Source organism: Oncorhynchus nerka, linkage group LG16, assembly GCF_034236695.1.
Source record: "Oncorhynchus nerka isolate Pitt River linkage group LG16, Oner_Uvic_2.0, whole genome shotgun sequence".
Taxonomy (NCBI): Eukaryota; Metazoa; Chordata; class Actinopteri; order Salmoniformes; family Salmonidae; genus Oncorhynchus; species Oncorhynchus nerka.
In genome coordinates, this window is record NC_088411.1 from 46,083,168 (window position 1) to 46,227,346 (window position 144,179).

Consider the following 144,179-nt stretch of genomic DNA (forward strand, 5'->3'; position numbering starts at 1 on the left):
ATCCTGTTGGTGAATTTATTAACATCATCCTGTTGGTGAATTTATTAACATCATCCTGTTGGTGAATTTATTAACATCATCCTGTTGGTGAATTTATTAACATCATCCTGAATTTATTAACATCATCCTGTTGGTGAATTTATTAACATCATCCTGTTGGTGAATTTATTAACATCATCCTGTTGTGAATTTATTAACATCATCCTGTTGGTGAATTTATTAACATCATCCTGTTGGTGAATTTATTAACATCATCCTGTTGGTGAATTTATTAACATCATCCTGTTGGTGAATTTATTAACATCATCCTGTTGGTGAATGAATTTATTAACATCATCCTGTTGGTGAATTTATTAACATCATCCTGTTGGTGAATTTATTAACATCATCCTGTTGGTGAATTTATTAACATCATCCTGTTGGTGAATTTATTAACATCATCCTGTTGGTGAATTTATTAACATCATCCTGTTGGTGAATTTATTAACATCATCCTGTTGGTGAATTTATTAACATCATCCTGTTGGTGAATTTATTAACATCATCCTGTTGGTGAAGTTTTTATTAACATCATCCTGTTGGTGAATTTATTAACATCATCCTGTTGGTGAATTTATTAAACATCATCCTGTTGGTGAATTTATTAACATCATCCTGTTGGTGAATTTATTAACATCATCCTGTTGGTGAATTTATTAACATCATCCTGTTGGTGAATTTATTAACATCATCCTGTTGGTGAATTTATTAACATCATCCTGTTGGTGAATTTATTAACATCATCCTGTAGGTGAATTTATTAACATCATCCTGTTGGTGAATTTATTAACATCATCCTGTTGGTGAATTTATTAACATCATCCTGTTGGTGAAGTCATGAATTTATTAACATCATCCTGTTGGTGAATTTATTAACATCATCCTGTTGGTGAATTTATTAACATCATCCTGTTGGTGAATTTATTAACATCATCCTGTTGGTGAATTTATTAACATCATCCTGTTGGTGAATTTATTAACATCATCCTGTTGGTGAATTTATTAACATCATCCTGTTGGTGAAGTCATGAATTTATTAACATCATCCTGTTGGTGAATTTATTAACATCATCCTGTTGGTGAATTTATTAACATCATCCTGTAGGTGAATTTATTAACATCATCCTGTTGGTGAATTTATTAACATCATCCTGTTGGTGAATTTATTAACATCATCCTGTTGGTGAATTTATTAACATCATCCTGTTGGTGAATTTATTAACATCATCCTGTTGGTGAATTTATTAACATCATCCTGTTGGTGAATTTATTAACATCATCCTGTTGGTGAATTTATTAACATCATCCTGTTGGTGAATTTATTAACATCATCCTGTTGGTGAAGTCATGAATTTATTAACATCATCCTGTTGGTGAATTTATTAACATCATCCTGTTGGTGAATTTATTAACATCATCCTGTTGGTGAATTTATTAACATCATCCTGTTGGTGAATTTATTAACATCATCCTGTTGGTGAATTTATTAACATCATCCTGTAGGTGAATTTATTAACATCATCCTGTTGGTGAATTTATTAACATCATCCTGTTGGTGAATTTATTAACATCATCCTGTTGGTGAATTTATTAACATCATCCTGTTGGTGAATTTATTAACATCATCCTGTTGGTGAATTTATTAACATCATCCTGTTGGTGAATTTATTAACATCATCCTGTTGGTGAATTTATTAACATCATCCTGTTGGTGAATTTATTAACATCATCCTGTTGGTGAATTTATTAACATCATCCTGTTGGTGAATTTATTAACATCATCCTGTTGGTGAATTTATTAACATCATCCTGTTGGTGAAGTTTTTATTAACATCATCCTGTTGGTGAATTTATTAACATCATCCTGTTGGTGAATTTATTAACATCATCCTGTTGGTGAATTTATTAACATCATCCTGTTGGTGAATTTATTAACATCATCCTGTTGGTGAATTTATTAACATCATCCTGTTGGTGAATTTATTAACATCATCCTGTTGGTGAATTTATTAACATCATCCTGTTGGTGAATTTATTAACATCATCCTGTTGGTGAATTTATTAACATCATCCTGTTGGTGAATTTATTAACATCATCCTGTTGGTGAATTTATTAACATCATCCTGTTGAAGTCATGAATTTATTAACATCATCCTGTTGGTGAATTTATTAACATCATCCTGTTGGTGAATTTATTAACATCATCCTGTTGGTGAATTTATTAACATCATCCTGTTGGTGAATTTATTAACATCATCCTGTTGGTGAATTTATTAACATCATCCTGTTGGTGAATTTATTAACATCATCCTGTTGGTGAATTTATTAACATCATCCTGTTGGTGAATTTATTAACATCATCCTGTTGGTGAATTTATTAACATCATCCTGTTGGTGAATTTATTAACATCATCCTGTTGGTGAATTTATTAACATCATCCTGTTGGTGAATTTATTAACATCATCCTGTTGGTGAATTTATTAACATCATCCTGTTGGTGAATTTATTAACATCATCCTGTTGGTGAATTTATTAACATCATCCTGTTGGTGAATTTATTAACATCATCCTGTTGGTGAATTTATTAACATCATCCTGTTGGTGAATTTATTAACATCATCCTGTTGGTGAAGTCATGAATTTATTAACATCATCCTGTTGGTGAATTTATTAACATCATCCTGTTGGTGAATTTATTAACATCATCCTGTTGGTGAATTTTTATTAACATCATCCTGTTGGTGAATTTATTAACATCATCCTGTTGGTGAATTCATGAATTTATTAACATCAGCCTGTTGGTGAATTTATTAACATCATCCTGTTGGTGAATTTATTAACATCATCCTGTTGGTGAATTTATTAACATCATCCTGTTGGTGAATTTATTAACATCATCCTGTTGGTGAAGTCATTTATTAACATCATCCTGTTGGTGAATTTATTTATTAACATCATCCTGTTGGTGAATTTATTAACATCATCCTGTTGGTGAATTTATTAACATCATCCTGTTGGTGAATTTATTAACATCATCCTGTTGGTGAATTTATTAACATCATCCTGTTGGTGAATTTATTAACATCATCCTGTTGGTGAATTTATTAACATCATCCTGTTGGTGAATTTATTAACATCATCCTGTTGGTGAAGTCATTTTATTAACATCATCCTGTTGGTGAATTTATTAACATCATCCTGTTGGTGAATTTATTAACATCATCCTGTTGGTGAATTTATTAACATCATCCTGTTGGTGAATTTATTAACATCATCCTGTTGGTGAATTCATGAATTTATTAACATCATCCTGTTGGTGAATTTATTAACATCATCCTGTTGGTGAATTTATTAACATCATCCTGTTGGTGAATTTATTAACATCATCCTGTTGGTGAATTTATTAACATCATCCTGTTGGTGAAGTCATGAATTTATTAACATCATCCTGTTGGTGAATTCATGAATTTATTAGCATCATCCTGTTGGTGAAGTCATGAATTTATTAACATCATCCTGTTGGTGAATTTATTAACATCATCCTGTTGGTGAATTTATTAACATCATCCTGTTGGTGAATTTATTAACATCATCCTGTTGGTGAATTTATTAACATCATCCTGTTGGTGAAATCATGAATTTATTAACATCATCCTGTTGGTGAATTTATTAACATCATCCTGTCCTGTTGGTGAATTTATTAACATCATCCTGTTGGTGAATTTATTAACATCATCCTGTTGGTGAATTTATTAACATCATCCTGTAGGTGAATTTATTAACATCATCCTGTTGGTGAATTTATTAACATCATCCTGTTGGTGAATTTATTAACATCATCCTGTTGGTGAATTTATTAACATCATCCTGTTGGTGAATTTATTAACATCATCCTGTTGGTGAATTTTTATTAACATCATCCTGTTGGTGAATTTATTAACATCATCCTGTTGGTGAATTTATTAACATCATCCTGTTGGTGAATTTATTAACATCATCCTGTTGGTGAATTTATTAACATCATCCTGTTGGTGAATCATGAATTTATTAACATCATCCTGTTGGTGAATTTATTAACATCATCCTGTTGGTGGTGAATTTATTAACATCATCCTGTTGGTGAATTTATTAACATCATCCTGTTGGTGAATTTATTAACATCATCCTGTTGGTGAATTTATTAACATCATCCTGTTGGTGAATTTATTAACATCATCCTGTTGGTGAATTTATTAACATCATCCTGTTGGTGAATTTATTAACATCATCCTGTTGGTGAATTTATTAACATCATCCTGTTGGTGAATTTATTAACATCATCCTGTTGGTGAATTTATTAACATCATCCTGTTGGTGAATTTATTAACATCATCCTGTTGGTGAATTTATTAACATCATCCTGTTGGTGAATTTATTAAACATCATCCTGTTGGTGAATTTATTAACATCATCCTGTTGGTGAATTTATTAACATCATCCTGTTGGTGAATTTATTAACATCATCCTGTTGGTGAATTTATTAACATCATCCTGTTGGTGAATTTATTAACATCATCCTGTCCTGTTGGTGAATTTATTAACATCATCCTGTTGGTGAATTTATTAACATCATCCTGTTGGTGAATTTATTAACATCATCCTGTTGGTGAATTTATTAACATCATCCTGTTGGTGAATTTATTAACATCATCCTGTTGGTGAATTTATTAACATCATCCTGTTGGTGAATTTATTAACATCATCCTGTTGGTGAATTTATTAACATCATCCTGTTGGTGAATTTATTAACATCATCCTGTTGGTGAATTTATTAACATCATCCTGTTGGTGAATTTATTAACATCATCCTGTTGGTGAATTTATTAACATCATCCTGTTGGTGAATTTATTAACATCATCCTGTTGGTGAATTTTATTAACATCATCCTGTTGGTGAATTTATTAACATCATCCTGTTGGTGAATTTATTAACATCATCCTGTTGGTGAATTTATTAACATCATCCTGTTGGTGAATTTATTAACATCATCCTGTTGGTGAATTTATTAACATCATCCTGTTGGTGAATTTATTAACATCATCCTGTTGGTGAATTTATTAACATCATCCTGTTGGTGAATTTATTAACATCATCCTGTTGGTGAAGTCATGAATTTATTAACATCATCCTGTTGGTGAATTTATTAACATCATCCTGTTGGTGAATTTATTAACATCATCCTGTTGGTGAATTTATTAACATCATCCTGTTGGTGAATTTATTAACATCATCCTGTTGGTGAATTTATTAACATCATCCTGTTGGTGAATTTATTAACATCATCCTGTTGGTGAATTTATTAACATCATCCTGTAGGTGAATTTATTAACATCATCCTGTTGGTGAATTTATTAACATCATCCTGTTGGTGAATTTATTAACATCATCCTGTTGGTGAATTTATTAACATCATCCTGTAGGTGAAGTCATGAATTTATTAACATCATCCTGTAGGTGAATTTATTAACATCATCCTGTTGGTGAATTTATTAACATCATCCTGTAGGTGAATTTATTAACATCATCCTGTTGGTGAATTTATTAACATCATCCTGTTGGTGAATTTATTAACATCATCCTGTTGGTGAATTTATTAACATCATCCTGTTGGTGAATTTATTAACATCATCCTGTTGGTGAATTTATTAACATCATCCTGTTGGTGAATTTATTAACATCATCCTGTTGGTGAATTTATTAACATCATCCTGTTGGTGAATTTATTAACATCATCCTGTTGGTGAATTTATTAACATCATCCTGTTGGTGAATTTATTAACATCATCCTGTTGGTGAATTTATTAACATCATCCTGTTGGTGAATTTATTAACATCATCCTGTTGGTGAATTTATTAACATCATCCTGTTGGTGAATTTATTAACATCATCCTGTTGGTGAATTTATTAACATCATCCTGTTGGTGAAGTCATGAATTTATTAACATCATCCTGTTGGTGAATTTATTAACATCATCCTGTTGGTGAATTTATTAACATCATCCTGTTGGTGACGTCATTAATTTATTAACATCATCCTGTTGGTGAATTTATTAACATCATCCTGTTGGTGAATTTAATTAAACATCATCCTGTTGGTGAATTTATTAACATCATCCTGTTGGTGAATTTATTAACATCATCCTGTTGGTGAATTTATTAACATCATCCTGTTGGTGAATTTATTAACATCATCCTGTTGGTGAATTTAATTATTAACATCATCCTGTTGGTGAATTTATTAACATCATCCTGTTGGTGAATTTATTAACATCATCCTGTTGGTGAATTTATTAACATCATCCTGTTGGTGAATTTATTAACATCATCCTGTTGGTGAATTTATTAACATCATCCTGTTGGTGAATTTATTAACATCATCCTGTTGGTGAATTTATTAACATCATCCTGTTGGTGAATTTATTAACATCATCCTGTTGGTGAAGTGAATTTATTAACATCATCCTGTTGGTGAATTTATTAACATCATCCTGTTGGTGAATTTATTAACATCATCCTGTTGGTGAATTTTTATTAACATCATCCTGTTGGTGAATTTATTAACATCATCCTGTTGGTGAATTTATTAACATTAACATCATCCTGTTGGTGAATTTATTAACATCATCCTGTTGGTGAATTTATTAACATCATCCTGTTGGTGAATTTATTAACATCATCCTGTAGGTGAATTTATTAACATCATCCTGTTGGTGAATTCATGAATTTATTAACATCATCCTGTTGGTGAATTTATTAAATTTATTAACATCATCCTGTTGGTGAAGTCATGAATTTATTAACATCATCCTGTTGGTGAATTTATTAACATCATCCTGTTGGTGAATTTATTAACATCATCCTGTTGGTGAATTTATTAACATCATCCTGTTGGTGAATTTATTAACATCATCCTGTTGGTGAAATCATGAATTTATTAACATCATCCTGTTGGTGAATTTATTAACATCATCCTGTCCTGTTGGTGAATTTATTAACATCATCCTGTTGGTGAATTTATTAACATCATCCTGTTGGTGAATTTATTAACATCATCCTGTTGGTGAATTTATTAACATCATCCTGTTGGTGAATTTATTAACATCATCCTGTTGGTGAATTTATTAACATCATCCTGTTGGTGAAGTCATGAATTTATTAACATCATCCTGTTGGTGAATTTATTAACATCATCCTGTTGAAGTGAATTTATTAACATCATCCTGTTGGTGAATTTATTAACATCATCCTGTTGGTGAATTTATTAACATCATCCTGTTGGTGAATTTATTAACATCATCCTGTTGGTGAATTTGAATTTATTAACATCATCCTGTTGGTGAATTTATTAACATCATCCTGTTGTTGGTGAATTTATTAACATCATCCTGTTGGTGAATTTATTAACATCATCCTGTTGGTGAATTTATTAACATCATCCTGTTGGTGAATTTATTAACATCATCCTGTTGGTGAATTTATTAACATCATCCTGTTGGTGAATTTATTAACATCATCCTGTTGGTGAAGTCATGAATTTATTAACATCATCCTGTTGGTGAATTTATTAACATCATCCTGTTGGTGAAGTCATCATCATCCTGTTGGTGAATTTATTAACATCATCCTGTTGGTGAATTTATTAACATCATCCTGTTGGTGACGTGAATTTATTAACATCATCCTGTTGGTGAATTTATTAACATCATCCTGTTGGTGAATTTATTAACATCATCCTGTTGGTGAATTTATTAACATCATCCTGTTGGTGAATTTATTAACATCATCCTGTTGGTGAAGTTGATTAAACATCATCCTGTTGGTGAATTTATTAACATCATCCTGTTGGTGAATTTATTAACATCATCCTGTTGGTCATGAATTTATTAACATCATCCTGTTGGTGAATTTATTAACATCATCCTGTTGGTGAATTTATTAACATCATCCTGTTGGTGAATTTATTAACATCATCCTGTTGGTGAATTTATTAACATCATCCTGTTGGTGAATTTATTAACATCATCCTGTAGGTGAATTTATTAACCTCATCCTGTTGGTGAATTTATTAACATCATCCTGTTGGTGAATTTATTAACATCATCCTGTTGGTGAATTTATTAACATCATCCTGTTGGTGAATTTATTAACATCATCCTGTTGGTGAATTTATTAACATCATCCTGTTGGTGAATTTATTAACATCATCCTGTTGGTGAATTTATTAACATCATCCTGTTGGTGAAGTCATTTTATTAACATCATCCTGTTGGTGAATTTATTAACATCATCCTGTTGGTGAATTTATTAACATCATCCTGTAGGTGAATTTATTAACATCATCCTGTTGGTGAATTTATTAACATCATCCTGTTGGTGAATTTATTAACATCATCCTGTTGGTGAATTTGTTAACATCATCCTGTTGGTGACGTCATGAATTTATTAACATCATCCTGTTGGTGAATTTGTTAACATCATCCTGTTGGTGACGTCATGAATTTATTAACATCATCCTGTTGGTGAATTTATTAACATCATCCTGTTGGTGAATTTATTAACATCATCCTGTTGGTGAATTTATTAACATCATCCTGTTGGTGAATTTATTAACATCATCCTGTTGGTGAATTTATTAACATCATCCTGTTGGTGAATTTATTAACATCATCCTGTTGGTGAATTTATTAACATCATCCTGTTGGTGAATTCATGAATTTATTAACATCATCCTGTTGGTGAATTTATTAACATCATCCTGTTGGTGAATTTATTAACATCATCCTGTTGGTGAATTTATTAACATCATCCTGTTGGTGAATTTATTAACATCATCCTGTTGGTGAATTTATTAACATCATCCTGTTGGTGAATTTATTAACATCATCCTGTTGGTGAATTTATTAACATCATCCTGTTGGTGAATTTATTAACATCATCCTGTTGGTGAATTTATTAACATCATCCTGTTGGTGAAGTCATTTTATTAACATCATCCTGTTGGTGAATTTATTAACATCATCCTGTTGGTGAATTTATTAACATCATCCTGTTGGTGAATTTATTAACATCATCCTGTTGGTGAATTTATTAACATCATCCTGTTGGTGAAGTCATGAATTTATTAACATCATCCTGTTGGTGAATTTATTAACATCATCCTGTTGGTGAATTTATTAACATCATCCTGTTGGTGAATTTATTAACATCATCCTGTTGGTGAATTTATTAACATCATCCTGTTGGTGAATTTATTAACATCATCCTGTTGGTGAATTTATTAACATCATCCTGTTGGTGAATTTATTAACATCATCCTGTTGGTGAATTTATTAACATCATCCTGTTGGTGAATTTATTAACATCATCCTGTTGGTGAATTTATTAACATCATCCTGTTGGTGAATTTATTAACATCATCCTGTTGGTGAATTTATTAACATCATCCTGTTGGTGAATTTATTAACATCATCCTGTTGGTGAATTTATTAACATCATCCTGTTGGTGAATTTATTAACATCATCCTGTTGGTGAATTTATTAACATCATCCTGTTGGTGAATTTATTAACATCATCCTGTTGGTGAATTTATTAACATCATCCTGTTGGTGAATTTATTAACATCATCCTGTTGGTGAATTTATTAACATCATCCTGTTGGTGAATTTATTAACATCATCCTGTTGGTGAATTTATTAACATCATCCTGTTGGTGAATTTATTAACATCATCCTGTTGGTGAATGAATTTATTAACATCATCCTGTTGGTGAATTTATTAACATCATCCTGTTGGTGAATTTATTAACATCATCCTGTTGGTGAATTTATTAACATCATCCTGTTGGTGAATTTATTAACATCATCCTGTTGGTGAAGTCATGAATTTATTAACATCATCCTGTTGGTGAATTTATTAACATCATCCTGTTGGTGAATTTATTAACATCATCCTGTTGGTGAATTTATTAACATCATCCTGTTGGTGAAGTCAATTTATTAACATCATCCTGTTGGTGAATTTATTAACATCATCCTGTTGGTGAATTTATTAACATCATCCTGTTGGTGAATTTATTAACATCATCCTGTTGGTGAATTTATTAACATCATCCTGTTGGTGAATTTATTAACATCATCCTGTTGGTGAATTTATTAACATCATCCTGTTGGTGAATTTATTAACATCATCCTGTTGGTGAATTTATTAACATCATCCTGTTGGTGAATTTATTAACATCATCCTGTTGGTGGTGAATTTATTAACATCATCCTGTTGGTGAATTTATTAACATCATCCTGTTGGTGAATTTATTAACATCATCCTGTTGGTGAATTTATTAACATCATCCTGTTGGTGAATTTATTAACATCATCCTGTTGGTGAATTTATTAACATCATCCTGTTGGTGAATTTATTAACATCATCCTGTTGGTGAATTTATTAACATCATCCTGTTGGTGAATTTATTAACATCATCCTGTTGGTGAATTTATTAACATCATCCTGTTGGTGAATTTATTAACATCATCCTGTTGGTGAATCCTGTTGGTGAATTTATTAACATCATCCTGTTGGTGAATTTATTAACATCATCCTGTTGGTGAATTTATTAACATCATCCTGTTGGTGAATTTATTAACATCATCCTGTTGGTGAATTTATTAACATCATCCTGTTGGTGAATTTGAATTTATTAACATCATCCTGTTGGTGAATTTATTAACATCATCCTGTTGGTGAATTTATTAACATCATCCTGTTGGTGAATTTATTAACATCATCCTGTTGGTGAATTTATTAACATCATCCTGTTGGTGAATTTATTAACATCATCCTGTTGGTGAATTTATTAACATCATCCTGTTGGTGAATTTATTAACATCATCCTGTTGGTGAATTTATTAACATCATCCTGTTGGTGAATTTATTAACATCATCCTGTTGGTGAATTCATGAATTTATTAACATCATCCTGTTGGTGAATTCATGAATTTATTAACATCATCCTGTTGGTGAAGTCATGAATTTATTAACATCATCCTGTTGGTGAATTTATTAACATCATCCTGTTGGTGAATTTATTAACATCATCCTGTTGGTGAATTTATTAACATCATCCTGTTGGTGAATTTATTAACATCATCCTGTTGGTGAAATCATGAATTTATTAACATCATCCTGTTGGTGAATTTATTAACATCATCCTGTTGGTGAATTTATTAACATCATCCTGTTGGTGAATTTATTAACATCATCCTGTTGGTGAATTTATTAACATCATCCTGTTGCTGAATTTATTAACATCATCCTGTAGGTGAATTTATTAACATCATCCTGTAGGTGAATTTATTAACATCATCCTGTTGGTGAATTTATTAACATCATCCTGTTGGTGAAGTCATGAATTTATTAACATCATCCTGTTGGTGAATTTATTAACATCATCCTGTTGGTGAATTTATTAACATCATCCTGTTGGTGAATTTATTAACATCATCCTGTTGGTGAATTTATTAACATCATCCTGTTGGTGAAGTCATGAATTTATTAACATCATCCTGTTGGTGAATTTATTAACATCATCCTGTTGGTGAATTTATTAACATCATCCTGTTGGTGAATTTATTAACATCATCCTGTTGGTGAATTTATTAACATCATCCTGTTGGTGAATTTATTAACATCATCCTGTTGGTGAATTTATTAACATCATCCTGTTGGTGAATTTATTAACATCATCCTGTTGGTGAATTTATTAACATCATCCTGTTGGTGAATTTATTAACATCATCCTGTTGGTGAATTTATTAACATCATCCTGTTGGTGAATGAATTTATTAACATCATCCTGTTGGTGAATTTATTAACATCATCCTGTTGGTGAATTTATTAACATCATCCTGTTGGTGAATTTATTAACATCATCCTGTTGGTGAATTTATTAACATCATCCTGTTGGTGAAGTTGAATTTATTAACATCATCCTGTTGGTGAATTTATTAACATCATCCTGTTGGTGAATTTATTAACATCATCCTGTTGGTGAATTTATTAACATCATCCTGTTGGTGAATTTATTAACATCATCCTGTTGGTGAATTTATTAACATCATCCTGTTGGTGAATTTATTAACATCATCCTGTTGGTGAATTTATTAACATCATCCTGTTGGTGAATTTATTAACATCATCCTGTTGGTGAATTTATTAACATCATCCTGTTGGTGAATTTATTAACATCATCCTGTTGGTGAATTTATTAACATCATCCTGTTGGTGAATTTATTAACATCATCCTGTTGGTGAATTTATTAACATCATCCTGTTGGTGAATTTATTAACATCATCCTGTTGGTGAATTTATTAACATCATCCTGTTGGTGAATTTATTAACATCATCCTGTTGGTGAATTTATTAACATCATCCTGTTGGTGAATTTATTAACATCATCCTGTTGGTGAATTTATTAACATCATCCTGTTGGTGAATTTATTAACATCATCCTGTTGGTGAATTTATTAACATCATCCTGTTGGTGAATTTATTAACATCATCCTGTTGGTGAATTTATTAACATCATCCTGTTGGTGAATTTATTAACATCATCCTGTTGGTGAATTTATTAAACATCATCCTGTTGGTGAATTTATTAACATCATCCTGTTGGTGAATTTATTAACATCATCCTGTTGGTGAATTTATTAACATCATCCTGTTGGTGAATTTATTAACATCATCCTGTTGGTGAATTTATTAACATCATCCTGTTGGTGAATTTATTAACATCATCATGTTGGTGTTGGTGAATTTATTAACATCATCCTGTTGGTGAATTTATTAACATCATCCTGTTGGTGAATTTATTAACATCATCCTGTTGGTGAATTTATTAACATCATCCTGTTGGTGAAGTCATGAATTTATTAACATCATCCTGTTGGTGAATTTATTAACATCATCCTGTTGGTGAATTTATTAACATCATCCTGTTGGTGAATTTATTAACATCATCCTGTTGGTGAATTTATTAACATCATCCTGTTGGTGAATTTAATTTATTAACATCATCCTGTTGGTGAATTTATTAACATCATCCTGTTGGTGAATTTATTAACATCATCCTGTTGGTGAATTTATTAACATCATCCTGTTGGTGAATTTATTAACATCATCCTGTTGGTGAATTTATTAACATCATCCTGTTGGTGAATTTATTAACATCATCCTGTTGGTGAAATCATGAATTTATTAACATCATCCTGTTGGTGAATTTATTAACATCATCCTGTTCTGTTGGTGAATTTATTAACATCATCCTGTTGGTGAATTTATTAACATCATCCTGTTGGTGAATTTATTAACATCATCCTGTAGGTGAATTTATTAACATCATCCTGTAGGTGAATTTATTAACATCATCCTGTTGGTGAATTTATTAACATCATCCTGTTGGTGAAGTCATGAATTTATTAACATCATCCTGTTGGTGAATTTATTAACATCATCCTGTTGGTGAATTTTATTAACATCATCCTGTTGGTGAATTTATTAACATCATCCTGTTGGTGAATTTATTAACATCATCCTGTTGGTGAATTTATTAACATCATCCTGTTGGTGAATTTATTAACATCATCCTGTTGGTGAATTTATTAACATCATCCTGTTGGTGAATTTATTAACATCATCCTGTTGGTGAATTTATTAACATCATCCTGTTGGTGAATTTATTAACATCATCCTGTTGGTGAATTTATTAACATCATCCTGTTGGTGAATTTATTAACATCATCCTGTTGGTGAATTTATTAACATCATCCTGTTGGTGAATTTATTAACATCATCCTGTTGGTGAATTTATTAACATCATCCTGTGGGTGAATTTATTAACATCATCCTGTTGGTGAATTTATTAACATCATCCTGTTGGTGAAGAAATTTATTAACATCATCCTGTTGGTGAATTTATTAACATCATCCTGTTGGTGAATTTATTAACATCATCCTGTTGGTGAATGAATTTATTAACATCATCCTGTTGGTGAATTTATTAACATCATCCTGTTGGTGAATTTATTAACATCATCCTGTTGGTGAATTTATTAACATCATCCTGTTGGTGAATTCATGAATTTATTAACATCATCCTGTTGGTGAATTTATTAACATCATCCTGTTGGTGAATTTATTAACATCATCCTGTTGGTGAATTTATTAACATCATCCTGTTGGTGAAATCATGAATTTATTAACATCATCCTGTTGGTGAATTTATTAACATCATCCTGTTGGTGAATTTATTAACATCATCCTGTTGGTGAATTTATTAACATCATCCTGTTGGTGAATTTATTAACATCATCCTGTTGGTGAATTTATTAACATCATCCTGTTGGTGAATTTATTAACATCATCCTGTTGGTGAATTTATTAACATCATCCTGTTGGTGAATTTATTAACATCATCCTGTTGGTGAATTTATTAACATCATCCTGTTGGTGAATTTATTAACATCATCCTGTTGGTGAATTTATTAACATCATCCTGTTGGTGAATTTATTAACATCATCCTGTTGGTGAATTTTTATTAACATCATCCTGTTGGTGAATTTATTAACATCATCCTGTTGGTGAATTTTTATTAACATCATCCTGTTGGTGAATTTATTAACATCATCCTGTTGGTGAATTTATTAACATCATCCTGTTGGTGAAGTCATGAATTTATTAACATCATCCTGTTGGTGAATTTATTAACATCATCCTGTTGGTGAATTTATTAACATCATCCTGTTGGTGAATTTATTAACATCATCCTGTTGGTGAATTTATTAACATCATCCTGTTGGTGAATTTATTAACATCATCCTGTTGGTGAATTTATTAACATCATCCTGTTGGTGAATTTATTAACATCATCCTGTTGGTGAATTTATTAACATCATCCTGTTGGTGAATTTATTAACATCATCCTGTTGGTGAATTTATTAACATCATCCTGTTGGTGAATTTATTAACATCATCCTGTTGGTGAAGTCATGAATTTATTAACATCATCCTGTTGGTGAATTTATTAACATCATCCTGTTGGTGACGTCATGAATTTATTAACATCATCCTGTTGGTGAATTTATTAACATCATCCTGTTGGTGAAGTCATGAATTTATTAACATCATCCTGTTGGTGAATTTATTAACATCATCCTGTTGGTGAATTTATTAACATCATCCTGTTGGTGAATTTATTAACATCATCCTGTTGGTGAATTTATTAACATCATCCTGTTGGTGAATTTATTAACATCATCCTGTTGGTGAATTTATTAACATCATCCTGTTGGTGAATTTATTAACATCATCCTGTTGGTGAATTTATTAACATCATCCTGTTGGTGAATTTATTAACATCATCCTGTTGGTGAATTTATTAACATCATCCTGTTGGTGAATTTATTAACATCATCCTGTTGGTGAATTTATTAACATCATCCTGTTGGTGAATTTATTAACATCATCCTGTTGGTGAATTTATTAACATCATCCTGTTGGTGAAGTCATGAATTTATTAACATCATCCTGTTGGTGAATTTATTAACATCATCCTGTTGGTGAATTTATTAACATCATCCTGTTGGTGAATTTTATTAACATCATCCTGTTGGTGAATTTATTAACATCATCCTGTTGGTGAATTTATTAACATCATCCTGTTGGTGAATTTATTAACATCATCCTGTAACATTAACATCATCCTGTTGGTGAATTTATTAACATCATCCTGTTGGTGAATTTATTAACATCATCCTGTTGGTGAATTTATTAACATCATCCTGTTGGTGAATTTATTAACATCATCCTGTTGGTGAATTTATTAACATCATCCTGTTGGTGAATTTATTAACATCATCCTGTTGGTGAATTTATTAACATCATCCTGTTGGTGAATTTATTAACATCATCCTGTTGGTGAATTTGAATTTATTAACATCATCCTGTTGGTGAATTTATTAACATCATCCTGTTGGTGAATTTATTAACATCATCCTGTTGGTGAATTTATTAACATCATCCTGTTGGTGAATTCATGAATTTATTAACATCATCCTGTTGGTGAATTTATTAACATCATCCTGTTGGTGAATTTTATTAACATCATCCTGTTGGTGAATTTATTAACATCATCCTGTTGGTGAATGAATTTATTAACATCATCCTGTTGGTGAATTTATTAACATCATCCTGTTGGTGAATTTATTAACATCATCCTGTTGGTGAATTTATTAACATCATCCTGTTGGTGAACATCATCCTGTTGGTGAATTTATTAACATCATCCTGTTGGTGAATTTATTAACATCATCCTGTTGGTGAATTTATTAACATCATCCTGTTGGTGAATTTATTAACATCATCCTGTTGGTGAATCATGAATTTATTAACATCATCCTGTTGGTGAATTTATTAACATCATCCTGTTGGTGAATTTATTAACATCATCCTGTTGGTGAATTTATTAACATCATCCTGTTGGTGAATCATTAATTTATTAACATCATCCTGTTGGTGAATTTATTAACATCATCCTGTTGGTGAATTTATTAACATCATCCTGTTGGTGAATTTATTAACATCATCCTGTTGGTGAATTTATTAACATCATCCTGTTGGTGAATTTATTAACATCATCCTGTTGGTGAATTTATTAACATCATCCTGTTGGTGAATTTATTAACATCATCCTGTTGGTGAATCATGAATTTATTAACATCATCCTGTTGGTGAATTTATTAACATCATCCTGTTGGTGAATTTATTAACATCATCCTGTTGGTGAATTTATTAACATCATCCTGTTGGTGAATTTATTAACATCATCCTGTTGGTGAATTTATTAACATCATCCTGTTGGTGAATTTATTAACATCATCCTGTTGGTGAATTTATTAACATCATCCTGTTGGTGAATTTATTAACATCATCCTGTTGGTGAATTTATTAACATCATCCTGTTGGTGAATTTATTAACATCATCCTGTTGGTGAATTTATTAACATCATCCTGTAGGTGAATTTATTAACATCATCCTGTTGGTGAATTTATTAACATCATCCTGTTGGTGAATTTATTAACATCATCCTGTTGGTGAATTTATTAACATCATCCTGTTGGTGAATTTATTAACATCATCCTGTTGGTGAATTCATGAATTTATTAACATCAGCCTGTTGGTGAATTTATTAACATCATCCTGTTGGTGAATTTATTAACATCATCCTGTTGGTGAATTTATTAACATCATCCTGTTGGTGAATTTATTAACATCATCCTGTTGGTGAATTTGTTAACATCATCCTGTTGGTGACGTCATGAATTTATTAACATCATCCTGTTGGTGAATTTGTTAACATCATCCTGTTGGTGACGTCATGAATTTATTAACATCATCCTGTTGGTGAATTTATTAACATCATCCTGTTGGTGAATTTATTAACATCATCCTGTTGGTGAATTTATTAACATCATCCTGTTGGTGAATTTATTAACATCATCCTGTTGGTGAATTTATTAACATCATCCTGTTGGTGAATTTATTAACATCATCCTGTTGGTGAATTTATTAACATCATCCTGTTGGTGAATTTATTAACATCATCCTGTTGGTGAATTTATTAACATCATCCTGTTGGTGAATTTATTAACATCATCCTGTTGGTGAATTTATTAACATCATCCTGTTGGTGAATTTATTAACATCATCCTGTTGGTGAATTTATTAACATCATCCTGTTGGTGAATTTATTAACATCATCCTGTTGGTGAATTTATTAACATCATCCTGTTGGTGAATTTATTAACATCATCCTGTTGGTGAATTTATTAACATCATCCTGTTGGTGAATTTATTAACATCATCCTGTTGGTGAATTTATTAACATCATCCTGTTGGTGAATTTATTAACATCATCCTGTTGGTGAATTTATTAACATCATCCTGTTGGTGAATTTATTAACATCATCCTGTTGGTGAATTTATTAACATCATCCTGTTGGTGAATTTATTAACATCATCCTGTTGGTGAATTTATTAACATCATCCTGTTGGTGAATTTATTAACATCATCCTGTTGGTGAATTTATTAACATCATCCTGTTGGTGAATTTATTAACATCATCCTGTTGGTGAATTTATTAACATCATCCTGTTGGTGAATTTATTAACATCATCCTGTTGGTGAATTTATTAACATCATCCTGTTGGTGAATTTATTAACATCATCCTGTTGGTGAATTTATTAACATCATCCTGTTGGTGAATTTATTAACATCATCCTGTTGGTGAATTTATTAACATCATCCTGTTGGTGAATTTATTAACATCATCCTGTTGGTGAATTTATTAACATCATCCTGTTGGTGAAATTTATTAACATCATCCTGTTAATTTATTAACATCATCCTGTTGGTGAATCATCCTGTTGGTGAATTTATTAACATCATCCTGTTGGTGAATTTATTAACATCATCCTGTTGGTGAATTTATTAACATCATCCTGTTGGTGAATTTATTAACATCATCCTGTTGGTGAATTTATTAACATCATCCTGTTGGTGAATTTATTAACATCATCCTGTTGGTGAATTTATTAACATCATCCTGTTGGTGAATTTATTAACATCATCCTGTTGGTGAATTTATTAACATCATCCTGTTGGTGAATTTATTAACATCATCCTGTTGGTGAATTTATTAACATCATCCTGTTGGTGAATTTATTAACATCATCCTGTTGGTGAATTTATTAACATCATCCTGTTGGTGAATTTATTAACATCATCCTGTTGGTGAATTTATTAACATCATCCTGTTGGTGAATTTATTAACATCATCCTGTTGGTGAATTTATTAACATCATCCTGTTGGTGACGTCATGAATTTATTAACATCATCCTGTTGGTGAATTTATTAACATCATCCTGTTGGTGAATTTATTAACATCATCCTGTTGGTGAATTTATTAACATCATCCTGTAGGTGAATTTATTAACATCATCCTGTTGCTGAATTTATTAACATCATCCTGTTGGTGAGTTGATTAACATCATCCTGTAGGTGAATTTATTAACATCATCCTGTTGGTGAATTTATTAACATCATCCTGTTGGTGAATTTATTAACATCATCCTGTTGGTGAATTTATTAACATCATCCTGTTGGTGAATTTATTAACATCATCCTGTTGGTGAATTTATTAACATCATCCTGTTGGTGAATTTATTAACATCATCCTGTTGGTGAATTTATTAACATCATCCTGTTGGTGAATTTATTAACATCATCCTGTTGGTGAATTTATTAACATCATCCTGTTGGTGAATTCATGAATTTATTAACATCATCCTGTTGGTGAATTTATTAACATCATCCTGTTGGTGAATTTATTAACATCATCCTGTTGGTGAATTTATTAACATCATCCTGTTGGTGAATTTGAATTTATTAACATCATCCTGTTGGTGAATTTATTAACATCATCCTGTTGGTGAAATTTATTAACATCATCCTGTTGGTGAATTTATTAACATCATCCTGTTGACGTCATGAATTTATTAACATCATCCTGTTGGTGAATTTATTAACATCATCCTGTTGGTGAATTTATTAACATCATCCTGTTGGTGAATTTATTAACATCATCCTGTTGGTGAATTTATTAACATCATCCTGTTGGTGAATTTATTAACATCATCCTGTTGGTGAATTTATTAACATCATCCTGTTGGTGAATTTATTAACATCATCCTGTTGGTGAATTTATTAACATCATCCTGTTGGTGAATTTATTAACATCATCCTGTTGGTGAATTTATTAACATCATCCTGTTGGTGAATTTATTAACATCATCCTGTTGGTGAATTTATTAACATCATCCTGTTGGTGAATTTATTAACATCATCCTGTTGGTGAATTTATTAACATCATCCTGTTGGTGAATTTATTAACATCATCCTGTTGGTGAATTTATTAACATCATCCTGTTGGTGAATTTATTAACATCATCCTGTTGGTGAATTTATTAACATCATCCTGTTGGTGAATTTATTAACATCATCCTGTTGGTGAATTTATTAACATCATCCTGTTGGTGAATTTATTAACATCATCCTGTTGGTGAAGATGAATTTATTAACATCATCCTGTTGGTGAATTTATTAACATCATCCTGTTCCTGTTGTGAATTTTATTAACATCATCCTGTTGGTGAATTTATTAACATCATCCTGTTGGTGAATTTTTATTAACATCATCCTGTTGGTGAATTTATTAACATCATCCTGTTGGTGAATTTATTAACATCATCCTGTTGGTGAATTTATTAACATCATCCTGTTGGTGAATTTATTAACATCATCCTGTTGGTGAATTTATTAACATCATCCTGTTGGTGAATTTATTAACATCATCCTGTTGGTGAATTTATTAACATCATCCTGTTGGTGAATTTATTAACATCATCCTGTTGGTGAAGTCATGACATGAATTTATTAACATCATCCTGTTGGTGAATTTATTAACATCATCCTGTTGGTGAATTTATTAACATCATCCTGTTGGTGAATTTATTAACATCATCCTGTTGGTGAATTTATTAACATCATCCTGTTGGTGAATTTATTAACATCATCCTGTTGGTGAATCATTTTATTAACATCATCCTGTTGGTGAATTTATTAACATCATCCTGTTGGTGAATTTATTAACATCATCCTGTTGGTGACGTCATGAATTTATTAACATCATCCTGTTGGTGAATTTATTAACATCATCCTGTTGGTGAATTTATTAACATCATCCTGTTGGTGAATTTATTAACATCATCCTGTTGGTGAATTTATTAACATCATCCTGTTGGTGAATTTATTAACATCATCCTGTTGGTGAATTTATTAACATCATCCTGTTGGTGAATTTATTAACATCATCCTGTTGGTGAATTTATTAACATCATCCTGTTGGTGAATTTATTAACATCATCCTGTTGGTGAATTTATTAACATCATCCTGTTGGTGAATTTATTAACATCATCCTGTTGGTGAATTTATTAACATCATCCTGTTGGTGAATTTAATTTATTAACATCATCCTGTTGGTGAATTTATTAACATCATCCTGTTGGTGAATTTATTAACATCATCCTGTTGGTGAATTTATTAACATCATCCTGTTGGTGAATTCATTTTATTAACATCATCCTGTTGGTGAATTTATTAACATCATCCTGTTGGTGAATTTATTAACATCATCCTGTTGGTGAATTTATTAACATCATCCTGTTGGTGAATTTTATTAACATCATCCTGTTGGTGAATTTATTAACATCATCCTGTTGGTGAATTTATTAACATCATCCTGTTGGTGAATTTATTAACATCATCCTGTTGGTGAATTTATTAACATCATCCTGTTGGTGAATTTATTAACATCATCCTGTTGAATTTATTAACATCATCCTGTTGGTGAATTTATTAACATCATCCTGTTGGTGAATTTATTAACATCATCCTGTTGGTGAAGTCATTTATTAACATCATCCTGTTGGTGAATTTATTAACATCATCCTGTTGGTGAATTTATTAACATCATCCTGTTGGTGAATTTATTAACATCATCCTGTTGGTGAATTTTTATTAACATCATCCTGTTGGTGAATTTATTAACATCATCCTGTTGGTGAATTTATTAACATCATCCTGGTGAATTTATTAACATCATCCTGTTGGTGAATTTATTAACATCATCCTGTTGGTGAATTTATTAACATCATCCTGTTGGTGAATTTATTAACATCATCCTGTTGGTGAATTTATTAACATCATCCTGTTGGTGAATTTATTAACATCATCCTGTTGGTGAATTTATTAACATCATCCTGTTGGTGAATTTATTAACATCATCCTGTTGGTGAATTTATTAACATCATCCTGTTGGTGAATTTATTAACATCATCCTGTAGGTGAATTTATTAACATCATCCTGTTGGTGAATTTATTAACATCATCCTGTTGGTGAATTTATTAACATCATCCTGTTGGTGAATTTATTAACATCATCCTGTTGGTGAATTTATTAACATCATCCTGTTGGTGAATTTATTAACATCATCCTGTTGGTGAATTTATTAACATCATCCTGTTGGTGAATTTATTAACATCATCCTGTTGGTGAATTTATTAACATCATCCTGTTGGTGAATTTATTAACATCATCCTGTTGGTGAATTCATGAATTTATTAACATCAGCCTGTTGGTGAATTTATTAACATCATCCTGTTGGTGAATTTATTAACATCATCCTGTTGGTGAATTTATTAACATCATCCTGAATTTATTAACATCATCCTGTTGGTGAATTTATTAACATCATCCTGTTGGTGAATTTATTAACATCATCCTGTTGGTGAATTTATTAACATCATCCTGTTGGTGACGTCATGAATTTATTAACATCATCCTGTTGGTGAATTTATTAACATCATCCTGTTGGTGAATGAATTTATTAACATCATCCTGTTGGTGAATTTATTAACATCATCCTGTTGGTGAATTTTATTAACATCATCCTGTTGGTGAATTTATTAACATCATCCTGTTGGTGAATTTATTAACATCATCCTGTTGGTGAATTTATTAACATCATCCTGTTGGTGAATTTATTAACATCATCCTGTTGGTGAATTTATTAACATCATCCTGTTGGTGAATTTATTAACATCATCCTGTTGGTGAATTTATTAACATCATCCTGTTGGTGAATTTATTAACATCATCCTGTTGGTGAAGTCATGAATTTATTAACATCATCCTGTTGGTGAATTTATTAACATCATCCTGTTGGTGAATTTATTAACATCATCCTGTTGGTGAATTTATTAACATCATCCTGTTGGTGAATTTATTAACATCATCCTGTTGGTGAATTTATTAACATCATCCTGTGAATTTATTAACATCATCCTGTTGGTGAATTTATTAACATCATCCTGTTGGTGAATTTATTAACATCATCCTGTTGGTGAATTTATTAACATCATCCTGTTGGTGAATTTATTAACATCATCCTGTTGGTGAATTTATTAACATCATCCTGTTGGTGAAGTTTATTAACATCATCCTGTTGGTGAATTTATTAACATCATCCTGTTGGTGAATTTATTAACATCATCCTGTTGGTGAATTTATTAACATCATCCTGTTGGTGAATTTATTAACATCATCCTGTTGGTGAATTTATTAAACATCATCCTGTTGGTGAATTTATTAACATCATCCTGTTGGTGAATTCATGAATTTATTAACATCATCCTGTTGGTGAATTTATTAACATCATCCTGTTGGTGAATTTATTAACATCATCCTGTTGGTGAATTTATTAACATCATCCTGTTGGTGAATTTATTAACATCATCCTGTTGGTGAATTTATTAACATCATCCTGTTGGTGAATTTATTAACATCATCCTGTTGAAGTCATGAATTTATTAACATCATCCTGTTGGTGAATTTATTAACATCATCCTGTTGGTGAATTTATTAACATCATCCTGTTGGTGAATTGAATTTATTAACATCATCCTGTTGGTGAATTTATTAACATCATCCTGTTGGTGAATTTATTAACATCATCCTGTTGGTGAATTTATTAACATCATCCTGTTGGTGAATTTATTAACATCATCCTGTTGGTGAATTTATTAACATCATCCTGTTGGTGAATTTATTAACATCATCCTGTTGGTGAATTTATTAACATCATCCTGTTGGTGAATTTATTAACATCATCCTGTTGGTGAATTTATTAACATCATCCTGTTGGTGAATTTATTAACATCATCCTGTTGGTGAAGTCATGAATTTATTAACATCATCCTGTTGGTGAATTTATTAACATCATCCTGTTGGTGATTTATTAACATCATCCTGTTGGTGAATTTATTAACATCATCCTGTTGGTGAAGTCATGAATTTATTAACATCATCCTGTTGGTGAATTTATTAACATCATCCTGTTGGTGAAATTTATTAACATCATCCTGTTGGTGAATTTATTAACATCATCCTGTTGGTGAATTTATTAACATCATCCTGTTGGTGAATTTTATTAACATCATCCTGTTGGTGAATTTATTAACATCATCCTGTTGGTGAATTTATTAACATCATCCTGTTGGTGAATTTATTAACATCATCCTGTTGGTGAATTTATTAACATCATCCTGTTGGTGAATTTATTAACATCATCCTGTTGGTGAACATCATCCTGTTGGTGAATTTATTAACATCATCCTGTTGGTGAATTTATTAACATCATCCTGTTGGTGAATTTATTAACATCATCCTGTTGGTGAATTTATTAACATCATCCTGTTGGTGAATTTATTAACATCATCCTGTTGGTGAATTTATTAACATCATCCTGTTGGTGAATTTATTAACATCATCCTGTTGGTGAATTTATTAACATCATCCTGTTGGTGAAGTCATGAATTTATTAACATCATCCTGTTGGTGAATTTATTAACATCATCCTGTTGGTGAATTTATTAACATCATCCTGTTGGTGAATGAATTTATTAACATCATCCTGTTGGTGAATTTATTAACATCATCCTGTTGGTGAATTTATTAACATCATCCTGTTGGTGAATTTATTAACATCATCCTGTTGGTGAACATCATGAATTTATTAACATCATCCTGTTGGTGAATTTATTAACATCATCCTGTTGGTGAACTTCATGAATTTATTAACATCATCCTGTTGGTGAATTTGTTAACATCATCCTGTTGGTGAATTTATTAACATCATCCTGTTGGTGAATTTATTAACATCATCCTGTTGGTGAATTTATTAACATCATCCTGTAGGTGAATTTATTAACATCATCCTGTTGGTGAATTTATTAACATCATCCTGTTGGTGAATTTATTAACATCATCCTGTTGGTGAATTTATTAACATCATCCTGTTGGTGAATTTATTAACATCATCCTGTTGGTGAATTTATTAACATCATCCTGTTGGTGAAGTCATGAATTTATTAACATCATCCTGTTGGTGAATTTATTAACATCATCCTGTTGGTGAATTTATTAACATCATCCTGTTGGTGAATTTATTAACATCATCCTGTTGGTGAATTTATTAACATCATCCTGTTGGTGAATTTATTAACATCATCCTGTTGGTGAATTTATTAACATCATCCTGTTGGTGAATTTATTAACATCATCCTGTTGGTGAATTTATTAACATCATCCTGTTGGTGAATTTATTAACATCATCCTGTTGGTGAATTTATTAACATCATCCTGTTGGTGAATTTATTAACATCATCCTGTTGGTGAATTTATTAACATCATCCTGTTGGTGAAGTCATGAATTTATTAACATCATCCTGTTGGTGAATTTATTAACATCATCCTGTTGGTGAATTTATTAACATCATCCTGTTGGTGAATTTGATTAACATCATCCTGTTGGTGAATTTATTAACATCATCCTGTTGGTGACGTCATGAATTTATTAACATCATCCTGTTGGTGAATTTATTAACATCATCCTGTTGGTGAATTTATTAACATCATCCTGTTGGTGAATTTATTAACATCATCCTGTTGGTGAATTTATTAACATCATCCTGTTGGTGAATTTATTAACATCATCCTGTTGGTGAATTTATTAACATCATCCTGTTGGTGAATTTATTAACATCATCCTGTTGGTGAATTTATTAACATCATCCTGTTGGTGAAGTCATTTTATTAACATCATCCTGTTGGTGAATTTATTAACATCATCCTGTTGGTGAATTTATTAACATCATCCTGTTGGTGAATTTATTAACATCATCCTGTTGGTGAAGTCAAATTTATTAACATCATCCTGTTGGTGAATTTATTAACATCATCCTGTTGGTGAATTTATTAACATCATCCTGTTGGTGAATTTATTAACATCATCCTGTTGGTGAATTTATTAACATCATCCTGTTGGTGAATTGAATTTATTAACATCATCCTGTTGGTGAATTTATTAACATCATCCTGTTGGTGAATTTATTAACATCATCCTGTTGGTGAATTTATTAACATCATCCTGTTGGTGAATTTATTAACATCATCCTGTTGGTGAATTTATTAACATCATCCTGTTGGTGAATTTATTAACATCATCCTGTTGGTGAATTTATTAACATCATCCTGTTGGTGAATTTATTAACATCATCCTGTTGGTGAATTTATTAACATCATCCTGTTGGTGAATTTATTAACATCATCCTGTTGGTGAATTTATTAACATCATCCTGTTGGTGAATTTATTAACATCATCCTGTTGGTGAATTTATTAACATCATCCTGTTGGTGAAGTCATGAATTTATTAACATCATCCTGTTGGTGAATTTATTAACATCATCCTGTTGGTGAATTTATTAACATCATCCTGTTGGTGAATTTATTAACATCATCCTGTTGGTGAATTTATTAACATCATCCTGTTGGTGAATTTATTAACATCATCCTGTTGGTGAATTTATTAACATCATCCTGTTGGTGAATTTATTAACATCATCCTGTTGGTGAATTTATTAACATCATCCTGTTGGTGACGTCATGAATTTATTAACATCATCCTGTTGGTGAATTTATTAACATCATCCTGTTGGTGAAGTCATGAATTTATTAACATCATCCTGTTGGTGAATTTATTAACATCATCCTGTTGGTGAATTTATTAACATCATCCTGTTGGTGAATTTATTAACATCATCCTGTTGGTGAATTTATTAACATCATCCTGTTGGTGAATTCATGAATTTATTAACATCATCCTGTTGGTGAATTCATGAATTTATTAGCATCATCCTGTTGGTGAAGTCATGAATTTATTAACATCATCCTGTTGGTGAATTTATTAACATCATCCTGTTGGTGAATTTATTAACATCATCCTGTTGGTGAATTTATTAACATCATCCTGTTGGTGAATTTATTAACATCATCCTGTTGGTGAATTTATTAACATCATCCTGTTGGTGAATTTATTAACATCATCCTGTTGGTGAATTTATTAACATCATCCTGTTGGTGAATTTATTAACATCATCCTGTTGGTGAATTTATTAACATCATCCTGTTGGTGAATTTATTAACATCATCCTGTTGGTGAATTTATTAACATCATCCTGTTGGTGAATTTATTAACATCATCCTGTTGGTGAATTTATTAACATCATCCTGTTGGTGAAGTGAATTTATTAACATCATCCTGTTGGTGAATTTATTAACATCATCCTGTTGGTGAATTTATTAACATCATCCTGTTGGTGAATTTATTAACATCATCCTGTTGGTGAATTTATTAACATCATCCTGTTGGTGAATTTATTAACATCATCCTGTTGGTGAATTTATTAACATCATCCTGTTGGTGAATTTTATTAACATCATCCTGTTGGTGAATTTATTAACATCATCCTGTTGGTGAATTTATTAACATCATCCTGTTGGTGAATTTATTAACATCATCCTGTTGGTGAATTTATTAACATCATCCTGTTGGTGAATTTATTAACATCATCCTGTTGGTGAATTTATTAACATCATCCTGTTGGTGAATCATTATTTATTAACATCATCCTGTTGGTGAATTTATTAACATCATCCTGTTGGTGAATTTATTAACATCATCCTGTTGGTGAATTTATTAACATCATCCTGTTGGTGAATTTATTAACATCATCCTGTTGGTGAATTTATTAACATCATCCTGTTGGTGAATTTATTAACATCATCCTGTTGGTGAATTTATTAACATCATCCTGTTGGTGAATTTATTAACATCATCCTGTTGGTGAATTTATTAACATCATCCTGTTGGTGAAGTCATGAATTTATTAACATCATCCTGTTGGTGAATTTATTAACATCATCCTGTTGGTGAATTTATTAACATCATCCTGTTGGTGAATTTATTAACATCATCCTGTTGGTGAATTTATTAACATCATCCTGTTGGTGAATTTATTAACATCATCCTGTTGGTGAATTTATTAACATCATCCTGTTGGTGAATTTATTAACATCATCCTGTTGGTGAATTTATTAACATCATCCTGTTGGTGAATTTATTAACATCATCCTGTTGGTGAATTTATTAACATCATCCTGTTGGTGAAGTCATGAATTTATTAACATCATCCTGTTGGTGAATTTATTAACATCATCCTGTTGGTGAATTCATAATTTATTAACATCATCCTGTTGGTGAATTTATTAACATCATCCTGTTGGTGAATTTATTAACATCATCCTGTTGGTGAATTCATGAATTTATTAACATCATCCTGTTGGTGAATTTTTATTAACATCATCCTGTTGGTGAATTTTTATTAACATCATCCTGTTGGTGAATTTATTAACATCATCCTGTTGGTGAATTTATTAACATCATCCTGTTGGTGAATTTATTAACATCATCCTGTTGGTGAATCATTTTATTAACATCATCCTGTTGGTGAATTTATTAACATCATCCTGTTGTGAATTTATTAACATCATCCTGTTGGTGAATTTATTAACATCATCCTGTTGGTGAATTTATTAACATCATCCTGTTGGTGAATTTATTAACATCATCCTGTTGGTGAATTTATTAACATCATCCTGTTGGTGAATTTATTAACATCATCCTGTTGGTGAATTTATTAACATCATCCTGTTGGTGAATTTATTAACATCATCCTGTTGGTGAATTTATTAACATCATCCTGTTATTAACATCATCCTGTTGGTGAATTTATTAACATCATCCTGTTGGTGAATTTATTAACATCATCCTGTTGGTGAATTTTATTAACATCATCCTGTTGGTGAATTTATTAACATCATCCTGTTGGTGAATTTATTAACATCATCCTGTTGGTGAATTTATTAACATCATCCTGTTGGTGAATTTATTAACATCATCCTGTTGGTGAATTTATTAACATCATCCTGTTGGTGAATTTATTAACATCATCCTGTTGGTGAATTTATTAACATCATCCTGTTGGTGAATTTATTAACATCATCCTGTTGGTGAATTTATTAACATCATCCTGTTGGTGAATTTATTAACATCATCCTGTTGGTGAATTTATTAACATCATCCTGTTGGTGAATTTATTAACATCATCCTGTTGGTGAATCATTTTATTAACATCATCCTGTTGGTGAATTTATTAACATCATCCTGTTGGTGAATTTATTAACATCATCCTGTTGGTGAATTTATTAACATCATCCTTGGTGAATTTATTAACATCATCCTGTTGGTGAATTTATTAACATCATCCTGTTGGTGAATTCATGATTTAAACATCATCCTGTTGGTGAATTTATTAACATCATCCTGTTGGTGAAGTCATGAATTTATTAACATCATCCTGTTGGTGAATTTATTAACATCATCCTGTTGGTGAATTTATTAACATCATCCTGTTGGTGAATTTTATTAACATCATCCTGTTGGTGAATTCATGAATTTATTAACATCATCCTGTTGGTGAATTCATGAATTTATTAACATCATCCTGTTGGTGAATTTATTAACATCATCCTGTTGGTGAATTTATTAACATCATCCTGTTGGTGAATTTATTAACATCATCCTGTTGGTGAATTTATTAACATCATCCTGTTGGTGAAGTCATGAATTTATTAACATCATCCTGTTGGTGAATTTATTAACATCATCCTGTTGGTGAATTTATTAACATCATCCTGTTGGTGAAGTCATGAATTTATTAACATCATCCTGTTGGTGAATTTATTAACATCATCCTGTTGGTGAATTTATTAACATCATCCTGTTGGTGAATTTATTAACATCATCCTGTTGGTGAAGTCATGAATTTATTAACATCATCCTGTTGGTGAATTTATTAACATCATCCTGTTGGTGAAGTCATGAATTTATTAACATCATCCTGTTGGTGAATTTATTAACATCATCCTGTTGGTGAATTTATTAACATCATCCTGTTGGTGAATGAATTTATTAACATCATCCTGTTGGTGAATTTATTAACATCATCCTGTAGGTGAATTTATTAACATCATCCTGTTGGTGAATTTATTAACATCATCCTGTTGGTGAATTTATTAACATCATCCTGTTGGTGAATTTATTAACATCATCCTGTTGGTGAATTTATTAACATCATCCTGTTGGTGAATTTATTAACATCATCCTGTTGGTGAATTTATTAACATCATCCTGTTGGTGAATTTATTAACATCATCCTGTTGGTGAATTTATTAACATCATCCTGTTGGTGAATTTATTAACATCATCCTGTTGGTGAATTTATTAACATCATCCTGTTGGTGAATTTATTAACATCATCCTGTTGGTGAATTTATTAACATCATCCTGTTGGTGAATTTATTAACATCATCCTGTTGGTGAATTTATTAACATCATCCTGTTGGTGAAGTCATGAATTTATTAACATCATCCTGTTGGTGAATTTATTAACATCATCCTGTTGGTGAATTTATTAACATCATCCTGTTGGTGAATTTATTAACATCATCCTGTTGGTGAATTTATTAACATCATCCTGTTGGTGAATTTATTAACATCATCCTGTTGGTGAAGTCATGAATTTATTAACATCATCCTGTTGGTGAATTTATTAACATCATCCTGTTGGTGAAGTCATGAATTTATTAACATCATCCTGTTGGTGAATTTATTAACATCATCCTGTTGGTGAATTTATTAACATCATCCTGTTGGTGAATTCATGAATTTATTAACATCATCCTGTTGGTGAATTCATGAATTTATTAACATCATCCTGTTGGTGAAGTCATGAATTTATTAACATCATCCTGTTGGTGAATTTATTAACATCATCCTGTTGGTGAATTTATTAACATCATCCTGTTGGTGAATTTATTAACATCATCCTGTTGGTGAATTTATTAACATCATCCTGTTGGTGAAGTCATGAATTTATTAACATCATCCTGTTGGTGAATTTATTAACATCATCCTGTTGGTGAATTTATTAACATCATCCTGTTGGTGAATTTATTAACATCATCCTGTTGGTGAATTTATTAACATCATCCTGTTGGTGAATTTATTAACATCATCCTGTTGGTGAATTTATTAACATCATCCTGTTGGTGAAGTCATGAATTTATTAACATCATCCTGTTGGTGAATTTATTAACATCATCCTGTTGGTGAAGTCATGAATTTATTAACATCATCCTGTTGGTGAATTTATTAACATCATCCTGTTGGTGAATTTATTAACATCATCCTGTTGGTGAATTTATTAACATCATCCTGTTGGTGAATTTATTAACATCATCCTGTTGGTGAATTTATTAACATCATCCTGTTGGTGAATTTATTAACATCATCCTGTTGGTGAATTTATTAACATCATCCTGTTGGTGAATTTATTAACATCATCCTGTTGGTGAGTTATTAACATCATCCTGTTGGTGAATTTATTAACATCATCCTGTTGGTGAATTTATTAACATCATCCTGTTGGTGAATTTATTAACATCATCCTGTTGGTGAATTTATTAACATCATCCTGTTGGTGAATTTATTAACATCATCCTGTTGGTGAATTTATTAACATCATCCTGTTGGTGAATCATTTTATTAACATCATCCTGTTGGTGAATTTATTAACATCATCCTGTTGGTGAATTTATTAACATCATCCTGTTGGTGAATTCATGAATTTATTAACATCAGCCTGTTGGTGAATTTATTAACATCATCCTGTTGGTGAATTTATTAACATCATCCTGTTGGTGAATTTATTAACATCATCCTGTTGGTGAATTTTATTAACATCATCCTGTTGGTGAATTTATTAACATCATCCTGTTGGTGAATTTTATTAACATCATCCTGTTGGTGAATTTATTAACATCATCCTGTTGGTGAATTTATTAACATCATCCTGTTGGTGAATTTATTAACATCATCCTGTTGGTGAATTTATTAACATCATCCTGTTGGTGAATTTATTAACATCATCCTGTTGGTGAATTTAATTTATTAACATCATCCTGTTGGTGAATTTATTAACATCATCCTGTTGAATTTATTAACATCATCCTGTTGGTGAATTTATTAACATCATCCTGTTGGTGAATTTATTAACATCATCCTGTTGGTGAAGTCATGAATTTATTAACATCATCCTGTTGGTGAATTTATTAACATCATCCTGTTGGTGAATTTATTAACATCATCCTGTTGGTGAATTTATTAACATCATCCTGTTGGTGAATTTTATTAACATCATCCTGTTGGTGAATTTATTAACATCATCCTGTTGGTGAAGTCATGAATTTATTAACATCATCCTGTTGGTGAATTTATTAACATCATCCTGTTGGTGAATTTTATTAACATCATCCTGTTGGTGAATTTATTAACATCATCCTGTTGGTGAATTTATTAACATCATCCTGTTGGTGAATTTATTAACATCATCCTGTTGGTGAATTTATTAACATCATCCTGTTGGTGAATTTATTAACATCATCCTGTTGGTGAATTTATTAACATCATCCTGTTGGTGAATTTATTAACATCATCCTGTTGGTGAATTTATTAACATCATCCTGTATGAATTTATTAACATCATCCTGTTGGTGAATTTATTAACATCATCCTGTTGGTGAATTTATTAACATCATCCTGTTGGTGAATTTATTAACATCATCCTGTTGGTGAATTTATTAACATCATCCTGTTGGTGAAGTCATGAATTTATTAACATCATCCTGTTGGTGAATTTATTAACATCATCCTGTTGGTGAATTTATTAACATCATCCTGTTGGTGAATTTATTAACATCATCCTGTTGGTGAATTTATTAACATCATCCTGTTGGTGAATTTATTAACATCATCCTGTTGGTGAATTTATTAACATCATCCTGTTGGTGACGTCATGAATTTATTAACATCATCCTGTTGGTGAATTTGTTAACATCATCCTGTTGGTGACGTCATGAATTTATTAACATCATCCTGTTGGTGAATTTATTAACATCATCCTGTTGGTGACGTCATGAATTTATTAACATCATCCTGTTGGTGAATTTATTAACATCATCCTGTTGGTGAATTTATTAACATCATCCTGTTGGTGAATTTATTAACATCATCCTGTTGGTGAATTTATTAACATCATCCTGTTGGTGAATTTATTAACATCATCCTGTTGGTGAATTTATTAACATCATCCTGTTGGTGAATTTATTAACATCATCCTGTTGGTGAATTTATTAACATCATCCTGTTGGTGAATTTATTAACATCATCCTGTTGGTGAATTTATTAACATCATCCTGTTGGTGAATTTATTAACATCATCCTGTTGGTGAATTTATTAACATCATCCTGTTGGTGAAGTCATGAATTTATTAACATCATCCTGTTGGTGAATTTATTAACATCATCCTGTTGGTGAATTTATTAACATCATCCTGTTGGTGAATTTATTAACATCATCCTGTTGGTGAATTTATTAACATCATCCTGTTGGTGAATTTATTAACATCATCCTGTTGGTGAATTTATTAACATCATCCTGTTGGTGAATTTATTAACATCATCCTGTTGGTGAATTTATTAACATCATCCTGTTGGTGAATTCATGAATTTATTAACATCAGCCTGTTGGTGAATTTATTAACATCATCCTGTTGGTAATTAACATCATCCTGTTGGTGAATTTATTAACATCATCCTGTTGGTGAATTTATTAACATCATCCTGTTGGTGAATCATGAATTTATTAACATCATCCTGTTGGTGAATTTATTAACATCATCCTGTTGGTGAATTTATTAACATCATCCTGTTGGTGAATTTATTAACATCATCCTGTTGGTGAATTTATTAACATCATCCTGTTGGTGAATTCATGAATTTATTAACATCATCCTGTTGGTGAATTCATGAATTTATTAACATCATCCTGTTGGTGAAGTCATGAATTTATTAACATCATCCTGTTGGTGAATTTATTAACATCATCCTGTTGGTGAATTTATTAACATCATCCTGTTGGTGAATTTATTAACATCATCCTGTTGGTGAATTTATTAACATCATCCTGTTGGTGAAGTCATGAATTTATTAACATCATCCTGTTGGTGAATTTATTAACATCATCCTGTTGGTGAATTTATTAACATCATCCTGTTGGTGAATTTATTAACATCATCCTGTTGGTGAATTTATTAACATCATCCTGTTGGTGAATTTATTAACATCATCCTGTTGGTGAATTTATTAACATCATCCTGTTGGTGAATTTATTAACATCATCCTGTTGGTGATTTTATTAACATCATCCTGTTGGTGAATTTATTAACATCATCCTGTTGGTGAATTTATTAACATCATCCTGTTGGTGAATTTATTAACATCATCCTGTTGGTGAATTTATTAACATCATCCTGTTGGTGAAGTCATGAATTTATTAACATCATCCTGTTGGTGAATTTATTAACATCATCCTGTTGGTGAATTTATTAACATCATCCTGTTGGTGAATTTATTAACATCATCCTGTTGGTGAATTTATTAACATCATCCTGTTGGTGAATTTATTAACATCATCCTGTTGGTGAATTTATTAACATCATCCTGTTGGTGAATTTATTAACATCATCCTGTTGGTGAATTTATTAACATCATCCTGTTGGTGAATTTATTAACATCATCCTGTTGGTGAATTTATTAACATCATCCTGTTGGTGAATTTATTAACATCATCCTGTTGGTGAATTTATTAACATCATCCTGTTGGTGAATTTTATTAACATCATCCTGTTGGTGAATTTATTAACATCATCCTGTTGGTGAATTTATTAACATCATCCTGTTGGTGAATTTATTAACATCATCCTGTTGGTGACGTCATTAATTTATTAACATCATCCTGTTGGTGAATTTATTAACATCATCCTGTTGGTGAATTTATTAACATCATCCTGTTGGTGAATTTATTTAAACATCATCCTGTTGGTGAATTTATTAACATCATCCTGTTGGTGAATTTATTAACATCATCCTGTTGGTGAATTTATTAACATCATCCTGTTGGTGAATTTATTAACATCATCCTGTTGGTGAATTTATTAACATCATCCTGTTGGTGAATTTTTATTAACATCATCCTGTTGGTGAATTTATTAACATCATCCTGTTGGTGAATTTATTAACATCATCCTGTTGGTGAATTTTATTAACATCATCCTGTTGGTGAATTTATTAACATCATCCTGTTGGTGAATTTATTAACATCATCCTGTTGGTGAATTTATTAACATCATCCTGTTGGTGAAGGTGAATTTATTAACATCATCCTGTTGGTGAATTTATTAACATCATCCTGTTGGTGAATTTATTAACATCATCCTGTTGGTGAATTTATTAACATCATCCTGTTGGTGAATTTATTAACATCATCCTGTTGGTGAATTTATTAACATCATCCTGTTGGTGAATTTATTAACATCATCCTGTTGGTGAATTTATTAACATCATCCTGTTGGTGAATTTATTAACATCATCCTGTTGGTGAATTTATTAACATCATCCTGTTGGTGAAGTCATGAATTTATTAACATCATCCTGTTGGTGAATTTATTAACATCATCCTGTTGGTGAATTTATTAACATCATCCTGTTGGTGAATTTATTAACATCATCCTGTTGGTGAATTTATTAACATCATCCTGTTGGTGAATTTATTAACATCATCCTGTTGGTGAATTTATTAACATCATCCTGTTGGTGAATTTATTAACATCATCCTGTTGGTGAATTTATTAACATCATCCTGTTGGTGAATTTATTAACATCATCCTGTTGGTGAATTCATGAATTTATTAACATCATCCTGTTGGTGAATTCATGAATTTATTAACATCATCCTGTTGGTGAATTCATGAATTTATTAGCATCATCCTGTTGGTGAAGTCATGAATTTATTAACATCATCCTGTTGGTGAATTTATTAACATCATCCTGTTGGTGAATTTATTAACATCATCCTGTTGGTGAATTTATTAACATCATCCTGTTGGTGAACATCATCCTGTTGGTGAATTTATTAACATCATCCTGTTGGTGAATTTATTAACATCATCCTGTTGGTGAATTCATGAATTTATTAACATCATCCTGTTGGTGAATTCATGAATTTATTAACATCATCCTGTTGGTGAAGTGAATTTATTAACATCATCCTGTTGGTGAATTTATTAACATCATCCTGTTGGTGAATTTATTAACATCATCCTGTTGGTGAATTTATTAACATCATCCTGTTGGAAGTGAATTTATTAACATCATCCTGTTGGTGAATTTATTAACATCATCCTGTTGGTGAATTTATTAACATCATCCTGTTGGTGAATTTATTAACATCATCCTGTTGGTGAATTTATTAACATCATCCTGTTGGTGAATTTATTAACATCATCCTGTTGGTGAATTTATTAACATCATCCTGTTGGTGAATTTATTAACATCATCCTGTTGGTGAATTTATTAACATCATCCTGTTGGTGAATTTATTAACATCATCCTGTTGGTGAATTTATTAACATCATCCTGTTGGTGAATTTATTAACATCATCCTGTTGGTGAATTTATTAACATCATCCTGTTGGTGAATTTATTAACATCATCCTGTTGGTGAATTTATTAACATCATCCTGTTGGTGAATTTATTAACATCATCCTGTTGGTGAATTTATTAACATCATCCTGTTGGTGAATTTATTAACATCATCCTGTTGGTGAAGTCATTTATTAACATCATCCTGTTGGTGAATTTATTAACATCATCCTGTTGGTGAATTTATTAACATCATCCTGTTGGTGAATTTATTAACATCATCCTGTTGGTGAATTTATTAACATCATCCTGTTGGTGAATTTATTAACATCATCCTGTTGGTGAATTTATTAACATCATCCTGTTGGTGAATTTATTAACATCATCCTGTTGGTGAATTTATTAACATCATCCTGTTGGTGAATTTATTAACATCATCCTGTTGGTGAATTTATTAACATCATCCTGTTGGTGAATTTATTAACATCATCCTGTTGGTGAATTTATTAACATCATCCTGTTGGTGAATCATTTTATTAACATCATCCTGTTGGTGAATTTATTAACATCATCCTGTTGGTGAATTTATTAACATCATCCTGTTGGTGAATTTATTAACATCATCCTGTTGGTGAAGTCATGAATTTATTAACATCATCCTGTTGGTGAATTTATTAACATCATCCTGTTGGTGAATTTATTAACATCATCCTGTTGGTGAATTTATTAACATCATCCTGTTGGTGAATTTATTAACATCATCCTGTTGGTGAATTTATTAACATCATCCTGTTGGTGAATTTATTAACATCATCCTGTTGGTGAATTTATTAACATCATCCTGTTGGTGAATTTATTAACATCATCCTGTTGGTGAAGTCATGAATTTATTAACATCATCCTGTTGGTGAATTTATTAACATCATCCTGTTGGTGAATTTATTAACATCATCCTGTTGGTGAATTTATTAACATCATCCTGTTGGTGAATTTATTAACATCATCCTGTTGGTGAATTTATTAACATCATCCTGTTGGTGAAGTCATGAATTTATTAACATCATCCTGTTGGTGAATTTATTAACATCATCCTGTTGGTGAATTTATTAACATCATCCTGTTGGTGAATTTATTAACATCATCCTGTTGGTGAATTTATTAACATCATCCTGTTGGTGAATTTATTAACATCATCCTGTTGGTGAATTTATTAACATCATCCTGTTGGTGAATTTATTAACATCATCCTGTTGGTGAATTTATTAACATCATCCTGTTGGTGAATTTATTAACATCATCCTGTTGGTTTTATTAACATCATCCTGTTGGTGAATTTATTAAATTTATTAACATCATCCTGTTGGTGAATTCATGAATTTATTAACATCATCCTGTTGGTGAAGTCATGAATTTATTAACATCATCCTGTTGGTGAATTTATTAACATCATCCTGTTGGTGAATTTATTAACATCATCCTGTTGGTGAATTCATGAATTTATTAACATCATCCTGTTGGTGAATTCATGAATTTATTAACATCATCCTGTTGGTGAATTCATGAATTTATTAACATCATCCTGTTGGTGAAGTCATGAATTTATTAACATCATCCTGTTGGTGAATTTATTAACATCATCCTGTTGGTGAATTTATTAACATCATCCTGTAGGTGAAGTTATTAACATCATCCTGTTGGTGAATTTATTAACATCATCCTGTTGGTGAATTTATTAACATCATCCTGTCCTGTTGGTGAATTTATTAACATCATCCTGTAGGTGAAGTTATTAACATCATCCTGTTGGTGAATTTATTAACATCATCCTGTTGGTGAATTTATTAACATCATCCTGTTGGTGAATTTATTAACATCATCCTGTTGGAAAATTTATTAACATCATCCTGTTGCTGAATTTATTAACATCATCCTGTTGGTGAAGTCATGAATTTATTAACATCATCCTGTTGGTGAAGTCATGAATTTATTAACATCATCCTGTTGGTGAAGTTATTAACATCATCCTGTTGGTGAATTTATTAACATCATCCTGTTGGTGAATTTATTAACATCATCCTGTTGGTGAATTTATTAACATCATCCTGTTGGTGAATTTATTAACATCATCCTGTTGGTGAATTTATTAACATCATCCTGTTGGTGAATTTATTAACATCATCCTGTTGGTGAATTTATTAACATCATCCTGTTGGTGAATTTATTAACATCATCCTGTTGGTGAAGTCATGAATTTATTAACATCATCCTGTTGGTGATCCTGTTGGTGAAGTCATGAATTTATTAACATCATCCTGTTGGTGAATTTATTAACATCATCCTGTTGGTGAATTTATTAACATCATCCTGTTGGTGAAGTCATGAATTTATTAACATCATCCTGTTGGTGAAGTCATGAATTTATTAACATCATCCTGTTGGTGAAGTCATGAATTTATTAACATCATCCTGTTGCTGAATTTATTAACATCATCCTGTTGGTGAATTTATTAACATCATCCTGTAGGTGAATTTATTAACATCATCCTGTTGGTGAAGTCATGAATTTATTAACATCATCCTGTTGGTGAAGTCATGAATTTATTAACATCATCCTGTTGGTGAAGTCATGAATTTATTAACATCATCCTGTTGGTGAAGTCATGAATTTATTAACATCATCCTGTTGCTGAATTTATTAACATCATCCTGTTGGTGATGTCATTAATTTATTAACATCATCCTGTTGGTGAATTTATTAACATCATCCTGTTGGTGACGTTGGATCAGCGGTGGATAAAAACCTTTTCTCTCTCCGTGTCTCCGTCTCTTTTCCTCTGAATGTTATAAATGGTGATGAGGAATCTATTGACAGCAGCAGAGAGGTGGCACTAAGTGCTGTTCTGTCTCAGTGGGACTTTATGAAAAGGTCAGAATCTGACCGTAGAACAGTCATTAACGTTTGTTTCTTTCTGCACGAATGAGACGAGAAGCAGCTTGCCCTTCTGTTATCATCAAACACACACACCCCATACACACCACACACACACTCGACACACCACGCACACTCGACACACGAACACACACCACACACATGAACACACACACACACACTCCATACACACCACACACACACGAACACACCAGCACACCAGACACACAACACACCAGACACACACCAACACACACACGTAATGTGTCCTTGCAGGAAGCTCATTTTGACATGGCGAGTGGGGGGGTGGTAGTTAGTTAGTTATTATAGCTGTCAAATGTAACCCATATTCACCTGACACAGCTATCCCCGCTGTAGCCTGTGTGGTACTGAAATACAATGCCAAACCTGCACACACAGAATGACTGTCACACCAGCTACAGTCCTGATTCAACTGGATGGTTGGAAGAGGAAGAGCAGCTGTAGTTCCGGTAGCTCACAGTTTATTTGGACAAATCAGAATTGGCTAGTTAGTGTTAGTTAGTGCTAGTTAGTGTTAGTTAGTGCTAGTTAGTGCTAGTTTGTTAGTGTTTGTTAGTGCTAGTTAGTGTTTGTTAGTGCTAGTTAGTGTTAGTGTTAGTTTGTGCTGGTTCGTGTTAGTTAGCATTTTGAAGGGGACATTGAAACCGGTAATGTGCAAAGAGAGAGGGTGGAGCTCCTCGTTTCCGGTTCCACTGCTCGTTCTAGTGTTTCCCAGTTCCACTGCTCGTTCTAGGGTTTCCCGGTTCCACTGCTCGTTCTAGGGTTTCCGGTTCCACTGCTCGTTCTAGTGTTTCCCAGTTCCACTGCTCGTTCTAGGGTTTCCGGTTCCACTGCTCGTTCTAGTGTTTCCCGGTTCCACTGCTCGTTCTAGCGTTTCCGGTTCTCTTCTCTTAACATATATGGACCCAGAACATAATAAACCAAGACCAATTAACCAAAACTTTAGTATAAATATATATAAATATAAATCTATGAATATAAATACTATAAACACAAAACTATAAACGCAACATACAGCAATTTCAAAAAATGTTACATTTCATATGAGGAAATCAGTCAATTTAAATAAATAAATGAGGCCCTATAAATTCATTAGGTTCTAATCTATGGATTTCACATGACTGAGAATACAGATATACATCTGTTGGTCACAGATACCTTTAATAAAAAGGGTAGGGCTGTGGATCAGAAAACCAGTCAGTATCTGCTGTGGATCAGAAAACCAGTCAGTATCTGGTGTGGATCAGAAACCAGTCAGTATCTGGTGTGGATCAGAAAACCAGTCAGTATCTGCTGTGGATCAGAAAACCAGTCAGTATCTGGTGTGGATCAGAAAACCAGTCAGTATCTGGTGTGGATCAGAAAACCAGTCAGTATCTGCTGTGGATCAGAAAACCAGTCAGTATCTGGTGTGGATCAGAAAACCAGTCAGTATCTGCTGTGGATCAGAAAACCAGTCAGTATCTGGTTCCACAATTTGCCTCATGCAGTGCAACACATCTCCTTCACATAGAGTTGATCAGGCTGTTGATTGTGACCTGTGGAATGTTGTCCCACTCCTCTTCAATGGCTGTGAGAAGTTGCTGGATATTGGAACTAGAACACGCTGTTGTACATGTCGATCCAGAGCATCCCAAACATGCTCAATGGGGTGACATGTCTGGTGAGTATGCAGACCATGGAAGAACTGGGACATTGTCAGCTTCCAGGAATTGTGTACAGATCCTTGCGACATGGGGCCGTGCATTATCATGCTGAAACATGAGGTGATGGTGGATGAATGGAACAACAATGGGCCTCAGGATCTCATCACGGCATCTCTGTGCATTCAAATTGCCACTGATAAAATCCAATTGTGTTCGTTGTCCGTAGCTTATGCCTGCCCACACCATAACTCCACCACCGGTCGCCCACACAACTCCATACACACGGTCTGGAGGTCCTGGGTTGGCGTGGTTACACGTGGTCTGTGGATGTGAAGCTGAATGTGGAGGTCCTGGGTTGGCGTGGTTACACGTGGTCTGTGGATGTGAAGCTGAATGTGGAGGTCCTGGGTTGGCGTGGTTACACGTGGTCTGTGGATGTGAAGCTGAATGTGGAGGTCCTGGGTTGGCGTGGTTACACGTGGTCTGTGGATGTGAAGCTGAATGTGGAGGTCCTGGGTCGGCATGGTTACACGTGGTCTGTGGATGTGAAGCTGAATGTGGAGGTCCTGGGTCGGCATGGTTACACGTGGTCTGTGGATGTGAAGCTGAATGTGGAGGTCCTGGGTTGGCGTGGTTACACTGGTACGCCGAGGGCTGCGGTTGTGACAAATTCTCAAAAAACATTGGAGGCAGCTGCACTCAACTTGAAACATCGGTGATAGTGTCATTTGACAAAACATTTTTAGAGTGGACTTGTCCCCAGCACAAGGTGCACCTGCGTAATGATCATGCTGTTTAATCAGCTTCTTGACATGTTTTTTTTTGCACGCTCCCTCAACTTGAGATAGTGTCGTTTGACAAAACTGCCCATTTTAGAGTGGACTTTTGTCCCCAAGTTATGGTCCTGGGTGGATTCACTGCCGCTACCTCGCTCTCCAACCAAGGTGCAGAGAACAGAGGAAGAGAACTGAGGCAGAGACAGGGAACAAAAAGCAGAGAATAGAGAACAGAGGCAGAGAACAGACAATAGAGAACAGACAATAGAGAACAGAGACAGAATAGAGAACAGAAGCAGGGAACAGAGAACAGACAGTAGAGAACAGAGACAGAATAGAGAACAGAGGCAGGGAACAGAGAACAGACAGTAGAGAACAGAGACAGAATAGAGAACAGAGGCAGGGAACAGACAGTAGAGAAAAGAGACAGAATAGAGAACAGACAATAGAAAACAGAGACAATAGAGAACAGAGGCAGGGAACAGACAGTAGAGAACAGAGACAGAATAGAGAACAGAGGCAGGGAACAGAGAAGAGACAATAGAGAACAGAGACAGAACAGAGGCAGAGAACAGAGAAGAGACAATAGAGAACAGAGACAGAACAGAGGCAGAGAACAGAGAAGAGACAGTAGAGAACAGAGACAGAATAGAGAACAGAGGCAGGGAACAGACAGTAGAGAACAGAGACAGAATAGAGAACAGAGGCAGGGAACAGAGAACAGACAATAGAGAACAGAGACAGGGAACAGAGGCAGAGAACAGAGAAGAGACAATAGAGAACAGAGACAGAACAGAGGCAGAGAACAGAGAAGAGACAATAGAGAACAGAGGCAGGGAACAGAGGCAGGGAACAGAGAACAGACAATAGAGAACAGAGACAGAACAGAGGCAGAGAACAGAGAAGAGACAATAGAGAACAGAGACAGAACAGATGCAGAGAACAGAGAAGAGACACAGAAGAGGCAACTCTCAGGGTTATTTACATGTTGGTTGTATTTTTAAACAAGCTTCTTTTATTTCATTTCATTGAGCTCCAAAGAGATGCTCGATCTCATCGACTTCACAAGTCAAAAGGAAATGACCGCTATACTGCTTTTAAATGTGCAGGGAGGAAGGAAATTGGGACACAAACGTATTTTATTCCAATAATAAACAAGACTCAATAAGAAAGGGGTTACATTTGAGTAGAAACAGGAAATTTAAATTCACAAAATCATAACCTCGAGGTTAGCTGTTCCGGCTGTCAGTCAAAGCTGCTGGGCCAAGAGAAGTACCTCAGCAGCCAATGATGAACCACCTACCAGACCGACAGGTGGCAGTCTCACATCAGCAGGAATTAACCCCATGCTGACATCTGAAATGGCACCCTATTCCCTATATAGTGCACTACTTTAGACCAGAGCCCTATGGAGCCCTATTCCCTATATAGTGCACTACTTTAGACCAGAGCCCTATGGAGCCCTATTCCCTATATAGTGCACTACTTTAGGGTGCCATTTCAGATACACCCAGATCCTGTGTTTTCCTGTTTCCAAACGTTTTGTATACCGAACATGACCCAGGGAGTTACTTCAAACACTATAGAGCTCGTAAACAACAGTTGGATGATCCTCGGCTTACAACGAGTTAAATATGTACATAAAACTTTGATATCTAAACCGCGATGGGTCTCCGTGAGACTGCAGGGGATGTTAAAGGACGTTCCAGACCGTTGGTTGAATACTTATCCAGGTGTTGTGAGATCTGGTAGGGGACGGCAACATTCAAAAGGCCTGGTCTGCATTAAAAATCAAGTAACCCTCCTCCAAACCGCGATAAAACAACAAGGAACAGAGCATTTCAAAATGTTGATACTGAGGAGACACTGGACAGAAGGGGGATGATACCGCGCTGACAATACTACAACAAGCAACAGAGCATTTCAAAATGTTGATACTGAGGAGACACTGGACAGAAGGGGGATGATACCGCGCTGACAATACTACAACAAGGAACAGATTAATGGCTGAGAGAAAAAGCAACAAAAAAAATTGAGAACAGTTTACACTTTTAAATGGATATTTAACAGAATTGGTGGCTCACTACCGCCACCCGGTGGCTATATCTTGTAAATGCAGCCTAAGGACATTAACCCTTTAGTAATAACTGTACCACATTTAAAGCAGAGACAGACCACTCCCCCTGCAGCCTTGACCCATGAGACAGCATCCTAAATAGCACACTACTACCTACTATGTAGTGCACTGCTCTAGATCAGATCAACAGCACTACAAAGCAAATAGGGTGCCATTTCAGGACCACTTGTGTCGTCTTCTACCCCATAAAAAAAGCCTTTTAGAAAAGGTTTAACACAAGACTTATGAACTAAAATCACTAGGGAAGCCAGCTGTCAATGTGACCGTCTTGTCAACACAGCTGTAGGTAGTTCAGTTAATGTTTCGGCTCAATCAGGTTGGAGGGAGGAGGGTCAAGCGACAGGATGAAGAGGGGTGATGATGACGATGACTAGGTTCTCAGTCGCTGTCGAACCTAATGGAGTTGACGGATTGGGAGATGGCTCCTCCGCGGTAGCTTCCCCTCTTCTTCTTGGTCTTCTCGTGACGGAAGGACTTCCCCTTGGTGAAGCGGAGCACGTCATTGGCCCTCTGGCCCCAGTCTCCATCCGACCCGCGCTGAGGTGAACAGAGAGAGACAAGAGTCAAAACACGTCCAGCACCATGATCACATCCCTGGATCAACACAAAACCGACAATTTATATTGGAGCTCTTTTACTAAGGTTGACATCGCAGTACCTCTAAATATCCTATGGAAAATTATATCATATAAGATGCTGATTCTCTAACTATCAGTAAGGCTGAGCGGGCGGGGAAAATGCTAATTCTCTATCAGTAAGGCTGAGTGGGCGGGGAAAATGCTAATTCTCTATCAGTAAGGCTGAGTGGGCGGGGAAAATGCTAATTCTCTATCAGTAAGGCTGAGTGGGCGGGGAAAATGCTAATTCTCTATCAGTAAGGCTGAGTGGGCGGGGAAAATGCTAATTCTCTATCAGTAAGGCTGAGTGGGAGGGGAAAATGCTAATTCTCTATCAGTAAGGCTGAGTGGGCGGGGAAAATGCTAATTCTCTATCAGTAAGGCTGAGTGGGCGGGGAAAATGCTAATTCTCTATCAGTAAGGCTGAGTGGGCGGGGAAAATGCTAATTCTCTATCAGTAAGGCTGAGTGGGCAGGGAGACAAATATTCATAAGTGTGCCCTTGACTGTCAAGTTTTCTGACCGACTCGCGTAAAGATCAAGCAACACAAATATACTTTCTAGCCCTGAAACGACAGAGATGTTTCAGCCATTCAGTGATCCTCTGCATTAATATCCAACTTTAGAGCAGCTCCATCGTTCCAACAGCCAAGATGGCGAGAGTTAAATAAAACTAACCCACTAGGTATCCCGACTGGAGCAGTGGTCTAAGACACTGCATCACAGTGTTAGCCGATTCTGGGTTCTAGTCCAGGCTCAGTCTCAGCCGGCCGCGACCGGGAGACCCATGGGACGGCGCACTGGCGGCTGTTGGCGGGCCGGGCACATGTTCACCAGGTGTACGGTGCGTTTCCTCCGACACATTGGTGCGGCTGGCTTCAGGGTTAAGCGGGCATTGTGTCAAGAAGCAGTGCGGCTGGGTCGTGTTTCGGGAGGACGCGCGGCTCTCGACCTTCGCCTCTCCCGAGTCCATACGGGAGTTGCAGCGATGGGACAAGACTAACTACCATTTGGATATCCAATTTTTTAATTTTATTTTTTAAACTAACCGCTTTTCATCTTGTATTATATTGAGATTCCTCCAGTACAGGTTCTGATCCACTGACCGTACAGAACGTAAACAGAAACAGATGGTTAACTTTCTAGGTTTCACCGCTTGGCAGAGCTGTAATGGGCGTTCGGATGAGGGGCTTAGCACGCAGAGCTGTAATGGGCGTTCGGATGAGGGGCTTAGCACGCAGAGCTGTAATGGGCGTTCGGATGAGGGGCTTAGCACGCAGAGCTGTAATGCGCGTTCGGATGAGGGGCTTAGCACGCAGAGCTGTAATGGGCGTTCGGATGAGGGGCTTAGCACCCAGAGCTGTAATGGGCGTTCGGATGAGGGGCTTAGCACACAGAGCTGTAATGGGCGTTCGGATGAGGGGCTTAGCACACAGAGCTGTAATGGGCGTTCGGATGAGGGGCTTAGCACCCAGAGCTGTAATGGGCGTTCGGATGAGGGGCTTAGCACCCAGAGCTGTAATGGGCGTTCGGATGAGGGGCTTAGCACGCAGAGCAGCAACGTGTTACAACATCCTGTACAAGAAAATAGCCTTACAAATTACAACTGAATCAAGTGAGTGCTGGATTCATGTCGACACGCCAGAGGGGCTTCGGCACGCCAGAGGGGAGTAGACACGCCAGAGGGGGGTAGACACGCCAGAGGGGCAGAGGGGAGTAGACACGCCAGAGGGGCAGAGGGGAGTAGACACGCCAGAGGGGCTTCGGCACGCCAGAGGGGCGTAGACACGCCAGAGGGGCGTAGACACGCCAGAGGGGCAGAGGGGAGTAGACATGCCAGAGGGGCAGAGGGGAGTAGACACGCCAGAGGGGCATAGACACGCCAGAGGGGCAGAGGGGCATAGACACGCCAGAGGGGCGTAGACACACCAGAGGGGCGTAGACACGCCAGAGGGGCATAGACACGCCAGAGGGGCAGAGGGGCATAGACACGCCAGAGGGGCAGAGGGGAGTAGACACGCCAGAGGGGCATAGACACGCCAGAGGGGCAGAGGGGCGTAGACACGCCAGAGGGGCAGAGGGGCATAGACACGCCAGAGGGGCGTAGACACACCAGAGGGGCGTAGACACGCCAGAGGGGCATAGACACGCCAGAGGGGCAGAGGGGCGTAGACACACCAGAGGGGGGTAGACACGCCAGAGGGACGTAGACACGCCAGAGGGGCTTCGGCACGGCAGAGGGGCGTAGACACGCCAGAGGGGCAGAAGAGTGTAGATAAACTCACCTTGGCATCGAAGGAGTTGTCTGCCAGACGGTTGTCCACTTCAATTTCCTCCTCTACTATTCTACGGAAAGGTACATTGATCTTTAGAGGAGGGACACACAGACGGTGAGACACAGACGGTCACAGAGAGAATGAGGGGTTTAGTTCAGTCCGCATCTGACAACGCTCCACACCGGTTAGTACCACAATGCACCTCTGTTCTACAGCCCAAAGCATTTATTGACAAACACACGTGTGAGTGTGAATATATATTCATTCAGAAATGGGCCCAAACATTGATTCTGCTGGCATGGTAGTTCTGGCATGAATAGATGTTGGCTATATATATATATATCCATCTCCAACATGTAGCGCTACAGATCCATCATCAAGGTCAGGGCCCATTTCTGAATACTGAGACTACGCCATCATAACAAATACATTGACCCAAAACCAGTCAGTCAAGTCAGCCAGTCAGTCAAGTCAGCCAGTCAGTCCAGCAGCCAGTCAGTCAGTCCAGCAGCCAGTCAGTCAGTCCAGCAGCCAGTCAGTCAGTCCAGCAGCCAGTCAGTCAGTCCAGCAGCCAGTCAGTCAGTCCAGCAGCCAGTCAGTCAGTCCAGCAGCCAGTCAGTCAGTCCAGCAGCCAGTCAGTCCAGCAGCCAGTCAGTCAAGCAGCCAGTCAGTCAAGCAGCCAGTCAGTCCAGCAGCCAGTCAGTCCAGCAGCCAGTCAGTCCAGCAGCCAGTCCAGTAGTCAGTCCAGCAGCCGGTCCAGCAGCCAGTCAAGCAGCCAGCCAAGCAGCCAGTCAAGTCAGCAGCAGCCGGTCAAGTCAGCCAGTCAAGTCAGCAGCAGCCAGTCAGTCAAGCAGCCAGTCCAGTAGTCAGTCCAGCAGCCGGTCCAGCAGCCAGTCAAGCAGCCAGCCAAGCAGCCAGCCAAGCAGCCGGTCAAGTCAGCCAAGCAGCCGGTCAAGTCAGCCAAGCAGCCGGTCAAGTCAGCCAAGCAGCCGGTCAAGTCAGCCAAGCAGCCAGTCAAGTCAGCCAAGCAGCCAGTCAAATCAGCCAAGCAGCCAGTCAAGTAGCCAGTCAAGCAGCCAGTCAAGTCAGCAGTTAGCCAGCCAGTCAGCCAGCCAGTCAAGTCAGCCAGCCAGCCAGTCAAGTCAGCAGTCAGCCAGCCAGCCAAACTATCCAAGCTCTGAACCCAGTCAGTGTGACGGGGTCTCACCTTCTTGGAGACTTTGGGGTAAGTCTGTGGTGCTGGTAATACTTTCTGGTTTTTAGGCGTCATTACTTCCTCCTCCTCCTCGCTCTCAGAAGACGAGTCTTCTCCATCCCTCTTTCTCTTGCCTGGGGAGGGAGAGAAGACGGGGGGGCAGGGGACATTGAGAAAACTGTCCTTGTAAATAATCGACCTTGGTTTCTAAAATAATTCAAACCTTAGTAAAGATGACATGAGAAGGAATTCTGAAATGTTTACTGATTTCCCCCATTTGAAAAGGAGAACTAAGAAGCCCAGCAGGATTCAACAGCCCAGACACTGGTGAGCTGCTGCGACACACAAACAAAAATCGGTCAATTTTACCCCTCTTGGTAAATGACTAAAATATATTTCCCTTGACCTTGTAAACTGACACTCTAACACATTAGACAACTATACTAAAAACTCACAAGACATTGATAGTAGGGCTGGGACTTCACAATACGACATCACCACCGTACTTAGGTGCCGATACGTTATGTATTGGGATTCTCACAATTCAACAGTTGAAGTCGGAAGTTTACATTCACCTTAGCCAAATACATTTAAACTCAGTTTCACAATTCCTGACATTTAATCCTCGTATTCCCTGTTTAAAGTCAGTTAGGACCATTTTATTTTAAGAATGTGAATTGTCAGAATAATAGTAGAGAGAATGATTTATTTCAGCTTTTATTTCTTTCATCACATTTCCAGTCGGTCAGAAGTTTACATACACTCAATTAGTATTTGGTAGCATTGCCTTTAACTTTTTATGGCTGCAGGGGCTTGGATGAAAAGGTGCCCGTTGTAAACAGCCAGCTTCCTCAGTCTCAGTTGCTAATATATATTAGTATTGGATAGAAAACACTAAAGTTTCCAAAACTGTCAAAATATTGTCTGTGTCTGAGTATAACAGAACTGATATTGCAGGCGAAACCCTGAGGAGAATCAAAGCAGGAAGTGGCTTCTCTTTTGAAAACTCCATGTTCCATCTCTTTGCTCCATTTAAAGGGATATGAACCAGATTCCTTTTCCTATCGCTTCTTCAAGGTGTCAGTCTTCAGACAGTTTCAGGCTTTTTTTTTTTTGAAAAATGAGCCAGAACGATAACATAACAAGTGGTCACATGAGTTTTGCTCACGCAACAGAGTTTGGATAGGTATTGCTTTTCCCTCTCCTACTCTGAAAGACATTTGCGTTTGATATATTATCGATTATATATTTTTAAAAAACAACCTGAGGATTGATTATAAAAAACGTTTGACATGTTTTTGTGGACATTATGGAAACTATTTGGAATTTGTCTGCGTTGTCGTGACCGCTCTTTCCTGTGGATTTCTGAACATAACGCGACAAACAAACTGAGGTATTTTGAAAAGATATAAAAATAATTTTTATGCAACAAAAGTTTGTTGTTGTGTAACTCGTGAGTGAAAACATCCGAAGACCATCAAAGGTAAACTATTATTTTGATTGCTTTTCTGATTTTTGTGACCGAGCTACCTGATGCTAAGTGTACTTAATGTTTTATCGTGCGATCGATAAACTTAAACGTTTGGATCGTTTTCGCCGTGGATTAACAAAATGCTTGATCTAGTTGGAAGACCCATTTGCGACCAAGCTTTAACTTCCTGACTGATGTCTTGAGATGTTGCTTCAATATATCCACATCATTTTCCTACCTCATGATGCCATCTATTTTGTGAAGTGCACCAGTCCCTCCTGCAGCAAAGCACCCCCACAACATGATGCGGCCACCCCCGTGCTTCACGGTTGGGATGGTGTTCTTCGGCTTGCAAGCCTCACCCTTTTTCCTCCAAACATAACAATGGTCATTATGGCCAAACAGTTATATTTCTGTTTCATCAGACAAGAGGACATTTCTCCAAAAAGTACGATCTTTGTCCCCATGTGCAGTTGCAAACCGAGGTCTGGCTTTTTTATGAGGGTTTTGGAGCAGTGGCTTCTTCCTTGCTGAGCGGCCTTTCAGGTCATGTCGATATAGGACTCGTTTTACTGTGGATGTAGATACTTTTGTACCCGTTTCCTCCAGCATCTTCACAAGGTCCTGTGCTGTTGTTCTGGGATTGATTTGCACATTTCGCACCAAAGTACGTTCATCTCTAGGAGACCGAACGCGTCTCCTTCCTGAGCGGTATGACGGCTGCGTGGTCCCATGGTGTTTATACTTGCATACTATTGTTTGTACAGATGAACATGGTGCCTTCAGGCATTTTGAAAGTGCTCTCAAGGATGAACCAGACTTGTGGAGGTCTAAAGTTTTCCAAGTCAACGTAGTGTATGTAAACTTCTGACCCACTGGAATTGTGATACAGTAAAATAATCTGTCTGTAAATAATTGTTGGGAAAATTACTTGTGTCATGCACAAAGTAGATGTCCTAACTGACTTGCCAAAACTATAGTTTGTTAACAAGAAATTTGTGGAGTGGTTGAAAAACGGGTTTTAATGACTCCAACCTAAGTGAATGTAAACTTCCGACTTCAACTGTGATTTTATTGTGTTTCGATGTTCCAAACATATTGCTCACAATACATCTTCTGCAGACAAGAGACAAAACAAAGTTTAGTCATGGAAATAAGTGTTGAAACAAATTGGCTCCCCATTCTTTTTTTTTTAAATGAACGAAGGAAGGAGAAATAAACACGAGATTTGCTGCAGGTACGGCTAACTAGGGCAAAAACAATATTGCAATGTCAAAACGATACATTATCGACCCCCCCCCATCACTAATTGAAATTACCAGGTTCCCAGGTTCCAGACCGAACCTTCTAGAGTTCAAAGCTCACCGTTAGTGATGGGAGTGGTGACTGCTGCCGGTGCCTTCACCTCCTCTTCCTCAGAGCTACTGTCCTGGGACGACGACGGCTCGGCAGCCTTAGCCGGTGTTGTTGCCTTGGCAGCAGGGGTAGAGGAGGCTTTAGGTGTAGCTGCCTTCTTAGTCGAGGCTGGGGTAGCTGCCTTCTTAGTCGAGGCTGGGGTAGCTGCCTTCTTAGTCGAGGCTGTTGCAGCTGCAAGGTTCAAGGTTCAATTGACGATGCATATACAAATGCAATGAAATGCTTACTAACAAATCAACCTCAAAATATAAAATAGCTATGACACGCAATAATTAGGCCTACACAGTACATATGTCAAATACATGTAGGACTGGGTCACAGTGAAGAGGCACCATGAGAAAGAGTCTGCCTTCTGAAAGCATCAGCTTCGGTTCAGCCAGCGTCTAGCGGGCATACTCGCTTAACCTCTTGCTTCTACTCGGGACGCTTGCGTCCCAACTAGAGCTCTGGAAATGCAAATGCGCTACGCTAAATGCTAATAGTATTAGTTAAAACTCAAACGTTCATTAAAATACACATGCAGGGTATCGAATTAAAGCTACACTCGTTGTGAATCCAGGCAACAAGTCAGATTTTTAAAATGCTTTTCGGCGAAAGCATGAGAAGCTATTATCTGATAGCATGTAACACCCCAAAAGACCCGCAGGGGACGTAAACAAAATAATTAGCATTTCGGCGTTACACAAACCGCACAATAAAATAGAAAACAGTCATTACCTTTCACCATCTTCTTTGTTGGCACTCCTAGATGTCCCATAAACACTATTGGGTCTTTATTTCGATTAAATCGGCCCATATAAAGCCAAGATATCGTTATATGTAGACTGTGTGATAAACGAAAAAAACATTGTTTCAAAACGTAACGTCATTTTTTTTAATTCAAAAAGTCGACGATAAACTTTCATAAAACACTTCGAAATACGTTTGTAATGCAACTTTAGGTATTAGTAAACGTTAATAAGCGATAAAATTCATCAGGAGGCGATGTAAAGATCATTAGCTGTCCGTCTGGAAAAATGTCCGGCTAGAAACTCAACGAAAATATCCGGTCCTAGACCTAAGGAAATACGGTGCCCTGCATGTGTTTGACCAAGAAAAAACTCTAAGGGAAATGACAAGACTCTAGACACCGTGTGGAAGCTGTAGGTACTGCAACCTCAGTCAATTAATTGTGGTTCACCTTTATCAATGGGTTCAAGTAGCGCATGGATATATTTTCCCATTTTCAGTGATCAGTTTTTCCTGTGCTTTTCGATGTAAATGCCGTTCTGGTAAAGCCACAGCAGTGATTTAACCAGTTATAAACGTCTGAGTGTTTTCTAACACAGACTAGGGGCATGAGTAGCAGGGCGCTGAAATGTTGCGCGATTTTTAACAGAATGTTCAAAAAAGTAGAGGGTCGACTTAAGAGGTTAAAAGACCTTCGCCTGTCCATATTGATACGCCATAGCCAGTTTTCACTTCCTCAAAGTAGTCAGAATTAATAAGAACTCAAAGAAATCTATCATTAAGTTTGACGTTTTTGAGAAAGGAGTAGTCTCTCGATGAATGACAAACAGTTAAATGAAGAATTCCCTACAGTTGACTAATCAACGACGAAGGGGCGTAGACTAGAGATCTTCACGGAGCCACCTGTCCCCAAAACCCAATCTGGGACCCGAGCAGATCCGGATCCAGAAATCAAAATCCTATCACAAGTCTAAGTCAGATCTGATATGATTATCACGGGTGATGTCAATATGTAATTTCAACTGACTTGAGTAGCACGTGTTGCTTGTTGTAGTTGGCCAATCATATGGTCATCAAATCAGCGATAGGCTAGTCGTAGAGGCTCAAAAGCCTCTGTGTGGCAAAAGTTAGGCTACACAGTACGACCCTTGCTAGAGCGTCACCTCTCTACCTCCTCTCCCTCACAGTTTCTCAGCTCCGGCCTCTTGAAACTAGGGGGCACTATTTTCATTTTTGGAAAAATAACGTTCTCAAAGTAAACAGGCTATTTTGTCAGGACCAGATAATAGAATATGCATATAATTGACAGCTAGGATAGAAAACACTCTAAAGTTTCCAAAACTGTAAAACTATTGTCTGTGAGTATAACAGAACTGATATTGCAGGTGAAAGCCTGAGAACAATCCAATCAGGAAGGGACTCTTATTTAGAGACCCCTGCGTTCCTATGCGTCCCTATTGAGCAGTGAATGAGATATCAACCAGATTCCGTTTTTCTATGGCTTATACATGGTTTCAGGCTTTTATTTTGAATGACAACATTGCGTCAGTGGTCAGCTAGAGGCTCCCTCACGGTTTCTCATCTCCGGGTTAATAAAGTAGCTTCGACTTTTCTGCGTCCCTCTCTCGGATCGGACTGGTCCGACCAGGTCTATACGGAACGGATCTGGCTGTCCTCGGATCGGACTGGTCCGACCAGGTCTATACGGAACGGATCTAGCTGTCCTCGGGTCTGTTCGGAACAGGTCTGTATATATCTTTTTTCATTTTATGTATTCTTGCATATCAGGTACGGGTGGGGAAAGCCCCAGGTCCACGTTGGAACAACTTTTTGGACCCGTGAATGACTAGCGTTTTTGGCTACCTTGGTTACCTACTTCAGCTTGCCTAGATGTCGAGAAAAGGAAAAAAACACTTGCCGAAGACCAAAACGTCACAAAATATCATAATATACGAACAAACTGTTTCGAATGGGAAGTATGTTAACTCCTTTACCCTCTTCCTCATCACTAGAGCTGTCGTCACTGCTGCTGGACTCTGCAGCTTTGGCTGAAGCAGGAGTCTTGGCTGAAGCAGGAGTCTTGGCTGAAGCAGGAGTCTTGGCTGCGGCTGTAGGTTTGGTGGTCTTTTTGGCTGCAGCGACCTCGTCCTCCGAGTCCGAGCTGTCAGAATCGGAGCTGCTCTCGGCTACGGCCTTGGTTGGGGCTAGTTTGTTCACCACGGGGGTGGCTGGTTTGGAGGCTGGTTTGGAGGCTGGTTTAGTAACAGGGGCCGGGGTAGCCTTCTTCGCTGGAGCCTCCTCTTCAGAAGAGTCGGAGTCCGAGCTGCTTTCTGCAGCAGCTGGTTTAACAACTGGGGAGACTGGTTTGGAGGCTGGTTTAGTAACAGGGGCCGGGGTAGCCTTCTTCGCTGGAGCCTCATCTTCAGAAGAGTCGGAGTCCGAGCTGCTTTCTGCAGCAGCTGGTTTAACAACTGGGGAGACTGGTTTGGAGGCTGGTTTGGAGGCTGGTTTAGTAACAGGGGCCGGGGTAGCCTTCTTAGCTGGAGCCTCATCTTCAGATGAAGAGTCGGAGTCCGAGCTGCTCTCTGCAGCAGCCTTGGCTGGGACCTTGGGGGCCGCTGCAGGTTTCTTGGTAGCTGCTGCAGGTTTCTTGGTAGCTGCTGCAGGTTTCTTGGTAGCTGCTGCAGGTTTCTTGGTAGCTGCTGCAGGTTTCTTGGTAGCTGCTGCAGGTTTGGCTGGGGCCTCGTCCTCAGAGCTGCTGTCAGAGTCTACAGGACCGAGGGGAACATGTCAGATTCAGTCCAGGTCTGATATTATTATTCCCAGACACTTTAATAATAGAAAAGAGTCACTAATATAGATGACAAACGAACGAAGAACAGCCAACAAAACCGTGGTTAAAGCACTCAATATTTTACATACAAGGTAAGTGAACTTCCAAGCTTAGTTTACCATCTTAAAACAACAGGGTGAGAATAGAAGCAACATGTCAGATCTGATAGTTCTCGTGTTAGTGACGTCTATCTAGCCAACTACTAGCCCTGCGCAAGAGCGCAGAGAAGCCCTGCGCAAGAGCGCAGAGAAGCCCTGCGCAAGAGCGCAGAAAAGCCCTGCGCAAGAGCGCAGAAAAGCCCTGCGCAAGAGCGCAGAAAAGCCCTGCGCTCTTAGAAAAGCCCTGCGCAAGAGCGCAGAAAAGCACTGCACAAGAGCGCAGAAAAGCACTGCACAAGGCCGTAGAGGTGCAAAAGGTGAGTATGATTAGCAACATACTGTTTACCGTTTTTTGTAACATAAATCCTGTTGATATTGAAACAAGCCAAGCATGTTCTTCCCCAGCTTGAGTTCCAGATCTTTCTGTGTTATCTTACCACAACTCATTGGCGTGACAATGACACAGGAGTTAGAGTCTGGAACTCAGTCTCCTCTAGTTGTCAGTTCCAAAAAAGGACTCAGTCCTATTTAGTCTATTTTACCTGAGCTTGACGAGTCAGCTTTCTTAGCAGGAGTGGCCTTGGCAGGAGTGGCCTTGGCAGGAGGGGCCTTGGCAGGAGGGCCTTGGCAGGAGGGGCCTTGGCAGGAGGGGCCTTGGCAACAGGCTTCTTAGCTTCTTTCTCATCTTCTGAGCTTGAGTCAGAGGAGGATTCTGCAGCCTTGCCTGGGGTCCCCGTAGGAGTCGCCTTAGCTGGTGCCACTTTCACTGTCACCTCTTCTTCATCCTCTGAGCTCGAGTCCGAGGAAGAATCTTCTGACGGGGCAGCCTTAGCCGGGGCAGCCTTAGCCGGGGCAGCCTTAGCCGGGGCAGCCTTAGCCGGGGCAGCCTTAGCCGGGGCAGCCTTAGCCGGGGCCTTTTTTGCTTCTTCATCTTCAGAGCTAGAGTCTTAAGAGAGGAACAAGAGAAGAAATGAGACTGATGTTCACTTCAACTTTAAAATAAAACCCCAATGTTATGCAAACTCAGGGATGTTCAAACAGAACGTTTTGCAACTAGAACGAAAATGTATATTGGACAAATTCAACTTCCTGCTGTTTCATTCCTTTTGCAAAACTTTTCTTAAATGGAAGCAAAACAAAAGTGTAATGAATACGCCCCAGGTATAACGAACTGGTTTTTCAGTAGGACCGATTGGAATAATGGCTACCTCTGTATTTTACGTGAGAATCACTCTGAGAGCCATCAGGTGACCACTTGCGCAATGTAGCCGCTTACGGGTATTCTTCAACATAAATGCGTAAAACTACGTCACAATGCTGTAGACACCTTGGGGAATACGGAGACAAAGTAATCTGGTTGATAGCCCATGCACTGCTCAATAGGGACGCATTGGAACGCAGAGCTTTCAAAAGATGAGTCACTTCCGGATTGGATTTTTTAGGCTTTCGCCCTTCAATATCAGTTCTGTTATACTCACTTATTTTCCACCATAATTTGCAAAAAAATTAATTAAAAATCCTACAATGTGATTTTCTGGATTTTTTTTCTCTCATTTTGTCTGACATAGTTGAAGTGTACCTATGATGAAAATTACAGGCCTCTCTCGTCTTTTTAAGTGGGAGAACTTGCAGAATTGGTGGCTGACTAAATACTTTTTTGCCCCCCTTTAGGCCTTAGACTCTGAAGAAATAGACTTCAATTAAGCCCTTGTTTGTTTGTAAAGTCAAATTAATATGAAGACCATTGTTTAAATCAATTACTCGGATTAGTATAGGTGTCTCCGTCTGTTGCTGTGCCAGACATAAGGGAGGTATATTTAACTCCAGGTGTCTCCGTCTGTTGCTGTGCCAGACATAAGGGAGGTATATTTAACCCCAGGTGTCTCCGTCTGTTGCTGTGCCAGACATAAGGGAGGTATATTTAACTCCAGGTGTCTCCGTCTGTTGCTGTGCCAGACATAAGGGAGGTATATTTAACTCCAGGTGTCTCCGTCTGTTGCTGTGCCAGACATAAGGTGTCTCCGGTATATTTTAACCCCAGGTGTCTCCGTCTGTTGCTGTGCCAGACATAAGGGAGGTATATTTAACTCCAGGTGTCTCCGTCTGTTGCTGTGCCAGACAGAAGGGAGGTATATTTAACTCCAGGTGTCTCCGTCTGTTGCTGTGCCAGACATAAGGGAGGTATATTTAACTCCAGGTGTCTCCGTCTGTTGCTGTGCCAGACATAAGGGAGGTATATTTAACTCCAGGTGTCTCCGTCTGTTGCTGTGCCAGACATAAGGGAGGTATATTTAACTCCAGGTTTCTCCGTCTGTTGCTGTGCCAGACATAAGGGAGGTATATTTAACTCTCCAGGTGTCTCCGTCTGTTGCTGTGCCAGACATAAGGGAGGTATATTTAACCCCAGGTTTCTCTGTCTGTTGCTGTGCCAGACATAAGGGAGGTATATTTAACCCCAGGTTTCTCTGTCTGTTGCTGTGCCAGACAGAAGGGAGGTATATTTAACTCCAGGTGTCTCCGTCTGTTGCTGTGCCAGACAGAAGGGAGGTATATTTAACTCCAGGTGTCTCCGTCTGTTGCTGTGCCAGACATAAGGGAGAGGTATATTTAACTCCAGGTTTCTCTGTCTGTTGCTGTGCCAGACATAAGGGAGTTTCTCTGTATATTTAACTCCAGGTTTCTCCGTCTGTTGCTGTGCCAGACATAAGGGAGGTATATTTAACTCCAGGTTTCTCTGTCTGTTGCTGTGCCAGACATAAGGGAGGTATATTTAACCCCAGGTTTCTCTGTCTGTTGCTGTGCCAGACATAAGGGAGGTATATTTAACTCCAGGTTTCTCTGTCTGTTGCTGTGCCAGACATAAGGGAGGTATATTTAACCCCAGGTTTCTCTGTCTGTTGCTGTGCCAGACAGAAGGGAGGTATATTTAACTCCAGGTGTCTCCGTCTGTTGAATGAAATAAAAATTTAACCCCAGGTTTCTCTGTCTGTTGCTGTGCCAGAAAAGGTAGGTAATTTAACTTATTTTTTCTGTTGCTGTAGACAGAAGGGAGCTAAAGGTTTAAAAGGTGCTGTTCCCTTCCTATTGCACTGCGGTTGCAAGGTGTCTCTCAGGAATGAAATAAAAATGTAACTTGACTTATTTTTAAAAAGGTAGGGTAACTTTCTTATTTTTTTTAAAAGGGTAACTAAAGCTAAAGGTTTAGAAAATGATCAGTTAACTTCCTCATTCAGTCTTAAAACGCATCCCACGCGCAGTTGTGCTGTTGAGCTCCCATCTGAAGGCTGGAGGGCATTTAGGATGTACTGTTGAGCTCCCATCGGATGGCATTTAGGATGTACTTTTGAGCTCCCATCTGATGGCATTTAGGATGTACTGTTGAGCTCCCATCTGATGGCATTTAGGATGTACTGTTGAGCTCCCATCGGAGGGCATTTAGGATGTACTGTTGAGCTCCCATCGGAGGGCATTTAGGATGTACTGTTGAGCTCCCATCGGATGGCATTTAGGATGTACTGTTGAGCTCCCATCTGATGGCATTTAGGATGTACTGTTGAGCTCCCATCGGAGGGCATTTAGGATGTACTGTTGAGCTCCCATCGGATGGCATTTAGGATCTACTGTTGAGCTCCCATCGGAGGGCATTTAGGATCTACTGTTGAGCTCCCATCTGAAGGCATTTAGGATGTACTGCGGATCGCTAAAATATCCTAATGATTATGATCACACTTCATCAATTCATATATTATGGAGACACTGAAGGAATTAAGGTTTAGTATGGTTCAGAAACTTGAGAACCAAGCTGGAGTTATCAGTGTAGCCCCATCACCTGGACATGTGGAAGTCCTGCATCTTCACACCAAGAGTAAAAACCTCCAGGCTTCCTTTAAAACTGTCTATTTACTGGAGGGGGGGGGGGGGGGTTATTAACTACAGGGGGCAGTTAGGGGAAAAAGTAATCCCGCCGGAATCGTCCTTCGGAATAACGGACATTCTGGAGTAAATTTACATAACCAACGTTCTCTAGCAATACCGGTCCCGTGTGAGTAGGTCTTTGGTCAAAGCGACGAACAAGTGTCACGTGAAGAGAGCTGGAGAGAATGTTTCTCCTAAACAAAATGGCGGATTTTGGTAAACAGACGTTTTCAGTATAGAAATGTCTGTGATGACGTTGCAGAGTCAGCAACACGGAGGCTGTGCGATAAACACGTTGATGTTCTGTGGTGGTCGCTGCAGCAGTGAGGATAGACAACGGGCACGTGTCATGGTCAGCCGCTCTCCGGGAAACTTATTTTTGTACGGTCCAGGAAGTCTGAGTCCGGCCCGGCACAAATCAATTGCTGCTCGGACTCCCTCTAGACATTTGTGTGTCTTAACTTCTTCGATATAGGGGGCGCTCTTTTAATTTTTGGCTAAAAAAACGTTCCCGTTTTAAACAAGATATTTTGTCACGAAAAGATGCTCGACTATGCATGTAATTGACAGCCTTGGAAAGAAAAAACTCTGACGTTTCCAAAACTGCAAAGATATTATCTGTGAGTGCCCCAGAACTAATGCTACAGGTGAAACCAAGATGAAATTTCATACAGGAAATGCCCCAGATTTTGAAGGCGCTGTGTTCCAATGTCTCCTTATATGGCTGTGAATGCGCCAGGAATGAGCCTACACTTTCGGTCGTTTCCCCAAGGTGTCTGCAGCATTGTGACGTATTTGTAGGCATATCATTGGAAGATTGACCATAAGAGACTACATTTACCAGGTGTCCGCTCGGTGTCCTCCATCGAAACTATTGCGTAATCTCCAGGTGCGTGCATTTTTCCATTTTGTTCAGAGGAGAAACCAAACTGCCACGAGTGATTATCATCGAATAGATATGTGAAAAACACCTTGAGGATTGATTCTAAACAACGTTTGCCATGTTTCTGTCGATATTATGGAGTTAATTTGGAAAAAAGTTTGCCGTTGTAATGACTGAATTTTCTGTTTTTTTTCTTATCCAAACGTGATGAACATAACGGAGCGATTTCTCCTACACAAGTAATCTTTTTGGAAAAACGGAACATTTGCTATCTAACTGAGAGTCTCCTCATTGAAAACATCCGAAGTTCTTCAAAGGTAAATGATTTTATTTGAATTCTTTCCTTGTTTTTGTGAAAATGTTGCCTGCTGAATGCTAGGCTTAATGCTATGCTAGCTATCAATACTCTTACACAAATGCTGGTGTAGCTATGGTTGAAAAGCATATTTTGAAAATCTGAGATGACAGTGTTGTTAACAAAAGGCTAAGCTTGTGAGTGAATATATTTCTTTCATTTCATTTGCGATTTTCATGAATAGTTAACGTTGCGTTATGGTAATGAACTTGAGGCTATGATTACGCTCCCAGATTCGGGATTGCTCGACGCAAGAAGTTAAGTAACCAAACAGTGTGCTTAAAGCATCAGACAAGCTCAGTGAATATAGTTGATTTGATTATATGGAAAAATTTTCATTTACATTTTTTTTTTTTTATTATTTTTTTTTTATATATATTATTTTTTATCGGCGTGGTAACAACAGACTTTCTGCCGTACATTCCTTCAAACTACAATAAAACCCTTAAATGATCCTAAAGACATTTCTGATCAGCTCTATGCAACATCCTTAAACAATTTCCTGAGGTAAAGGGAAATTATTCCTTAAGGTAAACCCTTAACAAAAGGCTAAGCTGTGTTCCACTATATTTCACTTGTGATTTCATGAATATGAATATTTTCTAGTAATATTTTTTGTCCGTTGCGTTATGCTAATTAGTGTCAGTTGATGACAATTCTCCCAGATCCGGGAGGGGTAGTTCTAAGTTAAGGAATACACAAGGTGTTTTACGCAACCAGGCCCTGGAGGACTGAAGGTGGGAAACCCTGCTCTAGAACCTTTAGAACCTAGGCCTAGACCAATTACAATCTACAGCCTTTAGAACCTAGGCCTAGACCAATTACAATCTACAGCCTTTAGAAGCTAGGCCTAGACCAATTACAATCTACAGTCTTTAGAAGCTAGGCCTAGACCAATTACAATCTACAGCCTTTAGAAGCTAGGCCTAGACCAATTACAATCTACAGCCTTTAGAAGCTAGGCCTAGACCAATACAATCTACAGCCTTTAGAATCTACAGCTAGGCCTAGACCAATTACAATCTACAGCCTTTAGAAGCTAGGCCTAGACCAATTACAATCTACAGCCTTTAGAAGCTAGGCCTAGACCAATTACAATCTACAGCCTTTAGAAGCTAGGCCTAGACCAATTACAATCTACAGCCTTTAGAAGCTAGGCCTAGACCAATTACAATCTACAGCCTTTAGAAGCTAGGCCTAGACCAATTACAATCTACAGCCTTTAGAAGCTAGGCCTAGACCAATTACAATCTACAGCCTTTAGAAGCTAGGCCTAGACCAATTACAATCTACAGCCTTTAGAAGCTAGGCCTAGACCAATTACAATCTACAGCCTTTAGAACCTAGGCCTAGACCAATTACAATCTACAGCCTTTAGAACCTAGGCCAATTACAATCTACAGCCTTTAGAACCTAGCTCTAGAACAATTACGATCTACAGCCTTTAGAAGCTAGGCCTAGACCAATTACAATCTACAGCCTTTAGAACCTAGGCCTAGACCAATTACAATCTACAGCCTTTAGAACCTAGGCCTAGACCAATTACAATCTACAGCCTTTAGAACCTAGCTCTAGAACAATTACGATCTACAGCCTTTAAAAACAAGGTCTAGAACCTTTAGAATCTACGTCCAGAACTTACCTGAGCTCTCAGAGCTGGACTCGGCCTTCTTAGCAGCAGCAGGTTTAGGGGTCACAGTCTTTGCTGGGGTAGACTTCACAGGGACTGCTTTAACGGAGGAGAATAATGTGTCAGAGATCCCTCATTGTAAACACGGGATGCTTTAGCTATTGATGATAAAAAGCAGACACTAGTCATTTAGAAGACACTAATCCAGAGAGACTAGCATTCGGTGCATTCAACTAAAGGAAAGTAGGTAGAGAGTCATGTATCACATGTACAACCGTCTATTGTTACGTTTTGCTTTGCATTAGTAAAGACACAGAGCAGAGCACTCAATGTTCAGACAGGATCACCACTTAGAAAAGGGGACGAGGGAACTGTCCAAAAATCTGTCTTGACTCCTGCTACTAAAACAGCCGCAACTCACTACAACCGCCGCCACCACTTACTAAACCTACTACTAACAGTACTACATAGAACGCACTGTTTACTAAAAACATAAGTAGTAAGCAACAAATATCAGCATACTACCCATCTGTAGATGACCCCTTCTCAGTATAGAAGTATAGCTTCCCTTATTCTGATTATCAGCTATTGTCATAAGGGAGAAAAGACTATTCTCTTCCTCAAACAGTACGCCAGGAACTCTACTCGATGAAAAGTCAAAAATCATTTTCAAAACTATAAAAACTATTTTCGTATATATATATACCCAAAAAGCAAGTATGGGTATTCTGACACGTCCAAGGGGGTTCAGTAGTTGTTACCTGACACTTCCTCCTCCCTGCTGGCTGAGGAGCGGTCCTTTTTGGCCTTGCTGGCCACTGTAGGAGCCAAGGTCTTCTTTACGGCAGCTCCAGGGGGTGGAACTGCACTGTATTCACCTACACACACACACACACACACACACACACACACACGAGGCATCAGCATGAACAGAGTGCTAAAAACAAATAGTGTGTGTGTGCTGTTGGTAAATCATGTGGTTCAACTCTAATGCAGGAAATACTTGGGTGTTATATAGATACAGTACCTTAAGTATGCAGACCACATGACTTAATCCACCTTGTTACATTACAGCCTTATTCTTAAATGAATTAAATCGTCTCCCCCCCCCCTCATCAATCTACACACAATACCCCATAATGACATCACAATACCCCATAATGACATCACAATACCCCATAATGACAAAAGCAAAAACAGGTTTAGAAATTTTAGGAAATGTCAACAAAACAAAATGAAATAGTAATTACAGCCTGGAGTCTTCTTGGGTATGACGCTACAAGCTTGGCACACCTGTATTTGGGGAGTTTCTCCCATTCTTCTCTGCAGATCCTCTCAAGCTCCGTCAGGTTGGATGGGGAGCGTTGCTGCACAGCTATTTTCAGGTCTCTTCAGAGATGTTTGATCGGGTTCTAGTCCGGGCTCTGGCTGGGCCACTCAAACACTTGTCCAAACGCTATTGCTGCATTGTCATGGCGGTGTGCTTAGGGTCGTTGTCCTGTTGGAAGGTGAACCTTCACCACAGTCTGAGGTCCTGAGCGCTCTGGAGCAGGTTTTTATCAAGCTTCTTTGATCCATTCATCTTTCCCCTTGATCCTGACTACTCTCCCAGTCCCTGCCTCTGAAAAACATCCCCACAGCATGATACTGCCACCACCACGCCTCCCCGTACGGATGGTGCCAGGTTTCCTCCAGATGTGACGCATGTCAACCTTGGTATCATCAGACCAGAGAATCATGTTTATGGTCTTTCGGTGCCTTTTGGCAAACTCCAAGCGGGCTATCATGTGCATTTTACTGAGGAGTGGCTTCCGTCTGGCCACTACCATAAAGGCCTGATTGGTGGAGAGCTGCAGAGATGGTTGTCCTTCTGGAAGTTTCTCCCATCTCCACAAAGGAACTCTGTCAGAGTGACCATCAGGTTCTTGGTCACCTCCCTGACCAAGGCCCTTCTCCCCCGATTGCTTCGTTTGGCCGGGCGGCCAGCTCTAGGAAGAGTCTTTGTGATTCTAAACTTCTTACATTTCAGAATGATGGAGGCCACTGTGTTCTTGAGGAACTTCAATGCTTCAGAAATGTGTTGATACCCTTCCCCAGATCGGTGCCTCGGCTCAATCCTGTCTCTGAGCTCTATGGACAATTCCTTCGATCTCATGGCTTGATTTTTGCTCTGACCTGCACTGTCAACTGTCGGACCTTATATAGACAGGTGTGTGTCTTTCCAAATCATGTCCAATCAATTTAATATACCACAGATGAACTCCAATCAAGTTGTAGAAACATCTCAATGATGATCAATGGAAACCGGATGGACCTGAGCTCAATTTCGAGTCTCGTAGCAAAGTGTCTGAATACTTATGTAAATAAGGTATTTCTATTTATTAATAAATACATTTGCAAAAATTTCTAAAAAGCTGTTTTTGCTTTGCATTATGGGGTAGTGTGTGTAGATTAAATAAATAATTCTCAATCCATTTTAGAATAAGGCTGTAACGTAAAAATGTGGGAAAAGCCGATGGGTCTGAATACTTGGGTTCAACTGTAAAAAACACTGTTATAGGGGGGTTCACAGCAGAACCAGGCGGGTACACGGCTACACAGCAGAACCAGGCGGGTACATGGCTTCACAGCAGAACCAGGCGGGTACACGGCTTCACAGCAGAACCAGGCGGGTACACGGCTTCACAGCAGAACCAGGCGGGTTCACGGCTACACAGCAGAACCAGGCGGGTACACGGCTACACAGCAGAACCAGGCGGGTACACGGCTACACAGCAGAACCAGGCGGGTACACGGCTACACAGCAGAACAAGGCGGGCACACGGCTTCACAGCAGAACCAGGCGGGTAAAGTGAGTTGGAATTGACCTTCCACCACATGACTGGTCATTAAGGGCGTTCTACAGATCTCCATACCCTGAGTATATGGTACCACCGGAATTGCACACAAGGGGGCACACAAACTATGCTAACAAACGCTAAAAAAAAGTACAAGTAAAGGTCCATAGCGGACCCTAGCTAAATGCTAACAGGTGCAAGTAGGCAAACTAAATGCAAGGAAAGACAATAATTACATATAGGGCCCTAAAAAACCTACGATGAAGATAACTCAGAAGGAATCACAGAATACAGACATTAAGAAAGTAATGTAACTTTGTAGAAAATCGACTAAATGTACTAAACTTATTAGGGAAAAAAAAGAAATTGCACCAAGTTAAATCAATCATAAAGACATGAACAAAACGCATCAGTGATTTGATTCGTCTGCGTTGGGCGCGTACCTTAATCTTCCCTTTGTGTAGCCGTAAGCTATGTCCTCTGGCAGAGAGAGAAAAGGCTCCCCCAAAAGACTACTCAACTAAAATGTTAACTACAAAGTAGCATATGCCGATCTGGCAGAATTATATTGTAGTTTGCATTTGTTCCCGCAAACTCTGCAAATCACATGAGTGCTATCGAATCGTAGCTAACCAGTCTCTCTTGCATTAAGATATTTAGCTGGCTAACATTATAGCGAATTTAAAGTTTAACTGTGGACGTCAGTTCTGTTTGCGCCTAAACAAACATGTGAACGTCTCAATTACATTTTTGTGGCGGAAAAAACGCAAAATCATACTGTCGTTATGTCACAATACCCCGGTATGCCGCCCAAGCCTACTCATTGGTCATAAGCCTCAGTATAATCACTCTCCTAATAAATAACCAGTGATCAGGCATATAGAGATACAGATAGATAATAATAATAACACAGTTTGATACTACTAGACATGAACACACACCTGGTTTGGCCTTCTTGCTGGGAGGAGTCTCCTCTTCATCTGAAGAAGAGTCATCGCTGCTAGACTCGGCTGCCTTAGCAGGAGTCTTAGCCGGAGGGGTCTTGACAGGACCAGGGGTCTTAGCTGGAGGGGTCTTGACAGGACCAGGGGTCTTAGCTGGAGGGGTCTTGACAGGACCAGGGGTCTTAACCGGAGGGGTCTGTTAGGAGAGACTGGGTCAGTAGTGGAAGCAAAGCTTTCCCTTATCTGGCTACTTTGTAGACACTGAAGAAAGAATAGCAGCCGAAAGGCGTAAATGTTTTAATTGCCGTTGTGGACATGCCAAAATAATAAAGGAATTTTATCTCAAACCAAATATGAAGAGTGCAGTGGCAGGTTTTTTTTGTAATTACACATCTTCATAAACAAATCTACAATATACATATTTTATGAATGAGTTTCACCGTTAAAGTCGGTTCTAGTTTTTTTTTTTCTTCTTCCATTTCCCCCCAAAAATATTCAACATTCACTCCACAATATATATAGTCCCTTTCTGCATCGTATGGCCGTGGCACACAAGGCTGGTTTGACCGATCAAGGAGATACTGAGCAGTAAGTAGGGATGGAAACTGGCAACACAGCTCCCATGGTACCTTGAACACCTGTGCTGGGGTGTATCCACTAGGATGCATACGTAACCAATCAGAAAGCTGTCCTGGGGTGTATCCACTAGGATGCATACGTAACCAATCAGAAAGCTGTCCTGGGGTGTATCCACTAGGATGCATACGTAACCAATCAGAAAGCTGTCCTGGGGTGTATCCACTAGGATGCATACGTAACCAAACAGAAAGCTGTCCTGGGGTGTATCCACTAGGATGCATACGTAACCAATCAGAAAGCTGTCCTGGGGTGTATCCACTAGGATGCATACGTAACCAAACAGAAAGGTGTCCTGGGGTGTATCCACTAGGATGCATACGTAACCAAACAGAAAGCTGTCCTGGGGTGTATCCACTAGGATGCATACGTAACCAAACAGAAAGCTGTCCTGGGGTGTATCCACTAGGATGCATACGCAACCAAACAGAAAGCTGTCCTGGGGTGTATCCACTAGGATGCATACGTAACCAAACAGAAAGGTGTCCTGGGGTGTATCCACTGGGATGCATACGTAACCAATCAGAAAGCTGTCCTGGGGTTTTTTGTTGTTGTTTTTTTTTGTTTTTTTCCACCTTTATTTAACCAGGTAGGCTAGTTGAGAACAAGTTCTCATTTGCAACTGCGACCTGGCCAAGATAAAGCATAGCAGTGTGAACAGACAACACAGAGTTACACATGGAGTAAACAATTAACAAGTCAATAACACAGTAGAAAAAAAGGGGAGTCTATATACAATGTGTGCAAAAGGCATGAGGAGGTAGGCGAATAACTACAATATTGCAGATTAACACTGGAGTGATAAATTATCAGATGATCATGTACAGGTAGAGATATTGGTGTGCAAAAGAGCAGAAAAGTAAATAAATAAAAACAGTATGGGGATGAGGTAGGTGAAAATGGGTGGGCTGTTTACCAATAGATTATGTACAGCTGCAGCGATCGGTTAGCTGCTCAGGTAGCAGATGTTTGAAGTTGGTGAGGGAGATAAGTCTCCAACTTCAGCGATTTCACAGGCAGCAGAGTACTGGAACAATGTTGGCTTTAGGTTCCAGTCACAGGCAGCAGAGTACTGGAACGAATAAGGCGGATCGAATGAGGTGTTGGCTTTAGGGATGATCAGTGAGATACACCTGCTGGAGCGCGTGCTACGGATGGGTGTTGCCATCGTGACCAGTGAACTGAGATAAGGCGGAGCTTTACCTAGGGGTGTATCCACTAGGATGCATACGTAACCAATCAGAAAGCTGTCCTGGGGTGTATCCACTAGGATGCATACGTAACCAAACAGAAAGCTGTCCTGGGGTGTATCCACTGGGATGCAAACAGAAGATGAAATGAAAGGGGACCTACCTCAATTTCTCCAATAGAGAACCCCAATTCCGGTGCAAAATGTTTTGCAATGGTGTGTAACTAATGAATACACCTCAGGTGAGGTGGTGGTGCGTTGTGGATCAGTTTCAGTACCTTAGCGGGCGCTTCATCTTCGCTGGAGCTGTCCTCACTGCTGCTGGTCTCAGCCTTCTTCTGAGCTGCTGCTTTGGCGGTCGTCCCTGCCTTAGGGGTCGCGGCTGCCTTAGGGGTCGCGGCTGCAGCTTTTCCTTCTACAGAGCAAGAAGAACAGTCAGTAAGAGAGTAAGAAGCTGAACTGATTGAAAAGATGCTCATAAAAAATATGAGATCCTGTCGTAAAGCAGCATTTCTTAAAATTATGGGTTGCAAAGGACCTGCTAATGGTGGGTCAAGCAAGTTCTTAAAAAGTATGGGTCACGGACCCAAGTAAGGTCGCAACAATACAGGTATATCATTTTTTTGCCATTGCAAAAATGAAAACAAAGCAGACCAAATTCTTCAGTCCTAAAAAACAAAAACACTAAGTCAAATAGCTAAGACAATAAATGGGACTCTGTATGACAACATAATTTTGCCACAACTTTGGAAGTATGCTTGGGGTCATTGTCCATGTGGAAGACCCATTTGCGACCAAGCTTTAACTTCCTGACTTATGCCTTGAGATGTTGCTTCAATATATCCACATAATTTCCCTTCCTCATGATGCCATCTATTTTGTGAAGTGCACCAGTCCCTCTTGCAGCAAAGCACCCCCACAACATGATGCCGCCACCCCCGTGCTTCGCGGTTGGGATGGTGTTCTTCGGCTTGCTACTATGGATATAGATACTTTTGTATCCGTTTCCTCCAGCATCTTCACAAGGTCCTTTGCTGTTGTTCTGTGATTGATTTGCACTTTTCGCACCAAAGTACGTTCATCTCTAGGAGACCGAACGAGTCTCCTTCCTGAGCAGTATGATGGCTGCGTGGTTCCATGGTGTTTATACTTGAGTATTATTGTCTGTACATATGAACGTGGTTCCTTCAGGCATTTGGAAATTGCTCCCAAGGATGAACCAGACTTGTGGAGGTCTACAAAAAAAAATTCTGAGGTCTTGGCTGATTTCTTTTGATTTCCCCATGATGTCAAGCAAAGGGGCACTGAGTTTGAAGGTAGGCCTTGAAATACATCCACAGGTACATCTCCAATTGACTCATTATGTCAATTAGCCTATCAGAAGCTTCTAAAGCCATGTCATAATGTTTATTAAAGCCACAGTCAACGCAGTGCATGTAAACTTCTGACCCACTGGAATTGGGATACAGTGAAATAATCTGTCTGTAAACATTTGTTGGAAAAATTACTTGTGTCATGCACAAAGTAGATGTCCTAACTGACTTGCCAAAACTATAGTTTGTTAACAAGAAATTTGTGGAATGGTTGAAAAATGAGTTTTAACCTAAGTGCATGTAAACTTCCGACTTCCAACTTTACATAGCGGCACTGGCTTTACTCAAGGACAGTGGCATGTCATTAGTAAAGATTGAAAATAGTAAGGGACCTAGACAGCTGCCCTGGGGAATTCCAGATTCTACCTCGATTATGTTTGAGAGGCTTCCATTAACGAAAACCCTCTGTTCTGTTAGACAGGTAACTCTCTATCCACAATATCGCAGCGGGTATAAAACCATTTTTCCAGCATCAAACTATGATTGATAATGTCAAAAGTCTAACAAAACAGCTCCCACACTATTTCTCTCAGCCAATAAGCAGTCGTTTGTGTAAGTGCTGTGCTTCTTGAACGTCCTTCCCTATAAGCGTGCTGAAAGTCTGTTGTCATTTTGATAACAGAAAAATAACATTGTATCTGGTCAAACAATTTCTTTCAAAAGTTTACTACGGGTTGGTAACAGGCTGATTGATCGCATATTGGAGCCAGTAAAGGAAGCTATTATTATAACTATTCTTGGGTAGCGGAATGACCTTTGCTTCCCTCCAAGCCTGAAGGCAAACACTCTCTAATAGGCTTAAATTGGAAACATGGCAAATAGGAGCAGCAATACAATCCACTATTATCCTCAGTAATTTTCCATCCAAATTGTAACGTCAATTGAAAAGTAGAAATCTTGCGCCACGCCGCTCCTCAGACTCCGCCTCTCGTAAGTGGGAAAAAAATCCTCAATTTACTGTTGCTTTAGAATAGTAGAATAGACAAACTGCAATTTCGAAATTTGGTTGTGCCCAGGGGCCCTGATCCTCTTGGGACCCCCATTTATTTTGTTCGTCCCTCAGATATCATTAAGTTAAAATCATTAAGTGAAACTTCCGGGTTGGAGCGAGCCGGTCGCATCCGCGCTTCGGTCTGCAGGTTGTATAACTTTTTCATTACATTTCATTATAGTACAACGGTCTGATTTGTCTAATCTTAGCAATTTCTTCTTAGCTAGCTACATAGTCGTCGTTGTATCAAAGATAATTGCGTAATTATCGTATTTCGTCGTCCTCCTATCTGCCCAACACGTTCACCGTCTACCGTAGCACTGTAGTAACTATCACACTCAACTGAACGACTTGATTAGTGTAGTATTAGCTAGCTACATAGTTGTCTTTGCTGTCTTCGTATCCAAGATAATTGTGTAGTTAGAGTGTGTAGTCTTAGAGTGATTATCTTAATTTACCGAGGTTAGCTAGCCAGCTATTTTGTCGTCCTTAACGTAGGAGACACTCCTAGCTAGCCAATAGCCAGCCAACGTCTACTGAATAGAACTTTCGCATTCCGGTCGCATTCCGCTTCGCTCCACAGGTAGTATCACATTTTCATTTAATTTCATTACAGTCCCAACGGTGTGATTTGTTTGATCGTAGCTAGCTACATAGCTAGCTACATAGCCGTCTTTGTTTCAAAGATAATTGTGTAGTCTAGAGCGATTTTCTAGGTTAGCTAGCCAGCTATTGTCGTTCTCCTAACGCAACGTAACGTAACCAACACTGCTAGCTAGCCAGCTAGCCCCCAGCAGCATTGTAGAAACTTCACACTCAACGGAACGACTTGATTAGGGTAGTGTCAACAACGCAGCTAGCCTACCTCAGCAGTACTGTATCATTTTAATCATTTTAGTCAATTAGATTCTTGCTACGTAAGCTTAACTTTCTGAACATTCGAGACGTGTAGTCCACTTGTCATTCCAATCTCCTCTGCATTAGCGTAGCCTCTTCTCTAGCCTGTCAACTATGTGTCTGTCTATCCCTGTTCTCTCCTCTCTGCACAGACCATACAAACGCTCCACACCGCATGGCCGCGGCCACCCTAATCTGGTGGTCCCAGCGCGCACGACCCACGTGGAGTTCCAGGTCTCCGGTAGCCTCTGGAACTGCCGATCTGCGGCCAACAAGGCAGAGTTCATCTCAGCCTATGCCTCCCTCCAGTCCCTCAACTTCATGGCTCTGACGGAAACATGGATCACCACAGACAACACCGCTACTCCTACTGCTCTCTCTTCGTCCGCCCACGTGCTCTCGCACACCCCGAGAGCTTCTGGTCAGCGGGGTGGTGGCACCGGGATCCTCATCTCTCCCAAGTGGTCATTCTCTCTTCTCCCTTACCCATCTGTCTATCGCCTCCTTTGAATTCCATGCTGTCACAGTTACCAGCCCTTTCAAGCTTAACATCCTTATCATTTATCGCCCTCCAGGTTCCCTCGGAGAGTTCATCAATGAGCTTGATGCCTTGATAAGCTCCTTTCCTGAGGACGGCTCACCTCTCACAGTTCTGGGCGACTTTAACCTCCCCACGTCTACCTTTGACTCATTCCTCTCTGCCTCCTCCTTTCCACTCCTCTCCTCTTTTGACCTCACCCTCTCACCTTCCCCCCCTACTCACAAGGCAGGCAATACGCTCGACCTCATCTTTACTAGATGCTGTTCCTCCACTAACCTCATTGCAACTCCCCTCCAAGTCTCCGACCACTACCTTGTATCCTTTTCCCTCTCGCTCTCATCCAACACTTCCCACACTGCCCCTACTCGGATGGTATCGCGCCGTCCCAACCTTCGCTCTCTCTCCCCCGCTACTCTCTCCTCTCTTCAGAAAACACTGAATTTCTCATTTGGCTCCCAGGCTGAAGAAGTTTAAGAAACCCTGTCGTAAAGTTTTTGTCTTGGTAAGGCTCCCCGAGCGGCCCAGTGGTGTAAGGCACTGCATCTCAGTGCTAGAGGAGTCACTACAGACCCTGGTTCAATTCCAGGCACAACCGGCCATGATTCGAAGTCCCATAGGTTGGCACACAATTGTCCCAGCGTCATCCGGGGTTTGGCCGGGGTAGGCCGTCATTGTAAATAAGAATTTGTTCTTAACTGACTTGCCTAGTTAAATAAAGAGGCAAAAATAGTGGACTTCATAGTTAAACAAAGGTTAAATGCACTCGCTAGCTAGGTTAAATGCACTCGCTAGCTAGGTTAAATGCACTCGCTAGCTAGGTTAAATGCACTCGCTAGCTAGGTTAAATGCACTCGCTAGCTAGGTTAAATGCACTCGCTAGCTAGGTTAAATGCACTCGCTAGCTAGGTTAAATGTACTCGCTAGCTAGGTTAAATGTACTCACTGGCCACAGGGGCTTTAGCTGGAGCCTCATCTTCAGATGACTCACTGCTCGAGCTGGAGTCCTTTTTCCTGACTGCTGCCACGACAGGGGTCTTCACTGGGGCTTTGGCTGCTGCCGCGACAGGGGTCTTCACTGGGGCTTTGGCTGCTGCCGCGACAGGGGTCTTCACTGGGGCTTTGGCTGCTGCCGCGACAGGGGTCTTCACTGGGGCTTTGGCTGCTGCCGCGACAGGGGTCTTCACTGGGGCTTTGGCTGCTGCAGGCTTCTGTTAGCAGAGAAGAGGAGCAGATGTCAAACTAATGTTTCACCAACAAGCTGCCTTCATCAGGGGGCACACAAATATATTGTTCATTCGTCCGCCTACAGCTCTGTAAACAGCATTCGGCCTCGGGGGTTAGCAATTTGAACGTGACAAGAATTTTTTAAATTTTTTTAAAGTGACGTTGTCGTAAGACACCTCAGCGCTCCTGTACCTTCGCTGCGGCCTCCTCGTCGTTGGACTCGTCGCTGCTGCTGGACTCGGCCGCTGTAGCTGGTAACGATACAAAACCTCATCATGGATCAGAACAACAACAAAAAAGGGCAACTCTGCCCCCCATCACTGACACGCTGTGTTCATGACAACATAGAAAAATCAAGAAAGGGTAGGATATTGGTTTAAAGGTCAATGTAAACCGGTTACTTCAGGATTTGAGGTCCTTTTATCTACTTTCAGATAGCAGACACCCATAGACTTCCAGTCATTGCGCTAACGCAGGCTAGCAGACACCCATTGACTTCCAGTCATTGCGCTAACGCAGGCTAGCAGACACCCATAGACTTCCAGTCATTGCGCTAATGCAGGCTAGCAGACACCCATAGACTTCCAGTCATTGCGCTAACGCTAGTACCGCTAACTTCCTTTATCCTGACCACCGAGACATGACAATGGTACCCACGAGTGCATCTGACTCTGGGGAAGTAGATAAAAGAGCCTCATTGCCAAAATCCACTTGGGACCTTAACGGAAACAAACAAAACCACTCATTCCTTTAATCTACAGTGTTAAATAACACTAATATGTGAGAACAATGGTTTTTTTTGTGAAGAAATTTTTCATTTTGCTGTTATAATAACGTTGGTTAGCAACATGGATAATCTTTATGCAGCTCAAGACTACAAAACCCACAATGCAATGTTCTCTCAATGGGCTGGCTTCCTAACAAGCAAACGTCGCTACGGACAATAATACCAAAGACCGTATGTACTTTACACACGCACTACCCTAAGTTGCTTTGGATAAAAGTGTCTGCTAAATGGGATATACTTAAAGGACAAGCGCAAACCTGTGGATGTGGCCTTGGCAGGTGCTGCAGCTTCCTCCTCCTCACTGCTCGACTCCTCACTGGAGCTCTCCGCAGTCTTCGCCTTCTTAGCAGACGGCCTGTCACTTGTTCCAGGACCGTTGGGCAGCGCCTTCCGTTTCTTAGCTTCAGGAGACCTGAAAATGGGCACAAACAAGAGCAGTGAGTGGCATTCAAAACTAGCCACAAAGGATTGCAAAGAAAACCTTCTGATCCATTTACACTAAATTACACAAAGGTACGTGAGGTTCATGGCCCCCAGGAACTCTGCGAAAATGGATGATTGTAATATACAGGTTGTCATTCCCGCCAAGTGGGGGACAATACATTGAAGGCATGAAATCAGATTGAGTGTACTAACTACTTACTTCACCCAGAAGTCGAATATGTCAAGCAGACCGGCATCTCGTTTTTCATTCTGGGGTGGCTGTTGTAAAAAGAAGAATCGTTAACAAAATCAGTTTATTCTCTTTGCGGGTTTCTAGCCATCGTGTTGCATGATACGGGAGGAAACGCTGAACAATGTTTTAGCTACAAACAAGTTTCTCGTGCATGGAAGACATATTGACCGGCATAATGCAACTAGGGTGGCCTAGTGGTTAGAGCGTTGGACTAGTAACCGAAAGGTTGCAAGTTCAAATCCCCAGAGCTGACAAGGTACAAAATCTGTCGTTCTGCCCCTGAACAGGCAGTTAACCCACTGTTCCTAGGCCGTCATTGAAAATAAGAATTTGTTCTTAACTGACTTGCCTAGTTAAATAAAGGTCAAATAAAATATATATTTTTTTAAACTAGTCATGTTATCAATGTTCCAACTACAATCCAAATCTACCCATAAAACACGTTCAGTTCATCTGGATAGCAACAAACTAGTTGTGTGGGACGTTTATTCACCCAGTTACCAATAACCCAACAGCCTGGCTATATGTGATGGTGAAAATCTCAAGACCCCATCCGATCCTATTACCCGCTAACAACACCACTTTAATAAAGTTTACATATGTATCTTATACCATCTACTGCACCTTGTCTGTGCCGCTCAGCCATCGCTCATCCATATATTTACATATTTCCCTTTTAGGTTTCCTGTGTATCAGGTAGTTGTTGGAGAATTGTTAGATTACTTGTTGGTTATTACTGCACTGTCGGAACTAGAAGCACAAGCATTTCACTACACTCACATTAACATCTGCTAACCATGTGACCATTAACATCTGCTAACCATGTGACCAATAACATCTGCTAACCATGTGACCATTAACATCTGCTAACCATGTGACCATTAACATCTGCTAACCATGTGTATGTGACCATTAACATCTGCTAACCATGTGACCATTAACATCTGCTAACCATGTGTGTGACCATTAACATCTGCTAACCATGTGTATGTGACCATTAACATCTGCTAACCATGTGTATGTGACCATTAACATCTGCTAACCATGTGTATGTGACCATTAAAATCTGCTAACCATGTGTATGTGACCATTAACATCTGCTAACCATGTGTATGTGACCATTAACATCTGCTAACCATGTGTATGTGACCATTAACATCTGCTAACCATGTGTGTGCCAAATAAATTTGGATTTGAAGTAGAAAAATGTAGAAAAAGGATTTTATGACAGGGGGTGCAGGATTTTTGAGGGAGCCCATTTAGATAATTTTTCTGCTTGTAATTTCAGACATTTTGGAAGGCTATTGGATAGTCAGCTTTTATGATGCTGATAAAGAAAGCACGTTTACAGACGGTCCCTAACTGAGACTTAAGATTAAATAAATCACACTTTTATGATGCTGATAAAGAAAGCACGTTTACAGACGGTCCCTAACTGAGATTTAAGATTAAATAAATCACACTTTTTCCACTCCTGTTCCTGAGTCGAAATGGATTTGATTTGAAATGTTGCCTTGCATTTGGTGAATCATTTTACTGCAAGAAATGTTTAATTATACAGGCGTTAATATTAAGGAGAGATTAAAAACCTACAGTCAGTGTCCAGATTTCCATTTAAAAACATCTGAACATAAGCCGATTTGAAGTCCCTCTCTTGTGACTGTCGAACCACATAACATTCACGGCTATCGTCCTCATTTAGCATTTAACTAAATCTTTCCCAAACATGACTTTTCTGTCTCTCTTCAACTCTCCATTTCGCAGCTTTTCTGTTATAGAATTAAATTCTGACATTGTTCTTAAATTGTTCTGCAAATTCCTCAAAGTATTTAGTGATTGGCGTGTAGGCATGTAAGTCTACAGCACTAATACCATACAGCCTAAAAATAAGGCAAGACTAATTCAAAATGTAGTGTATAGATATAAATTCCACAAGAAAGATACATTTGTGGATTTGTGTGTGTATCGTTAATCAGCACGCCCACCCTTAACCCACACACGATGTCATGACCCTAAACCCACGCAGGTTATGAGTTAACCTGTACATCACTACAAACCATTTCTTTGCTTCGTCCTGCAACGAGCCATTGTTTACAGACGACTAGTTTAGATTTGGTTGATCAAGGACGCCAGGCTATAGAAGTCGTCTATAAACCAAGGCTCTTCGGGGCACGAATCAATGCATGTCTTAGCTTGCGGGCTAGCCAGAGACATTTTATTTCAATATGTCAACGTTCGTTAACTAACTATGTAGTTGGTCCAATAATTCAACGAGGGCAATTGATAAAAAGCAATCATTTAACGAAAAAAAGGCACCCGTCACTCGTCTAACATTGAAAATATATTTTAAAAAAGTGCATTCTCATTCAAACTTGGTGGGTTGGCATCACACGTGTTAGCGCCACGGCGTGTACCTCCTGCGTGGCTCGTTAGCTCACCTAGCTAGCTTAAACGGTAAACAAAACAACCGTTAAATAGAGATACAGAATATGTCGCCTACCACTTTAGCTTGTTTGATGAAGTGTTGAGCAGCCTTGGTAAACTTGTTCTCTAGTAGAAATGAATATACATGCTTGTAAAGATCACTCGGCACTGAATTTTGATCTGCCATTTTTTACCACGCCTGTGTGCTGAACAGAAACGCGGAAGTCTTCTTCTTCTATGGTATGTTAGCGAGCGCATAATTTAATGTGCGTACTGCCACCTACTGTTCGGGATGGAAACAGGATTCCCAAAAAATGGAACAAAATACCAAAAACATCTACCAAACTACCAAAAATAAATTAAATAAACTAAATGATGTAAAAAATATAAAAATAAAACAGATCGGATCCTTAAACAAGCTCAAGGGGAACCCAGGAGGGCGGGTTTTCCGGCACTTCCCTTGCAAGTCATCAGATGTAAAATCCTTCAGTCCCAAAAACTTTTCTAGCGCGGCGGCCACAATAATGTCCGGTTTCTTCGATCCCCTTGAGACTTGTGTCGTACAGTTTATAACTGTGGAAATGAACGCCACAAAATCCACCTTTTTAACACAACAGGGTATCTTTGCCTGGCCGCAAACATTTCCTACAGGCTGTTGTACCATATCTTCACTAGCGTCACTTGTTTTCTCAATTCTTTTAATCGCCTCCACATAGGAGAGTTGATTCATCGCTCTAACTTCTGCCACCTCAATCTCCTTTACTGTTACAGGGCACTCCAGGAACTCGGGATCATGATCCACACCAAAATTGCAACACTGTCGTCCTTCTACACACCGTTCTTCAATATACTGCATCTGTCTGCACACACGTGTTACATGGCCAAATCCTTTACAATCCTTACACTGTAATAGTTTGGGGACGAAAGCTCTTACTCCGTCTCTTACATAACCAAGCTTCACATATGTAGGTATTTGCTATTTATCTTTTTTTTCTCCATTCACCAAGCGGGTCAGACGCCGGGCACTAATCACACCAGGAATTCTCATCAGGGATTTCAACCTGAACATCTTTCGTCACTCCTGAGATGACTCCTTTGACTGGTGCTCTACTCCAAAGTTCAAAACAGAAAACTTCTGTTCTTTTGAGGCTCACTGCAATCTTTTCCTCTGTTCTTCAGAAATACAATGAATCAAAACAAGACCATTCCTGGTCAATGTTAATTGCATTTTGTTTGGAGCGCTCCTGTCAACATTGAGTAACGACGTGCATCTGATTACACATAGATGTAGGCTTACACTACCCAGTCTGCAGATGTAGGCTTACACTACCCAGTCTGCACAGATGTAGGCTTACACTACCCAGTCTGCACAGATGTAGGCTTACACTACCCAGTCTGCATGCAGATGTAGGCTTACACTACCCGGTCTGCATGCAGATGTAGGCTTACACTACCCGGTCTGCATGCAGATGTAGGCTTACACTACCCAGTCTGCATGCAGATGTAGGCTTACACTACCCAGTCTGCACGCAGATGTAGGCTTACACCACCCAGTCTGCACAGATGTAGGCTTACACTACCCGGTCTGCATGCAGATGTAGGCTTACACTACCCAGTCTGCAGATGTAGGCTGACACTACCCAGTCTGCACAGATGTAGGCTTACACTACCCAGTCTGCACGCAGATGTTACACTACCCAGTCTTACACCACCCAGTCTGCACAGATGTGTAGGCTTACACTAGATGTAGGCCTGCATGCAGATGTCTGCATGCAGATGTAGGCTTACACTACCCAGTCTGCAGATGTAGGCTTACACTACCCAGTCTGCACAGATGTAGGCTTACACTACCCAGTCTGCATGCAGATGTAGGCTTACACCACCCAGTCTGCACAGATGTAGGCTTACACTACCCAGTCTGCACAGATGTAGGCTTACACTACCCAGTCTGCACAGATGTAGGCTTACACTACCCAGTCTGCATGCAGATGTAGGCTTACACTACCCAGTCTGCACGCAGATGTAGGCTTACACTACCCAGTCTGCATGCAGATGTAGGCTTACACTACCCAGTCTGCACAGATGTAGGCTTACACTACCCAGTCTGCACACAGATGTAGGCTTACACTACCCGGTCTGCAGAGATGTAGGCTTACACTACCCAGTCTGCACAGATGTAGGCTTACACTACCTGGTCTGCAGATGTAGGCTTACACTACCCGGTCTGCACGCAGATGTAGGCTTACACTACCCAGTCTGCACAGATGTAGGCTTACACTACCCAGTCTGCAGATGTAGGCTTACACTACCCAGTCTGCACAGATGTAGGCTTACACTACCCGGTCTGCAGATGTAGGCTTACACTACCCGGTCTGCACGCAGATGTAGGCTTACACTACCCGGTCTGCACGCAGATGTAGGCTTACACTACCCAGTCTGCACAGATGTAGGCTTACACTACCCGGTCTGCAGATGTAGGCTTACACTACCCAGTCTGCATGCAGATGTAGGCTTACACTACCCAGTCTGCATGCAGATGTAGGCTTACACTACCCAGTCTGCACAGATGTAGGCTTACACTTCCCGGTCTGCACGCAGATGTAGGCCTACACTACCCAGTCTGCACGCAGATGTAGGCTTACACTACCCAGTCTGCACAGATGTAGGCTTACACTACCCAGTCTGCACAGATGTAGGCTTACACTACCCAGTCTGCACAGATGTAGGCTTACACTACCCAGTCTGCACAGATGTAGGCTTACACTACCCAGTCTGCACGCAGATGTAGGCTTACACTACCCGGTCTGCACAGATGTAGGCTTACACTACCCAGTCTGCAGATGTAGGCTTACACTACCCAGTCTGCACAGATGTAGGCTTACACTACCCAGTCTGCACAGATGTAGGCTTACACTACCCAGTCTGCACAGATGTAGGCTTACACTACCCGGTCTGCACAGATGTAGGCTTACACTACCCGGTCTGCAGATGTAGGCTTACACTACCCAGTCTGCACAGATGTAGGCTTACACCCGGTCTGCACCCGGTCTGCACAGATGTAGGCTTACACTACCCAGTCTGCAGATGTACACTACCCAGTCTGCACAGATGTACACTACCCGGTCTGCCCAGTCTGCACAGATGTAGGCTTACACTACCCGGTCTGCACAGATGTAGGCTTACACTACCCAGTCTGCACAGATGTAGGCTTACACTACCCGGTCTGCACAGACGTAGGCTTACACTACCCAGTCTGCACAGATGTAGGCTTACACTACCCAGTCTGCATGCAGATGTAGGCTTACACCACCCAGTCTGCACAGATGTAGGCTTACACTACCCGGTCTGCATGCAGATGTAGGCTTACACTACCCAGTCTGCACAGATGTAGGCTTACACTACCCAGTCTGCACAGATGTAGGCTTACACTACCCAGTCTGCAGATGTAGGCTTACACTACCCAGTCTGCAGATGTAGGCTTACACTACCCAGTCTGCACGCAGATGTAGGCTTACACTACCCAGTCTGCACAGTCTGCATGATGTAGGCTTACACTACCCAGTCTGCACAGATGCACGCAGATGTAGGCTTACACTACCTGGTCTGCACAGATGTAGGCTTACACTACCCAGTCTGCAGATGTAGGCTTACACTACCCAGTCTGCAGATGTAGGCTTACACTACCTGGTCTGCAGAGACTTATAAATGTGCCCATCTGATTGTCTTACACTCTGCATCAGATGTAGGCAGTAATCTGAGATGTAAGCTTCTCAAAGATGTACACTACTCTGCAGATTGTCTTCACTACCCGGTCTGCAGCAGATGTAAACAAAGTCTGTTTTTTATCCATTGAGAATGACAATAGTTCCTCCTATTAGAAAAATCTTTCCAGCTCTCTCCCTTTCCATAACCATTCAGGTGTGTAAGGGGGAAAAAATGTCATGCTCTGAACCCCGGTCAAATGTAGTCATAAAATAGGTCTGCAGATGTAGGCTTACACTACCCAGTCTGCAAGATAGCCTACAGCTACCCGCTCAGATGGCCCCAGAAACTCTGAGGGTCCAGGATATTAGTTTGTCAGTGCAAGCTTCAGGATAGACCAAGGTGACAGTTGATACAATGTTTCAAGTTCTTTGCAGACAAGCCATGTGTAGCCAATGTGCTTTATTGTTAATCAGGATATATATATTTCACCTGAAGGCTGCAATGTTTTTATTTGTTGGCTTTATGTAGGCTATTTTTACATAGTTGGCAATTCAGGATAGACCAAGGTGACAGTTGATACAATGTTTCAAGTTCTTTGCAATAGAATCAGGATATATATTTCACCTGAAGTTACTTTTTTATATTTGTATAATTTTCATTTTGATATACATTTTTACTAACCACATGACAATGATTTTGAGATACGACGAATTCATGAAAAAATAAATTAAACTGTTCCACAAAAATGTGCATATGAAAATCATAACTGGCATGCAGATCGGTCAAAATGGTAGGATAAATCGTAAGATAAATCGGCACTTCAAATGGAAAAGGTTTCCGACACCTGGTTCAGCCTATTACTGCAACTTCGGGAGCTTAATGGCAGAATCTGCCAAGGCCAGCATGCAGCGGCAAGAGGTGGTTCTTATTTTGATCTCTGGGTCCCTCTTAAGTCCTTATTTACATTTACATTACATTTAAGTCATTTAGCAGACGTTCTTATCCAGAGCGACTTACAATTTAATCGCAGCTTAAAGCATCAGACAAGCTCAGTAGCCTACATGTAGTTGATTTTATTAAAAAACATAGGGTGTGCTTATGTATGGAAAAATACACGTTTTAAAATTTAGACCAGCTGGTTGATTGGTCGAAAGAACAGACGACTCTTGGTTTGACCAATATTTTTTTTAGTCTGTGATAGTCCCTAGTCACAGTATTCTTATGCAAAACAGTTTAAGCCCCCTACCTCACCCTCCATTTTTGGTAAAAGTCTGGCGTATGTATTTTACGTCATCTATAATGTTCTGATCCCCCTCATTTCTCAACATAGGGCGGCAGGGTAGCCTAGTGGTTAGAGCGTTGGACTAATAACCGGAAGGTTGCAAGTTCAAATCCCCGAGCTGACAAGGTACAAATCTGTTGTTCTTCCCCTGAACAAGCAGTTAACCCACTGTTCCTAGGCCGTCATTGAAAATAAGAATTTGTTCTTTAACTGACTTGCCTTGTTAAATAAAGGTAAAATAAATAAAAATAGCATCTTGACACTCAGAGAATGTCTTAATGTCTGACGTTTAAACTGTATTATTGTCTGTACTTGTCATGCCTCGGTATCAGCTTTCCCTTATCGTGAAAGCCACACAAAGACCACGGAAGACCGCAGAAGCTCTGTGACACACAGTGGAGATGTTGATGGGAGCGGGGTGCTGTAGTGAGAGTCTTGGAGAAACTACTATGTACAAGATACCGCTCCTTGTATCATCACGGGCTTGCTGATTCATCTGGAACGGGACACAACTTATCATAAATAAAGTAGCAAAGGGCAAAGGTCAGAGTGTTCACCCCCCCATGATGGCAATGAACAAAGACATCATGCTTGAATAGGTGTGATGGTGAAGGCATTTTGAGAGTTAGCAAGCTATACAAAAATGGAACAGGTAGTGTAGTCTTACGGTGTGATAACATACTGTTATGATATGGGGGGGTGTTAGGACACAGACAAACACTATCCAGACTCTTCCACACTCTATCGCCAGGAGGTTGCAGTAACCGGGTCTAGTTGCTGAGCTAAACTAAATATAAATAAATACTCATCTAATTAAGGTGATAGTCAGACAGCTTGGAGAGCTGTGAGGCTGTGAGGTTTAGTTTGGTGGCCAGGAGGCAGCAGTAACCAGGCTGTGAGGCTGTGAGGTTTAGTTTGGTGGCCAGGAGGCAGCAGTAACCAGGCTGTGAGGCTGTGAGGTTTAGTTTGGTGGCCAGGAGGCAGCAGTAACCAGGCTGTGAGGCTGTGAGGTTTAGTTTGGTGGCCAGGAGGCAGCAGTAACCAGGCTGTGAGGCTGTGAGGTTTAGTTTGGTGGCCAGGAGGCAGCAGTAACCAGGCTGTGAGGCTGTGAGGTTTAGTTTGGTGGCCAGGAGGCAGCAGTAACCAGGCTGTGAGGCTGTGAGGTTTAGTTTGGTGGCCAGGGGGCAGCAGTAACCAGGCTGTGAGGCTGTGAGGTTTAGTTTGGTGGCCAGGAGGCAGCAGTAACCAGGCTGTGAGGCTGTGAGGTTTAGTTTGGTGGCCAGGAGGCAGCAGTAACCAGGCTGTGAGGTTTTTAGTTTGGTGGCCAGGAGGCAGCAGTAACCAGGCTGTGAGGCTGTGAGGTTTAGTTTGGTGGCCAGGAGGCAGCAGTAACCAGGCTGTGAGGCTGTGAGGCTGTAGGTTTTAGTTCTTGGTGGCCAGGAGGCAGCAGTAACCAGGCTGTGAGGCTGTGAGGTTTAGTTTGGTGGCCAGGAGGCAGCAGTAACCAGGCTGTGAGGTTTAGTTTGGTGGCCAGGAGGCAGCAGTAACCAGGCTGTGAGGCTGTGAGGTTTAGTTTGGTGGCCAGGAGGCAGCAGTAACCAGGCTGTGAGGTTTAGTTTGGTGGCCAGGAGGCAGCAGTAACCAGGCTGTGAGGCTGTGAGGTTTAGTTTGGTGGCCAGGAGGCAGCAGTAACCAGGCTGTGAGGTTTAGTTTGGTGGCCAGGAGGCAGCAGTAACCAGGCTGTGAGGCTGTGAGGTTTAGTTTGGTGGCCAGGAGGCAGCAGTAACCAGGCTGTGAGGTTTTTAGTTTGGTGGCCAGGAGGCAGCAGTAACCAGGCTGTGAGGTTTTAGTTTGGTGGCCAGGAGGCAGCAGTAACCAGGCTGTGAGGCTGTTTAGTTTGGTGGCCAGGAGGCAGCAGTAACCAGGCTGTGAGGCTGTGAGGTTTAGTTTGGTGGCCAGGAGGCAGCAGTAACCAGGCTGTGAGGTTTAGTTTGGTGGCCAGGAGGCAGCAGTAACCAGGCTGTGAGGTTTAGTTTGGTGGCCAGGAGGCAGCAGTAACCAGGCTGTGAGGTTTAGTTTGGTGGCCAGGAGGCAGCAGTAACCAGGCTGTGAGGCTGAGGTTTAGTTTGGTGGCCAGGAGGCAGCAGTAACCAGGCTGTGAGGCTGTTTTAGTTTGGTGGCCAGGAGGCAGCAGTAACCAGGCTGTGAGGTTTAGTTTGGTGGCCAGGAGGCAGCAGTAACCAGGCTGTGAGGCTGTGAGGTTTAGTTTGGTGGCCAGGAGGCAGCAGTAACCAGGCTGTGAGGTTTAGTTTGGTGGCCAGGAGGCAGCAGTAACCAGGCTGTGAGGCTGTGAGGTTTAGTTTGGTGGCCAGGAGGCAGCAGTAACCAGGCTGTGAGGTTTAGTTTGGTGGCCAGGAGGCAGCAGTAACCAGGCTGTGAGGCTGTGAGGTTTAGTTTGGTGGCCAGGAGGCAGCAGTAACCAGGCTGTGAGGCTGTGAGGTTTAGTTTGGGAGGCCAGGAGGCAGGCAGTAACCAGGCTGTGAGGCTGTGAGGTTTAGTTTGGTGGCCAGGAGGCAGCAGTAACCAGGCTGTGAGGCTGTGAGGTTTAGTTTGGTGGCCAGGAGGCAGCAGTAACCAGGCTGTGAGGCTTTTAGTTTGGTGGCCAGGAGGCAGCAGTAACCAGGCTGTGAGGTTTAGTTTGGTGGCCAGGAGGCAGCAGTAACCAGGCTGTGAGGTTTAGTTTGGTGGCCAGGAGGCAGCAGTAACCAGGCTGTGAGGCTGAGGTTTAGTTTGGTGGCCAGGAGGCAGCAGTAACCAGGCTGTGAGGTTTAGTTTGGTGGCCAGGAGGCAGCAGTAACCAGGCTGTGAGGCTGTGAGGTTTAGTTTGGTGGCCAGGAGGCAGCAGTAACCAGGCTGTGAGGCTGTGAGGTTTAGTTTGGTGGCCAGGAGGCAGCAGTAACCAGGCTGTGAGGTTTAGTTTGGTGGCCAGGAGGCAGCAGTAACCAGGCTGTGAGGCTGTGAGGTTTAGTTTGGTGGCCAGGAGGCAGCAGTAACCAGGCTGTGAGGTTTAGTTTGGTGGCCAGGAGGCAGCAGTAACCAGGCTGTGAGGCTGTTTAGTTTGGTGGCCAGGAGGCAGCAGTAACCAGGCTGTGAGGTTTAGTTTGGTGGCCAGGAGGCAGCAGTAACCAGGCTGTGAGGTTTAGTTTGGTGGCCAGGAGGCAGCAGTAACCAGGCTGTGAGGCTGTGAGGTTTAGTTTGGTGGCCAGGAGGCAGCAGTAACCAGGCTGTGAGGTTTAGTTTGGTGGCCAGGAGGCAGCAGTAACCAGGCTGTGAGGCTGTGAGGTTTAGTTTGGTGGCCAGGAGGCAGCAGTAACCAGGCTGTGAGGCTGTGAGGTTTAGTTTGGTGGCCAGGAGGCAGCAGTAACCAGGCTGTGAGGCTTAGGTTTTGGTGGCCAGGAGGCAGCAGTAACCAGGCTGTGAGGTTTAGTTTGGTGGCCAGGAGGCAGCAGTAACCAGGCTGTGAGGTTTAGTTTGGTGGCCAGGAGGCAGCAGTAACCAGGCTGTGAGGTTTAGTTTGGTGGCCAGGAGGCAGCAGTAACCAGGCTGTGAGGCTGTGAGGTTTAGTTTGGTGGCCAGGAGGCAGCAGTAACCAGGCTGTGAGGCTGTGAGGTTTAGTTTGGTGGCCAGGAGGCAGCAGTAACCAGGCTGTGAGGTTTTAGTTTGGTGGCCAGGAGGCAGCAGTAACCAGGCTGTGAGGTTTAGTTTGGTGGCCAGGAGGCAGCAGTAACCAGGCTGTGAGGCTGTGAGGTTTAGTTTGGTGGCCAGGAGGCAGCAGTAACCAGGCTGTGAGGTTTTTAGTTTGGTGGCCAGGAGGCAGCAGTAACCAGGCTGTGAGGCTGTGAGTTTGTTTGGTGGCCAGGAGGCAGCAGTAACCAGGCTGTGAGGCTGTGAGGTTTAGTTTGGTGGCCAGGAGGCAGCAGTAACCAGGCTGTGAGGCTGTGAGGTTTAGTTTGGTGGCCAGGAGGCAGCAGTAACCAGGCTGTGAGGCTGTGAGGTTTAGTTTGGTGGCCAGGAGGCAGCAGTAACCAGGCTGTGAGGCTGTGAGGTTTAGTTTGGTGGCCAGGAGGCAGCAGTAACCAGGCTGTGAGGCTGTGAGGTTTAGTTTGGTGGCCAGGAGGCAGCAGTAACCAGGCTGTGAGGTTTAGTTTGGTGGCCAGGAGGCAGCAGTAACCAGGCTGTGAGGTTTAGGTTTAGTTTGGTGGCCAGGAGGCAGCAGTAACCAGGCTGTGAGGTTTAGTTTGGTGGCCAGGAGGCAGCAGTAACCAGGCTGTGAGGCTGTGAGGTTTAGTTTTAGTTTGGTGGCCAGGAGGCAGCAGTAACCAGGGCTGTGAGGTTTAGTTTGGTGGCCAGGAGGCAGCAGTAACCAGGCTGTGAGGCTGTGAGGTTTAGTTTGGTGGCCAGGAGGCAGCAGTAACCAGGCTGTGAGGCTGTGAGGTTTAGTTTGGTGGCCAGGAGGCAGCAGTAACCAGGCTGTGAGGCTGTGAGGTTTAGTTTGGTGGCCAGGAGGCAGCAGTAACCAGGCTGTGAGGCTGTGAGGTTTAGTTTGGTGGCCAGGAGGCAGCAGTAACCAGGCTGTGAGGTTTAGTTTGGTGGCCAGGAGGCAGCAGTAACCAGGCTGTGAGGTTTAGTTTGGTGGCCAGGAGGCAGCAGTAACCAGGCTGTGAGGTTTAGTTTGGTGGCCAGGAGGCAGCAGTAACCAGGCTGTGAGGCTGTGAGGTTTAGTTTGGTGGCCAGGAGGCAGCAGTAACCAGGCTGTGAGGTTTGAGGTTTAGTTTGGTGGCCAGGAGGCAGCAGTAACCAGGCTGTGAGGCTGTGAGGTTTAGTTTGGTGGCCAGGAGGCAGCAGTAACCAGGCTGTGAGGTTTAGTTTGGTGGCCAGGAGGCAGCAGTAACCAGGCTGTGAGGCTGTGAGGTTTAGTTTGGTGGCCAGGAGGCAGCAGTAACCAGGCTGTGAGGTTTAGTTTGGTGGCCAGGAGGCAGCAGTAACCAGGCTGTGAGGCTGTGAGGTTTAGTTTGGTGGCCAGGAGGCAGCAGTAACCAGGCTGTGAGGCTGTGAGGTTTAGTTTGGTGGCCAGGAGGCAGCAGTAACCAGGCTGTGAGGTTTAGTTTGGTGGCCAGGAGGCAGCAGTAACCAGGCTGTGAGGCTGTGAGGTTTAGTTTGGTGGCCAGGAGGCAGCAGTAACCAGGCTGTGAGGCTTGAGTTTGGTGGTGGCAGGAGGCAGCAGTAACCAGGCTGTGAGGCTGTGAGGTTTAGTTTGGTGGCCAGGAGGCAGCAGTAACCAGGCTGTGAGGCTGTGAGGTTTAGTTTGGTGGCCAGGAGGCAGCAGTAACCAGGCTGTGAGGTTTAGTTTGGTGGCCAGGAGGCAGCAGTAACCAGGCTGTGAGGTTTAGTTTGGTGGCCAGGAGGCAGCAGTAACCAGGCTGTGAGGTTTAGGTTTGGTGGCCAGGAGGCAGCAGTAACCAGGCTGTGAGGCTGTGAGGTTTAGTTTGGTGGCCAGGAGGCAGCAGTAACCAGGCTGTGAGGTTTAGTTTGGTGGCCAGGAGGCAGCAGTAACCAGGCTGTGAGGTTTAGTTTGGTGGCCAGGAGGCAGCAGTAACCAGGCTGTGAGGCTGTGAGGTTTAGTTTGGTGGCCAGGAGGCAGCAGTAACCAGGCTGTGAGGCTGTGAGGTTTAGTTTGGTGGCCAGGAGGCAGCAGTAACCAGGCTGTGAGGCTGTGAGGTTTAGTTTGGTGGCCAGGAGGCAGCAGTAACCAGGCTGTGAGGTTTAGTTTGGTGGCCAGGAGGCAGCAGTAACCAGGCTGTGAGGCTGTGAGGTTTAGTTTGGTGGCCAGGAGGCAGCAGTAACCAGGCTGTGAGGTTTAGTTTGGTGGCCAGGAGGCAGCAGTAACCAGGCTGTGAGGCTGGCTGAGGTTTAGTTTGGTGGCCAGGAGGCAGCAGTAACCAGGCTGTGAGGCTGTGAGGTTTAGTTTGGTGGCCAGGGAGGCAGCAGTAACCAGGCTGTGAGGCTGGAGGCAGCAGAGGCTTGAGTTTAGTTTGGTGGCCAGGAGGCAGCAGTAACCAGGCTGTGAGGCTGTGAGGTTTAGTTTGGTGGCCAGGAGGCAGCAGTAACCAGGCTGTGAGGCTGAGGTTTAGTTTGGTGGCCAGGAGGCAGCAGTAACCAGGCTGTGAGGTTTTTAGTTTGGTGGCCAGGAGGCAGCAGTAACCAGGCTGTGAGGCTGTGAGGTTTAGTTTGGTGGCCAGGAGGCAGCAGTAACCAGGCTGTGAGGCTGTGAGGTTTAGTTTGGTGGCCAGGAGGCAGCAGTAACCAGGCTGTGAGGCTGAGAGGTTTAGTTTGGTGGCCAGGAGGCAGCAGTAACCAGGCTGTGTTTGGTGGCCAGGAGGCAGCAGTAACCAGGCTGTGAGGTTTGAGGTTTAGTTTGGTGGCCAGGAGGCAGCAGTAACCAGGCTGTGAGGCTGTGAGGTTTAGTTTGGTGGCCAGGAGGCAGCAGTAACCAGGCTGTGAGGTTTAGTTTGGTTTGGTGCCAGGAGGCAGCAGTAACCAGGCTGTGAGGTTTAGTTTGGTGGCCAGGAGGCAGCAGTAACCAGGCTGTGAGGCTGTGAGGTTTAGTTTGGTGGCCAGGAGGCAGCAGTAACCAGGCTGTGAGGCTTAGGTTTGTTTGTGGCCAGGAGGCAGCAGTAACCAGGCTGTGAGGTTGAGTTTGGTGGCCAGGAGGCAGCAGTAACCAGGCAGTGAGGCTTAGTTTGGTGGCCAGGAGGCAGCAGTAACCAGGCTGTGAGGCTGTGAGGTTTAGTGTGGTGGCCAGGATGCAGCAGTAACCAGGCTGTAAGGCTGTGAGGTTTAGTTTGGTGGCCAGGAGGCAGCAGTAACCAGGCTGTGAGGCTGTGAGGTTTAGTTTGGTGGCCAGGAGGCAGCAGTAACCAGGCTGTGAGGTTTAGTTTGGTGGCCAGGAGGCAGCAGTAACCAGGCTGTGAGGTTTAGTTTGGTGGCCAGGAGGCAGCAGTAACCAGTCTGTGAGGCTGTGAGGTTTAGTTTGGTGGCCAGGAGGCAGCAGTAACCAGGCTGTGAGGCTGTGAGGTTTAGTTTGGTGGCCAGGAGGCAGCAGTAACCAGGCTGTGAGGTTTAGTTTGGTGGCCAGGAGGCAGCAGTAACCAGGCTGTGAGGCTGTGAGGTTTAGTTTGGTGGCCAGGAGGCAGCAGTAACCAGGCTGTGAGGCTGTGAGGTTTAGTTTGGTGGCCAGGAGGCAGCAGTAACCAGGCTGTGAGGCTGTGAGGTTTAGTTTGGTGGCCAGGAGGCAGCAGTAAGGCCAGGCTGTGAGGTTTAGTTTGGTGGCCAGGAGGCAGCAGTAACCAGGCTGTGAGGGTTTAGTTTGGTGGCCAGGAGGCAGCAGTAACCAGAGGAGGTTTAGTTTGGTGGCCAGGAGGCTGTGAGGTTTAGTTTGGTGGCCAGGAGGCAGCAGTAACCAGGCTGTGAGGCTGTGAGGTTTAGTTTGGTGGCCAGGAGGCAGCAGTAACCAGGCTGTGAGGTTTAGTTTGGTGGCCAGGAGGCAGCAGTAACCAGGCTGTGAGGCTGTGAGGTTTAGTTTGGTGGCCAGGAGGCAGCAGTAACCAGGCTGTGAGGCTGTGAGGTTTAGTTTGGTGGCCAGGAGGCAGCAGTAACCAGGCTGTGAGGCTTAGGTTTAGTTGGTGGCCAGGAGGCAGCAGTAACCAGGCTGTGAGGCTGTGAGGTTTAGTTTGGTGGCCAGGAGGCAGCAGTAACCAGGCTGTGAGGTTTAGTTTGGTGGCCAGGAGGCAGCAGTAACCAGGCTGTGAGGTTTAGTTTGTTTGGTGGCCAGGAGGCAGCAGTAACCAGGCTGAGGCTGAGGTTTAGTTTGGTGGCCAGGAGGCAGCAGTAACCAGGCTGTGAGGCTGTGAGGTTTAGTTTGGTGGCCAGGAGGCAGCAGTAACCAGGCTGTGAGGTTTAGTTTGGTGGCCAGGAGGCAGCAGTAACCAGGCTGTGAGGCTGTGAGGTTTAGTTTGGTGGCCAGGAGGCAGCAGTAACCAGGCTGTGAGGCTGTGAGGTTTAGTTTGGTGGCCAGGAGGCAGCAGTAACCAGACTGTGAGGCTGTGAGGCTTAGTTTGGTGGCCAGGAGGCAGCAGTAACCAGGCTGTGAGGCTTAGTTTGGTGGCCGGGAGGCAGCAGTAACCAGGCTGTGAGGTTTAGTTTGGTGGCTAGGAGGCAGCAGTAACCAGGCTGTGAGGCTGTGAGGTTTAGTTTGGTGGCTAGGAGGCAGCAGTAACCAGGCTGTGAGGTTGAGTTTGGTGGCCAGGAGGCAGCAGTAACCAGGCTGTGAGGCTGTGAGGTTTAGTTTGGTGGCCAGGAGGCAGCAGTAACCAGGCTGTGAGGCTGTGAGGTTTAGTTTGGTGGCCAGGAGGCAGCAGTAACCAGGCTGTGAGGTTTAGTTTGGTGGCCAGGAGGCAGCAGTAACCAGGCTGTGAGGTTTAGTTTGGTGGCCAGGAGGCAGCAGTAACCAGGCTGTGAGGCTGTGAGGTTTAGTTTGGTGGCCAGGAGGCAGCAGTAACCAGGCTGTGAGGCTGTGAGGTTTAGTTTGGTGGCCAGGAGGCAGCAGTAACCAGGCTGTGAGGTTTAGTTTGGTGGCCAGGAGGCAGCAGTAACCAGGCTGTGAGGCTGTGAGGTTTAGTTTGGTGGCCAGGAGGCAGCAGTAACCAGGCTGTGAGGCTGTTTTAGTTTGGTGGCCAGGAGGCAGCAGTAACCAGGCTGTGAGGTTTAGTTTGGTGGCCAGGAGGCAGCAGTAACCAGGCTGTGAGGCTGTGAGGTTTAGTTTGAGGCAGCAGTTGTGAGGTTTGTTTGGTGGCCAGGAGGCAGCAGTAACCAGGCTGTGAGGTTTAGTTTAGTTTGGTGGCCAGGAGGCAGCAGTAACCAGGCTGTGAGGCTGTGAGGTTTAGTTTGGTGGCCAGGAGGCAGCAGTAACCAGGCTGTGAGGTTTAGTTTGGTGGCTAGGAGGCAGCAGTAACCAGGCTGTGAGGTTTAGTTTGGTGGCCAGGAGGCAGCAGTAACCAGGCTGTGAGGTTTAGTTTGGTGGCCAGGAGGCAGCAGTAACCAGGCTGTGAGGCTTTTTAGTTTGGTGGCCAGGAGGCAGCAGTAACCAGGCTGTGAGGCTTTTTAGTTTGGTGGCCAGGAGGCAGCAGTAACCAGGCTGTGAGGCTGTGAGGTTTAGGTTTGGTGGCCAGGAGGCAGCAGTAACCAGGCTGTGAGGCTGTGAGGTTTAGTTTGGTGGCCAGGAGGCAGCAGTAACCAGGCTGTGAGGCTGTGAGGTTTAGTTTGGTGGCCAGGAGGCAGCAGTAACCAGGCTGTGAGGTTTAGTTTGGTGGCCAGGAGGCAGCAGTAACCAGGCTGTGAGGTTTAGTTTGGTGGCCGGGAGGCAGCAGTAACCAGGCTGTGAGGTTTAGTTTGGTGGCCAGGAGGCAGCAGTAACCAGGCTGTGAGGCTGTGAGGTTTAGTTTGGTGGCCAGGAGGCAGCAGTAACCAGGCTGTGAGGCTGTGAGGTTTAGTTTGGTGGCCAGGAGGCAGCAGTAACCAGGCTGTGAGGCTGTGAGGTTTAGTTTGGTGGCCAGGAGGCAGCAGTAACCAGGCTGTGAGGCTGTGAGGTTTAGTTTGGTGGCCAGGAGGCAGCAGTAACCAGGCTGTGAGGCTGTGAGGTTTAGTTTGGTGGCCAGGAGGCAGCAGTAACCAGGCTGTGAGGCTGTGAGGTTTAGTTTGGTGGCCAGGAGGCAGCAGTAACCAGGCTGTGAGGTTTAGTTTGGTGGCCAGGAGGCAGCAGTAACCAGGCTGTGAGGTTTAGTTTGGTGGCCAGGAGGCAGCAGTAACCAGACTGTGAGGTTTAGTTTGGTGGCCAGGAGGCAGCAGTAACCAGGCTGTGAGGCTGTGAGGTTTAGTTTGGTGGCCAGGAGGCAGCAGTAACCAGGCTGTGAGGTTTAGTTTGGTGGCCAGGAGGCAGCAGTAACCAGGCTGTGAGGCTGTGAGGTTTAGTTTGGTGGCCAGGAGGCAGCAGTAACCAGGCTGTGAGGCTGTGAGGTTTAGTTTGGTGGCCAGGAGGCAGCAGTAACCAGGCTGTGAGGTTTTTAGTTTGGTGGCCAGGAGGCAGCAGTAACCAGGCTGTGAGGCTGTGAGGTTTAGTTTGGTGGCCAGGAGGCAGCAGTAACCAGGCTGTGAGGTTTAGTTTGGTGGCCAGGAGGCAGCAGTAACCAGGCTGTGAGGCTTTTTAGTTTGGTGGCCAGGAGGCAGCAGTAACCAGGCTGTGAGGCTTAGTTTGGTGGCCAGGAGGCAGCAGTAACCAGGCTGTGAGGCTTAGGTTTGGTGGCCCAGGAGGCAGCAGTAACCAGGCTGTGAGGCTGTGAGGTTTAGTTTGGTGGCCAGGAGGCAGCAGTAACCAGGCTGTGAGGTTTAGTTTGGTGGCCAGGAGGCAGCAGTAACCAGGCTGTGAGGCTGTGAGGTTTAGTTTGGTGGCCAGGAGGCAGCAGTAACCAGGCTGTGAGGCTGTGAGGTTTAGTTTGGTGGCCAGGAGGCAGCAGTAACCAGACTGTGAGGTTTAGTTTGGTGGCCAGGAGGCAGCAGTAACCAGGCTGTGAGGCTGTGAGGTTTAGTTTGGTGGCCAGGAGGCAGCAGTAACCAGGCTGTGAGGCTTTAGGTTTGGTGGCCAGGAGGCAGCAGTAACCAGGCTGTGAGGCTGTGAGGTTTAGTTTGGTGGCCAGGAGGCAGCAGTAACCAGGCTGTGAGGCTGTGAGGTTTAGTTTGGTGGCCAGGAGGCAGCAGTAACCAGGCTGTGAGGTTTTTAGTTTGGTGGCCAGGAGGCAGCAGTAACCAGGCTGTGAGGTTTAGTTTGGTGGCCAGGAGGCAGCAGTAACCAGGCTGTGAGGTTTAGTTTGGTGGCCAGGAGGCAGCAGTAACCAGGCTGTGAGGCTGTGAGGTTTAGTTTGGTGGCCAGGAGGCAGCAGTAACCAGGCTGTGAGGTTTAGTTTGGTGGCCGGGAGGCAGCAGTAACCAGGCTGTGAGGTTTAGTTTGGTGGGCCAGGAGGCAGCAGTAACCAGGCTGTGAGGCTGTGAGGTTTAGTTTGGTGGCCAGGAGGCAGCAGTAACCAGGCTGTGAGGTTTAGGTTTGGTGGCCAGGAGGCAGCAGTAACCAGGCTGTGAGGCTTTTTAGTTTGGTGGCCAGGAGGCAGTTTAGTTTGGTGGCCAGGAGGCAGCAGTAACCAGGCTGTGAGGTTTAGGTTTAGTTTGGTGGCCAGGAGGCAGCAGTAACCAGGCTGTGAGGCTGTGAGGTTTAGTTTGGTGGCCAGGAGGCAGCAGTAACCAGGCTGTGAGGCTGTGAGGTTTAGTTTGGTGGCCAGGAGGCAGCAGTAACCAGGCTGTGAGGCTGTGAGGTTTAGTTTGGTGGCCAGGAGGCAGCAGTAACCAGGCTGTGAGGCTGTGAGGTTTAGTTTGGTGGCCAGGAGGCAGCAGTAACCAGGCTGTGAGGTTTAGTTTGGTGGCCAGGAGGCAGCAGTGTGAACCAGGCTGGCTGAGGTTTTTAGTTTGGTGGCCAGGAGGCAGCAGTAACCAGGCTGTGAGGTTTAGTTTGGTGGCCAGGAGGCAGCAGTAACCAGGCTGTGAGGCTGTGAGGTTTAGTTTGGTGGCCAGGAGGCAGCAGTAACCAGGCTGTGAGGCTGTGAGGTTTAGTTTGGTGGCCAGGAGGCAGCAGTAACCAGGCTGTGAGGCTGTGAGGTTTAGTTTGGTGGCCAGGAGGCAGCAGTAACCAGGCTGTGAGGCTGAGGTTTAGTTTGGTGGCCAGGAGGCAGCAGTAACCAGGCTGTGAGGTTTAGTTTGGTGGCCAGGAGGCAGCAGTAACCAGGCTGTGAGGCTGAGGTTTAGTTTGGTGGCCAGGAGGCAGCAGTAACCAGGCTGTGAGGCTTGAGTTTGAGGAGGTTTAGTTTGGTGGCCAGGAGGCAGCAGTAACCAGGCTGTGAGGTTTAGTTTGGTGGCCAGGAGGCAGCAGTAACCAGGCTGTGAGGTTTAGTTTGGTGGCCAGGAGGCAGCAGTAACCAGGCTGTGAGGCTGTGAGGTTTAGTTTGGTGGCCAGGAGGCAGCAGTAACCAGGCTGTGAGGTTTAGTTTGGTGGCCAGGAGGCAGCAGTAACCAGGCTGTGAGGCTGTGAGGTTTAGTTTGGTGGCCAGGAGGCAGCAGTAACCAGGCTGTGAGGTTTAGTTTGGTGGCCAGGAGGCAGCAGTAACCAGGCTGTGAGGCTGTGAGGTTTAGTTTGGTGGCCAGGAGGCAGCAGTAACCAGGCTGTGAGGCTGTGAGGTTTAGTTTGGTGGCCAGGAGGCAGCAGTAACCAGGCTGTGAGGCTGAGAGGTTTAGTTTGGTGGCCAGGAGGCAGCAGTAACCAGGCTGTGAGGTTTAGTTTGGTGGCCAGGAGGCAGCAGTAACCAGGCTGTGAGGTTTAGTTTGGTGGCCAGGAGGCAGCAGTAACCAGGCTGTGAGGTTTAGTTTGGTGGCCAGGAGGCAGCAGTAACCAGGCTGTGAGGCTGTGAGGTTTAGTTTGGTGGCCAGGAGGCAGCAGTAACCAGGCTGTGAGGTTTAGTTTGGTGGCCAGGAGGCAGCAGTAACCAGGCTGTGAGGCTGTGAGGTTTAGTTTGGTGGCCAGGAGGCAGCAGTAACCAGGCTGTGAGGTTTAGTTTGGTGGCCAGGAGGCAGCAGTAACCAGGCTGTGAGGCTGTGAGGTTTAGTTTGGTGGCCAGGAGGCAGCAGTAACCAGGCTGTGAGGCTGAGGTTTAGTTTGGTGGCCAGGAGGCAGCAGTAACCAGGCTGTGAGGCTTTTTAGTTTGGTGGCCAGGAGGCAGCAGTAACCAGGCTGTGAGGCTGTGAGGTTTAGTTTGGTGGCCAGGAGGCAGCAGTAACCAGGCTGTGAGGCTGTGAGGTTTAGTTTGGTGGCCAGGAGGCAGCAGTAACCAGGCTGTGAGGCTGTGAGGTTTAGTTTGGTGGCCAGGAGGCAGCAGTAACCAGGCTGTGAGGTTTAGTTTGGTGGCCAGGAGGCAGCAGTAACCAGGCTGTGAGGTTTAGTTTGGTGGCCAGGAGGCAGCAGTAACCAGACTGTGAGGTTTAGTTTGGTGGCCAGGAGGCAGCAGTAACCAGGCTGTGAGGCTGTGAGGTTTAGTTTGGTGGCCAGGAGGCAGCAGTAACCAGGCTGTGAGGTTTTTAGTTTGGTGGCCAGGAGGCAGCAGTAACCAGGCTGTGAGGCTGTGAGGTTTAGTTTGGTGGCCAGGAGGCAGCAGTAACCAGGCTGTGAGGCTGTGAGGTTTAGTTTGGTGGCCAGGAGGCAGCAGTAACCAGGCTGTGAGGTTTAGTTTGGTGGCCAGGAGGCAGCAGTAACCAGGCTGTGAGGCTGTGAGGTTTAGTTTGGTGGCCAGGAGGCAGCAGTAACCAGGCTGTGAGGCTGTGAGGTTTTTAGTTTGGTGGCCAGGAGGCAGCAGTAACCAGGCTGTGAGGTTTAGTTTGGTGGCCAGGAGGCAGCAGTAACCAGGCTGTGAGGTTTAGTTTGGTGGCCAGGAGGCAGCAGTAACCAGGCTGTGAGGCTGTGAGGTTTAGTTTGGTGGCCAGGAGGCAGCAGTAACCAGGCTGTGAGGTTTAGTTTGGTGGCCAGGAGGCAGCAGTAACCAGGCTGTGAGGCTTTTTAGTTTGGTGGCCAGGAGGCAGCAGTAACCAGGCTGTGAGGTTTAGTTTGGTGGCCAGGAGGCAGCAGTAACCAGGCTGTGAGGCTGTGGGTTTAGTTTGGTGGCTGGAGGCAGCAGTAACCAGGCTGTGAGGCTGTGAGGTTTGAGGTTTAGTTTGGTGGCCAGGAGGCAGCAGTAACCAGGCTGTGAGGTTTTAGTTTGGTGGCCAGGAGGCAGCAGTAACCAGGCTGTGAGGTTTAGTTTGTTTGGCCAGGAGGCAGCAGTAACCAGGCTGTGAGGTTTAGTTTGGTGGCCAGGAGGCAGCAGTAACCAGGCTGTGAGGCTGTGAGGTTTAGTTTGGTGGCCAGGAGGCAGCAGTAACCAGGCTGTGAGGCTGTGAGGTTTAGTTTGGTGGCCAGGAGGCAGCAGTAACCAGGCTGTGAGGCTGTGAGGTTTAGTTTGGTGGCCCAGGAGGCAGCAGTAACCAGGCTGTGAGGCTGTGAGGTTTAGTTTGGTGGCCAGGAGGCAGCAGTAACCAGGCTGTGAGGCTGTGAGGTTTAGTTTGGTGGCCAGGAGGCAGCAGTAACCAGGCTGTGAGGCTGTGAGGTTTAGTTTGGTGGCCAGGAGGCAGCAGTAACCAGTGAGGCTGTGAGGTTTAGTTTGGTGGCCAGGAGGCAGCAGTAACCAGGCTGTGAGGTTTAGTTTGGTGGCCAGGAGGCAGCAGTAACCAGGCTGTGAGGCTGTGAGGTTTAGTTTGGTGGCCAGGAGGCAGCAGTAACCAGGCTGTGAGGCTGTGAGGTTTAGTTTGGTGGCCAGGAGGCAGCAGTAACCAGGCTGTGAGGTTTCCGGTGGCCAGGAGGCAGCAGTAACCAGGCTGTGAGGCTGTGAGGTTTAGTTTGGTGGCCAGGAGGCAGCAGTAACCAGGCTGTGAGGCTGTGAGGTTTAGTTTGGTGGCCAGGAGGCAGCAGTAACCAGGCTGTGAGGTTTAGTTTGGTGGCCAGGAGGCAGCAGTAACCAGGCTGTGAGGTTTAGTTTGGTGGCCAGGAGGCAGCAGTAACCAGGCTGTGAGGTTTAGTTTGGTGGCCAGGAGGCAGCAGTAAGGCCAGGCTGTGAGGTTTAGTTTGGTGGCCAGGAGGCAGCAGTAACCAGGCTGTGAGGTTTAGTTTGGTGGCCAGGAGGCAGCAGTAACCAGGCTGTGAGGCTGTGAGGTTTAGTTTGGTGGCCAGGAGGCAGCAGTAACCAGGCTGTGAGGTTTAGTTTGGTGGCCAGGAGGCAGCAGTAACCAGGCTGTGAGGCTGTGAGGTTTAGTTTGGTGGCCAGGAGGCAGCAGTAACCAGGCTGTGAGGTTTAGTTTGGTGGCCAGGAGGCAGCAGTAACCAGGCTGTGAGGCTGTGAGGTTTAGTTTGGTGGCCAGGAGGCAGCAGTAACCAGGCTGTGAGGTTTAGTTTGGTGGCCAGGAGGCAGCAGTAACCAGGCTGTGAGGTTTAGTTTGGTGGCCAGGAGGCAGCAGTAACCAGGCTGTGAGGCTGTGAGGTTTAGTTTGGTGGCCAGGAGGCAGCAGTAACCAGGCTGTGAGGTTTAGTTTGGTGGCCAGGAGGCAGCAGTAACCAGGCTGTGAGGCTGTGAGGTTTAGTTTGGTGGCCAGGAGGCAGCAGTAACCAGGCTGTGAGGCTGGTTTAGAGGCAGCAGTAACCAGGCTTTTAGTTTGGTGGCCAGGAGGCAGCAGTAACCAGGCTGTGAGGTTTAGTTTGGTGGCCAGGAGGCAGCAGTAACCAGGCTGTGAGGTTTAGTTTGGTGGCCAGGAGGCAGCAGTAACCAGGCTGTGAGGCTGTGAGGTTTAGTTTGGTGGCCAGGAGGCAGCAGTAACCAGGCTGTGAGGCTGTTTTAGTTTGGTGGCCAGGAGGCAGCAGTAACCAGGCTGTGAGGTTTAGTTTGGTGGCCAGGAGGCAGCAGTAACCAGGCTGTGAGGTTTAGTTTGGTGGCCAGGAGGCAGCAGTAACCAGGCTGTGAGGCTGTGAGGTTTAGTTTGGTGGCCAGGAGGCAGCAGTAACCAGGCTGTGAGGTTTAGTTTGGTGGCCAGGAGGCAGCAGTAACCAGGCTGTGAGGCTGTGAGGTTTAGTTTGGTGGCCAGGAGGCAGCAGTAACCAGGCTGTGAGGTTTAGTTTGGTGGCCAGGAGGCAGCAGTAACCAGGCTGTGAGGCTGTGAGGTTTAGTTTGGTGGCCAGGAGGCAGCAGTAACCAGGCTGTGAGGTTTTAGTTTGGTGGCCAGGAGGCAGCAGTAACCAGGCTGTGAGGTTTGTGAGGTTTGTTTGGTGGCCAGGAGGCAGCAGTAACCAGGCTGTGAGGTTTAGTTTGGTGGCCAGGAGGCAGCAGTAACCAGGCTGTGAGGTTTTTAGTTTGGTGGCCAGGAGGCAGCAGTAACCAGGCTGTGAGGCTGTGAGGTTTAGTTTGGTGGCCAGGAGGCAGCAGTAACCAGGCTGTGAGGTTTAGTTTGGTGGCCAGGTTTGTGAGGTTTGTTTAGTGGCCAGGAGGCAGCAGTAACCAGGCTGTGAGGCTGTGAGGTTTAGTTTGGTGGCCAGGAGGCAGCAGTAACCAGGCTGTGAGGCTGTGAGGTTTAGTTTGGTGGCCAGGAGGCAGCAGTAACCAGGCTGTGAGGTTTAGTTTGGTGGCCAGGAGGCAGCAGTAACCAGGCTGTGAGGCTGTGAGGTTTAGTTTGGTGGCCAGGAGGCAGCAGTAACCAGGCTGTGAGGTTTAGTTTGGTGGCCAGGAGGCAGCAGTAACCAGGCTGTGAGGCTGTGAGGTTTAGTTTGGTGGCCAGGAGGCAGCAGTAACCAGGCTGTGAGGCTGAGGTTTAGTTTGGTGGCCAGGAGGCAGCAGTAACCAGGCTGTGAGGCTTGAGTTTGTTTGGTGGCCAGGAGGCAGCAGTAACCAGGCTGTGAGGCTGTGAGGTTTAGTTTGGTGGCCAGGAGGCAGCAGTAACCAGGCTGTGAGGCTGTGAGGTTTAGTTTGGTGGCCAGGAGGCAGCAGTAACCAGGCTGTGAGGCTGTGAGGTTTAGTTTGGTGGCCAGGAGGCAGCAGTAACCAGGCTGTGAGGTTTAGTTTGGTGGCCAGGAGGCAGCAGTAACCAGGCTGTGAGGTTTAGTTTGGTGGCCAGGAGGCAGCAGTAACCAGGCTGTGAGGTTTAGTTTGGTGGCCAGGAGGCAGCAGTAACCAGGCTGTGAGGCTGTGAGGTTTAGTTTGGTGGCCAGGAGGCAGCAGTAACCAGGCTGTGAGGTTTAGTTTGGTGGCCAGGAGGCAGCAGTAACCAGGCTGTGAGGCTTTTAGTTTGGTGGCCAGGTTTAGTTTGGTGGCCAGGAGGCAGCAGTAACCAGGCTGTGAGGCTGTGAGGTTTAGTTTGGTGGCCAGGAGGCAGCAGTAACCAGGCTGTGAGGTTTAGTTTGGTGGCCAGGAGGCAGCAGTAACCAGGCTGTGAGGCTGTGAGGTTTAGTTTGGTGGCCAGGAGGCAGCAGTAACCAGGCTGTGAGGCTGTGAGGTTTAGTTTGGTGGCCAGGAGGCAGCAGTAACCAGACTGTCAGGCTGTGAGGCTTAGTTTGGTGGCCAGGAGGCAGCAGTAACCAGGCTGTGAGGCTTAGTTTGGTGGCCGGGAGGCAGCAGTAACCAGGCTGTGAGGTTTAGTTTGGTGGCCAGGAGGCAGCAGTAACCAGGCTGTGAGGCTGTGAGGTTTAGTTTGGTGGCCAGGAGGCAGCAGTAACCAGGCTGTGAGGTTGAGTTTGGTGGCCAGGAGGCAGCAGTAACCAGGCTGTGAGGCTGTGAGGTTTAGTTTGGTGGCCAGGAGGCAGCAGTAACCAGGCTGTGAGGCTGTGAGGTTTAGTTTGGTGGCCAGGAGGCAGCAGTAACCAGGCTGTGAGGTTTAGTTTGGTGGCCAGGAGGCAGCAGTAACCAGGCTGTGAGGTTTAGTTTGAGGAGGCAGCAGTAACCAGGCTGTGAGGTTTAGTTTGGTGGCCAGGAGGCAGCAGTAACCAGGCTGTGAGGTTTAGTTTGGTGGCCAGGAGGCAGCAGTAACCAGGCTGTGAGGCTGTGAGGTTTAGTTTGGTGGCCAGGAGGCAGCAGTAACCAGGCTGTGAGGTTTAGTTTGGTGGCCAGGAGGCAGCAGTAACCAGGCTGTGAGGTTTAGTTTGGTGGCCAGGAGGCAGCAGTAACCAGGCTGTGAGGCTGTGAGGTTTAGTTTGGTGGCCAGGAGGCAGCAGGCTAGGTTTACCAGGCTGGAGGCAGGCTGTGAGGTTTAGTTTGGTGGCCAGGAGGCAGCAGTAACCAGGCTGTGAGGTTTAGTTTGGTGGCCAGGAGGCAGCAGTAACCAGGCTGTGAGGCTGTGAGGTTTAGTTTGGTGGCCAGGAGGCAGCAGTAACCAGGCTGTGAGGCTTTAGTTTGGTGGCCAGGAGGCAGCAGTAACCAGGCTGTGAGGCTTTTAGTTTGGTGGCCAGGAGGCAGCAGTAACCAGGCTGTGAGGCTTTTTAGTTTGGTGGCCAGGAGGCAGCAGTAACCAGGCTGTGAGGTTTAGTTTGGTGGCCAGGAGGCAGCAGTAACCAGGCTGTGAGGCTGGCTGAGGTTTAGTTTGGTGGCCAGGAGGCAGCAGTAACCAGGCTGTGAGGCTGTGAGGTTTAGTTTGGTGGCCAGGAGGCAGCAGTAACCAGGCTGTGAGGTTTAGTTTGGTGGCCAGGAGGCAGCAGTAACCAGGCTGTGAGGCTTTTTAGTTTGGTGGCCAGGAGGCAGCAGTAACCAGGCTGTGAGGCTGTGAGGTTTAGTTTGGTGGCCAGGAGGCAGCAGTAACCAGGCTGTGAGGCTGTGAGGTTTAGTTTGGTGGCCAGGAGGCAGCAGTAACCAGGCTGTGAGGCTTTTTAGTTTGGTGGCCAGGAGGCAGCAGTAACCAGGCTGTGAGGCTGTAGGTTTAGTTTGGTGGCCAGGAGGCAGCAGTAACCAGGCTGTGAGGTTGTGAGGAGGCAGCAGTAACCAGGCTGTGAGGTTTAGTTTGGTGGCCAGGAGGCAGCAGTAACCAGGCTGTGAGGCTGTGAGGTTTAGTTTGGTGGCCAGGAGGCAGCAGTAACCAGGCTGTGAGGTTTAGTTTGGTGGCCAGGAGGCAGCAGTAACCAGGCTGTGAGGCTGTGAGGTTTAGTTTGGTGGCCAGGAGGCAGCAGTAACCAGGCTGTGAGGCTTTTAGTTTGGTGGCCAGGAGGCAGCAGTAACCAGGCTGTGAGGTTTAGTTTGGTGGCCAGGAGGCAGCAGTAACCAGGCTGTGAGGTTTAGTTTGGTGGCCAGGAGGCAGCAGTAACCAGGCTGTGAGGTTTAGTTTGGTGGCCAGGAGGCAGCAGTAACCAGGCTGTGAGGCTGTGAGGTTTAGTTTGGTGGCCAGGAGGCAGCAGTAACCAGGCTGTGAGGTTTAGTTTGGTGGCCAGGAGGCAGCAGTAACCAGGCTGTGAGGTTTAGTTTGGTGGCCAGGAGGCAGCAGTAACCAGGCTGTGAGGCTGTGAGGTTTAGTTTGGTGGCCAGGAGGCAGCAGTAACCAGGCTGTGAGGTTTAGTTTGGTGGCCAGGAGGCAGCAGTAACCAGGCTGTGAGGCTGTGAGGTTTAGTTTGGTGGCCAGGAGGCAGCAGTAACCAGGCTGTGAGGCTGTGAGGTTTAGTTTGGTGGCCAGGAGGCAGCAGTAACCAGGCTGTGAGGTTTAGTTTGGTGGCCAGGAGGCAGCAGTAACCAGGCTGTGAGGTTTAGTTTGGTGGCCAGGAGGCAGCAGTAACCAGGCTGTGAGGCTTAGGTTTAGTTTGGGCAGGCCAGGAGGCAGCAGTAACCAGGCTGTGAGGCTGTGAGGTTTAGTTTGGTGGCCAGGAGGCAGCAGTAACCAGGCTGTGAGGTTTAGTTTGGTGGCCAGGAGGCAGCAGTAACCAGGCTGTGAGGTTTAGTTTGGTGGCCAGGAGGCAGCAGTAACCAGGCTGTGAGGCTGTGAGGTTTAGTTTGGTGGCCAGGAGGCAGCAGTAACCAGGCTGTGAGGTTTAGTTTGGTGGCCAGGAGGCAGCAGTAACCAGGCTGTGAGGCTGTGAGGTTTAGTTTGGTGGCCAGGAGGCAGCAGTAACCAGGCTGTGAGGTTTAGTTTGGTGGCCAGGAGGCAGCAGTAACCAGGCTGTGAGGCTGTGAGGTTTAGTTTGGTGGCCAGGAGGCAGCAGTAACCAGGCTGTGAGGTTTTTAGTTTGGTGGCCAGGAGGCAGCAGTAACCAGGCTGTGAGGCTGTGAGGTTTAGTTTGGTGGCCAGGAGGCAGCAGTAACCAGGCTGTGAGGCTGTGAGGTTTAGTTTGGTGGCCAGGAGGCAGCAGTAACCAGGCTGTGAGGTTTAGTTTGGTGGCCAGGAGGCAGCAGTAACCAGGCTGTGAGGCTTAGGTTTAGTAACCAGGCTGTGAGGTTTAGTTTGGTGGCCAGGAGGCAGCAGTAACCAGGCTGTGAGGCTGTGAGTTTAGTTTGGTGGCCAGGAGGCAGCAGTAACCAGGCTGTGAGGCTGTGAGGTTTAGTTTGGTGGCCAGGAGGCAGCAGTAACCAGGCTGTGAGGCTTGAGGTTTAGTTTGTGGCCAGGAGGCAGCAGTAACCAGGCTGTGAGGCTGTGAGGTTTAGTTTGGTGGCCAGGAGGCAGCAGTAACCAGGCTGTGAGGCTGTGAGGTTTAGTTTGGTGGCCAGGAGGCAGCAGTAACCAGGCTGTGAGGTTTAGTTTGGTGGCCAGGAGGCAGCAGTAACCTGTGAGGCTGTGAGGTTTAGTTTGGTGGCCAGGAGGCAGCAGTAACCAGGCTGTGAGGTTTTTAGTTTGGTGGCCAGGAGGCAGCAGTAACCAGGCTGTGAGGTTTTAGTTTGGTGGGCCAGGAGGCAGCAGTAACCAGGCTGTGAGGTTTGAGGTTTAGTTTGGTGGCCAGGAGGCAGCAGTAACCAGGCTGTGAGGCTGTGAGGTTTAGTTTGGTGGCCAGGAGGCAGCAGTAACCAGGCTGTGAGGTTTAGTTTGGTGGCCAGGAGGCAGCAGTAACCAGGCTGTGAGGCTGTGAGGTTTAGTTTGGTGGCCAGGAGGCAGCAGTAACCAGGCTGTGAGGCTTGAGGTTTAGTTTGGTGGCCAGGAGGCAGCAGTAACCAGGCTGTGAGGTTTAGTTTGGTGGCCAGGAGGCAGCAGTAACCAGGCTGTGAGGCTGTGAGGTTTAGTTTGGTGGCCAGGAGGCAGCAGTAACCAGGCTGTGAGGTTTAGTTTGGTGGCCAGGAGGCAGCAGTAACCAGGCTGTGAGGTTTGAGGTTTAGTGGCCAGGAGGCAGCAGTAACCAGGCTGTGAGGCTGTGAGGTTTAGTTTGGTGGCCAGGAGGCAGCAGTAACCAGGCTGTGAGGTTTAGGTTTGGTGGCCAGGAGGCAGCAGTAACCAGGCTGTGAGGTTTAGTTTGGTGGCCAGGAGGCAGCAGTAACCAGGCTGTGAGGCTGTGAGGTTTAGTTTGGTGGCCAGGAGGCAGCAGTAACCAGGCTGTGAGGTTTGAGGTTTGTTTGTGGCCAGGAGGCAGCAGTAACCAGGCTGTGAGGCTGTGAGGTTTAGTTTGGTGGCCAGGAGGCAGCAGTAACCAGGCTGTGAGGTTTAGTTTGGTGGCCAGGAGGCAGCAGTAACCAGGCTGTGAGGCTGTGAGGTTTAGTTTGGTGGCCAGGAGGCAGCAGTAACCAGGCTGTGAGGTTTAGTTTGGTGGCCAGGAGGCAGCAGTAACCAGGCTGTGAGGCTGTGAGGTTTAGTTTGGTGGCCAGGAGGCAGCAGTAACCAGGCTGTGAGGCTGTGAGGTTTAGTTTGGTGGCCAGGAGGCAGCAGTAACCAGGCTGTGAGGTTTAGTTTGGTGGCCAGGAGGCAGCAGTAACCAGGCTGTGAGGTTTAGTTTGGTGGCCAGGAGGCAGCAGTAACCAGGCTGTGAGGTTTAGTTTGGTGGCCAGGAGGCAGCAGTAACCAGGCTGTGAGGCTGTGAGGTTTAGTTTGGTGGCCAGGAGGCAGCAGTAACCAGGCTGTGAGGCTGTTTGAGGTTTAGGTTTGGTGGCCAGGAGGCAGCAGTAACCAGGCTGTGAGGCTGTGAGGTTTAGTTTGGTGGCCAGGAGGCAGCAGTAACCAGGCTGTGAGGCTGTGAGGTTTAGTTTGGTGGCCAGGAGGCAGCAGTAACCAGGCTGTGAGGCTGTGAGGTTTAGTTTGGTGGCCAGGAGGCAGCAGTAACCAGGCTGTGAGGCTGTGAGGTTTAGTTTGGTGGCCAGGAGGCAGCAGTAACCAGGCTGTGAGGTTTAGTTTGGTGGCCAGGAGGCAGCAGTAACCAGGCTGTGAGGTTTAGTTTGGTGGCCAGGAGGCAGCAGTAACCAGGCTGTGAGGTTTAGTTTGGTGGCCAGGAGGCAGCAGTAACCAGGCTGTGAGGCTGTGAGGTTTAGTTTGGTGGCCAGGAGGCAGCAGTAACCAGGCTGTGAGGTTTAGTTTGGTGGCCAGGAGGCAGCAGTAACCAGGCTGTGAGGCTGTGAGGTTTAGTTTGGTGGCCAGGAGGCAGCAGTAACCAGGCTGTGAGGCTTGAGGTTTAGTTTGGCCAGGAGGCAGCAGTAACCAGGCTGTGAGGTTTTTAGTTTGGTGGCCAGGAGGCAGCAGTAACCAGGCTGTGAGGCTGTGAGGTTTAGTTTGGTGGCCAGGAGGCAGCAGTAACCAGGCTGTGAGGCTGTGAGGTTTAGTTTGGTGGCCAGGAGGCAGCAGTAACCAGGCTGTGAGGTTTAGTTTGGTGGCCAGGAGGCAGCAGTAACCAGGCTGTGAGGTTTAGTTTGGTGGCCAGGAGGCAGCAGTAACCAGGCTGTGAGGCTGTGAGGTTTAGTTTGGTGGCCAGGAGGCAGCAGTAACCAGGCTGTGAGGTTTAGTTTGGTGGCCAGGAGGCAGCAGTAACCAGGCTGTGAGGCTGTGAGGTTTAGTTTGGTGGCCAGGAGGCAGCAGTAACCAGGCTGTGAGGTTTAGTTTGGTGGCCAGGAGGCAGCAGTAACCAGGCTGTGAGGCTGTTTAGTTTGGTGGCCAGGAGGCAGCAGTAACCAGGCTGTGAGGCTGTGAGGTTTAGTTTGGTGGCCAGGAGGCAGCAGTAACCAGGCTGTGAGGCTGTGAGGTTTAGTTTGGTGGCCAGGAGGCAGCAGTAACCAGGCTGTGAGGTTTAGTTTGGTGGCCAGGAGGCAGCAGTAACCAGGCTGTGAGGTTTAGTTTGGTGGCCAGGAGGCAGCAGTAACCAGGCTGTGAGGCTTTTAGTTTGGTGGCCAGGAGGCAGCAGTAACCAGGCAGGCTGTGAGGTTTAGTTTGGTGGCCAGGAGGCAGCAGTAACCAGGCTGTGAGGCTGTGAGGTTTAGTTTGGTGGCCAGGAGGCAGCAGTAACCAGGCTGTGAGGCTTTAGTTTGGTGGCCAGGAGGCAGCAGTAACCAGGCTGTGAGGGCTGCAGAGGCTTTTAGTTTGGTGGCCAGGAGGCAGCAGTAACCAGGCTGTGAGGTTTAGTTTGGTGGCCAGGAGGCAGCAGTAACCAGGCTGTGAGGCTGTGAGGTTTAGTTTGGTGGCCAGGAGGCAGCAGTAACCAGGCTGTGAGGCTGTGAGGTTTAGTTTGGTGGCCAGGAGGCAGCAGTAACCAGGCTGTGAGGCTGTGAGGTTTAGTTTGGTGGCCAGGAGGCAGCAGTAACCAGGCTGTTTAGTTTGGTGGCCGGGAGGCAGCAGTAACCAGGCTGTGAGGTTTAGTTTGGTGGCCAGGAGGCAGCAGTAACCAGGCTGTGAGGTTTTTAGTTTGGTGGCCAGGAGGCAGCAGTAACCAGGCTGTGAGGCTGTGAGGTTTAGTTTGGTGGCCAGGAGGCAGCAGTAACCAGGCTGTGAGGCTGTGAGGTTTAGTTTGGTGGCCAGGAGGCAGCAGTAACCAGGCTGTGAGGCTTTTTAGTTTGGTGGCCAGGAGGCAGCAGTAACCAGGCTGTGAGGCTGTGAGGTTTAGTTTGGTGGCCAGGAGGCAGCAGTAACCAGGCTGTGAGGCTGTGAGGTTTAGTTTGGTGGCCAGGAGGCAGCAGTAACCAGGCTGTGAGGCTGTGAGGTTTAGTTTGGTGGCCAGGAGGCAGCAGTAACCAGACTGTGAGGTTTAGTTTGGTGGCCAGGAGGCAGCAGTAACCAGGCTGTGAGGTTTAGTTTGGTGGCCAGGAGGCAGCAGTAACCAGGCTGTGAGGTTTAGTTTGGTGGCCAGGAGGCAGCAGTAACCAGGCTGTGAGGCTGTGAGGTTTAGTTTGGTGGCCAGGAGGCAGCAGTAACCAGGCTGTGAGGTTTAGTTTGGTGGCCAGGAGGCAGCAGTAACCAGGCTGTGAGGTTTAGGTTTAGTTTGGTGGCCAGGAGGCAGCAGTAACCAGGCTGTGAGGCTGTGAGGTTTAGTTTGGTGGCCAGGAGGCAGCAGTAACCAGGCTGTGAGGTTTAGTTTGGTGGCCAGGAGGCAGCAGTAACCAGGCTGTGAGGCTGTGAGGTTTAGTTTGGTGGCCAGGAGGCAGCAGTAACCAGGCTGTGAGGCTGTGAGGCTGTGAGGTTTAGTTTGGTGGCCAGGAGGCAGCAGTAACCAGGCTGTGAGGTTTAGTTTGGTGGCCAGGAGGCAGCAGTAACCAGGCTGTGAGGTTTAGTTTGGTGGCCAGGAGGCAGCAGTAACCAGGCTGTGAGGCTGTGAGGTTTAGTTTGGTGGCCAGGAGGCAGCAGTAACCAGGCTGTGAGGCTGTGAGGTTTAGTTTGGTGGCCAGGAGGCAGCAGTAACCAGGCTGTGAGGCTGTGAGGTTTAGTTTGGTGGCCAGGAGGCAGCAGTAACCAGGCTGTGAGGTTTAGTTTGGTGGCCAGGAGGCAGCAGTAACCAGGCTGTGAGGTTTAGTTTGGTGGCCAGGAGGCAGCAGTAACCAGGCTGTGAGGCTGTGAGGTTTAGTTTGGTGGCCAGGAGGCAGCAGTAACCAGGCTGTGAGGCTGTGAGGTTTAGTTTGGTGGCCAGGAGGCAGCAGTAACCAGGCTGTGAGGCTTTTAGTTTGGTGGCCAGGAGGCAGCAGTAACCAGGCTGTGAGGTTTAGTTTGGTGGCCAGGAGGCAGCAGTAACCAGGCTGTGAGGCTTAGTTTTGGTGGCCAGGAGGCAGCAGTAACCAGGCTGTGAGGCTGTGAGGTTTAGTTTGGTGGCCAGGAGGCAGCAGTAACCAGGCTGTGAGGCTGTGAGGTTTAGTTTGGTGGCCAGGAGGCAGCAGTAACCAGGCTGTGAGGCTTTTTAGTTTGGTGGCCAGGAGGCAGCAGTAACCAGGCTGTGAGGCTGTGAGGTTTAGTTTGGTGGCCAGGAGGCAGCAGTAACCAGGCTGTGAGGTTTAGTTTGGTGGCCAGGAGGCAGCAGTAACCAGGCTGTGAGGCTGTGAGGTTTAGTTTGGTGGCCAGGAGGCAGCAGTAACCAGGCTGTGAGGTTTAGTTTGGTGGCCAGGAGGCAGCAGTAACCAGGCTGTGAGGCTGTGAGGTTTAGTTTGGTGGCCAGGAGGCAGCAGTAACCAGGCTGTGAGGTTTAGTTTGGTGGCCAGGAGGCAGCAGTAACCAGGCTGTGAGGTTTAGTTTGGTGGCCAGGAGGCAGCAGTAACCAGGCTGTGAGGTTTTTAGTTTGGTGGCCAGGAGGCAGCAGTAACCAGGCTGTGAGGTTTAGTTTGGTGGCCAGGAGGCAGCAGTAACCAGGCTGTGAGGCTGTGAGGTTTAGTTTGGTGGCCAGGAGGCAGCAGTAACCAGGCTGTGAGGTTTTAGTTTGGTGGCCAGGAGGCAGCAGTAACCAGGCTGTGAGGTTTAGTTTGGTGGCCAGGAGGCAGCAGTAACCAGGCTGTGAGGCTGTGAGGTTTAGTTTGGTGGCCAGGAGGCAGCAGTAACCAGGCTGTGAGGTTTAGTTTGGTGGCCAGGAGGCAGCAGTAACCAGGCTGTGAGGCTGTGAGGTTTAGTTTGGTGGCCAGGAGGCAGCAGTAACCAGGCTGTGAGGTTTAGTTTGGTGGCCAGGAGGCAGCAGTAACCAGGCTGTGAGGCTGTGAGGTTTAGTTTGGTGGCCAGGAGGCAGCAGTAACCAGGCTGTGAGGTTTAGGTTTGGTGGCCAGGAGGCAGCAGTAACCAGGCTGTGAGGTTTAGTTTGGTGGCCAGGAGGCAGCAGTAACCAGGCTGTGAGGCTGTGAGGTTTAGTTTGGTGGCCAGGAGGCAGCAGTAACCAGGCTGTGAGGCTTTTTAGTTTGGTGGCCAGGAGGCAGCAGTAACCAGGCTGTGAGGCTGTGAGGTTTAGTTTGGTGGCCAGGAGGCAGCAGTAACCAGGCTGTGAGGTTTAGTTTGGTGGCCAGGAGGCAGCAGTAACCAGGCTGTGAGGCTGTGAGGTTTAGTTTGTTTGTGGCCAGGAGGCAGCAGTAACCAGACTGTGAGGTTTAGTTTGGTGGCCAGGAGGCAGCAGTAACCAGGCTGTGAGGCTGTGAGGTTTAGTTTGGTGGCCAGGAGGCAGCAGTAACCAGGCTGTGAGGCTGTGAGGTTTAGTTTGGTGGCCAGGAGGCAGCAGTAACCAGGCTGTGAGGCTGTGAGGTTTAGTTTGGTGGCCAGGAGGCAGCAGTAACCAGGCTGTGAGGTTTAGTTTGGTGGCCAGGAGGCAGCAGTAACCAGGCTGTGAGGCTGTGAGGTTTAGTTTGGTGGCCAGGAGGCAGCAGTAACCAGACTGTGAGGTTTAGTTTGGTGGCCAGGAGGCAGCAGTAACCAGACTGTGAGGCTGTGAGGCTTAGTTTGGTGGCCAGGAGGCAGCAGTAACCAGGCTGTGAGGCTTAGTTTGGTGGCCGGGAGGCAGCAGTAACCAGGCTGTGAGGTTTAGTTTGGTGGCTAGGAGGCAGCAGTAACCAGGCTGTGAGGCTGTGAGGTTTAGTTTGGTGGCTAGGAGGCAGCAGTAACCAGGCTGTGAGGTTGAGTTTGGTGGCCAGGAGGCAGCAGTAACCAGGCTGTGAGGCTGTGAGGTTTAGTTTGGTGGCCAGGAGGCAGCAGTAACCAGGCTGTGAGGCTGTGAGGTTTAGTTTGGTGGCCAGGAGGCAGCAGTAACCAGGCTGTGAGGTTTAGTTTGGTGGCCAGGAGGCAGCAGTAACCAGGCTGTGAGGCTTTAGTTTGGTGGCCAGGAGGCAGCAGTAACCAGGCTGTGAGGCTTGAGTTTAGTTTGGTGGCCAGGAGGCAGCAGTAACCAGGCTGTGAGGCTGTGAGGTTTAGTTTGGTGGCCAGGAGGCAGCAGTAACCAGGCTGTGAGGTTTAGTTTGGTGGCCAGGAGGCAGCAGTAACCAGGCTGTGAGGCTGTGAGGTTTAGTTTGGTGGCCAGGAGGCAGCAGTAACCAGGCTGTGAGGTTTAGTTTGGTGGCCAGGAGGCAGCAGTAACCAGGCTGTGAGGTTTAGTTTGGTGGCCAGGAGGCAGCAGTAACCAGGCTGTGAGGCTGTGAGGTTTAGTTTGGTGGCCAGGAGGCAGCAGTAACCAGGCTGTGAGGTTTAGTTTGGTGGCCAGGAGGCAGCAGTAACCAGGCTGTGAGGCTGTGAGGTTTAGTTTGGTGGCCAGGAGGCAGCAGTAACCAGGCTGTGAGGCTTGAGGTTTAGTTTGGTGGCCAGGAGGCAGCAGTAACCAGGCTGTGAGGCTGTGAGGTTTAGTTTGGTGGCCAGGAGGCAGCAGTAACCAGGCTGTGAGGTTTAGTTTGGTGGCCAGGAGGCAGCAGTAACCAGGCTGTGAGGTGTTTTAGTTTGGTGGCCAGGAGGCAGCAGTAACCAGGCTGTGAGGCTGTGAGGTTTAGTTTGGTGGCCAGGAGGCAGCAGTAACCAGGCTGTGAGGCTGTGAGGTTTAGTTTGGTGGCCAGGAGGCAGCAGTAACCAGGCTGTGAGGTTTAGTTTGGTGGCCAGGAGGCAGCAGTAACCAGGCTGTGAGGTTTAGTTTGGTGGCCAGGAGGCAGCAGTAACCAGGCTGTGAGGTTTAGTTTGGTGGCCAGGAGGCAGCAGTAACCAGGCTGTGAGGCTGTGAGGTTTAGTTTGGTGGCCAGGAGGCAGCAGTAACCAGGCTGTGAGGCTGTGAGGTTTAGTTTGGTGGCCAGGAGGCAGCAGTAACCAGGCTGTGAGGCTGTGAGGTTTAGTTTGGTGGCCAGGAGGCAGCAGTAACCAGGCTGTGAGGCTGAGGTTTAGTTTGGTGGCCAGGAGGCAGCAGTAACCAGGCTGTGAGGCTGTGAGGTTTAGTTTGGTGGCCAGGAGGCAGCAGTAACCAGGCTGTGAGGCTGTGAGGTTTAGTTTGGTGGCCAGGAGGCAGCAGTAACCAGGCTGTGAGGTTTAGTTTGGTGGCCAGGAGGCAGCAGTAACCAGGCTGTGAGGTTTAGTTTGGTGGCCAGGAGGCAGCAGTAACCAGACTGTGAGGTTTAGTTTGGTGGCCAGGAGGCAGCAGTAACCAGGCTGTGAGGCTGTGAGGTTTAGTTTGGTGGCCAGGAGGCAGCAGTAACCAGGCTGTGAGGTTTAGTTTGGTGGCCAGGAGGCAGCAGTAACCAGGCTGTGAGGCTGTGAGGTTTAGTTTGGTGGCCAGGAGGCAGCAGTAACCAGGCTGTGAGGCTGTGAGGTTTAGTTTGGTGGCCAGGAGGCAGCAGTAACCAGGCTGTGAGGTTTAGTTTGGTGGCCAGGAGGCAGCAGTAACCAGGCTGTGAGGCTGTGAGGTTTAGTTTGGTGGCCAGGAGGCAGCAGTAACCAGGCTGTGAGGCTGTGAGGCTGTGAGGTTTAGTTTGGTGGCCAGGAGGCAGCAGTAACCAGGCTGTGAGGTTTAGTTTGGTGGCCAGGAGGCAGCAGTAACCAGGCTGTGAGGTTTAGTTTGGTGGCCAGGAGGCAGCAGTAACCAGGCTGTGAGGCTGTGAGGTTTAGTTTGGTGGCCAGGAGGCAGCAGTAACCAGACTGTGAGGTTTAGTTTGGTGGCCAGGAGGCAGCAGTAACCAGGCTGTGAGGCTTAGTTTGGTGGCCGGGAGGCAGCAGTAACCAGGCTGTGAGGTTTAGTTTGGTGGCCAGGAGGCAGCAGTAACCAGGCTGTGAGGCTGTGAGGTTTAGTTTGGTGGCCAGGAGGCAGCAGTAACCAGGCTGTGAGGCTGTGAGGCTGTGAGGTTTAGTTTGGTGGCCAGGAGGCAGCAGTAACCAGGCTGTGAGGTTGAGTTTGGTGGCCAGGAGGCAGCAGTAACCAGGCTGTGAGGTTGAGTTTGGTGGCCAGGAGGCAGCAGTAACCAGGCTGTGAGGTTTAGTTTGGTGGCCAGGAGGCAGCAGTAACCAGGCTGTGAGGCTGTGAGGTTTAGTTTGGTGGCCAGGAGGCAGCAGTAACCAGGCTGTGAGGTTTAGTTTGGTGGCCAGGAGGCAGCAGTAACCAGGCTGTGAGGTTTAGTTTGGTGGCCGGGAGGCAGCAGTAACCAGACTGTGAGGTTTAGTTTGGTGGCCAGGAGGCAGCAGTAACCAGGCTGTGAGGCTGTGAGGTTGAGTTTGGTGGCCAGGAGGCAGCAGTAACCAGACTGTGAGGTTTAGTTTGGTGGCCAGGAGGCAGCAGTAACCAGACTGTGAGGCTGTGAGGTTTAGTTTGGTGGCCAGGAGGCAGCAGTAACCAGGCTGTGAGGCTGTGAGGTTTAGTTTGGTGGCCAGGAGGCAGCAGTAACCAGGCTGTGAGGTTTAGTTTGGTGGCCAGGAGGCAGCAGTAACCAGGCTGTGAGGCTGTGAGGTTTAGTTTGGTGGCCAGGAGGCAGCAGTAACCAGGCTGTGAGGTTTAGAGGCTGTGAGGCTTGAGGTTTAGTTTGGTGGCCAGGAGGCAGCAGTAACCAGGCTGTGAGGTTTAGTTTGGTGGCCAGGAGGCAGCAGTAACCAGGCTGTGAGGTTTAGTTTGGTGGCCAGGAGGCAGCAGTAACCAGGCTGTGAGGCTGTGAGGTTTAGTTTGGTGGCCAGGAGGCAGCAGTAACCAGGCTGTGAGGTTTAGTTTGGTGGCCAGGAGGCAGCAGTAACCAGGCTGTGAGGCTGTGAGGTTTAGTTTGGTGGCCAGGAGGCAGCAGTAACCAGGCTGTGAGGTTTAGTTTGGTGGCCAGGAGGCAGCAGTAACCAGGCTGTGAGGCTGTGAGGTTTAGTTTGGTGGCCAGGAGGCAGCAGTAACCAGGCTGTGAGGCTGTGAGGCTGTGAGGTTTAGTTTGGTGGCCAGTTGAGGCTGTGAGGTTTGGTGGCCAGGAGGCAGCAGTAACCAGGCTGTGAGGTTTAGTTTGGTGGCCAGGAGGCAGCAGTAACCAGGCTGTGAGGTTTAGTTTGGTGGCCAGGAGGCAGCAGTAACCAGGCTGTGAGGCTGTGAGGTTTAGTTTGGTGGCCAGGAGGCAGCAGTAACCAGGCTGTGAGGTTTAGTTTGGTGGCCAGGAGGCAGCAGTAACCAGGCTGTGAGGCTGTGAGGTTTAGTTTGGTGGCCAGGAGGCAGCAGTAACCAGGCTGTGAGGCTTTAGTTTGGGCCAGGAGGCCAGGGCAGGAGGCAGCAGTAACCAGGCTGTGAGGCTGTGAGGTTTAGTTTGGTGGCCAGGAGGCAGCAGTAACCAGGCTGTGAGGTTTAGTTTGGTGGCCAGGAGGCAGCAGTAACCAGGCTGTGAGGCTGTGAGGTTTAGTTTGGTGGCCAGGAGGCAGCAGTAACCAGGCTGTGAGGCTGTGAGGTTTAGTTTGGTGGCCAGGAGGCAGCAGTAACCAGGCTGTGAGGCAGCAGTGTGTGAGGTTTAGTTTGGTGGCCAGGAGGCAGCAGTAACCAGGCTGTGAGGTTTAGTTTGGTGGCCGGGAGGCAGCAGTAACCAGGCTGTGAGGTTTAGTTTGGTGGCCAGGAGGCAGCAGTAACCAGGCTGTGAGGCTGTGAGGTTTAGTTTGGTGGCCAGGAGGCAGCAGTAACCAGGCTGTGAGGCTGTGAGGTTTAGTTTGGTGGCCAGGAGGCAGCAGTAACCAGGCTGTGAGGCTGTGAGGTTTAGTTTGGTGGCCAGGAGGCAGCAGTAACCAGGCTGTGAGGCTGTGAGGTTTAGTTTGGTGGCCAGGAGGCAGCAGTAACCAGGCTGTGAGGCTGTGAGGCTGTGAGGTTTAGTTTGGTGGCCAGGAGGCAGCAGTAACCAGGCTGTGAGGTTTAGTTTGGTGGCCAGGAGGCAGCAGTAACCAGGCTGTGAGGTTTAGTTTGGTGGCCAGGAGGCAGCAGTAACCAGGCTGTGAGGTTTAGTTTGGTGGCCAGGAGGCAGCAGTAACCAGGCTGTGAGGTTTAGTTTGGTGGCCAGGAGGCAGCAGTAACCAGGCTGTGAGGCTGTGAGGTTTAGTTTGGTGGCCAGGAGGCAGCAGTAACCAGGCTGTGAGGTTTAGTTTGGTGGCCAGGAGGCAGCAGTAACCAGGCTGTGAGGTTTAGTTTGGTGGCCAGGAGGCAGCAGTAACCAGGCTGTGAGGCTGTGAGGTTTAGTTTGGTGGCCAGGAGGCAGCAGTAACCAGGCTGTGAGGTTTAGTTTGGTGGCCAGGAGGCAGCAGTAACCAGGCTGTGAGGTTTAGTTTGGTGGCCGGGAGGCAGCAGTAACCAGGCTGTGAGGTTTAGTTTGGTGGCCGGGAGGCAGCAGTAACCAGGCTGTGAGGTTTAGTTTGGTGGTCAGGAGGCAGCAGTAACCAGGCTGTGAGGCTGTGAGGTTTAGTTTGGTGGCCAGGAGGCAGCAGTAACCAGGCTGTGAGGCTGTGAGGTTTAGTTTGGTGGCCAGGAGGCAGCAGTAACCAGGCTGTGAGGCTGTGAGGTTTAGTTTGGTGGCCAGGAGGCAGCAGTAACCAGGCTGTGAGGCTGTGAGGTTTAGTTTGGTGGCCAGGAGGCAGCAGTAACCAGGCTGTGAGGTTTGAGGTTTGGTGGCCAGGAGGCAGCAGTAACCAGGCTGTGAGGCTGTGAGGTTTAGTTTGGTGGCCAGGGGGCAGCAGTAACCAGACTGTGAGGTTTAGTTTGGTGGCCAGGAGGCAGCAGTAACCAGGCTGTGAGGTTTAGTTTGGTGGCCGGGAGGCAGCAGTAACCAGACTGTGAGGTTTAGTTTGGTGGCCAGGAGGCAGCAGTAACCAGGCTGTGAGGCTGTGAGGCTTTTTAGTTTGGTGGCCAGGAGGCAGCAGTAACCAGGCTGTGAGGTTTAGTTTGGTGGCCAGGAGGCAGCAGTAACCAGGCTGTGAGGTTTAGGTTTAGTGGCCAGGAGGCAGCAGTAACCAGGCTGTGAGGCTGTGAGGTTTAGTTTGGTGGCCAGGAGGCAGCAGTAACCAGGCTGTGAGGTTTAGTTTGGTGGCCAGGAGGCAGCAGTAAGGCAGGCTGTGAGGTTTAGTTTGGTGGCCAGGAGGCAGCAGTAACCAGGCTGTGAGGCTGTGAGGTTTAGTTTGGTGGCCAGGAGGCAGCAGTAACCAGGCTGTGAGGTTTTAGTTTGGTGGCCAGGAGGCAGCAGTAACCAGGCTGTGAGGTTTAGTTTGGTGGCCAGGAGGCAGCAGTAACCAGGCTGTGAGGCTGTGAGGTTTAGTTTGGTGGCCAGGAGGCAGCAGTAACCAGGCTGTGAGGTTTAGTTTGGTGGCCAGGAGGCAGCAGTAACCAGGCTGTGAGGCTTAGTTTGGTTTGGCTGGCCAGGAGGCAGCAGTAACCAGGCTGTGAGGCTGTGAGGTTTAGTTTGGTGGCCAGGAGGCAGCAGTAACCAGGCTGTGAGGTTTAGTTTGGTGGCCAGGAGGCAGCAGTAACCAGGCTGTGAGGTTTAGTTTGGTGGCCAGGAGGCAGCAGTAACCAGGCTGTGAGGTTTAGTTTGGTGGCCAGGAGGCAGCAGTAACCAGGCTGTGAGGTTTAGTTTGGTGGCCAGGAGGCAGCAGTAACCAGGCTGTGAGGCTGTGAGGTTTAGTTTGGTGGCCAGGAGGCAGCAGTAACCAGGCTGTGAGGCTGTGAGGTTTAGTTTGGTGGCCAGGAGGCAGCAGTAACCAGGCTGTGAGGTTTAGTTTGGTGGCCAGGAGGCAGCAGTAACCAGGCTGTGAGGCTGTGAGGTTTAGTTTGGTGGCCAGGAGGCAGCAGTAACCAGGCTGTGAGGCTGTGAGGTTTAGTTTGGTGGCCAGGAGGCAGCAGTAACCAGGCTGTGAGGCTGTGAGGCTTTAGTTTGAGTTTAGTTTGCCAGGAGGCAGCAGTAACCAGGCTGTGAGGTTGTGAGTTTGTTTGTGGCCAGGAGGCAGCAGTAACCAGGCTGTGAGGCTGTGAGGTTTAGTTTGGTGGCCAGGAGGCAGCAGTAACCAGGCTGTGAGGCTGTGAGGTTTAGTTTGGTGGCCAGGAGGCAGCAGTAACCAGGCTGTGAGGCTGTGAGGTTTAGTTTGGTGGCCAGGAGGCAGCAGTAACCAGGCTGTGAGGCTGTGAGGTTTAGTTTGGTGGCCAGGAGGCAGCAGTAACCAGGCTGTGAGGTTTAGTTTGGTGGCCAGGAGGCAGCAGTAACCAGGCTGTGAGGTTTAGTTTGGTGGCCAGGAGGCAGCAGTAACCAGGCTGTGAGGCTGTGAGGTTTAGTTTGGTGGCCAGGAGGCAGCAGTAGGTTTAGTTTGGTGGCCAGGCTGTGAGGTTTAGTTTGGTGGCCAGGAGGCAGCAGTAACCAGGCTGTGAGGCTGTGAGGTTTAGTTTGGTGGCCAGGAGGCAGCAGTAACCAGGCTGTGAGGTTTAGTTTGGTGGCCAGGAGGCAGCAGTAACCAGGCTGTGAGGTTTAGTTTGGTGGCCAGGAGGCAGCAGTAACCAGGCTGTGAGGCTGTGAGGTTTAGTTTGGTGGCCAGGAGGCAGCAGTAACCAGGCTGTGAGGTTTAGTTTGGTGGCCAGGAGGCAGCAGTAACCAGGCTGTGAGGCTGTGAGGTTTAGTTTGGTGGCCAGGAGGCAGCAGTAACCAGGCTGTGAGGCTGTGAGGTTTAGTTTGGTGGCCAGGAGGCAGCAGTAACCAGGCTGTGAGGTTTAGTTTGGTGGCCAGGAGGCAGCAGTAACCAGGCTGTGAGGTTTAGTTTGGTGGCCAGGAGGCAGCAGTAACCAGGCTGTGAGGCTGTGAGGTTTAGTTTGGTGGCCAGGAGGCAGCAGTAACCAGGCTGTGAGGTTTAGTTTGGTGGCCAGGAGGCAGCAGTAACCAGGCTGTGAGGCTGTGAGGTTTAGTTTGGTGGCCAGGAGGCAGCAGTAACCAGGCTGTGAGGTTTAGTTTGGTGGCCAGGAGGCAGCAGTAACCAGGCTGTGAGGTTTAGTTTGGTGGCCAGGAGGCAGCAGTAACCAGGCTGTGAGGCTTTTAGTTTGGTGGCCAGGAGGCAGCAGTAACCAGGCTGTGAGGTTTAGTTTGGTGGCCAGGAGGCAGCAGTAACCAGGCTGTGAGGCTGTGAGGTTTAGTTTGGTGGCCAGGAGGCAGCAGTAACCAGGCTGTGAGGCTGAGGTTTAGTTTGGTGGCCAGGAGGCAGCAGTAACCAGGCTGTGAGGTTTAGTTTGGTGGCCAGGAGGCAGCAGTAACCAGGCTGTGAGGTTTAGTTTGGTGGCCAGGAGGCAGCAGTAACCAGGCTGTGAGGTTTAGTTTGGTGGCCAGGAGGCAGCAGTAACCAGGCTGTGAGGCTGTGAGGTTTAGTTTGGTGGCCAGGAGGCAGCAGTAACCAGGCTGTGAGGCTGTGAGGTTTAGTTTGGTGGCCAGGAGGCAGCAGTAACCAGGCTGTGAGGCTGTGAGGTTTAGTTTAGTTTGTGGCCAGGAGGCAGCAGTAACCAGGCTGTGAGGCTGTGAGGTTTAGTTTGGTGGCCAGGAGGCAGCAGTAACCAGGCTGTGAGGCTGTGAGGTTTAGTTTGGTGGCCAGGAGGCAGCAGTAACCAGGCTGTGAGGCTGTGAGGTTTAGTTTGGTGGCCAGGAGGCAGCAGTAACCAGACTGTGAGGTTTAGTTTGGTGGCCAGGAGGCAGCAGTAACCAGGCTGTGAGGTTTTTGAGTTTGGTGGCCAGGAGGCAGCAGTAACCAGGCTGTGAGGTTTAGTTTGGTGGCCAGGAGGCAGCAGTAACCAGGCTGTGAGGCTGTGAGGTTTAGTTTGGTGGCCAGGAGGCAGCAGTAACTCAGGCTGCAGGCTGTGAGGTTTAGTTTGTGAGGCAGCAGTAACCAGGCTGTGAGGTTTAGTTTGGTGGCCAGGAGGCAGCAGTAACCAGGCAGGCTGTGAGGTTTAGTTTGGTGGCCAGGAGGCAGCAGTAACCAGGCTGTGAGGTTTAGTTTGGTGGCCAGGAGGCAGCAGTAACCAGGCTGTGAGGTTTAGTTTGGTGGCCAGGAGGCAGCAGTAACCAGGCTGTGAGGCTGTGAGGTTTAGTTTGGTGGCCAGGAGGCAGCAGTAACCAGGCTGTGAGGCTGTGAGGTTTAGTTTGGTGGCCAGGAGGCAGCAGTAACCAGGCTGTGAGGTTTAGTTTGGTGGCCAGGAGGCAGCAGTAACCAGGCTGTGAGGCTGTGAGGTTTAGTTTGGTGGCCAGGAGGCAGCAGTAACTGTGAGGCTGTGAGGTTTAGTTTGGTGGCCAGGAGGCAGCAGTAACCAGGCTGTGAGGTTTAGTTTGGTGGCCAGGAGGCAGCAGTAACCAGGCTGTGAGGTTTAGTTTGGTGGCCAGGAGGCAGCAGTAACCAGGCTGTGAGGTTTAGTTTGGTGGCCAGGAGGCAGCAGTAACCAGGCTGTGAGGCTGTGAGGTTTAGTTTGGTGGCCAGGAGGCAGCAGTAACCAGGCTGTGAGGTTTAGTTTGGTGGCCAGGAGGCAGCAGTAACCAGGCTGTGAGGTTTAGGTTTGGTGGCCGGGAGGCAGCAGTAACCAGGCTGTGAGGTTTAGTTTGGTGGCCAGGAGGCAGCAGTAACCAGGCTGTGAGGTTTAGTTTGGTGGCCAGGAGGCAGCAGTAACCAGGCTGTGAGGCTGTGAGGTTTAGTTTGGTGGCCAGGAGGCAGCAGTAACCAGGCTGTGAGGCTGTGAGGTTTAGTTTGGTGGCCAGGAGGCAGCAGTAACCAGGCTGTGAGGCTGTGAGGTTTAGTTTGGTGGCCAGGAGGCAGCAGTAACCAGGCTGTGAGGCTGTGAGGTTTAGTTTGGTGGCCAGGAGGCAGCAGTAACCAGGCTGTGAGGTTTAGTTTGGTGGCCAGGAGGCAGCAGTAACCAGGCTGTGAGGCTGTGAGGTTTAGTTTGGTGGCCAGGGGGCAGCAGTAACCAGACTGTGAGGTTTAGTTTGGTGGCCAGGAGGCAGCAGTAACCAGGCTGTGAGGTTTAGTTTGGTGGCCAGGAGGCAGCAGTAACCAGGCTGTGAGGTTTAGTTTGGTGGCCAGGAGGCAGCAGTAACCAGGCTGTGAGGCTGTGAGGTTTAGTTTGGTGGCCAGGAGGCAGCAGTAACCAGGCTGGCTGTGAGGTTTAGTTTGGTGGCCAGGAGGCAGCAGTAACCAGGCTGTGAGGTTTAGTTTGGTGGCCAGGAGGCAGCAGTAACCAGGCTGTGAGGTTTAGTTTGGTGGCCAGGAGGCAGCAGTAACCAGGCTGTGAGGTTTAGTTTGGTGGCCAGGAGGCAGCAGTAACCAGGCTGTGAGGTTTAGTTTGGTGGAGGCAGGCAGCAGTAACCAGGCTGTGAGGCTGTGAGGTTTAGTTTGGTGGCCAGGAGGCAGCAGTAACCAGGCTGTGAGGCTGTGAGGTTTAGTTTGGTGGCCAGGAGGCAGCAGTAACCAGGCTGTGAGGTTTAGTTTGGTGGCCAGGAGGCAGCAGTAACCAGGCTGTGAGGTTTAGTTTGGTGGCCGGGAGGCAGCAGTAACCAGGCTGTGAGGTTTAGTTTGGTGGTCAGGAGGCAGCAGTAACCAGGCTGTGAGGCTGTGAGGTTTAGTTTGGTGGCCAGGAGGCAGCAGTAACCAGGCTGTGAGGCTGTGAGGTTTAGTTTGGTGGCCAGGAGGCAGCAGTAACCAGGCTGTGAGGTTTAGTTTGGTGGCCAGGAGGCAGCAGTAACCAGGCTGTGAGGCTGTGAGGTTTAGTTTGGTGGCCAGGAGGCAGCAGTAACCAGGCTGTGAGGTTTAGTTTGGTGGCCAGGAGGCAGCAGTAACCAGGCTGTGAGGCTGTGAGGTTTAGTTTGGTGGCCAGGAGGCAGCAGTAACCAGGCTGTGAGGTTTAGTTTGGTGGCCAGGAGGCAGCAGTAACCAGGCTGTGAGGTTTAGTTTGGTGGCCAGGGAGGCAGCAGTAACCAGGCTGTGAGGCTGTGAGGTTTAGTTTGGTGGCCAGGAGGCAGCCAGGCTAACCAGGCTGTGTGAGGTTTAGTTTGGTGGCCAGGAGGCAGCAGTAACCAGGCTGTGAGGTTTAGTTTGGTGGCCAGGAGGCAGCAGTAACCAGGCTGTGAGGTTTAGTTTGGTGGCCAGGAGGCAGCAGTAACCAGGCTGTGAGGTTTTAGTTTGGTGGCCAGGAGGCAGCAGTAACCAGGCTGTGAGGCTGTGAGGTTTAGTTTGGTGGCCAGGAGGCAGCAGTAACCAGGCTGTGAGGCTGTGAGGTTTAGTTTGGTGGCCAGGAGGCAGCAGTAACCAGGCTGTGAGGCTGTGAGGTTTAGTTTGGTGGCCAGGAGGCAGCAGTAACCAGGCTGTGAGGTTTTTAGTTTGGTGGCCAGGAGGCAGCAGTAACCAGGCTGTGAGGCTGTGAGGTTTAGTTTGGTGGCCAGGAGGCAGCAGTAACCAGGCTGTGAGGTTTAGTTTGGTGGCCAGGAGGCAGCAGTAACCAGGCTGTGAGGCTGTGAGGTTTAGTTTGGTGGCCAGGAGGCAGCAGTAACCAGACTGTGAGGTTTAGTTTGGTGGCCAGGAGGCAGCAGTAACCAGACTGTGAGGTTTAGTTTGGTGGCCAGGAGGCAGCAGTAACCAGACTGTGAGGTTTAGTTTGGTGGCCAGGAGGCAGCAGTAACCAGGCTGTGAGGCTGTGAGGTTTAGTTTGGTGGCCAGGAGGCAGCAGTAACCAGGCTGTGAGGTTTAGTTTGGTGGCCAGGAGGCAGCAGTAACCAGGCTGTGAGGTTTAGTTTGGTGGCCAGGAGGCAGCAGTAACCAGGCTGTGAGGTTTAGTTTGGTGGCCAGGAGGCAGCAGTAACCAGGCTGTGAGGTTTAGTTTGGTGGCCAGGAGGCAGCAGTAACCAGGCTGTGAGGTTTAGTTTGGTGGCAGGAGGCAGCAGTAACCAGGCTGTGAGGCTGTGAGGTTTAGTTTGGTGGCCAGGAGGCAGCAGTAACCAGGCTGTGAGGCTGTGAGGTTTAGTTTGGTGGCCAGGAGGCAGCAGTAACCAGGCTGTGAGGCTGTGAGGTTTAGTTTGGTGGCCAGGAGGCAGCAGTAACCAGGCTGTGAGGCTGTGAGGTTTAGTTTGGTGGCCAGGAGGCAGCAGTAACCAGACTGTGAGGTTTAGTTTGGTGGCCAGGAGGCAGCAGTAACCAGGCTGTGAGGCTGTGAGGTTTAGTTTGGTGGCCAGGAGGCAGCAGTAACCAGGCTGTGAGGTTTAGTTTGGTGGCCAGGAGGCAGCAGTAACCAGGCTGTGAGGTTTAGTTTGGTGGCCAGGAGGCAGCAGTAACCAGGCTGTGAGGTTTAGTTTGGTGGCCAGGAGGCAGCAGTAACCAGGCTGTGAGGCTGTGAGGTTTAGTTTGGTCGCCAGGAGGCAGCAGTAACCAGGCTGTGAGGTTTAGTTTGGTGGCCAGGAGGCAGCAGTAACCAGGCTGTGAGGTTTAGTTTGGTGGCCAGGAGGCAGCAGTAACCAGGCTGTGAGGTTTAGTTTGGTGGCCAGGAGGCAGCAGTAACCAGGCTGTGAGGTTTTTAGTTTGGTGGCCGGGAGGCAGCAGTAACCAGGCTGTGAGGTTTAGTTTGGTGGTCAGGAGGCAGCAGTAACCAGGCTGTGAGGCTGTGAGGTTTAGTTTGGTGGCCAGGAGGCAGCAGTAACCAGGCTGTGAGGCTGTGAGGTTTAGTTTGGTGGCCAGGAGGCAGCAGTAACCAGGCTGTGAGGTTTAGTTTGGTGGCCAGGAGGCAGCAGTAACCAGGCTGTGAGGCTGTGAGGTTTAGTTTGGTGGCCAGGAGGCAGCAGTAACCAGACTGTGAGGTTTAGTTTGGTGGCCAGGAGGCAGCAGTAACCAGGCTGTGAGGTTTAGTTTGGTGGCCAGGAGGCAGCAGTAACCAGGCTGTGAGGTTTAGTTTGGTGGCCAGGAGGCAGCAGTAACCAGGCTGTGAGGTTTAGTTTGGTGGCCAGGAGGCAGCAGTAACCAGGCTGTGAGGCTGTGAGGTTTAGTTTGGTGGCCAGGAGGCAGCAGTAACCAGGCTGTGAGGTTTAGTTTGGTGGCCAGGAGGCAGCAGTAACCAGGCTGTGAGGTTTAGTTTGGTGGCCAGGAGGCAGCAGTAACCAGGCTGTGAGGTTTAGTTTGGTGGCCGGGAGGCAGCAGTAACCAGGCTGTGAGGTTTAGTTTGGTGGCCAGGAGGCAGCAGTAACCAGGCTGTGAGGCTGTGAGGTTTAGTTTGGTGGCCAGGAGGCAGCAGTAACCAGGCTGTGAGGCTGTGAGGTTTAGTTTGGTGGCCAGGAGGCAGCAGTAACCAGGCTGTGAGGCTGTGAGGTTTAGTTTGGTGGCCAGGAGGCAGCAGTAACCAGGCTGTGAGGCTGTGAGGTTTAGTTTGGTGGCCAGGAGGCAGCAGTAACCAGACTGTGAGGTTTAGTTTGGTGGCCAGGAGGCAGCAGTAACCAGGCTGTGAGGCTGTGAGGTTTAGTTTGGTGGCCAGGAGGCAGCAGTAACCAGACTGTGAGGTTTAGTTTGGTGGCCAGGAGGCAGCAGTAACCAGGCTGTGAGGTTTAGTTTGGTGGCCAGGAGGCAGCAGTAACCAGGCTGTGAGGTTTAGTTTGGTGGCCAGGAGGCAGCAGTAACCAGGCTGTGAGGCTGTGAGGTTTAGTTTGTGGCCAGGAGGCAGCAGTAACCAGGCTGTGAGGTTTAGTTTGGTGGCCAGGAGGCAGCAGTAACCAGGCTGTGAGGTTTAGTTTGGTGGCCAGGAGGCAGCAGTAACCAGGCTGTGAGGTTTAGTTTGGTGGCCGGGAGGCAGCAGTAACCAGGCTGTGAGGTTTAGTTTGGTGGCCAGGAGGCAGCAGTAACCAGGCTGTGAGGTTTAGTTTGGTGGCCAGGAGGCAGCAGTAACCAGGCTGTGAGGCTGTGAGGTTTAGTTTGGTGGCCAGGAGGCAGCAGTAACCAGGCTGTGAGGCTGTGAGGTTTAGTTTGGTGGCCAGGAGGCAGCAGTAACCAGGCTGTGAGGTTTAGTTTGGTGGCCGGGAGGCAGCAGTAACCAGGCTGTGAGGTTTAGTTTGGTGGCCAGGAGGCAGCAGTAACCAGGCTGTGAGGTTTAGTTTGGTGGCCAGGAGGCAGCAGTAACCAGGCTGTGAGGCTGTGAGGTTTAGTTTGGTGGCCAGGAGGCAGCAGTAACCAGGCTGTGAGGCTGTGAGGTTTAGTTTGGTGGCCAGGAGGCAGCAGTAACCAGGCTGTGAGGTTTAGTTTGGTGGCCAGGAGGCAGCAGTAACCAGGCTGTGAGGCTGTGAGGTTTAGTTTGGTGGCCAGGAGGCAGCAGTAACCAGGCTGTGAGGTTTAGTTTGGTGGCCAGGAGGCAGCAGTAACCAGGCTGTGAGGTTTAGTTTGGTGGCCAGGAGGCAGCAGTAACCAGGCTGTGAGGTTTAGTTTGGTGGCCAGGAGGCAGCAGTAACCAGGCTGTGAGGTTTAGTTTGGTGGCCAGGAGGCAGCAGTAACCAGGCTGTGAGGCTGTGAGGTTTAGTTTGGTGGCCAGGAGGCAGCAGTAACCAGGCTGTGAGGTTTAGTTTGGTGGCCAGGAGGCAGCAGTAACCAGGCTGTGAGGTTTAGTTTGGTGGCCAGGAGGCAGCAGTAACCAGGCTGTGAGGTTTAGTTTGGTGGCCAGGAGGCAGCAGTAACCAGGCTGTGAGGTTTAGTTTGGTGGCCAGGAGGCAGCAGTAACCAGGCTGTGAGGCTGTGAGGTTTAGTTTGGTGGCCAGGAGGCAGCAGTAACCAGGCTGTGAGGCTGTGAGGTTTAGTTTGGTGGCCAGGAGGCAGCAGTAACCAGGCTGTGAGGCTGTGAGGTTTAGTTTGGTGGCCAGGAGGCAGCAGTAACCAGGCTGTGAGGCTGTGAGGTTTAGTTTGGTGGCCAGGGGGCAGCAGTAACCAGACTGTGAGGTTTAGTTTGGTGGCCAGGAGGCAGCAGTAACCAGGCTGTGAGGCTGTGAGGTTTAGTTTGGTGGCCAGGAGGCAGCAGTAACCAGACTGTGAGGTTTAGTTTGGTGGCCAGGAGGCAGCAGTAACCAGGCTGTGAGGTTTAGTTTGGTGGCCAGGAGGCAGCAGTAACCAGGCTGTGAGGTTTAGTTTGGTGGCCAGGAGGCAGCAGTAACCAGGCTGTGAGGCTGTGAGGTTTAGTTTGGTGGCCAGGAGGCAGCAGTAACCAGGCTGTGAGGTTTAGTTTGGTGGCCAGGAGGCAGCAGTAACCAGGCTGTGAGGTTTAGTTTGGTGGCCAGGAGGCAGCAGTAACCAGGCTGTGAGGTTTAGTTTGGTGGCCAGGAGGCAGCAGTAACCAGGCTGTGAGGTTTAGTTTGGTGGCCGGGAGGCAGCAGTAACCAGGCTGTGAGGTTTAGTTTGGTGGCCAGGAGGCAGCAGTAACCAGGCTGTGAGGCTGTGAGGTTTAGTTTGGTGGCCAGGAGGCAGCAGTAACCAGGCTGTGAGGCTGTGAGGTTTAGTTTGGTGGCCAGGAGGCAGCAGTAACCAGGCTGTGAGGCTGTGAGGTTTAGTTTGGTGGCCAGGAGGCAGCAGTAACCAGGCTGTGAGGCTGTGAGGTTTAGTTTGGTGGCCAGGAGGCAGCAGTAACCAGGCTGTGAGGCTGTGAGGTTTAGTTTGGTGGCCGGGAGGCAGCAGTAACCAGGCTGTGAGGCTGTGAGGTTTAGTTTGGTGGCCAGGAGGCAGCAGTAACCAGGCTGTGAGGCTGTGAGGTTTAGTTTGGTGGCCAGGAGGCAGCAGTAACCAGGCTGTGAGGTTTAGTTTGGTGGCCAGGAGGCAGCAGTAACCAGGCTGTGAGGTTTAGTTTGGTGGCCAGGAGGCAGCAGTAACCAGGCTGTGAGGTTTAGTTTGGTGGTCAGGAGGCAGCAGTAACCAGGCTGTGAGGCTGTGAGGTTTAGTTTGGTGGCCAGGAGGCAGCAGTAACCAGGCTGTGAGGCTGTGAGGTTTAGTTTGGTGGCCAGGAGGCAGCAGTAACCAGGCTGTGAGGCTGTGAGGTTTAGTTTGGTGGCCAGGAGGCAGCAGTAACCAGGCTGTGAGGCTGTGAGGTTTAGTTTGGTGGCCAGGAGGCAGCAGTAACCAGGCTGTGAGGCTGTGAGGTTTAGTTTGGTGGCCAGGAGGCAGCAGTAACCAGGCTGTGAGGTTTAGTTTGTGAGGTTTAGTTTGGTGGCCAGGAGGCAGCAGTAACCAGGCTGTGAGGTTTAGGTTTGGTGGCCAGGAGGCAGCAGTAACCAGACTGTGAGGTTTAGTTTGGTGGCCAGGAGGCAGCAGTAACCAGACTGTGAGGTTTAGTTTGGTGGCCAGGAGGCAGCAGTAACCAGGCTGTGAGGCTGTGAGGTTTAGTTTGGTGGCCAGGAGGCAGCAGTAACCAGGCTGTGAGGTTTAGTTTGGTGGCCAGGAGGCAGCAGTAACCAGGCTGTGAGGTTTAGTTTGGTGGCCAGGAGGCAGCAGTAACCAGGCTGTGAGGTTTAGTTTGGTGGCCAGGAGGCAGCAGTAACCAGGCTGTGAGGTTTAGTTTGGTGGCCAGGAGGCAGCAGTAACCAGGCTGTGAGGCTGTGAGGTTTAGTTTGGTGGCCAGGAGGCAGCAGTAACCAGGCTGTGAGGTTTAGTTTGGTGGCCAGGAGGCAGCAGTAACCAGGCTGTGAGGTTTAGTTTGGTGGCCAGGGAGGCAGCAGTAACCAGGCTGTGAGGTTTAGTTTGGTGGCCAGGAGGCAGCAGTAACCAGGCTGTGAGGTTTAGTTTGGTGGCCAGGAGGCAGCAGTAACCAGGCTGTGAGGCTGTGAGGTTTAGTTTGGTGGCCAGGAGGCAGCAGTAACCAGGCTGTGAGGCTGTGAGGTTTAGTTTGGTGGCCAGGAGGCAGCAGTAACCAGGCTGTGAGGCTGTGAGGTTTAGTTTGGTGGCCAGGAGGCAGCAGTAACCAGGCTGTGAGGCTGTGAGGTTTAGTTTGGTGGCCAGGAGGCAGCAGTAACCAGACTGTGAGGTTTAGTTTGGTGGCCAGGAGGCAGCAGTAACCAGGCTGTGAGGCTGTGAGGTTTAGTTTGGTGGCCAGGAGGCAGCAGTAACCAGGCTGTGAGGTTTAGTTTGGTGGCCAGGAGGCAGCAGTAACCAGGCTGTGAGGTTTAGTTTGGTGGCCGGGAGGCAGCAGGCTAACCAGGCTGTGAGGTTTAGTTTGGTGGCCAGGAGGCAGCAGTAACCAGGCTGTGAGGCTGTGAGGTTTAGTTTGGTGGCCAGGAGGCAGCAGTAACCAGGCTGTGAGGTTTAGTTTGGTGGCCAGGAGGCAGCAGTAACCAGGCTGTGAGGTTTAGTTTGGTGGCCAGGAGGCAGCAGTAACCAGGCTGTGAGGTTTAGTTTGGTGGCCGGGAGGCAGCAGTAACCAGGCTGTGAGGTTTAGTTTGGTGGCCAGGAGGCAGCAGTAACCAGGCTGTGAGGTTTAGTTTGGTGGTCAGGAGGCAGCAGTAACCAGGCTGTGAGGCTGTGAGGTTTAGTTTGGTGGCCAGGAGGCAGCAGTAACCAGGCTGTGAGGCTGTGAGGTTTAGTTTGGTGGCCAGGAGGCAGCAGTAACCAGGCTGTGAGGTTTAGTTTGGTGGCCAGGAGGCAGCAGTAACCAGACTGTGAGGTTTAGTTTGGTGGCCAGGAGGCAGCAGTAACCAGGCTGTGAGGCTGTGAGGTTTAGTTTGGTGGCCAGGAGGCAGCAGTAACCAGGCTGTGAGGTTTAGTTTGGTGGCCAGGAGGCAGCAGTAACCAGGCTGTGAGGTTTAGTTTGGTGGCCAGGAGGCAGCAGTAACCAGGCTGTGAGGTTTAGTTTGGTGGCCAGGAGGCAGCAGTAACCAGGCTGTGAGGTTTAGTTTGGTGGCCAGGAGGCAGCAGTAACCAGGCTGTGAGGCTGTGAGGTTTAGTTTGGTGGCCAGGAGGCAGCAGTAACCAGGCTGTGAGGTTTAGTTTGGTGGCCAGGAGGCAGCAGTAACCAGGCTGTGAGGTTTAGTTTGGTGGCCAGGAGGCAGCAGTAACCAGGCTGTGAGGTTTAGTTTGGTGGCCAGGAGGCAGCAGTAACCAGGCTGTGAGGTTTAGTTTGGTGGCCAGGAGGCAGCAGTAACCAGGCTGTGAGGCTGTGAGGTTTAGTTTGGTGGCCAGGAGGCAGCAGTAACCAGGCTGTGAGGCTGTTTTAGTTTGGTGGCCAGGAGGCAGCAGTAACCAGGCTGTGAGGCTGTGAGGTTTAGTTTGGTGGCCAGGAGGCAGCAGTAACCAGGCTGTGAGGCTGTGAGGTTTAGTTTGGTGGCCAGGAGGCAGCAGTAACCAGGCTGTGAGGTTTAGTTTGGTGGCCAGGAGGCAGCAGTAACCAGGCTGTGAGGCTGTGAGGTTTAGTTTGGTGGCCAGGAGGCAGCAGTAACCAGACTGTGAGGTTTAGTTTGGTGGCCAGGAGGCAGCAGTAACCAGGCTGTGAGGTTTAGTTTGGTGGCCGGGAGGCAGCAGTAACCAGACTGTGAGGTTTAGTTTGGTGGCCAGGAGGCAGCAGTAACCAGGCTGTGAGGCTGTGAGGTTTAGTTTGGTGGCCAGGAGGCAGCAGTAACCAGGCTGTGAGGTTTAGTTTGGTGGCCAGGAGGCAGCAGTAACCAGGCTGTGAGGTTTAGTTTGGTGGCCAGGAGGCAGCAGTAACCAGGCTGTGAGGTTTAGTTTGGTGGCCAGGAGGCAGCAGTAACCAGGCTGTGAGGTTTAGTTTGGTGGCCGGGAGGCAGCAGTAACCAGGCTGTGAGGTTTAGTTTGGTGGTCTGGAGGCAGCAGTAACCAGGCTGTGAGGCTGTGAGGTTTAGTTTGGTGGCCAGGAGGCAGCAGTAACCAGGCTGTGAGGCTGTGAGGTTTAGTTTGGTGGCCAGGAGGCAGCAGTAACCAGGCTGTGAGGCTGTGAGGTTTAGTTTGGTGGCCGGGAGGCAGCAGTAACCAGGCTGTGAGGCTGTGAGGTTTAGTTTGGTGGCCAGGAGGCAGCAGTAACCAGGCTGTGAGGCTGTGAGGTTTAGTTTGGTGGCCAGGAGGCAGCAGTAACCAGGCTGTGAGGCTGTGAGGTTTAGTTTGGTGGCCGGGAGGCAGCAGTAACCAGGCTGTGAGGCTGTGAGGTTTAGTTTGGTGGCCGGGAGGCAGCAGTAACCAGGCTGTGAGGTTTAGTTTGGTGGCCAGGAGGCAGCAGTAACCAGGCTGTGAGGTTTAGTTTGGTGGCCAGGAGGCAGCAGTAACCAGGCTGTGAGGTTTAGTTTGGTGGCCAGGAGGCAGCAGTAACCAGGCTGTGAGGCTGTGAGGTTTAGTTTGGTGGCCAGGAGGCAGCAGTAACCAGGCTGTGAGGCTGTGAGGTTTAGTTTGGTGGCCAGGAGGCAGCAGTAACCAGGCTGTGAGGCTGTGAGGTTTAGTTTGGTGGCCAGGAGGCAGCAGTAACCAGGCTGTGAGGCTGTGAGGTTTAGTTTGGTGGCCAGGGGGCAGCAGTAACCAGGCTGTGAGGCTGTGAGGTTTAGTTTGGTGGCCAGGAGGCAGCAGTAACCAGGAGGCAGCAGTAACTGTGAGGTTTAGTTTGGTGGCCAGGAGGCAGCAGTAACCAGAGGCTGTGAGGTTTAGTTTGGTGGCCAGGAGGCAGCAGTAACCAGGCTGTGAGGTTTAGTTTGGTGGCCGGGAGGCAGCAGTAACCAGACTGTGAGGTTTAGTTTGGTGGCCAGGAGGCAGCAGTAACCAGGCTGTGAGGCTGTGAGGTTTAGTTTGGTGGCCAGGAGGCAGCAGTAACCAGGCTGTGAGGTTTAGTTTGGTGGCCAGGAGGCAGCAGTAACCAGGCTGTGAGGTTTAGTTTGGTGGCCAGGAGGCAGCAGTAACCAGGCTGTGAGGTTTAGTTTGGTGGCCGGGAGGCAGCAGTAACCAGGCTGTGAGGTTTAGTTTGGTGGCCAGGAGGCAGCAGTAACCAGGCTGTGAGGCTGTGAGGTTTAGTTTGGTGGCCAGGAGGCAGCAGTAACCAGGCTGTGAGGCTGTGAGGTTTAGTTTGGTGGCCAGGAGGCAGCAGTAACCAGGCTGTGAGGCTGTTAGGTTTAGTTTGGTGGCCGGGAGGCAGCAGTAACCAGGCTGTGAGGCTGTGAGGTTTAGTTTGGTGGCCAGGGGGCAGCAGTAACCAGACTGTGAGGTTTAGTTTGGTGGCCAGGAGGCAGCAGTAACCAGGCTGTGAGGCTGTGAGGTTTAGTTTGGTGGCCAGGAGGCAGCAGTAACCAGGCTGTGAGGTTTAGTTTGGTGGCCAGGAGGCAGCAGTAACCAGGCTGTGAGGTTTAGTTTGGTGGCCAGGAGGCAGCAGTAACCAGACTGTGAGGTTTAGTTTGGTGGCCAGGAGGCAGCAGTAACCAGGCTGTGAGGCTGTGAGGTTTAGTTTGGTGGCCAGGAGGCAGCAGTAACCAGGCTGTGAGGTTTAGTTTGGTGGCCAGGAGGCAGCAGTAACCAGGCTGTGAGGTTTAGTTTGGTGGCCAGGAGGCAGCAGTAACCAGGCTGTGAGGTTTAGTTTGGTGGCCAGGAGGCAGCAGTAACCAGGCTGTGAGGCTGTGAGGTTTAGTTTGGTGGCCAGGAGGCAGCAGTAACCAGGCTGTGAGGCTGTGAGGTTTAGTTTGGTGGCCAGGAGGCAGCAGTAACCAGGCTGTGAGGCTGTGAGGTTTAGTTTGGTGGCCAGGAGGCAGCAGTAACCAGGCTGTGAGGCTGTGAGGTTTAGTTTGGTGGCCAGGAGGCAGCAGTAACCAGGCTGTGAGGTTTAGTTTGGTGGCCAGGAGGCAGCAGTAACCAGGCTGTGAGGTTTAGTTTGGTGGCCAGGAGGCAGCAGTAACCAGGCTGTGAGGTTTTTAGTTTGGTGGCCAGGAGGCAGCAGTAACCAGGCTGTGAGGCTGTGAGGTTTAGTTTGGTGGCCAGGAGGCAGCAGTAACCAGGCTGTGAGGCTGTGAGGTTTAGTTTGGTGGCCAGGAGGCAGCAGTTTAGTTTGGTGGCCAGGCTGTGAGGCTGTGAGGTTTAGTTTGGTGGCCAGGAGGCAGCAGTAACCAGGCTGTGAGGCTGTGAGGTTTAGTTTGGTGGCCAGGAGGCAGCAGTAACCAGGCTGTGAGGTTTAGGTTTAGTTTGGTGGCCAGGAGGCAGCAGTAACCAGGCTGTGAGGTTTAGTTTGGTGGCCAGGAGGCAGCAGTAACCAGGCTGTGAGGTTTAGTTTGGTGGCCAGGAGGCAGCAGTAACCAGGCTGTGAGGCTGTGAGGTTTAGTTTGGTGGCCAGGAGGCAGCAGTAACCAGGCTGTGAGGCTGTGAGGTTTAGTTTGGTGGCCGGGAGGCAGCAGTAACCAGGCTGTGAGGCTGTGAGGTTTAGTTTGGTGGCCGGGAGGCAGCAGTAACCAGGCTGTGAGGCTGTGAGGTTTAGTTTGGTGGCCAGGAGGCAGCAGTAACCAGGCTGTGAGGCTGTGAGGTTTAGTTTGGTGGCCAGGGGGCAGCAGTAACCAGACTGTGAGGTTTAGTTTGGTGGCCAGGAGGCAGCAGTAACCAGGCTGTGAGGCTGTGAGGTTTAGTTTGGTGGCCAGGGGGCAGCAGTAACCAGACTGTGAGGTTTAGTTTGGTGGCCAGGAGGCAGCAGTAACCAGGCTGTGAGGTTTAGTTTGGTGGCCGGGAGGCAGCAGTAACCAGACTGTGAGGTTTAGTTTGGTGGCCAGGAGGCAGCAGTAACCAGGCTGTGAGGCTGTGAGGTTTAGTTTGGTGGCCAGGAGGCAGCAGTAACCAGGCTGTGAGGTTTAGTTTGGTGGCCAGGAGGCAGCAGTAACCAGGCTGTGAGGTTTAGTTTGGTGGCCAGGAGGCAGCAGTAACCAGGCTGTGAGGCTGTGAGGTTTAGTTTGGTGGCCAGGAGGCAGCAGTAACCAGGCTGTGAGGCTGTGAGGTTTAGTTTGGTGGCCAGGAGGCAGCAGTAACCAGGCTGTGAGGCTGTGAGGTTTAGTTTGGTGGCCAGGAGGCAGCAGTAACCAGGCTGTGAGGTTTAGTTTGGTGGCCAGGAGGCAGCAGTAACCAGGCTGTGAGGCTGTGAGGTTTAGTTTGGTGGCCAGGAGGCAGCAGTAACCAGGCTGTGAGGTTTAGTTTGGTGGCCAGGAGGCAGCAGTAACCAGGCTGTGAGGCTGTGAGGTTTAGTTTGGTGGCCGGGAGGCAGCAGTAACCAGGCTGTGAGGCTGTGAGGTTAGTTTGGTGGCCAGGAGGCAGCAGTAACCAGGCTGTGAGGCTGTGAGGTTTAGTTTGGTGGCCAGGGGGCAGCAGTAACCAGACTGTGAGGTTTAGTTTGGTGGCCAGGAGGCAGCAGTAACCAGGCTGTGAGGTTTAGTTTGGTGGCCGGGAGGCAGCAGTAACCAGACTGTGAGGTTTAGTTTGGTGGCCAGGAGGCAGCAGTAACCAGGCTGTGAGAATGTGAGGTTGAGTTTGGTGGCCAGGGGCAGCAGTAACCAGACTGTGAGGTTTAGTTTGGTGGCCAGGAGGCAGCAGTAACCAGACTGTGAGGTTTAGTTTGGTGGCCAGGAGGCAGCAGTAACCAGGCTGTGAGGCTGTGAGGTTTAGGAGGCAGCAGTAACCAGGCTGTGAGGTTTAGTTTGGTGGCCAGGAGGCAGCAGTAACCAGGCTGTGAGGTTTAGTTTGGTGGCCAGGAGGCAGCAGTAACCAGGCTGTGAGGTTTAGTTTGGTGGCCAGGAGGCAGCAGTAACCAGGCTGTGAGGCTGTGAGGTTTAGTTTGGTGGCCGGGAGGCAGCAGTGACCAGGTTGTGAGGTTTAGTTTGGTGGCCAGGAGGCAGCAGTAACCAGGCTGTGAGGTTTAGTTTGGTGGCCAGGAGGCAGCAGTAACCAGGCTGTGAGGTTTAGTTTGTTGGCCAGGAGGCAGCAGTAACCAGGCTGTGAGGCTGTGAGGTTTAGTTTGGTGGCCGGGAGGCAGCAGTAACCAGGCTGTGAGGTTTAGTTTGGTGGCCAGGAGGCAGCAGTAACCAGACTGTGAGGTTTAGTTTGGTGGCCAGGAGGCAGCAGTAACCAGGCTGTGAGGCTGTGAGGTTTAGTTTGGTGGCCGGGAGGCCTTAACTTTGAGTTTTTAATCTTTTGGGATGCTTTTTTGTCATTTTTGTTGTTGTATAAATGTATTTTGGGAAAAGCACTTTGAACAACGAATAATCTGCTGGGACTGCACACATCAAATCAGGTTACAGACAAGTTACTAAGACCCCGAGACTTAGCGATTGCAACAATATTGGCAGGCTAATAATTGGTTTCGTTACAATACCCAGCTAGGTATATGAGTTTTTTTACTCATCTCCTGCTACTGTAAAGTAGACTAATCTACTACTATAAAGTAGGATAATCTCCTTCTACTGTAAAGTAGACTAATCTACTACTGTAAAGTAGGATAATCTCCTGCTACTGTAAAGTAGGATAATCTCCTTCTACTGTAAAGTAGACTAATCTACTACTGTAAAGTAGGATAATCTCCTGCTACTGTAAAGTAGACTCATCTCCCTCTACTGTAAAGTATGATCATATCCTGCTACTGTAAAGTAGACTCATCTCCCTCTACTGTAAAGTAGGATCATCTCCTGCTACTGTAAAGTAGACTCATCTCCCTCTACTGTAAAGTAGACTCATTGTCTACTGTAAAGTAGACTCATCTCCCTCTACTGTAAAGTAGACTCATCTCCCTCTACTGTAAAGTATGATCATATCCTGCTACTGTAAAGTAGACTCATCTCCCTCTACTTTAAAGTAGACTCATTGTCTACTGTAAAGTAGATTCATCTCCCTCTACTGTAAAGTAGACTCATCTCATGCTACTGTAAAGTATGATCATATCCTGCTACTGTAAAGTAGACTAATCTCCTTCTACTGTAAAGTAGGATCATATCCTGCTACTGTAAGGTAGACTCATCTCCCTCTACTGTAAAGTAGACTCATCTCATGCTACTGTAAAGTATGATCATATCCCTCTACTGTAAAGTAGACTCATCTCCCTCTACTGTAAAGTAGACTCATCTCCTGCTACTGTAAAGTAGACTCATCTCCCTCTACTGTAAAGTAGGATCATATCCTGCTACTGTAAAGTAGGATCATATCCTGCCTCTTCAACCTCAGGAGGCTGAAGAAATTCGGCTTGTCACCAAAAGCACTCACAAACTTCTACAGATGCACAATCGAGAGCATCCTGGCGGGCTGTATCACCGCCTGGTACGGCAACTGCTCCGCCCTCAACCGTAAGGCTCTCCAGAGGGTAGTGAGGTCTGCACAACGCATCACCGGGGGCAAACTACCTGCCCTCCAGGACACCTACACCACCCGATGTTACAGGAAGGCCATAAAGATCTTCAAGGACATCAACCACCCGAACCACTGCCTGTTCACCCCGCTATCATCCAGAAGGCGAGGTCAGTACAGGTGCATCAAAGCTGGGACCGAGAGACTGAAAAACAGCTTCTATCTCAAGGCCATCAGACTGTTAAACAGCCACCACTAACATTGAGTGGCTGCTGCCAACACACTGTCATTGACACTGACCCAACTCCAGCCACTTTAATAATGGGAATTGATGGGAAATTATGTAAATATATCACTAGCCACTTTAAACAATGCTACCTTATATAATGCTACTTACCCTACATTATTAATCTCATATGCATACGTATATACTGTACTCTACATCATCGACTGCATCCTTATGTAATACATGTATCACTAGCCACTTTAACTATGCCACTTTGTTTACTTTGTCTACATACTCATCTCATATGTATATACTGTACTCGATACCATCTACTGTATGCTGCTCTGTACCATCACTCATTCATATATCCTTATGTACATATTCTTTATCCCCTTACACTGTGTATAAGACAGTCGTTTTAGAATTGTTAGATAGATTACTTGTTGGTTATCACTGCATTGTCAGAACTAGAAGCACAAGCATTTCGCTACACTCGCATTAACATCTGCTAACCATGTGTATGTGACAAATAAATTTGATTTGATTTGATTATCCTGCTACTGTAAAGTAGGATCATCTCCTGCTACTGTAAAGTAGACTCATCTCCTGCTACTGTAAAGTAGGCTCATCTCCTTACTGTAAAGTAGACTCATCTCCTGCTACTGTAAAGTAGACTCATCTCCTGCTACTGTAAAGTAGGATCATCTCCTTCTACTGTAAAGTAGACTCATCTCCTGCTACTGTAAAGTAGACTCATCTCCTTCTACTGTAAAGTAGACTCATCTCCTGCTACTGTAAAGTAGACTCATCTCCTTCTACTGTAAAGTAGACTCATCTCCTGCTACTGTAAAGTAGACTCATCGTCTACTGTAAAGTAGACTCATCTCCCTCTACTGTAGACTCCTTGTCTACTGTAAAGTAGGATCTCTCCTGCTACTTTAAAGTAGACTCATCTCCTGCTACTGTAAAGTAGACTCATCTCCTTCTACTGTAAAGTAGACTCATCTCCCTCTAATGTAGACTCCTTGTCTACTGTAAAGTAGACTCGTCTCATGCTACTGTAAAGTAGACTCATTGTCTACTGTAAAGTAGACTCATCTCCTTCTACTGTAAAGTAGGATCATCTCCTACTACTGTAAGGTAGACTCATCTCCCTCTACTGTAAGGTAGACTCATCTCCCTCTACTGTAAAGTAGACTCATCTCCTTCTACTGTAAAGTAGACTCATCTCCTTCTACTGTAAAGTAGACTCATCTCCCTCTTCTGTAAAGTAGACTCATCTCCCTCTACTGTAAAGTAGACTCATTGTCTACTGTAAAGTAGACTCATCTCCTTCTACTGTAAAGTAGACTCATCTCCCTCTACTGTAAAGTAGACTCATCTCCTTCTACTGTAAAGTAGACTCATCTCCTTCTACTGTAAAGTAGACTCATCTCCCTCTACTGTAAAGTAGACTCATCTCCTTCTACTGTAAAGTAGACTCATCTCCCTCTACTGTAAAGTACACTCATCTCCCTCTACTGTAAAGTAGACTCATCTCCTTCTACTGTAAAGTAGACTCATCTCCCTCTACTGTAAAGTAGACTCATCTCCTTCTACTGTAAAGTAGACTCATCTCCTTCTACTGTAAAGTAGACTCATCTCCCTCTACTGTAAAGTAGACTCATCTCCTTCTACTGTAAAGTAGACTCATCTCCCTCTAATGTAGACTCCTTGTCTCCTGTAAAGTAGACTCGTCTCATGCTACTGTAAAGTAGGCTCATTGTCTACTGTAAAGTAGACTCATCTCCTTCTACTGTAAAGTAGGATCATCTCCTACTACTGTAAAGTAGACTCATCTCCCTCTACTGTAAGGTAGACTCATATCCCTCTACTGTAAAGTAGACTCATCTCCTTCTACTGTAAAGTAGACTCATCTCCTTCTACTGTAAAGTAGACTCATCTCCCTCTACTGTAAAGTAGACTCATCTCCCTCTACTGTAAAGTAGACTCATTGTCTACTGTAAAGTAGACTCATCTCCTTCTACTGTAAAGTAGACTCATCTCCCTCTACTGTAAAGTAGACTCATCTCCTTCTACTGTAAAGTAGACTCATCTCCTTCTACTGTAAAGTAGACTCATCTCCCTCTACTGTAAAGTAGACTCATCTCCTTCTACTGTAAAGTAGACTCACCTCCTTCTACTGTAAAGTAGACTCATCTCATGCTACTGTAAAGTAGACTCATCTCATGCTACTGTAAAGTAGACTCATCTCATGCTACTGTAAAGTAGACTCATCTCCCTCTACTGTAAAGTAGACTCATCTCCCTCTACTTTAAAGTAGGCTTTTTGACATCTGCTTAGTGCTTATCATACCGTCATAACTAAAAATGAAACTACTGTATCAATGTTCTTGAGTGGCCTGGTTACAGATTTGACTTAAATCAGCTTAAATCTATGGCTGTCTTGCAGTGATCAACAACCAACTTGACAGAGCTTGAAGAATTTAAAAAATAATCATGTGTAAGTACTGTATAATACAGGTGTGCAAAGCTCTTAGAGACTTACCCAGAAAGACTCACAGCTGTAATCACTCTTAGAGACTTACCCAGAAAGACTCACAGCTGTAATCACTCTTAGAGACTTACCCAGAAAGACTCACAGCTGTAATCACTCTTAGAGACTCACCCAGAAAGACTCACAGCTGTAATCACTCTTAGAGACTTACCCAGAAAGACTCACAGCTGTAATCACTCTTAGAGACTTACCCAGAAAGACTCACAGCTGTAATCACTCTTAGAGACTTACCCAGAAAGACTCACAGCTGTAATCACTCTTAGAGACTTACCCAGAAAGACTCACAGCTGTAATCACTCTTAAAGACTTACCCAGAAAGACTCACAGCTGTAATCACTCTTAGAGACTTACCCAGAAAGACTCACAGCTGTAATCACTCTTAGAGACTTACCCAGAAAGACACAGCTGTAATCACTCTTAGAGACTTACCCAGAAAGACACACAGCTGTAATCACTCTTAGAGACTTACCCAGAAAGACTCACAGCTGTAATTACTCTTAGAGACTTACCCAGAAAGACTCACAGCTGTAATTACTCTTAGAGACTTGTAATCACTCTTAGAGACTTAGAAAGACTCACAGCTGTAATTACTCTTAGAGACTTACCCAGAAAGACTCACAGCTGTAATCACTCTTAGAGACTTACCCAGAAAGACTCACAGCTGTAATCACTCTTAGAGACTTACCCAGAAAGACTCACAGCTGTAATCACTCTTAGAGACTTACCCAGAAAGACACACAGCTGTAATCACTCTTAGAGACTTACCCAGAAAGACTCACAGCTGTAATCACTTAGAGACTTAGAAAGACTCACAGCTGTAATTACCTTAGAGACTTAGAAAGACTCACAGCTGTAATCACTCTTAGAGACTTACCCAGAAAGACTCACAGCTGTAATCACTCTTAGAGACTTACCCAGAAAGACTCACAGCTGTAATCACTCTTAGAGACTTACCCAGAAAGACTCACAGCTGTAATCACTCTTAGAGACTTACCCAGAAAGACTCACAGCTGTAATCGCTGCCAAAGGTGATTCTGACATGTATTGACTGAGGGGTATGAATACAGTAACACTCCCCATCCAACCTCACAGAGGTTGAGAGGATCTGCAGAGAAGAATGGGAGAAACTCCCCAAATACAGGTGTGCAAAGCTCTTAGAGACTTACCCAGAAAGACTCACAGCTGTAATCGCTGCCAAAGGTTCTTCAACAAAGTACTGAGTAAAGTGTCTGAATACTTACGTAAAATGTGATATTTCAGATTTGTATTTAAAAAAAATAAAAACCTGTTTTTGCGTTTGTCATTATGTAGTATTGTGTGTAGATTGATTTAGGATACGGTTGTAACATAAGAAAAATGTGGAAAAAGTCAACAAGAGGTCTGAATACTTCCAGAAAACGCGACATCGTATTCTCAAATCAAATCAAACCAAATCTTATTTGTCACATACACATGGTTAGCAGATGTTAATGCGAGTGTAGCGAAATGCTTGTGCTTCTAGTTCTGACAATGCAGTAATAACCAACAAGTAATCTAACCTAACAATTCCAAAACTACTGTCTTATACACACAAGTGTAAAGTGATAAAGAATATGTACATAAAGATATATGATGATGGTGTGTAGCGTATGACGCTTGGTAATACATACAAATAAGTCCTAGTTAATAATTTTAAAAAAATAAAGTAATCAATGTAATACAGGGAGGGATGCACACACATGCAAAGTTATGGCATTGCTCCTGTAAATAGGCCGTAGAAATAAGGCAGTAAATCAAGTCGACATTTATACTGTCTATGGTATTCATACACTGATACAATATATTGGTCGCGAAGCCAGGGCTGGCTGATAACTCAGGACACACTGGAAGGGAGTCCGTCCGGTGGAGAAGTGACGTCATGAATTCCAGGCGTACTCCGCACAGGGAAGGAATCGGGCCAACTCCCCCTGCAGCTCCTGGTAGTGACTTCTGAGGAACTTCGCCAGCTTCTGGTTCATCCTCTCCACTTGCCCGTTGGACTGAGGCTGGGAATCAGAAGTGAGGCTGACAGTGACCCCTTGGTGACCCCTCCATGAATGCCTTCCATACCCGTGACGTAAATTGGGAGCCACGGTCGGAGACGATGTCCTCTGGAAGGCCATAGTACCTGAAGACCTGCTGGAACAGTGCCGCCAGTGACCCGGAGAGCGGGAGGGAGACCACAGAGAGAGGAATAAAAACCGGTATGATTTAGAGAATCTGTCCACCAACCGTCGGGGGGGGGGAGTAAGGACAGATGTGACCACGGATGCTGAGGCACGGGAAGGGGAAGGAGTTTCCCTGCTGGGGGGGATTTTTGTTTGGGCACATACTGAGCATGAGTTGATAGAGTGAGCCACGTCCTATGCCAAAGTGAGCCACGTCCTACGCCAAAGTGAGCCACGTCCTACGCCAAAGTGAGCCATGTCCTACGCCAAAGTGAGCCATGTCCTACGCCAAAGTGAGCCACGTCCTACGCCAAAGTGAGCCACGTCCTACGCCAAAGTGAGCCATGTCCTATGCCAAAGTGGGCCACGTCCTACGCCAAAGTGAGCCACGTCCTACGCCAAAGTGAGCCACGTCCTACGCCAAAGTGAGCCACGTCCTACGCCAAAGTGAGCCACGTCCTACGCCAAAGTGAGCCACGTCCTACGCCAAAGTGAGCCACATCCTACGCCAAAGTGGCCACGTCCTACGCCAAAGTGGCCACGTCCTACGCCAAAGTGAGCCACGTCCTACGCCAAAGTGCGCCACGTCCTACGCCAAAGTGGCCACGTCCTACGCCAAAGTGTGCCACGTCCTACGCCAAAGTGAGTCACGTCCTACGCCAAAGTGGGCCACATCCTACGCCAAAGTGAGCCACGTCCTACGCCAAAGTGGGCCACGTCCTACGCCAAAGTGGGCCACGTCCTACGCCAAAGTGGCCACGTCCTACGCCAATGTGAGCCACGTCCTACGCCAAAGTGGCCACGTCCTACGCCAAAGTGGCCACGTCCTACGCCAAAGTGAGCCACGTCCTACGCCAAAGTGAGTCACGTCCTACGCCAAAGTGGGCCACGTCCTACGCCAAAGTGAGCCACGTCCTACGCCAAAGTGGGCCACGTCCTACGCCAAAGTGAGTCACGTCCTACGCCAAAGTGGGCCACGTCCTACGCCAAAGTGAAGGGGAAGTTTGGCGTAGGACGTGGCTCACTTTGGCGTAGGACGTGGCCACTTTGGCGTAGGACGTGGCTCACTTTGCCGTAGGACAAGGCTCACTTTGGCGTAGGACGTGGCTCACTTTGGCGTAGGACGTGGCCCACTTTGGCGTAGGACGTGGCCCACTTTGGCGTAGGACGTGGCCACTTTGGTGTAGGACGTGGCCCACTTTGGCGTAGGACGTGGCCCACTTTGGCGTAGGACGTGGCCCACTTTGGCGTAGGACGTGGCTCACTTTGGCGTAGGACGTGGCCCACTTTGGCGTAGGACGTGGCCCACTTTGGCGTAGGACGTGGCCCACTTTGGCGTAGGACGTGGCCCACTTTGGCATAGGACGTGGCTCACTTTGGCGTAGGACGTGGCTGACCTGTGCGCTCAGGTCAACAGGGAACGTACAGTAAATGTGTTCAGGTGGGCAGGTAACGGGCGCGGGTTCCTTTTCCAGAGCCTGGCGGATGTCCCACATCTATGTCCCAAAACACGGGAGGGATGGGCTGGAGGCTGGTGGGCACTACCTGGACTCTCAACAGACGTGGAACCACAAGGTGAGGGAATGCAGGTCCTCTGGCATCCTGGGCACTGTGATTCTCATCCTCGCCCAGGAGATGGTTATGATGTTGAAGCCACGGGAGGCTGTGGCTTTGTACGTGGTGATGATGGTGATGAGGAAGGCTTTCCTGGTGCATAGGTGTCCGGGTGCACAGCGAGGGTGAGTGGTGTTGTGATGTGTTCGACATTCCCGGATCCCAGGGGTCGACCATACGACGCTTGAACTGGAAATGGAGAGGAAAGCGAGGAGAGAAGCCACCGCCCGTAATGATGGGTTGCCAGGTGTGAGTAATGATGGGTTGCCAGGTGTGAGTAATGATGGGTTGCCAGGTATGAGTAATGATGGGTTGCCAGGTGTGAGTAATGATGTGTTGCCAGGTGTGAGTAATGATGTGTTGCCAGGTGTGAGTAATGATGGGTTGCCAGGTGTGAGTAATGATGGGTTGCCAGGTGTGAGTAATGATGGGTTGCCAGGTGTGAGTAATGATGGGTTGCCAGGTATGAGTAATGATGGGTTGCCAGGTGTGAGTAATGATGGGTTGCCAGGTGTGAGTAATGATGGGTTGCCAGGTGTGAGTAATGATGGGTTGCCAGGTGTGAGTAATGATGGGTCGCCAGGGGTGAGTAATGATGGGTTGCCATGTGTGAGTAATGATGGGTTGACAGGACTGGTGGTTAGTATCCCGGCGACGTTGAACGCCGGAGGGGAGGAGTGGGAGTAGATGTGACACTGACTTGACTTTTTCCAGGAAGAATTTAACTTTTACAAGGGAAACTTTACATAAAAGCATTCACACCCGTTTGACTTTTTCTTCACATTCTGTTGTGTTATAGCTTGAATTTAACAATGATTCAATTTAGATTTGTGTGTAGATTGGGTGAGACAAAAATAAAAAATGTAGTCCATTTTAAATTCAGACTATAACTCAACAACCTTTGGAATGAGTCAAGGGGTATGAATACTTTCTGAGGGCACTGCAACAGCAATATTTAAATTCACACAAGTCAGATACCAATTGTATGCTATACAAGATAAACTTAAGTTATTAATCATTTCATTCAATTTCCAATAAAATACATACTGATGTTGGTATAAAAAAAACACTGTGAATCCCTGATTGAAACATTTCACAACAGTAAAATACAAAAAGGAAAAAATATTGGTTCCGTTTGAGGATCATCAGCTTGAGGTTTTGTACTGTTGCTTGTACTGTTGCTTGAACTGTTGCTTGTACTGTTGCTTGAACTGTTGCTTGAACTGTTGCTTGTACTGTTGCTTGTACTGTTGCTTGTACTGTTGTTTGTACTGTTGCTTGAACTGTTGCTTGAACTGTTGCTTGTACTGTTGCTTGTACTGTTGCTTGTCCTGTTGCTTGAACTGTTGCTTGTACTTTTGCTTGAACTGTTGCTTGAACTGTTGCTTGAACTGTTGCTTGTACTGTTGCTTGAACTGTTGTTTGTACTGTTGCTTGTACTGTTGTTTGTACTGTTGCTTGAACTGTTGCTTGAACTGTTGCTTGTACTGTTGCTTGAACTGTTGATTGTACTGTTGCTTGTCCTGTTGCTTGAACTGTTGCTTGTACTTTTGCTTGAACTGTTGCTTGAACTGTTGCTTGAACTGTTGCTTGTACTGTTGCTTGAACTGTTGCTTGAACTGTTGCTTGTACTGTTGCTTGTACTGTTGTTTGTACTGTTGCTTATACTGTTGCTTGCACTGTTGCTTGTACTGTTGCTTGTACTGTTGTTTGTACTGTTGCTTGTACTGTTGCTTGAACTGTTGCTTGTACTGTTGCTTGAACTGTTGCTTGAACTGTTGCTTGTACTGTTGCTTGAACTGTTGCTTGTACTGTTGCTTGTACTGTTGTTTGTACTGTTGCTTGTACTGTTGCTTGCACTGTTGCTTGAACTGTTGCTTGAACTGTTGCTTGTACTGTTGTTTGTACTGTTGCTTGTACTGTTGCTTGAACTGTTGCTTGTACTGTTGCGTGTACTGTTGCTTGTACTGTTGCTTGAACTGTTGCTTGTACTGTTGCTTGAACTGTTGCTTGAACTGTTGCTTGTACTGTTGCTTGAACTGTTGCTTGAACTGTTGCTTGTACTGTTGCTTGAACTGTTGCTTGAACTGTTGCTTGTACTGTTGTTTGTACTGTTGTTTGTACTGTGGCTTGTACTGTTGCTTGAACTGTTGCTTGAACTGTTGCTTGTACTGTTGTTTGTACTGTGGCTTGTACTGTTGCTTGCAGCAGCCTCTAATATGCTAGTGATGGCTATTTAACAGTCTGTCATAAGGCAATGTAGGCCTAGCCTATATTTGAGGAAATGTGTCTGTTCTCTCTCTCTCACAATCCATCCTGTAAAACGTAATCACATCAAATAAATGTAGAGCCTGGAGCAATACATTACAGTAGTAGGCCTACATATTCCCTGGGGAGAGGATGGGAAAGGCTATGCAAAGATAACCCTAAACTAAACTCCTCGGTATGTTAAAATTTTATTATTTGCATGTAAATTCACTAAATTGAGTACCAACACTCAGTAGAAATCAAATCAGGTTTCATTAGATCAGTTAAAGATTTGAATACAGTGATCACCCACAGGACTCAGTGATCTTATCATGTGCTTTATTTGCACTCTTAATTATCATAGGCTACTAATTTGTATCAATCCAGGCAATGTGTGGAGAAATAAAGACCTTATAGCCTTTTGATTGATTGATTGATTTTTTTCATTTCAACTTAATTTAACCGGGTAGGCCAGTTGAGAACAAGTTCTCATTTACAACTGTGACCTTTTTAGTCATATGTATGTATGTATGTATGTGTGTGTGTGTGTGGGGGGGTAGTAGTAGTAGTAGTAGTAGTAGTAGGCTATGTTTGTCTACATATAACTACAATAATGATACCTTACATAATGATCTACTAACTAAAAAGAAGAAGAACAGTACATGTTTATTTGTTGAGGTTAAATGCTGATCAATCAAATAGACCCAGACAAGACCGTCACATGTCCGGGCTCTGAAGTCACCTGACTATGAGACATGCTGTAAACCCAGTGCAGCCCTCCTCCACCACCCCCACCCCACCCTGTAGTGCAGTGCTTAGACCCTGGACAGGCTCCTCCTCCTCCTCCACCCTGCAGTGTAGTGCTCAGACCCTGGACAGGCTCCTCCTCCTCCTCCACCCTGCATTGCAGTGCTCAGATCCTGGACAGGCTTCTCCTCCTCCTCCACCCTGCATTGCAGTGCTCAGATCCTGGACAGGCTTCTCCTCCTCCTCCACCCTGTAGTGCAGTGCTCAGACCCTGGATAGGCTCCTCCTCTTCCTCCACCCTGCATTGCAGTGCTCAAAACCGAACAGTCGCCATTCAAATTCACACAGTCGCCAGAACAGCTTTCAACCGGACATAAACAGCGCAGTCATGCTGTACCTCGCTTTGTTTTTCATCTCCGCAGGTAATACGATACACATTACATTGGAAAACGATTCGATTAGTGTAACGTTAACTAGGTACATAGTTTGCTTTTTTGTTGTTGATGTATCATAGATAAATATGTAGTATAGAGAATTACGTATCGACGTTAGCTTAGCCAGCTAACTAGCTAACGTTACTGTAGCAACCAACGGTTAAATACCTTGTCGTCCAATGACCAATTTTAGTAACGTTTTTTTTTAAACTTCACTTTCTGAACATTCAAGATGTGTAACTAGAGAATTAAAAAAAAAACATTTTTTGACAATGTGCTAGATAACTTGTCTTATTTCTACGTTATGAATCGGAGCTAACTTCACTGTAGCCTAGTGTACTGTAGCCTAGTGTAGCTGCTATAGCTAACTAACTATAGATACTTGGCCAGGGAGTTATTAGCCAGCAAGGTACTCTGGCAAGGTTAGCTGTAGTCCGGTTGATTTAACTTTTAGCTAAAGGACACAATGTTAAAGTAATTTTAAAAATAAAGCCACGATATATAATATCAAAGCAACTCATGATAGCTACTTTAAAAAAAAAATGTGTATAGCTCAGACATTGGTGTGACGCATTAGCTATCGAAGCAGAGTAGCTAGCCCTGCCAAATGTTTTTCTTTTCACCTAACCTGTTTTAGGAAATAACTAAATCATTAACACCCGTTTGCGCAGGTAAATTGCAGTGATGGCACAACTGTTATATCACCATTTATGTAAACAAACATAAAAACACAAGTGTACAGTGAGTCTGCACTTTTCTGATGCACATATTCTTTATGGGAAAAACAAAAGTGTGGTTCTGTTGACTTACACAATCGCACTCCATCTAACTTGCTCTCCTATTCACCGTCTTTTATTTATTATATCTTATTCTAACAGTACTTATGGGCCGTTCCCAACAATTCAGAGAAAATATAATAATTTACAAGACTAGGGTCTACTCTTGATGTAATCATCCACAACAGTTTTGAACAGGTGCATGGAAAAAGGTGGGTTTATCATCTAAACAAATGCAGTCCTATCTAATTGTATTTGTCACGTGCCCTGAATACAACAGGTATAGATAGACCTTAGTGAATTGCTTACCTACAAAGTCCTTAACCAACAATCCAGTTCAAGAAATTGGGGGTGGGGGGGGTTTGTCAATGTAAATAGTCTGGACCGTATGCATGACCCTCTGACCAGTTGCCATACCAGGCGGTGCTGTAACGGGCCAGGATGCTCTCCGTATAATGTACTGTTCTATTGATGTCTACCCAATGTAGACTGGCTAGCTAATGGAATATTTTCTATGTTTTGGCATTTGAATGTTCACTAACTTCGGTTTTGGAATTTCCATGAAAAAGCTTCAATTGAGGTATTATTGCATAATGCATTTAAAGGTCAAAGAAATTGAAACTGATGTTACACTTTTTTTAAACTATTTTTTTTAATCAGACCAGTCTGACCTAGAAAAGCACTAATCGCCCAGCGCTTTGGCTTTTTTTTTTTTTTGCTGATTACTGCCAAACACATTCAATAAATCAATCATGCACTCTGTCACGTCCCCTATAGAACCCCTTATACGAACTGGGTTCTAGAGAGGCAAAACTCACTTCCGTATAGGCTAGTATTGTTACAAGGGATTTGTTGTAATAAACATGCACAAGCTAGTTCCATTTTGTGTCCTGGTTCGGTCAGTAGATCGAGAGTTACTTATTGCTGCTGTGTGTGACAATGGCTAATCCTTTTTTCTAGCTTCTTCCTCCTTGACTCCTTGTGTTGTATCTTGGAATTGGATCACACTGACATAAAGACCGTCTAGTAGACGATCCACTTATCTTTACAACACGGACAGTTATATAATTACTCATCAGCCTCTATCTGCATTTACCTTTTTGTTGTTGCAGGAACTCTTATGACTCCTCTTGCTGCTACTGTTTATTTATCCTGTTGCCTCCTCACTTTATCCTGACCTATATGTACATAGCTACCTCAATTACCTTGACCCCTACACATTGATGTAATCCTGGTACCACGTGCGTGTATATATATATATATTTTAACCTTAATTTAACTGGGCAAGTCGGGTAAGAACAAGGTCTTTATTACAATGGCCCATAAGTAAGCGTTTCCGTGTTGATCTACACCCGTTTACTAAGCATTCAATTGTTTTTTTGTCACATGCTTACTCATATTTGCCATTTCTGCAATACATTTGCTCTTGTGTTCGTTCCCCTTTGGTTTTGGAGAAATGTTTTCGAGCACCCAGTTTGCAAAGCTAACAGCACAACAATTCCATTCACTATGAGAATAGTGATTTGACACTCCTACGTCCATTAGGAGTCATTCTTGCTCTGTAGACAAGCTGTTCATCATAGGCTATTCATTAGGCCTGCTGTCAGGGGGGGGGGTTATATACCATACCCATTGGGCCTTATTGTTTAATTATACTTTATCTATGCTGACTCACTTGAAACTGTGGCTTAAAGACTTTGCTCTTTGGGGCGTTTGACAACGCTGAAACATGTCCTTGTGATGCCTAGGCCCATTACATCATATTGAGCAATAGCTTGTTTTTATCTGCCGAGTCATGTGACCTGACCGCTGAGGAGGAGAGGGAGGGGTG

At 44.7% G+C, this 144,179-nt stretch overlaps 2 protein-coding genes across 2 annotated transcripts in view; one reads left to right on the plus strand and one right to left on the minus strand.

The window, feature by feature from the left end:
* Positions 1–43,187: 43,187 nt before the first annotated feature.
* On the minus strand, positions 43,188–76,505 carry LOC115125428 (nucleolar protein dao-5-like). The gene is given in 16 exon segments (XM_029654938.2): positions 43,188–44,884; positions 47,249–47,329; positions 48,447–48,568; positions 51,271–51,492; positions 54,045–54,818; positions 55,524–55,601; positions 55,604–55,927; positions 61,777–61,863; positions 62,526–62,642; positions 65,543–65,741; positions 67,649–67,785; positions 72,116–72,380; positions 72,589–72,647; positions 73,441–73,595; positions 73,827–73,885; positions 76,360–76,505. Coding segments are annotated over 16 exon segments (2,949 nt in total). The 5' UTR covers positions 76,471–76,505; the 3' UTR covers positions 43,188–44,725.
* A 64,927-nt stretch (positions 76,506–141,432) lies between these two features.
* Positions 141,433–144,179, plus strand: part of LOC115126316 (prosaposin-like) — a 16,533-nt gene continuing 13,786 nt past the window's right edge. Inside the window, exon 1 of the mRNA XM_029655928.2 lies at positions 141,433–141,560. Coding sequence (XP_029511788.1) covers positions 141,527–141,560 — 34 coding nt within the window. The 5' untranslated portion in view covers positions 141,433–141,526. The remainder of the gene's footprint in view (positions 141,561–144,179) is intronic.